The 140,822-nt window shown below is 47.5% G+C and overlaps 4 protein-coding genes, 2 long non-coding RNA genes and 1 pseudogene across 19 annotated transcripts; 3 read left to right on the top strand and 4 right to left on the bottom strand.

Annotated features, from left to right (window-relative positions):
* The first annotated feature begins 702 nt into the window (after window positions 1–702).
* On the top strand, window positions 703–12,421 carry MAN2C1 (mannosidase alpha class 2C member 1). The gene is made up of 26 exons (XM_084782251.1): window positions 703–937; window positions 1,235–1,357; window positions 1,666–1,789; window positions 3,464–3,534; window positions 5,116–5,293; window positions 5,551–5,740; window positions 6,718–6,824; window positions 6,998–7,108; window positions 7,296–7,388; window positions 7,504–7,620; window positions 7,832–7,927; window positions 8,137–8,282; window positions 8,666–8,789; window positions 9,109–9,230; window positions 9,313–9,398; window positions 9,491–9,646; window positions 9,851–9,948; window positions 10,106–10,200; window positions 10,426–10,530; window positions 10,616–10,772; window positions 10,872–11,015; window positions 11,318–11,427; window positions 11,525–11,604; window positions 11,785–11,933; window positions 12,015–12,124; window positions 12,210–12,421. Exons 1-26 carry the CDS (start codon window positions 837–839, stop codon window positions 12,334–12,336), a joined length of 3,120 nt encoding a protein of 1,039 aa, XP_084638377.1. The 5' UTR covers window positions 703–836; the 3' UTR covers window positions 12,337–12,421.
* Window positions 12,422–12,835: 414 nt separating this feature from the next.
* On the bottom strand, window positions 12,836–17,519 carry NEIL1 (nei like DNA glycosylase 1). Of its 2 annotated transcripts, XM_084782299.1 has the most exons (10): window positions 16,986–17,519; window positions 16,790–16,877; window positions 14,964–15,083; window positions 14,812–14,875; window positions 14,506–14,605; window positions 14,017–14,144; window positions 13,787–13,814; window positions 13,568–13,629; window positions 13,221–13,383; window positions 12,836–13,114 (listed from the first exon to the last, which is right to left on the bottom strand). In XM_084782299.1, exons 1-10 carry the CDS (start codon window positions 17,221–17,223, stop codon window positions 13,077–13,079), a joined length of 1,029 nt encoding a protein of 342 aa, XP_084638425.1. In that variant the 5' UTR covers window positions 17,224–17,519; the 3' UTR covers window positions 12,836–13,076. The 2 variants fall into 2 exon arrangements, with proteins under 2 accessions (XP_084638425.1, XP_084638424.1); XM_084782298.1 differs by having other exon boundaries at window positions 16,790–17,518.
* A 6,461-nt stretch (window positions 17,520–23,980) lies between these two features.
* Window positions 23,981–27,533, bottom strand: COMMD4 (COMM domain containing 4). Its single transcript, XM_084782333.1, has 8 exons — window positions 27,410–27,533; window positions 25,930–26,001; window positions 25,657–25,722; window positions 25,424–25,463; window positions 25,063–25,182; window positions 24,803–24,883; window positions 24,342–24,518; window positions 23,981–24,234 (listed from the first exon to the last, which is right to left on the bottom strand). Exons 1-8 carry the CDS (start codon window positions 27,410–27,412, stop codon window positions 24,194–24,196), a joined length of 600 nt encoding a protein of 199 aa, XP_084638459.1. The 5' UTR covers window positions 27,413–27,533; the 3' UTR covers window positions 23,981–24,193.
* A 25-nt stretch (window positions 27,534–27,558) lies between these two features.
* LOC311597843 lies at window positions 27,559–34,793 on the top strand. Of its 3 annotated transcripts, XR_014779359.1 has the most exons (4): window positions 27,559–27,683; window positions 29,193–29,524; window positions 31,270–31,548; window positions 33,763–34,793. It is a non-coding gene; the product is annotated as an uncharacterized lncRNA (long non-coding RNA). The 3 variants fall into 3 exon arrangements; XR_014779360.1 differs by lacking the exon at window positions 31,270–31,548 and having other exon boundaries at window positions 33,763–34,790; XR_014779361.1 differs by lacking the exons at window positions 31,270–31,548; window positions 33,763–34,793 and having other exon boundaries at window positions 29,193–29,620.
* Window positions 30,723–31,269, bottom strand: LOC311597849. The gene is made up of 2 exons (XR_014779369.1): window positions 31,170–31,269; window positions 30,723–31,075 (listed from the first exon to the last, which is right to left on the bottom strand). It is a non-coding gene; the product is annotated as an uncharacterized lncRNA (long non-coding RNA).
* A 316-nt stretch (window positions 34,794–35,109) lies between the features above and the next one.
* On the bottom strand, window positions 35,110–36,348 carry LOC311598450 (tubulin alpha-1B chain-like; annotated as a pseudogene). Its single transcript has one exon. The product of its transcript is annotated as a tubulin alpha-1B chain-like (transcript).
* Window positions 36,349–97,281, top strand: LOC311597834 (uncharacterized protein). 10 transcript variants are annotated; one of them, XM_084782308.1, is made up of 19 exons: window positions 36,349–36,483; window positions 44,805–44,851; window positions 45,671–45,695; window positions 48,953–49,002; window positions 50,589–50,613; window positions 55,812–55,873; window positions 60,077–60,101; window positions 63,225–63,295; window positions 65,126–65,150; window positions 66,357–66,443; window positions 68,147–68,217; window positions 69,465–69,489; window positions 70,359–70,475; window positions 70,808–70,900; window positions 72,034–72,111; window positions 78,413–78,521; window positions 81,529–81,614; window positions 82,148–82,260; window positions 82,357–86,750. In XM_084782308.1, exons 1-16 carry the CDS (start codon window positions 36,405–36,407, stop codon window positions 78,487–78,489), a joined length of 957 nt encoding a protein of 318 aa, XP_084638434.1. In that variant the 5' UTR covers window positions 36,349–36,404; the 3' UTR covers window positions 78,490–78,521; window positions 81,529–81,614; window positions 82,148–82,260; window positions 82,357–86,750. The 10 variants fall into 10 exon arrangements, with proteins under 10 accessions (XP_084638434.1, XP_084638437.1, XP_084638435.1 ...); XM_084782306.1 differs by lacking the exon at window positions 36,349–36,483 and adding an exon at window positions 41,330–42,008 and having other exon boundaries at window positions 78,413–78,628; XM_084782307.1 differs by lacking the exons at window positions 36,349–36,483; window positions 82,357–86,750 and adding exons at window positions 41,333–42,008; window positions 92,914–93,583; window positions 95,886–97,281 and having other exon boundaries at window positions 81,529–82,260.
* The last annotated feature ends 43,541 nt before the right edge of the window (window positions 97,282–140,822 follow it).

Below are 140,822 nucleotides of genomic sequence, written 5' to 3' on the forward strand. Positions count from 1 at the left end.
AAATGACATTTGATTTTCCTTATTTGTCATTTTTTTTCTGGGTAACCTGCATTTAAAAAGTAAACCTGGTTATTTCCGTTAAAACTGGCTAGGTTTCCTCCTGTTTTTTCCCTCCAGCAAACGTTACAGCCTGAGGTCGGCTTTTTGCATTAAGATTCCCGGCTGCATCAGGTCAAAGGTCCTGACGTTTGAGTGATGGGCGGCAGTGGTGTGTACAGTGTCTGTAGTGGAGGAGTACAACGGGTGCAAGGCCCCATTTCCCTATTTCTCAATTCTTTGTTCATCAGTTTGAAAATACCCGAGGCAGCCCTGCGCTTTTCGTACGTACGTACGTACATACATACATACATACATGCAGTTACCAGTGCTCAGGTAAGTGAAGCGGCTGGAAAACTTACTCTTGGTTGGCCCTAAATCTTTTTCCAAGACCGTCCATATCCCTCGCCTTTCAGAGTCCTACGTTTCCCAGGCTGTACTCAAAATCGCTGTTGCCGCAAATTTCCATTAATTTATACTCCCGCTCCCAGGAACTAGGGTTTCGTGCATTGTAGACAAGCACTTCCCTTACTGAACCACGTCACCATCTCAAACTTACCATTTTACCTAAGAATAATTTACCCAGTTGTCTTGACAGCTGGGATGAAATCAGAACCAGGAACGCGCAACTTCCGGGTTTCACCGGGATGGCTCCCCAAAGCCAGCCTCTTGCCGTGGTGTCCCAACAAAAGCTGCTCGGGTCTGTAACGTACTAGTCGGATGCCGGAACCTTTGGTTCCAAACGGTGAGGCGAGCCGACTGCACCAAGGATCTTCCGGGGGGAGAGAAGGCGCATCGCCATGGCGGTAGCACCGCTCCTGAAGCACTGGCGCACCACTTTCGAGCGTGTGGAGAAGTTCGTGTCCCCGATCTACTTCACCGACTGTAACCTCCGCGGCAGGTGTGGCTCCTGGCCTGCGGAGTCCGCAGAGCCCACAGACCGCATCCTTGCGCTCTTCCCCTTCCCTTCCGGAGGGAAACTCAGCCTGTGGCTACCGGGGCTGCAGAACAAAGTGCCCGTCGCAGTCAGGCCAGGGGCTGGGGAGGAAATCGTAGAGGGTCGTCGGTGCTGCTGAGCTGCCAGGCAGTCCTCACGGCGTTAAGCCGAGAGAGAGCGACCCCGCACCCGCCCGCCGCCGGCCCCCGGGTGGAAAAGGGGGTGGCCTCAAGCACGTGCCTGTTGGCTGCCCCTACCCAGGCTCTTCGGTGATAGCTGCCCAGTGACCCTCTCCAGCTTCCTGACACCCGAGAGGCTTCCCTACGAGTTGGCGGTGCAACAGAACTTCAGTCCTGCGAAGGTTGGCGACAGCTTCGGACCCACGTGAGTAACTCCTGGTTTGGGGAAGCTCCGCCCCTCGGAGGCCGTACCACCCAAGGCCACGCCTCATCATCTTAGGCCGTCAACGGCTAGATGGCAGAGAGTAGCGCCCTCTGCTGATGAAACCTTCGGAGTCTTCACCTGAGTATTTTTCTCATCCTTGCTGTGAGTTTCTGCTTCTCTCCCTCTTTTCTTCACCAGTTTCTCTGACGCTGCAGATGCATGGAGAAAATCTTAAGGCCCTGTTTGTTGACATTTCATTCTAGGAACCATGTTCCATTCCGAGGCCCATAGCAGTTGCTCTTTTGCAGATGGTGGACCTGCTGGTTCCGGGTAGAAGCGGTCATCCCAGAAGCTTGGGTGGGTCAGGAAGTCCATCTTTGCTGGGAAAGCGATGGAGAAAGCCTTGTCTGGCGTAATGGGGAACCTGTCCAGGTGAGGTGCCCTCTATTGCCACGTACAACCACAGAGTAGCCTGCTTTTTTTTTTTTTTTTTTTTTTGAGAAGCCACAGCTGAATGACTGGGCCTCCAGAGTGGTTTCATCGTATCATTTGATCACCAGTGTAATAAACCCCCAGTTTTCTTTCTTTTCTTTTAAAAAAAAAATTATTTCTGCCTGTATGTATACCTGCAGGTCAGAAGAGGGCGTCGGATCACATTGTAGATGGTTGTGAGCCACTATGTGGTTGCTGGGAATTGAACTCATGACCTCTGGAAGAGCAGGCAGTGCTCCTAACCTCTGAGCCATCTCTCCAGCCCCCAGAAATGGCTCACTGGTTAAGAGTGCTGCCTGCTCTTCCAAAGGTCCTGAGTTCAATACCCTCAGTTTTCTCACTTTTTCATATAGTACATATTTACTGGGGACATTTTAAGGTCATTCTAGAATAGTATAAGGTAAAGTATTCTGTCCCATGAATCTCTTCTAACTCCACATCACATTCTCTGGATATATATTTATATATTAGAAATTAAGATAGAGGTTTCTTCGATGATTCGTACAACTTTCATTCCAAATTTCAGTACCTTGAGTAAGAATTGTCTTGAAAGAAGGCCAGAGCCTTGTTCAGTCTTCCTCCCGTCACTGGCTAAATATATATCCCCCCTGGCACCCACCTTACTGAACACTGAGGATGAACAAGTCTGTCTCAAACCCAGAACCTCACAAATGCTAAGACAAGTGTTCTTACCACTGAGCTAACCCGTCCACCACCTCTCATTTAATTTGAGACAGAGTCTTGCTAAATTGTCCATGCTAATAGTCTTGAACTTGTTGTCCTCCTGCATGGACCTCCCACGTAGCTAGAATTATAAACCTGTGTCAACATATCTGGCACATTCCATGGGATTTCCCTTTACATATTCATGAGTAGAAAGGGCACCAGAAGCTGCTCCAGGCCTCCTAACCCCTGTCCATAAGATCATCTGTAGGGACCTCAGAGTTGGCTCAAGACATCCCTAGACCGTGTTCTTAGCACAAAGGAGATTTGTTTGTCCCAGAGGACAGAGGGGAGGGAATAAGAAAGAAACAAAGGCAGGAGATAGAGGATGAGGGAGAAGGCGGAGGGGACGAGGGAGGAGAAGTATTTGTCCTGGAGGACAGCGGATTGAGAACAGCACTATAAGATACAAGGAAGGACAAGGTGTTTAATTTTAATGGAGCATGTTAATTCGGTGAGCCAAAGGAGGCATTTGGCTGCTGGACTTCAATACTCTAAGAGGTGGGCTTTGGTGATCAGCCTCAGGAGGAGAAAGTGGCCAAATAAGGGACTAGACCTTGGTGGTAAGGATGCAATCCACCAGGTGAGCAAGGCAGAGGGAATGAGGGAGAAAGGCAAAGCCTGCCAGAGCCATGCTTGATATGCTCAAGCGGGCTGCATCCCTTCATCATCTGCTGTGTGCCGGTCATCAATGGGCGGGACACTTGCTACCAAGGGTCCCTGATTAACTTATCCTGTCCTTTCCTGCTGGGGACTCAGGGCTAGACAATTGGATGTCAGAACCTGGTCCCCTTTGCCTTTACACTTACTTTGAATTGTCTTTTTTTTTTTTTTTTTTTACTTTGAATTTTCTAAATGCCTCGGGTCTTGTCTCTCTCTCTTCTCTAACAGGGTTTGACCAAAGAGGGTGAAAAGACCAGTTATGTCCTGACTGATAAGCTGCGAGAAGGAAACCCTCGAAGGTGAGCTAGTCCCAGGGGACTAATGAGGCAGGGAGGAGCTGAGGCCTGAGTGACCTCAGAGGTACCTCCACTCCTAGCACATCTACCCTCACACTCTTTGGTTGTAGGAAGTTTGATTCCCTCCCCCTGACTAGAATAATGTTGACTCTCCTCAGGGTAGACAGATGGCCCAGCAGGTAAGAGCACATACTGCTCGGCTAGAGGGCCTGAGCTTGGTCCTCAGTTACCCAGATCAGGCAACTCACAACTGCCTGTAACTCCAGCTGAGCCCTGAGGGTTCCTGCATGCATGTGGCATTCACTTACACAGACATTAATGCATAAATTAAATCCTAAAGTAAGAGTTCCTTTCTTGTGGTAAGTATAAAAGAACACAGAGAAATACGTTGCTCCTATTTTCCTTCCACTCAGGACAACCATTCTTTTTTTTTTTTTTAAAATAATTTTCAATGTTTATTTATGCTCTTTGGTGTTTTGTCTGCATGTATGTCTGTGGGTGTCATATCTTGGAGTTACAGACAGTTGTGAGCTGCCATGTGGTTGCTGGGACTTGAACCAAGGTCCTCTGGAAGAGCAGGCAATGCTCTTAACCGCTGAGCCATCTCTCCAGCCCCTAGGATGACCATTCTTAAAAATCTTAGCATTCAGATTCTCAAGATTTCCTTCAGCAAAACTTCCTCACACTATAGCCCTGGCTGTTCTAGAACTCACTATGTAGACCAAGCTGGCTTTGAACTCACATAGAATTATTTGCTGCTTCCTTCCTCCCAAGTGCTGGGATTAAGGTTGGGCACCACCATACATAATTACTGCATTTTAAACTTAACTGGACATTTGTTTTGCTTTGGGTTTTTTTTTTTTTTTTTTTTTTTTTTTTTTTTTTTTTACATGCTAGCCCTAAATTCACAGATCTGCCTGCCTCAGCTCCCAAGTGCTGGGATTAAAGGCATGCATCACCACTGCCCTTGTACATTGTTTCAGATTCTCCCAAACACCAGGAATAGGGTAAAGTAAGTGTCCATGAGGGCCAGATGGAAATAGTCAAATTGTGAAACTGCTGAAGGTTCTGGAAGAATATACTGAGAACTCCATGTGGGACTTGCCAGACTAGGAAGGGCTGGGGTCAGAAAGGCTTCCCTTGTGACACGGAGCTTAGCTCTGGAGGGGACTCTGCTGGCCACGTCCTGCTTCTGGGACAGGTGTGCTGTGTTGGCTGGTAGAGCTTGCGACTGAAAGTCAGCCTTGGAAGAGCCAAACTAGTCTGCTGTGCAGGGAGGCTTTGAGACCAAAAGTGCCTTGCACAGATAGCTTTGGAAATACAAAGCTAAACAGCAGTGTAGCTCACAGGAGTCCAGATTTAGCCGTTATCCTCTGTGCCCACAGCCAAACACCGCTCACAAGGGCACGCGTTTGAATTGATATTTCAACCCTGATACTTCACATCCCACGGGCCTCCTCTGGGAGGTGGATCCTAGAAGTAAATGAGGAAGGCTCAGCTGAATGCCTCCTACCTGCCCTCTTCTCACGCTCCCAGAACCCGCTGCCAGTCCGCTGGCCTGAGACTGCCTCTCCCCATTCCCAGCTTTACCCTCTATGTGGAAGTAGCCTGCAATGGGCTTCTGGGGGCCGGGAAGGGGAGCATGATTGCAGCCCCCGACCCAGAGAAGATGTTCCAACTGAGCCAGGCCAAGCTGGCTGTGTTCCACCGGCATGTCCACGAGCTCCTGGTGGACCTGGAGCTGCTGCTGGGTGTGGCCAAGGTACTGGAGCTCCCTTCCCATCTAGACCCCTGCTGCTCCAGAGAGAGTGTTGCTCAGCTCAGCTCAGCTCAATGGGACTCTGGGAAATCCAGAGTCAGAGGAGAGCTTTTCTATGTAAATAGGGATGGTATTGAGTTGGAGCACCAATAGGGTTTAGAAGTGGGGGAGAGAGCTAAGCACCCTGGAGAGGCCAGCTGGAGGCTAGTTCTCTGCTCACCCTTGAGGAGGAGACATTAAAATCCAGAACCCTGCTGCAGGGCCTCGGGGAGGAGAACCAGCGTAGCTTCCAGGCTCTGTACACAGCCAACCAGATGGTGAACATGTGTGACCCTGGCCAGCCCGACACCTACCCAGCAGCTAAGGCCCTGGCCTCCAAGTTCTTTCGCCAACATGGAGGTGAAAGCCAGCATACGATCCATGCCATTGGGCACTGCCACATTGACACAGGTAGGGCACCACTGGTTGTTAGGGTGTCAGGGTGCCCTTTAATCCATGGTTGTGGCCGAAAAGCACAATATCATCCTTGGTAACCTTTTGCCCTCTTGGACCTTATTTTTCCCCTTGTATAGAATGAGTCAGGATTATTGGATCGTGGACTCTGCTAGCTATGGTTTACTTGTTCTCCCAACAAAAACTGATACCTCAGGAGGCCCCGTGACGGACACTGGATGGGTAGCATTGTGGAGGCTGCTGACCGCAGTGGTCAGGCATAGTTAATGTTGCATATAGGACCTAGGGCCGGAAGAAGTATTTCATCCAAGTAGGTTAGGGAATTCAGAGGGGTTTCCTAGGCAAAGCGCCATTTGAATTGAGTGAGAATAAAGCAATGGAATTAGTTAAGACAGAGGCCTCCCCCTCCGCCCACCCCCCTAAGCATAGGGGCCAGCAGGTTCCAGTAAGGGTCGAGGTGTTCAGCTTTGAACCTGAGCAGTTTGTGGTATCTCTGAGAACTTTGGGTTGCTTGTTTGCTTATTGTTATTGTGTTTAAGTCCAGGCCTTTGCTATGTAGCATTGTCAGGCTTTGAACTGATAGCAGTCCTCCTGCCTCAGCCTCCTGAATGCTGGATTACAGGTGTGAGCCACCACACCCTGAAATGCAAGCTCCTTGCTGTACCTCCTACAGTACAGCTTGCCCAGACAAGCCCGTGCTATACCACTGCCACTGGGGAATCTGAGCCTTAAAGTCAAGCTCTTCCCGGGGCTCTGTTTGCTGGCAGTGGATCTCAGTCCGTCTTCCCTCTCCCTCTCCTCCTGCCTTGCAATAACAGTGCAGGAGAGATACCAAAAGGTTTGCAGGGTAGACGCGGTAGGGAGAGGCTTAGGCTGACCCTCTGGAGCCTTAGGCTGGCTCTGTCAGGGTTCGGGGGACAGTGGAGGGCAGCAGCCTTATTGTCTCTCTGCTCTGGGTCCTCCCCTCTCTCTAGCCTGGCTTTGGCCCTTCAAGGAGACTGTGAGGAAATGTGCCCGGAGCTGGTCAACAGCTGTGAGGCTCATGAAGGAGAACCCTCAGTTCGTCTTTGCCTGCTCTCAGGTCAGAGGGCAGCTGTGTGGAGGAGGCGGGCCTGATGTGCCCTAAGGTCTGGGGACTTCAAAGGCCACGGGTGTTCCTTACTCTCAGCTACCTCCAGGGCCACCAGATGCTGGACCGTGTGAGTAGGGTCTTTTTTCACTCCTGGCCCACCTCCTACCCCATGTTGCCCACAGGCCCAGCAGCTCGAGTGGGTCAAGAGCCACTACCCTGGCCTGCATGCCCAGCTCCAGGAGTTTGCCTGCCGCGGACAGTTCGTGCCTGTGGGGGGCACCTGGGTAGAAATGGTAAGTGTCCTCTCGCACAGCTAGTCAGGTGGGCCTGAAGTGAGCACGGTGGACTCTTCCTAGGCTTGGAACCCTGTGATAGAGCACCCACTGCACCTCTATGACAGAGTGAAGTTGGCCCAAGCTCCAACGCGGGTCCAGTCTGGGGCTAACCCCAGCTGCCTTGGTGCCCCCCCGCCCCTGCCAGGATGGGAACCTTCCCAGTGGAGAGGCCATGGTGAGGCAGTTCCTACAGGGCCAGAAGTTCTTTCTACAAGAGTTTGGGAAGATGTGTTCTGAGGTAGGCTGGGAGCTGCCACCCCGGGTATACCCAGGGGCCGCTGGGACTCGGCCCACAGTGAGGAGGGCTGAGGCTGAGGGGCCTCCACTGAGAGCTGAGAGCCGTATCCCCACAGTTCTGGCTGCCGGATACGTTTGGCTACTCGGCGCAGCTCCCCCAGATCATGCTTGGCTGTGGCATCAAGCGCTTCCTGACACAGAAGCTGAGCTGGAACTTGGTCAATTCCTTTCCGGTAAGCAAGCCCCAGGGTGCAGGGTTGCAGGGTCTGGCCCCACCCGGCCCACTCACCCGTCTCCAGGCTCCCCAGGAGGCCTGGATAGACCTCCAAAACCCTATCCAGAGTATGGTAGGCCTCTGCCTAGATCACAGCTAACATGGATGTGGAAGATCCACGTTGCCTCAGGTCTGACTCTGGCCTCTCTCCTGCCTGTCTCTGCCGGCAGCACCATACCTTTCTCTGGGAGGGGCTGGATGGCTCCCGAGTGCTGGTCCACTTCCCACCTGGAGACTCATATGGAATGCAGGGCACTGTGGAGGAGGTGAGGGGCCACACGGTGTGGGGGAGGTGAGGGGCCATGCGGTGTGGGGGAGGTGAGGGGCCATGCGGTGTGGGGGAGGTGAGGGGCCATGCGGTGTGGGGGAGGTGAGGGGCCATGCGGTGTGGGAGAGGTGAGGGGCCATGGAGTGTGGGGGGTTTCAGGGTGGGTTGGGTATCTTGTCCTAGGCAGACCTGTCCCTTCCCATCTAGGTGCTGAAGACTGTGACCAACAACCGGGACAAGGGGCGGACCAACCACAGTGGCTTCCTCTTCGGCTTCGGGGATGGGGGGGGTGGTCCCACACAGACCATGCTGGACCGCTTGAAGCGGCTGGGCAATACCGATGGGCTGCCCAGGTCAGGCCTGAGCCAGCAACATCAATCTTTGGCTCTCAAGCTACCTTCATATAGCCCCACCCTCAGTCTCTTTCCTTGAGCCTGCCCTTTGTTCATACATGAGGCCTCAGCCCCTTCTCTGGGCCTTGTGTCTCTCAATTCCTGGCCCATCAGTCGTTCAAACTTCCACACTGGGGATAGGGTGGAGGGAAATTCTGACGCAGGAAGAGGCTTGAGTGCAGCACTATATACATACATGCATGCATGCATACATACATACATACATACATATAGGGAACTGTCTAGGCAGTGGCTTCTCTGCTGGGGCCCTCTGGTCTGCACTGTAGGTAAAGGGCAGACCACAGAACTCCCACCTGGGAACCCAGGCTTGTGCTCTTCCTCAGGGTGCAGCTGTCTTCGCCTGCACAGCTCTTCACAGCACTGGAGAGTGATTCGGGGCATCTGTGCACATGGGTCGGGGAACTCTTCCTGGAACTACACAATGGCACCTACACTACCCATGCCCAGGTCAGGGCAAGGCTGCCAGCCTAGAAAATAGAGGGTCTTGGTCTACATAGGGAGGGCTGTGGGGGAAGCGCAGTGAGGGGCAGGGGCAGAGTTTGGTGGGCTCCTTCTCTAAGCAGAAGCTTGGAAAAGTAGCACAATCGGCTGGGTTAATACTCAGATACAGGGAGGAGGTGGGTGGGAGGCCACTTGACATTTTTCCTATGAGAAGCCGTGTCCAAGAGGCCTTGGGAGGCTGTCAGGGGTTCTGAGCAAGCGAGAACTTTGGAAGGTGTCATGGGTCACAGCAGAATCCAAGCTGACCCTCCCTCCCTGGGCACAGCTCAAGAAGGGAAACCGGGAATGTGAGCAGATTCTTCATGACGTGGAGCTGCTCAGCAGCCTGGCCCTGGCCCGCAGTGCCCAGTTCCTATACCCAGCAGCCCAGCTGCAGCACCTCTGGAGGTCAGTCGGGTGCCCCTTCTTGCTGCTCACCCTGCTGTTGCCTGCCTCCCAGCCTTCCCTGTCTCTGTCTTGGTCCCTGTAGGCTCCTACTCCTCAACCAGTTCCATGATGTGGTGACCGGAAGCTGCATCCAGCTGGTGGCAGAAGATGCCATGAACTATTATGAAGGTGAGGCTGACCTTCGCAGCAGCCCCACTGCTCTCCACCCAGGGCCGTGTGGGACCCATTGGCTACCCATGACCAAACCCATCTCTCTTCAGACATCCGTTCTCATGGCGGTACGTTGCTCAGTGCTGCAGCCGCAGCCTTGTGTGCTGGCGAGCCAGGCCCCGAGGGTCTCCTTATCATCAACACGCTGCCCTGGAAGCGCACTGAAGTGTTGGCACTGCCCAAGCCTGGCGGGCCTCACAGCCTAGGTATGGGCTGAAGGGGAAGTCCTGCAGCAGGAAAACCCAACACTAGACAGCATGGCTGGGATATTCACCCCAGGGATCTCTATCTTGGGGTACCTCAATCTGGAGAGAAGTAGCCATGTACTACCCCATTCAGCCTATCCTTAACCTGAGCAAGGTTTCTAGAAGGTCAGGGAGCCTACGCTGATGCTCAGGCCTTGTCCCTAGCCCTGGTGACGGTGCCCAGTGTTGGCTATGCTCCTGCTCCCTCCCCTACTTCACAGCAGCCCCTGCTACCCCAGCAGACTGTGTTTGTGATGCAGGAGGTAAGTCCTAGCAGCTGCCAAGATGGTGGGGCCTTGCCGGGATGCTCCACGGTCTTGGGGGAGGGGGCTGGGCAATGCACAGCTTTAGGAGGGTTGGGTTGGGGGTGAGGAACAGCACTAACAGCACTAACTCAGCTCAAGGGTCCTCTCCCCCAAGTCTGACGGTTCTGTGATTCTGGACAATGGCATCATCCGGGTGAGACTGGCTCCGACTGGCTGCCTTACTTCCTTGGTCCTGGTGGCTTCTGGCAGGTGCCAACCCTTCACTGTTGTAAATGTCGTGCCTGGCAAGTAGATCCCAAACTGTACCCCCTTGTTCCCTAGCCACCACACTGTCCAAGTAGCCTACGAGCACCTCAAGGCTGGAGCCCACACATGGGGCAGGGCAGGCTGGGCTAGCAATCCCCTGGCCCTCTGTAACCCGTCCCCAGCAAGTCCAGATGGAGAGAGCACCAGTCCCTGTGTCCGTCCTTCCAGGGAAGCCATTGCTGAGGGCGCCCTGGGAAACCAGTTTGTGCTGTTTGATGATGTGCCATTGTACTGGGATGCATGGGATGTCATGGACTACCATCTAGAGACACGGTACACACCGCGCAGCGCGCCTGGGGTGGTTGTGGCTGTGCAGACATGCTGCTCTGGCTTAGTGCCTCCCACCGCCATCCCACAGGAAGCCTGTGCTGGGCCAGGCAGGGACCCTGACAGTAGGCTCTGAAGGTGGCCTTCGGGGCAGCGCCCGGTTTCTGCTACAGATCAGCCCCAACGGTCGGGTCAGCCAGGAAGTTGTGCTGGACGTCGGTTGTCCCTATGTCTGCTTCCACACCGAGGTAGAAGGGGCAGGGTAGTGGCCATCTTTCCCAGGTGGGGCTGGTGGGGAGGCCTAATGCCCTTCTCTTGTCCCCACCCTCCCTCCATTTCATTCCCAGGTGCACTGGCACGAGGCCCACAAGTTCCTGAAGGTGGAGTTCCCCGCTCGAGTACGGAGCCCCCAGGCTACCTATGAGATCCAATTTGGGCACCTTCAGAGGCCTACCCACTACAACACCTCCTGGGACTGGGCTCGATATGAGGTCTGACATGGGGGATGGGGGAGGGGTGAGCTTTGTGCTTTGAGGACGAGAGGAGGAAAATGACTGACACCTGTGGTCTCTAAAATGGGCCAGGCATTTGCTAATCGCTTTACGTTGGTTTGCTACTATAGCCACTGTTAACCGTTTCATAGATGAGGAGGCAGGCAGACAGGTGGGATGGCATGCCCAGAGCTTCCTAGAGTGGCAGCTAGGATTCAACCACGGGCTCCAGAACTTACTGCCGCCCTACTGAAAAGGGCTGTGGGGTGGAGCCACCCATAGGCCTTGGATCTGCCCTCCAGGTATGGGCCCACCGCTGGATAGATCTGTCTGAGTGTGACTTTGGGCTGGCCCTGCTCAACGACTGCAAGTATGGAGCGTCAGTGCGAGGCAACGTCCTCAGCCTCTCCCTGTGAGTGCAGGGCCTGCTAGGTCCAGGCGTGGCCTGGGTGTGTGGGGGGACTTCCTGTGCTGGAACTCCAGCCCTCCATCTCTCCCTCCCACTCCAGGTTGCGTGCACCTAAGGCCCCAGACGTTACTGCTGACATGGGGTGCCATAAATTCACTTATGCCTTGATGCCACACAAGGGTAAGTTCCAGGGTGACGAGGCCCTTCTATGGCTCTTTACACACCTCTCTATCCTGTTTTGAGGTAAGGAGTAACCCAAAACATTGGGGTAAATTGAGGCAGCCTAGCTCCATATCTCCTCCAGAGGCACAGCAGGGAGCTCCCACTGTCCACATGTGTTTCTTTCTGGTCACACCCCAGGTTCCTTCCAAGAAGCTGGTGTTATCCATGCTGCCTACACCCTCAACTTTCCTCTGCTGGCACTGCCAGTTCCAGGCCCCGCCCCTGCCACCACCTGGAGTGCCTTTTCAGTGTCTTCACCGGCAGTCGTGTTGGAGACCATCAAGCAGGCAAGGGGCAGGGCAGTCTGGGGCGGTTCCTGGGCTGTGTAGGTCCTTGGCCCCGTCTACTGACCTGTCTTCCTCTCACAGGCTGAGAAGAGCCATCAGCACCGCACACTGGTTCTGAGGCTGTACGAGGCTCACGGTAGCCATGTGGACTGCTGGCTGCACACATCATTGCCTGTTCAGGAGGCCATCCTGTGAGTGGGAGACGAGGCGGACGCAGAGCTGGGAGTGCTGCCTTTGTCAGTCCTTGATGGCCTCTCTCCTCTTCTCTCCATCCAGTTGTAACCTCCTGGAGCAGCGAGACCCTGCTGGTCACCTGTCAGTTCACGACAACAGCCTGAAGCTGACCTTTTCTCCCTTCCAAGTGAGGTCCCTATTGCTTGTGCTTCAGCCTCCACCGAACTGAGTCTGGTCTGCAGAAAGCTTTGGGAACTCTTCGTTTCCACGTCCCCGGCCCAAAGCATTTTGTACAATAAATGCGTAGATTAGCAGCCCTGGGATCGTACCCTGTTGTTCTTCTCAGGGCCATTCCTTGGGCTGTAGGGAGGAAGGAGGGAGCTTCTCTCCGGGGGCAAGACCTGAGGTTACCTGTGTGTGCAGGGTCTGGCTTGTGGCCCCCATCTGAGATACTGGAGACCTCACGTGGCCATAAGCCAAAGGGACTTTGAGATAAAGAGTTGCTCCTAGCCAGGTGTGGTGGCACACGCCTTTAATCCCAGCACTCGGGAGGCAGAGACAGAGGCAGAGGCAGGTGGAGTTCAAGGCCAGCCTGGTCTACAGAGCAAGTTCCAGGACAGCCAGGGCTACACAGAGAAACCTTGACTTGAAAAACCAAACGATAATAAATCACTTAGCAATGTGTGGTGCTCACACCTGTAAGCCCAGCAGCTATGGAAATGAAGGCAGAGAGATCAAGCAGGAGTTTAATGTCACATTCAGGTACAGTACATATGAGCTCAAGGCCAGCCTAGGATATATGCGACCCTGTCTTAAAAAACAGTTGTGCAGGAAAAGTCACGGGGGCTAAGGCATACAGCCCTACAAATATGGCCTCTAGGGAGTCAGGCATGCCCCTGGGTTTATAGCAAGGCAACAGGGAGGGAGCGCCATCTATTTGTGAGCTGAAGATCCCTCAGTCTCCCTGGTTCAGGTATCAGTCTTACTCTTTGGGGGTCTGCGGCGACCTGTGGGGAGAGCAGGTGAGGTGGTGACTGTGTGTATTCCCTCTGTTCATCCCATGTCACTGGGGACCCTCTTTCCAGCTCAAGGAGGATGTTGAAAGATGTTCACCTGTGGTTGCCTGTCGCCCCCTTCTCTTTCCCGTCTTAGAGGCTGTAGGGGGTTCCAAGTTTTGTTGGAGGCTGGTCCCTTCAGGCTGTTGAGCTTTATTCTTAGGAGGGTGTTTCCTGGCCTTTCGAGTCCTAGAAATGGACTTGCTAGAAAGTGGACGGTCCTGGATGGAGAAGTTGGCCCTTACTAGGTTTCCAGCAGTTCACATGCGCACCAGGACCCACCGCTGACATTCCTACTGTGCTCCAACACTCCCTTGCTAGGGGAAGACAGCTGGCCAGGAGCCTGCCTGAGGAGTGGAGCTGGGCGGGAGTAAGTGCGGAGGAGGCAGGGGCTGGCTGTCCTACCTCTTTTCTGTCCTCAGCATCCAGCTGTGCTTTCTGTGACTTCTTTGTTCGGGATCTGCCCCCTGTAGGATGTAGAGATCCCTAGGGCTTCAGCCCTTCGCTAATTCTTCGCTTAATTCTTTCTGGGTTACTCCAAGGTTGGGGAGGCATGGGAGGATGGGTGTGCAAGGCCCGTGGGGCCCTTCCAGCTCTTTATCTCACGCATTAAGAGCTGCTTACCTTTCGGTGCCAAGGGTCCAGGATCACCCTAAAAGGGAATGAGGACAGTTCTGGAGTCCACCTGATCTGGTAAAAGGACAGTTTTCCTTGGAGTGGCAGGGCCATATCCCGTCCCCCAGCCCCCTCGGGAACAGTGTGATCCTTGGCGGGCCTCCACAGGCTTGGGTCATCTCTACCCCAGCAGCTTTCCTGGTGTCTCTATTTGCCTATGTGAGTAGTAGGGCTCAGACCTGGAACCAGATGGTGCGGCCCTGTCGGTCTCGCAGGGAATTCATGCCTGGCACGCCATAGCACCGCAGCCAGGCTCGGAAGGCAGCAAAGTCCTCCTCCCCACGCTCTGGCCCATAACCTTTGCCCCCTGAGGGACAGAGGAATCAGTCAGAGGTGCGGGGATGCTGTGAGGTGGGAGCAACAGGGAGCCTGGATCAACCTGGCTCAGACCTCAGCTAAAAAAGCTGCTAGACTGAGTCAGGCCACACCACCTCCTCCCACTGTGACTAGGCCGGTGTCCTCTCACTCTGGCTTCTGGCTTCTCCATCAGCAGGAGTGAATCATTGTTTCACCTACTGCTTGGGAAGCTGGGAGAAAGTGGAAATTTGCTAAAAGACGTGGCCTGTTTAGCAAACTCCCATCCCTCGACCCAAGAGGACAGCTGCCCAGCATCTCACAGACACTGAAGCAGAGATCACCGGCCATCTCTTGGCCACCCCAGGCCTCACCCAGCTGAACCACTTCCTTAGGCACCAAGTGACACAGTTCCAGCAGGTCTGGGTTCTGCAGTTTGGCCTTGATCTTCTGGCTCAGGGTCAGCTCTGGGCTCTGAAGGGGGTGTGGGCAGAAACAAGGTGTCAACTCACCCCAGCTCAGACACTGAAGGCAGTGGACTTCCCCTCTAAGCTTGACAAGGCTGATAATGTGGTTCAAACCCACTCCATACACTAAGGCAGACACCTGAGTCTACCCATATACCCTTGGCCTCCAGGCTAACATGAGAGCCAGCACACATGTGCTTGCACTGTCCTCACCAGCCGGCAGTGCTGCAGGGCCTCTAGAACTGTTCGGGCCTTCTCAAAAGGGGGAATCTTCAGCCTGGAATTGGGGGAGGACCCAGGCTAAGTAGTGGATGTGGTCACCCATGCCCCTCTCCAGCCCTTGTACCCACAGCCTGCCCGCTGACCGGTACAAGATCTCTGCTCGCAGATAGTTGCCAATGCCATTGAAGAACCTCTGGTCCAACAAGGCCTCGCAGATGGGCCGGTCAAAGGCTTTGTCCGATAGGTTCCGAAGTACATTCTCTCTGGAGGGACACAGGCTGGATGCACGAGACCCATCCCACATCCCAGGAGGGAAGAAGGGCTGGGGAGTCTGTTCTGAGCGCAAGGAGGAACCGCCTCAGCTCCCTCTGGTCTCAGTACCATTTGGGCAGCTGGTAGGTGTTCCTATTTGTTAAATGGGGGGGGGGGCACGGATATGGGATTAAGTTTATTGTTAAAGAATCAAAAAATGTTCAGCCAGGCATGGTGATTCATACCTGCTTTCCTAACACTTGGGATGCTGAGACAAAAGGAGAAAGGCAAGCTTGGGGCCTGCCTTATTGACATAGCTAATCCCAGGCCAGGCAGGGCTACATAATAAGATCCTGTGTGTGTGTAGACACACACACACACACACACACATACACACACACACTCACGGGACATGTGGTGTAGTATGCTAAGGTGTGGTGGCACATCTGTATTCCCAACACTGGGAAGGCAGTAACCTTACTGCCTCGAGAATGTAGCAAATACCACCAGGCCATCCTGGGATAGAATGAAATCCTGTCTGTTTGCCTTCACTCCTTCAAAGTATGAAGGACTAGCATGAGTGAGTGTGATGAAGAGCCCTAAGATTAAAAAAAAAAGGGGGGGGGTGGCTGGAGAGATGGCTCAGCGTTTAAGAGCACTGACTACTCTTCCAGAGGTCCTGAGTTCAATTCCCAGCAACCACATGGTGGTTCACAACCAAATATAATAAGATCTGATGTGCACTGAATACATAAAAAATCAACAAACAAACAAAAAGTAGAAGCTTCTATGTACTGCTGATATCCATCCTCCCCAAGGCACCTAGCTGGAGGGCTATGGAAACTGCTTTGAGGTCTACCAAGAGATGAAACAGAAACCAGCAGGCAGGCAGCCTATGGTCCCCAACTCCCCAGGAAGAATGAGGCAGCAATAACCCAGGGCTACAGGCAAGTCAGGAGTCAACTGCTTCTGTGACACCAAAGATGTGACCAAGCCTAGGGCTTGACAGAGGCACAAAATCTGTTCCCAGGAAGGAAAATGAAACTGTGCCAGGCCCACCCCAGGCTTGCACCCGCTCAGTTCTTCCCACCAAGGCTTTGTTCCAGGATTTACACAGCTGGTTCAGTCTCCATCAGTCAGTTCTCAGCTCCCCAGATGACCACGCCACGTGTGCTCCCCACCCTTGGCCAAAGGTCTCCTGGCCACCTGCTTTACCTCCTATCATCAGTGCGGCGAGCAAAGGGACCACGTTCACGTTGCCCACTGCTGGACCCTGCAGGCCTGTCTCGGAGCAGATACTCCTGTTGCCTCTTTAGAGGCAAGCACTGAGAACAGGGACAGTCACAAAGGAAACCCCAGGATAGAGACAGCTGAGCAGGCAGAATGTGACAGACCACCAAAACCTGACTCAGAAACTCAGCCACTTGGCTACCCTCTCTCCACTGTGCAGGCTTGTTTCTTAAGTACCACGAAAGCCCTCTACCATCCTTGGTGGCCCCAGGAAGCCAAGCGGGCTGCTGGGCCACAGCACAGGTCTAATGCGGTTCCTGGGTCCTCAGACCTTTGGCTGCTCTTCTTCCTTTGCCCTGCCCTCTCACAGGTGTGTCTGCCCTCACACCATCTCAGTGGACAAGGGGCTGAGGCTCAGTAGGGCTAGCATTTGTTTTATTTTATTTTATTTTATTTTTGACCTGGTACCCCATATATCCAATCCTACCTGAATCGTTCGTACTCCAGCAAGACACAGGGTCCACGGCCTGGCTGCCATTCACCCGCAGAGTCCCAGTGACCAAAACGGCGGATGTCTACGAAGCAAAGGGCAAGCCGGGGGGCAGGTGGGGCCGTGTAAAAACGTAGATGGGCATGGGGCGGCAGTGCATCTGCAGGCACCAGCTGGAAGGATCCAGTCATACCAAAGCGGAAGACAAGGGACAATGGCTTCTGAGGAGGCTGGGCCCCGGGCAGGGGGTTCAACGTCAGGCGCAGCTCCTTGCCTCGGGCTAACGCTGAGATTTGGTAGGCACTGCTCTCAAAAGGTACCTCAGGGTTCCGGCTGACAGAGGACTTCTCCACACACCCACCAAATACCAGCCTCTTACAAGCCTCATTCACAAAGTGACTGGCCAGGTGCAGCTCTGGGCCCTCTGGCATTCTGAAGGAGGAATGGGCGGGATCCTGTAGTAGGAAGGGAAGACCTGGTTGGGCTGGAAGATGCCTTGTTAAGTCGGAATTATCACTGTTTTTTTTTTTTTTTTTTTTTTTTTTTTACAGTCAAGGGCAGAAAGGCACGTGGCCATCTAGGGTAGTCAAGGAAACGCTGGCTTAGCCCCACCCCCTTCACCCATCCAAAGTACTAGATGCTGGGAAGCGGAAGCTGGGAGGCAGCACAGCTGTCTTGCTCACTAATGCTTTCTTTCCTTGGGTTTCCACACCTGGTTTTAGAATAAAGTTCAGATCCTGCCTGGGACTCGTTATGAAGCTCCCCCAACCCTCCCCGCCACCTACAAATCAGTACCTCCCCATCTCCAGCCCTTTAGCCCTACTGTCCCCTACCCTGAACACAGTAGGGAGTTTTAAGGAGGCCTTCTCTCTCTCTCCCCCCTATCCACATCTTGACTTAGGAGCTCCCAAAGTTCAAAAGTTCTCATCTGTTCTGGCCTCTGCTGGCACCTCAAAGGCAAAGCTCGGGCCACTCATTCACCGCACCTTAGGCTGGCCCCGCCCCTGTCTAGCATCCATGGAGGTAGAAACTCAAATGCCTGCTGGGCCAGCAGCGATTGACCCAGCCTTCCATCACCACCCAGGCAGAACAGAGAGGCTCCCCCTCCCAGCTATCCTCTAGTCGGGGCAGGAAGCAGAGCTAGGAGGAGGGAATGCGCCATCAGTGCACAGCCCTCAGGAGTCGGGTGGGGTAGGTGGTGTGGGGTGGCCAGGAACGACCGGGCTCTAGCTCTTTGCCCTCACCTCAGGATTTGTTACTTGCAGTCTGAGGCAAAGATACGTGTATGGCAGACGCTTTTCGGGCTTTACATCCAAAAGTGTTCGGTTTGCGGAAAACCTTCAGAGTCCTAGTTTTGCGAGGAGGCGGGGCTTTCTATGGCACCCTCCTCCACCACATACACACCAAAATCTTGGGTTCCCTGCCTTCCCCAGGCTCCCAGATCCTTCAGATTCTCAGCACCAGCGAGGATCCGTACGGTCCCCATCCAAGCTGGATACCTACGCTGATTGCTCCTCACCTTCAGGCTGCAGCCACTAAGGGGTTAATCCTAGCAGTCTTCCGAACCTCAGAGAACACTGGGACAGGACATAGCCGCCCTGGTATTGCTGGGAAGTGTAGTTCCTAAGGAAGGCGGTCGAGGATGGACTGGGGTTCCTTAATTACAGAAATCCCGGGAGTTGAGCAAGCTAAGGTGCAGTCGCGTGGCCCGGAGGTGGCAAAAGACCTGGTCTTACTGTGAGCGGAGGCGCGGTCTGAACTGGTGCCCGGAGTCTCAGCTGTGTCTGCAGTTGAAGTTACAACTTAGCCTAGCTGGGGTTGACAGTGGCTGCCGGAAACGGCACCGACTGTTAGAGCCACCTGCAGCTGTATGCACGACACACAGGTGCATGATAAACAGTCCTTGGGGACCCAAGATGACCTTGTCAATGCTCAGTCAGACATAACATATAAACAACGTGATCACTGCCTGCGGAGCGGGAAGTACATCCGGCAAAAACACAGCGCCTTCTCTCTGCGGCAGCTTTAGGTAAAGTCAGGAGTTAGGCACAAAAGCTTGGTCTGTCACAACTTGAGGCACAAAAAGTGTAGACAAGATACCTTTTGCCATACAGAACGAATCAGTTCAAAGTGCAGGAACAGAACCAGAGGAAGTTCTTTGTGGCTGTGGCAGGCGGTGGGCAGTGGCCTAGGTAAGGACAAGAGAAGAGGGAAATGTTAGGGCTGAGTCTCAAAAGTCCCTGGGAGGTGGAAGTGGGATTAAGAAGTATAAAAGAGAATGAAAACCTCTGCAGAGTGCTTTGTATTTACCTGGTGCTGACCAACAGTCCTTCTCCATGCTTTTTTTTTTTTAGGGGGGGTTCTTTTTTTCCATTTTTTTTCGAGACAGGGTTTTTCTGTGTAGCCTGGCTGTCCTGGACTCACTCTGTAGACCAGGCTGGCTTCGAATTCATAGAGATCCACCTGCCTCTTCCTCCCAAGGGCTTGGATTACAGGCTTGCACCACCATGCCCAGCTACATAATATTTTTCTTTTTTCATTTATTATAAATTTTTTATTTTGTATCTATTTATTTATTTTTGGTTTTTCAAGACAGGGTTTCTCTGTGTAGCCTTGGCTGTCCTGGACTCGCTTTGTAGACCAGGTTGGCCTCGAACTCACAGCAATCCACCTGCCTCTGCCTCCCGAGTGCTGGGATTAAAGGCGTACGCCACAACCTCCCAGCTTAAATTTTTTTTTTTTTTTTTTTAGGAGAGGAGGCTAAAGAGAGGGTCTTGCTATGTAGTCCTGATTGGCATGGGACTCAGGCTGGCCTCAGCTTACTTTGATGCTCTCTCCTCTGCCTCCCCAGTAGGAACTGGGGTTATTAATAGGTGTGGGTCGCTGTGGTGGTTTGAACGAGAGCAGCCTCCGTAGGGACATATTTTTGAATACTTGGTCCCCACTTGAAGGAACTGTTTGGGAAAAATTAGGAGGTGTGCCCTTGTTATAGAAGGTGTGCCACTGGGGGTGGGTTTTGAGGTTTCAAAATCCCAAGCCACCACCAGTCAGCCCGCGCTCTCTCTGCCTCCTTCTTGTGTGTCACCATGAAGCTCTCAGCTACTGTACAATGCACGCCTGCCTTCCAGATGCCATGTCCTGGCCACGGCGGCCATGTGCCCACCTTCCGAAACTGTAAGCCCCAACAAACTCTTCTATTAAGTTGCCTTGTCACAGTGTTTTGTCACAGAAATAGAAAAGTAACTAAGATAACCACTATACCTGACTTGCAGATGTTTTTTAAAAGCTTTTTTTTTTTTTTTTTTTGGTTTTTCGAGACAGGTTTTTCTCTGTGTAGCCTTGGCCATCTTGGACTCATTTTGTAGACCAGCATGCTGGCCTCGAACTCACAGCGATCCGCCTGCCTCTGCCTCCCTAGTGCTGGGATTAAAGGCGTGCGCCACCACGCCCGGCTAAAAGCTATTTTTTTTTAAAAAAATAATCTATGTATGTAAGTGTTTGCCTACATGTATGTATGTGCTCCATGTGCCTGTCAGGTGCACTCTGAGGCCGGGAGAAGGCATCAGATCCCTGGAACCACAAGTGGTTGTGCTCCTCCATAGGTGCTGGGAACCAAAATCAGTCCTGTCCTCTGAGAGAGCAGCAAATGCTCCTATCTGGTGAGCCATCATCTCTCCAGCCCTGAAGCATTGAGGGGGATTTTGCATTTTGTTTTGTTTTGTTTTGTTTTGAGACAGGGTCTCCCGGGACCCACTGTCTCTGCTGGGATCAAAGGTGTGTGCTACCACATCTGGCTGAGAGTAACAGATACACGTGATTAGGCAGCTGCTCCCCACACTCAGGAGGTAATGCCCACTGATGCATACTATAGCAGCCACAAAGAGGAAAACATCTCAATAGCCATCTGTGGGTGCGTAGAGTTTTAAGAGAGATGGCTCCGTGGTTAAGAGCACTTACTGCTCGCCTCATACCCTAGCCGTATGGTGGCTACTACATCCTGCCTTTCCCTCAACCCCTTTGCTTTTTCGAGACAGAGTTTCTCTGTGTAGCCTTGGCTGTCTTAGACTCACTTTGTAGACCAGGCTGGCCTCGAACTCACAGCGATCCACCTGCCTCTGTCTCCTGAGTGCTGGGATTAAAGGCTTGTGCCACCATGCCCGGCCCCTCCCCCTTTTTTAAAAACACGGGTTTCCAGGATCAAAAAGCAAGAACCTTTATCCCTGAGCCATCTTGCTGTCCCATGTTAACTGTTCTTATCACAATTTAGGGTGTCTATTTTATCTTTTACTCCCAAATTTTCCCACACTCAGTAGCATATTCCTCTCGAAAGCCGAATATTTTCTGTGTAGACAAGCCACTCTGTCTATGCAGTTGCCACCTGGAGGGTATCTGGTGTGAGTGAGTGACTGTTTCTTCAGCACCATGCAAATATCTACTTTCACATCAACATTTAAAAATATATATATTTTAAAGACAAGGTCTCACTATGTAGCTCTGGCTGTCCTGGAGCTGGCTGTGTAGACCAGACTGGCTTTGAACTCCCAGAGCCCCAACTGCCTCTGCTTCAGGAGTGCTGAGACTGATGGTAGGGAACATCACAGCCAGCTTAGTCTTGTTTTTTTGTTTTTTGTTTTTCCTTTTTTGGCTTTTCAACACAGGGTTTCTCTGTTTTAACCCTGGCTCTCTTGGAACCTGATCTGTAGACCAGCCTGGCCTCAAACACAGAGAACCGCTTGCCTCTGCCTTCCAAGTGCTGAGACTAAAGGCATGCACCACCACCTGGCTTCCCAGCTTAACTTTTTGAAATTGCTTTTTACTGTGTGGGCGTGTGTTGGCTTCTCTAAACATTTTATTTTATTGGGGTATCTTATATCTCTTTATCCCTTCTCCACCCCAACCCCTTCCAACACCCTAACACCAGGTAGGAGAGAAAGGTTAGTGGGAAGGGAGGGCATAGCTACTTCCTGCTGGCTAGGGTCATTGGGTTCCTTGGGGCAAATCCAACCTTAATTTTAGGGTATCTCTGACTTCTCATCAAACTGCAGCAGACAGGAGCATCCCTGTCTCTCTCCAGGCTCCGGAATTTATTCCCTCTCAGAGTCCCCACAATTAAACTATCTGCAGCTGACAAAGATCATGGCCTTCTCAGAGCAAAAACGAGTTTCACCTTATTGACTATGACTTTGTTTTTCCTTTTGATACAGGTGTGTGTGTGTGTGTGTGTGTGTGTGTGTGTGTGTGTGTGTGTGTGTGTGTCCCTGACTCCATAGTGAGCCTTTTTACAGGGAGCACTGGCTAGCCTACTGCCATCTTGGGAGACCACGGGTCTTCGTTTAGGCTGCTACAACAAACACTGAATAGACACATTTCTCAATTCTGTAGTTCAGGAGGCCAAGCATCCGGGTGCAGGCAGGTTCAGCTCACTGTGAGGGGGTTTCCTGGTTTGTAAGCAGCCATCAGTTCTCTTTGCCTTATATGGCCGTCTGTGTGGGCTCAAGAATACCTGCCCATTGACCACTCGGACACCAGACTCAGATTGATGGAAGTTCACTGAATGGTGAACAAAACCTGACTGGTCAGGCCCATAATCTGGGCTGGGGAGCCAGACTATGACACCGGTTTGTTTCTAAGGCAGGGTTTTTATATGAAAAACCATAACCAGGTAACAACCAGGTAACCAGGCATAGGAAGCCAGAGGGTAGGGTGAGGAGTAGGGGCACAGCATTGCATTATTTTAACTAGTTAAATAGAGCATTTCCAAGTGCATTGTATCTAAATAGCTAGACAAAGCATTTCAGGCTGATTGGCTAGGATATAGGGGAACTTTCCAGTTCCCCATTGTTCCAGGAGTAAGGGACATAGCAGGATGTTTCAGTCATAACTCTAATAGAACATACACTTATCTTTAACTGAAGCGAAACATGCGTTTATCATCTATTGTTTTATTCTAAGCAGCAAGCATCAAACTATCCTGGTCTCGGGAGTAGGTGTTAACAGAGGAGCCACAGTTATGCTAGGAACTAAACTAGGTCTCAACGGAGGGGTTCTAGAATATAAGCAGGTTACCCCACCACCAGGATGCAGCTTCAGAATGATGGGGTGGGGTCGGGGTGGGGGTGCGAATGTGACCATTCAGTTTGCAGCACCCAACCTCTTGCTAGTGAGGCATCCAGGCCTGGACTCTTCTCTTCCTAGCAACGACAGCAAGGAAAAGCTCTTTCTTTTCTCTGCCCTAGGCACCTGCATCAGTGCCACACGCTCTTGCTACAAGCCTGAAGACAGGACAGAGTTAGCATCCAAATTTGCCTTTCTATAGACACGCTGTTTATTCTGGTCCTCAGTCCCAGTTTGAGAAAATAACTGATGGACAGGGAGGTCAGAATGTCACGTGGTCTTTCTTGGGATGGGGATGTAGCTAGGTTGATAAAGAGCTTGCTGGACGTGTATGAAGTCCTGGGTTTGTTCCCAGCATCATATAAATCAGGCATGGTGGTTGTGGTGGTTTATGGCATGGCCCCCATAGACTCATGTGTTCCAATGCTTGGCCCACATGGCCTGGCACTCTTAGGTATGGCCTTGTTGGGGGAATTATGTCACTGTGGGGCAGGCTTCGAGGTCTGATGTACTCAAGTTATGCCCAGTGTGACAGTTTCCTTCTGCTGCCTGTGCCTCAAGATGTAGAACTCACAGGGTGTGGTGGCACATGCCTTTAATCCCAGCGCTCGGGAGGCAGAGGCAGGCAGATCGCTGTGAGTTCGAGGCCAGCCTGGTCTACAAAGTGAGTCCAGGACAGCCAAGGCTACACAGAGAAACCCTGTCTCAGAAAAAAAAAAAAAAAAAAGACGTAGAACTCTCGGTTCCTCTAGCACCATGTCTGCCCGCACGATGCCATGCTTTCTGCCATGATGATAATGGATTAACCCTTGGAAACTGTAAGGCAGCCCCAGTGAAATGTTTTCCTTTATAGGAGTTGCCGTGGTCATGGCTCTTCCTCACAGCAAGGAAACCCTAAGACAGTGGTGCATGGTTAGAATCTCAGAACTGAAGAAGTAGAGGCAGGAGGATTCAAAGTTTAAGATCAACCTCAACTAGAAACCAAGTTGGAGTTCAACTTGGCCTCGGGACGCCTGTCTCAAACAACAACAACAACAACAACAACAACAACAACAACAGCACGGCTCATACACATTACTGTATATGTGTTTATTCTTTTTGCCTATAAAAAATGGTTGACAAGTATTTTCTTTCAAAAGAAGGCAATTCTGGGGCCCAGGAGCCCTATGCAGTAAGTCAGGTAGCCAGTGACCCAAGAGGTCAGGGCCAGCCTTGAAAGAGGAGTGTGGAGGGCAACACCTCAGTGTCAGCAGGGCAGCACCACAGAGGCGAGGAACACCCTTCTCTTCAGCCCAAAGCGGTCATCAGGGTCTGAGCCTGCTTCAGTTCTGCAGGGGAAAAGATGGTATATAGGGAGTGGTAGGGACTACAAGCAAGCCCGAGGCCATTTGGCCTTCCCCAGGAGGGCCCCCCACCTCTGTAGGTCCAACCTCACCTGCCAGAAGGACCTGGAACTTGTCTGCTGAGAGGGACATGGACACAGGCTGGGCCAGGGCACCCGGGGCAGGCACAAGCTGTAACTGCAGGTGTACCATGGGCTCCTCCACAGAACGCAGTAGGCTGGAGCTCAGAGTGTAGTCTACCCGCCAGCCCACGCTGGCCAGCCTGTTCACTGCAGGCAAGAAGTTAGGAAGCTATCAAGAAGGCAAGCCAGGAAGTCCTCCACCTCAGTCCACAACGGGGCTCAGCGCATAACCCTTCAAGGCTGTGTGGCCAGGTACAAGAATATCTACCATGAGCCTCAGAGAAAAGATACTCAGGCCACGGTCATGAGATCCTTGGCCAGGTCTAAACCCAAGTGCTCTGTGTGGAACTGTGGTTAAGGCTTTCCCTGGAGCAATGGCATCAAGCTGGTGCATGTGCAGCCCGGGCTCGCCAGGCTGTTTTCATACTCACCACGCAGGCTGCAGGCCCGAAGGTGCTCCTGTAGGGGGCTCTGCTTCTCTTCATAACAGCGGCACAGGCTGGTGGCATGCTCTGCAGGCAGATCGGGCTCTGAGGGGCAGCTCTGCTGAGGTGGCAGGTGGAGACTGCCACTGGGCTTAAGGGGTGGGTCTCAGGATCCAGGGCCCACAGGGTACATCTCGGGGCCAACAAGGCATTGGTGTACCGTCCCTCCCCCGCCTCCATGGGTTTCCCACCGGCCTGCTGTGTACCTCGGGGCAGCCCCAGCTGCTGGAGCTCACTGGACAAGGAATCGCTGTCCACACTATGCTTGGCTGCACTGGAGAGGATGAAACTCAACACAGCAACTGTGGCCTTCACATCTCCAGACTCTAGAGACCCACGGGGGGTGGGGGGGGCAGGGGATGTCACTGGAGCCCCGACCATCTTCCTGCCCCGCTGCCTCCAGCTTTGGGCCTCAAGCTTCTTGAACTGCCCCCCCCCCCCCCCCCCGCACTGCTACCGGTCCAGCAAGTGGTGGTACAGGGCTGACAATACGGTTCTTCCTTTCCCACTCTGCATTGAAGCAGGAGGATCAGGCAGGCTGTGGTCCCCAGTCTCGGGTACACTCACCAAACTTGGCATCGGCAGTAAGCTGCAGGATCTTCTCATACTATGGGGAAAGGAGGTCCTAAGGAGGTGCCAGGGCCTCGTCACCAGCCCCTCGCCCCTGGCCCAGATCCTGCGGTAAGGAGTGGGCTGCGGCTGGAGAGAAGGAAGGGCACGCCCATCCAAGGGGATGGGAGGCCGAAGAACTGACTTCTCAGGTTATTGGACAGTGGGGTGCTGGGTACCCCCGTACTCACATCAATCCCCTGCCCCAGAAGCTCCTTCAGCACCTGGTTACACAGCAGCCGCAGCTTCACGGAGGACTGGAAAGGATGGCCCTGCTTCAGCCAGACTGGCCCACCTTACCCCTCACTGCTAGGGTGCGTTGGCTGAAGGGGAGGGGGGGCAGCCCCATCTTCAGGGAGACTCCCTCACCACCCCACCCAAGCTCCCAGTCCCAACCTCCTCCCTCTACCCTGAACCCCAAGCCTCTCTCTCTTCCCAACCCTAAGTAAACCAGTGCACTCAACAATCTTGGCCAGTGTGCTGATCTCTGCTAGGACCCAGTCAGGACAGTCCAGATCGCCACAGAACCGGAACCTCTGCAAGAGAGCGTAAGGTAGGAAGTCAAGCTGCATGGTGGCGCACGACTTTAATGCCAGCACTTGGGAGGCAGAGGCAGGCGGATTTCTTTGAGTTCGAGGCCAGCCTGGTCTACAAAGAGAAACTAGGACAGGCAGAACTCTGTGTAACAAAGAAACCCTGTCTCAAAACAAAACAAAACAAAAACCCCAACAAAAAAACAACCAAAAACAAACAAACAAACAAACAAACAAAAAACCAAGCAAACAAAAACAACAAAAGACCCAAAGGAAAAAGATAAAAACGGAAATCAAGCTACAGGAAGGGCTGAGGTGTGGCCAAGAATGGGCACTCTTCGGTCACCTGCTCTCCCAACTGTCTTGAGTATTCCCTCCCTGCCCACATTGCCACCTGACTCTTTTCTGACTTCTACTTTACCTGCTCAACAGACACCAATTGGTGGCAGTTTTCCCTAAGTACCACACTCCAGCCACGACAGCTTGCCTCATGCTATCTGTTCCTCATCCCTACCTTCATCCTTGCTGGGCTCTTCCTGATGCTGGGTTTTAAGGGGCATGTTGCTGGCAGCGCTGGGGCTCAAAGTCAGGACCTCGGGCCCATCTACCATTGAGCTACAGCACCAAATCTTCCTTCCTATAATCTGGTTAACAAAGCACTCTGGGCAGCCAGAGGGAATGCTCCCTGTTTTGATCATGGTGACCTAAACTCCAGCAAGATTTGATCTTGCTTGTCTCGCTAGAGCTTAGTAAAGATCAGGCAAGGCAAGATGTGCACTCTCAGGGGTCCGGGTTCTTTCAGAGGCTGCACAACCGTTTCCTGTCTGCGGACACCCTCCACTGCCCCTGCATCCCAACGGGGTAACACAAACTACAGAGTCGCATCTTAGAGATGCAGTCCTAATACGGCGTCAAGGCTCAGGTAAACCTCTGCAGTTGCAGAAGGATCCATGCCTGCCAATTCTTCCTTCTAACTTGCCCCTCCCCGTTTGCAGCTGAAAATCTCGATGCCTGTATGGGCCGGACACTCAACACGTATCTGCTGAATGAATCGATGTATGAATCAGAAAGTTCAATCCAATCCAAAAACCACTCCTTGTCTCTGGAAAGCGCGGAGAGGCTTCCTAACCGGTACTAAGCATGTTCTCTTCTTGGTCACCCGTAGGGAAGAGGGCGGGTGCTCCTCTGGGGATCGCGACGAGTCTGAGAACCCGGTTACCGGGAGGTGGGGCCTCCCGGCCCAGGGACGGACGCGGGGGAAGCGCAACTATGCCTGCGGGCTCGGCCGTCCTGCCGCACCGCGCAGGCGCCAGTGAATATTCTCTCCTTATGCTCCTAGAGTCCCCGAACCCCTTTCTCGCCGAGACCTAACTTCTCACGTCCCCCCCCCCCCCCCTCCTCAATAGCTCACCATGATGTCAAGAGACTGGATTCAGAACTTCTTCCGGCTCGACGCAAGGTCAGCTGACTCCGCGATCACATGACACCGACAGGCGTGCATAGGGAGGGCTGACCGTTAAGGTGAGAACCAATCGAAAGTGCGTACTCCGCACCTCCAGACCCCCTTTCCAGGAACTATCAGCCTGCCTGCGTTTCACCAGGATTCATCAACCCGGAGGGAAAGGGTGCAAATCATTTTATTAATTTAACTTGGAGGCAGGATCCCATGAGCCAGGAGTATTGAGGTGGGTTTCGTGGTTTCCTCCTTGAGCGATACCGCTGTGGACTGTTGTTTTGTTTTGTTTTTTAAGATTTTACTGAATGCCCAGAGAGTGAGGGCACGCCCCTGAAATCCCAACACCTGAGAGTCTATGAGGCAAGAGGATCAGCAGTTTAAACCAGCCTGGACTACAGAATGAGCCCTTGTACCCCAAAGCTAAAACTGGCCAGATGCCTTAGAGAAGCACCCAAGTTTGGTCCCTGGAACCCCAAATAAAGGTGGAGGGAGAGCCGGGTGTGGTGGCGCGCGCCTTTAATCCCAGCACTCGGGAGGCAGAGGCAGGCGGATCGCTGTGAGTTCGAGGACAGCCAAGGCTACACAGAGAAGCCCTGTCTTGAAAAACAAAAAACAAAACAAAAAAAGTGGAAGGAGACAATCAAGTCACAAAAATTGTCCTCGTCGTCACATACCTACTGTGACACAAATATGCCCACACATGCATCACACACACACACAAACACACAAACACATACACACACAAACACACAAACACATACACACACACACTCACGTACAAAAAGGATGGACAAGCTAAAACTAGGGTCTGGGGAAATGGCTCAGTTGATAAATGTCTGCAGGGCAAGCCAAGTTCATGAAGCCAGCACCCATGTAAATCGCTGGACTGAGGGTGGATCCACAGAGCTCACCAGCCTCTTAGTCTAACTAATCTGTGAGCTCCTAGGGCAGTAGGGGACCCGGTTGGGTGGGGCGGGGTGGCGGTGGGGTGTGGGGTGAGGCTCGAAGACACCTGGCAAATGATGTCAACCTCTGGCTGCCATATGCACACAGGTACATTCCCATGCACAAATTAAAAAACAAAACAAAACAAAACAAAACGGGGGCTGGGAAGATGGCTCAGAGGTTAAGAGCACCGTCTGCTCTTCTTCCAAAGGTCCCGAGTTCAATTCCCAGCAATCACATGGTGGCTCACAACCATCTGTAATGAGATCTGGTGCCTTCTTGTGGTGGGCAGGCACACGTGTGGGCAGAATACTGTGTAAATAATAAATAAATCTTTTAAAAAATTAAAAAACACCCCCACCTATACACAAAACAAAAATATATTAGTTAAAATAAGCAAGACCTATTAAAATATGATGCACATGCAGGAAATTATACATAGGCAGGAAGCCAAAAGAATCTTCCTAAACTGCACTCCCTGTGTGATCATATAATCAGCACTCCCGCCAAAAGTTACTAGTACCCTCCTCCATATATCCTTCAAGTATGACTGTGTATTTTTAAAAAACTTTTAATTGATTCTTTGTGAGCTTCACATTATGCACCCCAGTCCCCTCGTCTCTCCATCCCCTCATATCTGCCCTTTGCCATTGCAGCCTCCCCTTTTGTGGGCACTCTTGGGTGCTTCACACAAAGGCCCACAACATTTTATGTGCCCAGAAAGAATTCCTTGCATGTTTGCTATCACCAGGCATTAGTGTAAAAATACTTATTATTTATCTTATTTTTGCAGGTGTGTATTTCCTGCGCGAGCTTGTGTGCCCCTTGTGTGTGCACGCAGTAACTCTTAGAGGCTGGAACTGGAGTTACAGATGTTGGTGAGCCACCTGACGGAGTTGCTGAGAGCTGACCTTGGGTCCTCTGGAATAACAAGAGGCACTTTAACCTTAACCCCCGGGCCTTCTCTCCGACTCCTCTATGGCACTTTAAATCCTGCTGAAGAGCAGAGCTGCCATTTACCTTGCTGGTGTTATTAGGAAAACAGGAGGTTGGGTTCCAAAGCCAACCCGTGAGGCCTGAAATCCCTGGAACGTTCTCAAGAACCACACATTCATCGTTTGACCAGTAGGTCCTTACGTCCTACTGGGGGTGGCAGGGCCTTTTATGGATTTCCTGGATCCCTAGATAAAGATTCTCTCCCCAGTAAAGGCCTTTGTTTAAGATGCTTGGGCACATTCAACATTCGGCTGGAATTACCTGGGCATGGGAGGTGTGCTGGAGAAGGGAGTGAGCTGACCTTTGTTCACATGCTGCATCCCTCTGAGGGAGACTGGGGGCCTGAGGACGAAGCATTAAATAGAAAGAAACTAAACGAGGTGAGGAGCATGTCCCTCTAGCCCCATCAGTGCCAGGTCCAGGCAGGCAAGATTACATTGGTTACATTCCCTCCCTTGCTTCATCCCAGAGGCTTAGAGGAAGGAGTCCCCCAAAGTGCTACTACGCTATTTGCTCAGATGAGAGTATTTAACCTGGTTTACAAAAGCAATTTGGTGGTGCACACCTGTAACCCCAACTCTTGGCTGGTGGAAGTGGGGGGGCATGGGCAGAATGTCTGAGGATTGAAGGTCAGCCTGGAGTATATGAAGCCCTGTCTGAAAAAACCTGGAACTTTCAGCAGGGCGTGATGGCGCATGCCTTTAATCCCAGCACTGGGGAGGCAGAGGCAGGTTGATCGAGGCCAGGCTGGTTTACAAAGCAAGTCCAGGACAGCCAAGATAACATAGAGAAACCCTGTCTCAAAAAATCAAAACAAAACAAAACAAATAAAAACCTGGAACTTTCTTGGCCGTGACTCTGTAGCAGGCATGGAGAAACTGCTCTTACATTGGGTCACTGGGCCCACAAGATGGCAAAAAGGGGCATGAAAGCCTGGCGCCTCTGCCTTCATTCTGGACCTGTCTCTTGTAGGCATCTTACTGTCAGCTTTTACAGTGTCTTTTTCCAGACCTCAAAAAGGCTCCTGGTGTTACCAGGTATTTTATTTTATTTTAAGATTTATCTACTTAATTATATGAGTGTTCTGTCTGCATGTACACCTGCAGGCCAGAAGAGGGCATTAGATCACATTATAGATGGTTGTGAGTCACCATGTGGTTGCTGGGAATTGAACTCAGAGCCTATGGAAGAGCAGACAATGCTCTTAACCAGTGAGTCATCTCTCCAGTCCCACCAGTGTTTTTAGAGTATTTGATTGGGCCTTGGAAAGCCCAACAAGATTGGCTTGTCCATTGGTGTCCAATTAAAGATATAAGCAATAATGAAAAACAGAGAAAAGAGGTTTATTCAGTGTGGCCACATTGAGAGAGGAACAAATGAAGGGGCCCAGTGCTTCCCCCAAGTCCATCTTTAGGGTACCAGCATAAAGTTTGGGTTAAAAAGAGGATAAGAGGCTGCGTGACAAAGCAGTCTGGGTCAAGGTGTAGTCCCACCATCACTGACCCATCATGGTCTCTGCTCCAATCTCTCCTGCAAGTTGCTCTGGTAAATCTCAGAACTGTGAAGTCTCTTCCTGGGAGACGAGACGAGGCTTTCACGCTGGCTCCAGGCTCCAGCCCTTACCTTCCTCCAGCATGTTCTTTGGGGGGAAATTTTTAATTCTGTGGGGTCCCCTGTAGACTAAAGGATGGAACAAGGGTCTCAGCTGTTCTTCCTTGTGATTCTTCTGCCCCTGCCTACTCACCCCAAAGCCCAGGGCGCACCCTCTGATCACCTGTGTGAGTCAGGGTTGCTCCAACATGGAGAGTGGGGCTCTGCAGGACGATGGTGTCACTTGTGACTGTGGGCCTGACACAGTCCTTTCATCTCTGCAGCTTGGAGCCTTAGGTCCAGCTTGGAAGGATGACTGATACCTTGTCCAAGCAGAGGTGGAAGAGGTCGAAGCAAGAGGTTTGGGGTAGAATGGACGGCTCCCTCAGCCTGATGTGGAATAGGGTCACATGGTCATAGCAATGGCTGCTTTCCTCTCTCCCATTTGTCACACGCTCATGTCATTCTGCCTTGCTGCCACCAGATGGCAGTAAGAGACTAAGGTACTACCCAGCCTGTTCCCTGTTTGTCTCTTTTCTGCCACTTGGTGGCAGGTAATATAGGTAAGAAGACAAATTATCCCAAACTATCTCCCACCCTCCCTTACTCAACTTGCTCTGGGGTTCCTGTGGGTGCTGGGGTGCCCTCTTCTGGGTCCTAGTACCCACTCCTTACAGAGGGCCAGTTGGTGTGGCTCTCCCTGGCTGGCCAGGTACTGCTTCCGAAAGCCAAATATTTCCTTTTCCTAAGCTAGGCTAGTTTGGAGGCTGGTCCTGGGGACTGCAAACTAAGGAATTCAAGACCTCAAGGACTGCTTTCATAGCCTGTTAGAGGACACAGTGACATCTATGCATGGAGCTCTTTTTCCCACACTGTAATGTCTCCCCTGTGCCGAGACTCGGTTCTCACTGGGCCCTGGGACCTCTGGCAAGTTACAAGGATCTTGTAGCAAGTTCCATACCCCTCCCATGTCCCTGGGTCTCCTCCCAATTGACCCCAAGTTGTCATGGGCCAAGCCACAGCCAGGGCCAGGATAGCAGCTTCTTGAACACTTGTGTCTCTGTCTGGGCATGCCAAGATCCTGGCTGGAAGGCTTGCACTATGGGCCCGATGTCCTCAGAGACTCTGAAGCCTATGCTGTTTTGTGGCCTGGAGCCCCAGCCCCTCTGCCACCTAGATTCCTCTGCCTATGGGGGACCACGGGCTGAGGGCCCAATGGTGCTGCTTGAACCAAGAGCAGGAAGATGTATTCTATAGATGTGGTAGCGGCATCAGGCCTGGCAGAGCTCATGCCAGCGGGGCAATAAGGAGTGGTGAGGAAGACATGGATCTCTGGTGCCCTCAGGAGTAGGGTGCCTTAAAAAGGCAAAACCTGAAGGGCCTTGGTGGCAGTTCTCTGGTCACTGAAACAAGGAGGCTGAGGCAGGAAAGTTGCAATTAATAACAGATTATGCTATATAGCGAGACTTTGTGTCAAAAGAACAAACAAACCAGAACCATCTCCCACTGTCACTCACCCCCCAGGAAAACAACTAAAAAATAAACATGGGAAGAAGCAGAGGGGGGCTGGGATGGGAAAGGCAAAGGATGGGGGGGCGAGAGAGGCAAGGCAGGAAGAAGGGTTAATTTCCCCTTAGATTGGGGCAGGTGGAGAGTCAGAGTGGTGGCCCCAATTTTATAACCAAATAATGAGTGGACTCATAATGCAGTATAGTGGTTTTGACAACAAACCTTTCAATAGTATGCATAGCCGTGTTCCGTTGCATCTTGAAGGACTTGTCTGCGCTAGAGACCTGCAAGGCCACGGTGGGAGACGAGGGACGTTTCATTAGCCTTGATTAAATGATTGATGAGACATGAGAATTGCATGCTTTGAGAGACAAGGGACAAAGGAGAATGCATGTGTGCAAAGTACAACGGCCTGTATTTTCCAGTGATGTCTCCATTTGCAGTGAGCTCTCGTAGAGCTGTTTACTCTGAAAACCACCGTCAGGTCTGCGGCTCTAAGGGCAATCCGAACAGCAGCTAATTAATTTGTTTCAGGATAAACCCATGTGCAGCCTGACAGAAACTTCTAACTAGCTACGTGTGCACATACACGTCACCTTTATATACCTGGAAAAAATACTTTTGCAAATGACAAGAAAATATCTAGCCCAAATTCGTATTTATTTATGGTGCCTGCCTCTTGGTAATTTTGCCAATTGCCTGAAATGTAATTTCCTGTTTGTTTTTGGTAGTATAAGCGTTTTATTTCTTCTGTCATAAGAAGACAGAAAAGAAGACCTAAAGGCAATGATTTTTAGGCCTGGCAAAGGCTCCGCCGAGCAGAACTTTAGGTATAATAGTTATTTTAATAAACTGCTACTCATGAAGGTCTATAGGCCCCCTCAGGGTAGCAGAGCTGATGTAGGTTGAAAGGTGAATTTGAAATTGTTAATATATCTCATGCAGGGCAAGGAGGTGATAGTAGGTACCATTATTTTAGAAAAGCCTAATTATGTTTAATTTTAAAACCTTATGCATTTAACCTGTGTGTATGTTTGTATACTGTGTGTGGAGGCCACATCCCCTGAATCTGGACTTAGCTATGTTTGCGAGCTCATGTGGGTGCTGAGGCACCTCTCCAGCACCCAGATTATGTTTAAACGAAGTCAGAGTTTCCTTTTTTGTTTATTCTCCTTTCATCTATTACATCCCTGCTGTGTATTTCCCTCCCCGTCCTCCCAGTTCTCCCGCCTCCCTCAGATCCACTTCTCCTCTGTGTTTCCCTTCAGAAAAGTATATGCTTCCCAGGGATGTCAACCAAACATGACACATCAAGTCGCAAGAAGATTAGGCACCTCCTCTTGTGTTAACCCCATAGGAGGACAGGGAAGTGGCACCAGCCCAAAAGAGTCAAGTGGGTTGCAGTCAACATACTTGGAAGGAGTTGGAGACCAGAAGAGTGCTTGGAGACATAGAGGTGCAGAGTCTGGAGTGCTTAGTCTTGCTTTGGGCCAGTGTTTCCTCACTACACTCCCTCCCCGACCCCCCCCCCCTTTAAAATAGTTATGTATATTCTGTGCCATTGTATATTGGAAGAATGTGGTTTGCTTTTTGCTCTTGATTTTACAGAAGGTTGCCGTTAAAAAATTGCCTTGAGTCTCATAAAATACTATGAACTTTGGACTTTAAAACAGCCTTGAGACTATTGTAGACTATGGGGACTTTTGAAGTTGGACATTTTGCATCACGATATGGCCACAGTTCTAAGGGAGCCAGGCTGTGGAGTGTGGTGTTTTGGAAAAGAATGGCCCCAATATGCTCATCGATGTGAATGCTTGGTCACCAGGCAGTGGCACTATTTGAAAGAACTCGGAGGTGTGCTCTTGCTGGAGAAAGCGTGCCGCTGGGGGTGGGCTTTGAGGTTTCAAAAGCCCGTTCCGGGGTCAGTGTCTTTCTCTACGCACAGAGGCCCACAGCACCTGCCTTCATGATGCCATGCTCCCTTCCAGGATGACAATGGACTAAACCTCTGAAGCTGTAAGCAAGCCCCAACTAAATGCTTTCTCTTATCATAGTTGCCTTGGTCATGGTGTCTCCTCACAGCACTAGAGCTCTAAGACAGACTTAAAAACAACAACAACAACAACATGCCATTGTTTCCCACTCTTAAGAAAAGCGGTGCACTGTGGGTAACATTGTGGACTATGGAGGCACTTAGATCTACTTTAGACCCAGATCACCCTTCCTATTGGTTATGTTTCATTTGTTTGCATTTTTATAGTTTCATCTTATTAAAGAATAGAACCCAAGCAGGCTATATACTAAAAGCTTAACAGGATACTTAAAACTTAGATTTTGTTTTGTTTTAACCTGTGAGCATGGGGATAGTGGCACTGATTTTTTATTATTATTATTATTATTATTATTATTATTATTATTATTATTACTACTACTACTACTATTATTTGTAAAGCTTTTACTTTGAGAGATCATGGAAAAAACTCTTAGAGGCACACATGGAGAAGACATGATCATAGGATGAAAAATAACACAATTAATAGTATCAATGCCTGTCAGCTTAACATTGAAGCTGAAGCCTTGGGAGTTTGACATGATACAGGGGCTCAAAGAATGGATTAATTTTCCTCTTCTTCTTCCTCACCCTTTCCTTCAACAGAATCCACAGCAAGCTCCTCATAATCCTTCTCTAGGGCAGCTATGTCCTTAAAGGCTTCAGAGAACTCTCCCTCCTCCATGCCCTCACCCACATACTAGTGCACAAAGGCACACTTGGCACACATCAGATCAAACTTGTGATCTAGGCAAGCCCAGGCCTCAGCAATGGCTGTGGTGTTGCTCAGCATGCACACAGCCCTCTGGACCTTGGCCAGGTCTCCACCAGGCACCACAGTGGGGGACTGGTAATTAATGCCAACCTTGAAGCCAGTGGGGCACCAGTCCACAAACTGGATGCTATGCTTGGTCTTGATCGTGGCAATAGCAACACTGACATCTTTGGGAACCACATCACTTTGGTACAGCAGGCAGCACATTTTACCATCTGGTTGGCTGACTCAAAGCAGGCATTGGCTAACTCTGCTACAGAAAGCTGCTCCTAGTAGGCCTTCTCAGTAGAGATGACAGGGGCATTTGTGGCAAGAGGGAAGTGGATGCGAGGGTAGAGCATCAGGTTGGTCTGGAATTCTGTCAGGTCAACATTCAGGGCCCCATCAAATTTGAGGGAAACAGTGGTGGATGACACAATCTGGCTAATGTGGTTAACATTAGTGTAGGTTGGGTACTCAGTGTCAAGGTTTCTATGACAGATGTCATAGATGGCCTCATTGTCTACCATGAAGGCACAATCAGAGTGCTCTAGGGTAAGTGGTGAGGATGGAATTGTAGGGCTCAACCACAGCAGTGGAAACCTGGGGTGGGGGGGAGGGTGTGGTGGGGCGAGGTAAATGGAGAACTCCAGCTTGGATTTTTTCCCCTATAATCGAGAGAGCTGCTCCATCAACAGGGAGGTGAAACCAGAGCCAGTTCCCCTGGCAAAGCTGTGGAAAATCAAGAAGCCTTGAAGACCCATGCACTGGTCAGCAGCTTGCAAATTCTGTCCAAGACAAGGTCAATGATCTCCTTGTCAATGGTGTAGTGGTCATGGGCATAGTAATTGGCAGCATCTTCCTTATCTGTGATGAGCTGCTCAGGGTGGAAGAGCTGGTGGTGGGTACCAGTGTGATCCTCATCAATAACTGTGGGTTCCAGGTCTACGAACACTGCCTGGGGCACATGCTTGCCAGCACCTGTCTCACTGAAGAAGGTGTTGAAGGAATCATCTCCCTATCCAGTGGTCTTGTCACTTGGCATCTGGCCATCAGGCTAGTAGAGCTCCCAGCAGGCATTGCCGACCTGGACACCAGCCTGGCCAATGTGGATGGCTTGGAAGGCAAGGGTGACAGAAGCAGACACCAGGTCCTGGTTACCGTTCCTGAAACCTAAGGGTCAAGGCAAGTACCACTATAATGACACTGACTTTAAAGTAATCGAGTATCCCATGGGGTCTTTATATGGACTTGCTATTCCTAGTCCTGTGTCATTAGCCACATGAACATTCTGCTGATAATATGGAGAGTGGAACGTAGTGTAGAGATGGAAATTAAAAGGGCAGTGTTTACCTCCTTAAGTCTCACAATCTAATTTAACTGGAGATTTGCATTCCCAACTGTTTTCATAGAAAAGCCCAAGATTGTGCTATTTTGCCAATAAAGACTCAGGAGCCAGATGGTGTGGTGAAAAACCTGATAGCTCAGAGAGGCAGAGAAAGCACCCAGCTGAACTTCCTACTCAGCTCACATCCCAGTGGAGAAGACCCAAAAGGCTCACTAGCTCAGCTGAAGCCCAGGAGGAAAAGGCCAAAAACCCCAAGGCCTAAGGCTTGCTAGCTCAAAGCCCAAAAAGCCAAAGGCCAAGAAGGTGAGAGAGCTAAGAGCCAAAGAGCTAAAACACTAAAGAGCTAATGTAGACTTTGAACTTTCCAAACCTACTTTATTTGGGGTTCTTTAATGCTTATACCTCCCTTCCAACCCATCTATCCTAGATAGGAGAGAAAAGAGGTTAATGGGAACAGGAGAAGTAGGCCTTTTGAGACTCAGTTCCTTGGAGCTATTCCACTGGTGTAGTCGGCAGGATTCCAGCTGAACCTGTTAAACAGCAAACCAGCAATCAGCAAAGGTGACTGCAACTGCAGCCACTGGAACTCAGCGTAGCTGTCAGAACCTGGAGCAGCAGCCTGAACCTTGAAGAAGTTGCTGGAACAGTTCTTTCTAGGAGCATCTCAAAGCGAAGTGGTGAACAGCCAAACAATAGGAAAGGATGGGAAGACTAAAAAGGCCAGCCTCTTTTTGGGGGGCTTATACATACATACATACATACATACATACATACATACATACATACATATATATATATACATACACACACACACACACACACACACACACACACACACACACACACACACACACACACACACACACACACACACATCCTCTCAGAGTCCATACTGGGATGTTTATCAGTTGGCAAAGACCATGCCCCCACAAGAGGTGGTTCCTCTTCTAGTGGACAAACATCACCTGGTCTCTCACAAATCTATTTCCTGTGAAAAAAACCCGTGCACCCTCACACAAGTCTGTTTCACATCCCACACTTGGGATCAAAACAAAAACATATTTACATCCACTATAACCTAAAGCGGCCAAGTGAAAATCCCAGAATAAAAGACCCAAGAGCTAAAATGCCAAAGACCCCTTCTTCTTCTACACGCTGTCTTAAATGCACCCCAACTCAAAGCCCCTTTTACTCTTTAATCCATGTCCGCTGGCTTCTTGCTCCATCCCTTGACCCAGGGTTAAGTTTATGTGTACAGATGGCTCTTGGATTAAAGGTGTGCATGTAAGGCTGGCTGAACTACACCATAATCACCTGTTTACAATAAAGAGAAAGTTCTTGGATTAAAGGTGTGTTAGGGCTCAACCGAAAGAAATGGGGATTTACAGTTCACTCTCAGGGATCACAATGGGATCAATGACAGATTTTTTACAGTTCACAATCTCAGAGATCACCCTGAGATCAAATATCCTGCAACACCCAACAAATAAATAGGCAATGTGAACTTAGGATTTTTTTTTTTTTAAGACTGAGAGATGCTCAGTGATTAAGAGCTCATACTCTTCTTCCAGTGGACATGAGTTCAGTTCCTAGCACCCACATCAGGGGGCTCACAACTGTCTGCAACTCCAACTTCTAGGGGATCTGTCTGCCTCTACCATCCACGGACACCTACACTCATGTGCATATGCCTATACACTGATATATACATGCGTAATTTAAAAATCACTTTTATTTTTTATTACATGTATGCAGGTGTGTGTACACCCAAGGGAAGGTACCTAAGGAGGCCAAAAGACAATGTCAGATCCTCTGAGGCTGGAGTTAGAGGTTGTCATGCATGGAACATGAGTACTGGGTGCCAAACTCAGGTCCTCAGCAAGAGCAGTACGTACGCCCACTTAACTGCTGAACCATCCCTCCAACCCTTGAAGTTGAATTGTTAATTGAAATGAAATTTAAGAGCGCTGAATACCGCTGTTGGGACTTGGAGCACATTTTGAACACGTGCCTTACTGTAGAGCTATCCAGTCTACTCAGAACAGCAAGTGTGTTCACTAAGAGCAGAGACAGCATCAGTCTTCAAGCAGAAGGTTCTAGCCATGGGCAGTCACTATGGAGCTGCCACGAGGCTTTGTTTGGTCTGTGGGGAAGGAAAGCCACTGGGCCCCAGGTGAAAGTAATCTTGGGGGGCTTTACCCCACTGAGACACCACTGATACCCGGTTGAGAGAAACATCTGTGATAGACTGAGAGGAACCATTGGGGGTGGGGTGGGGAGGGGAGGACAGGGGAGGGGAGGGCAGGGGAGGGGGTTAAGGACAGGGCTAGGGACTCCAGCTGGGCTATTGCAAATTGAGCATCGATGGGAGGAGGGAACACCAGGGGGCAAGCTGAGAGTCTAGGGAGAAGGCTAGAGGGTCGGACCACAAGCAGTGCGATTGCTTCTGTTGGTTAGAGGAAATCAAGCAAGGCAAAGACCTTGAGGCAGGAGCTGACGCAGAGGCCATGGAGGGGTGCTCTTACTGGCTTGTTCCCCATGCCTTACACAGTCTGCTTTCTTATAGACCCCAGGACCACCAGCCCAGAGATGGCAGCACCCACCATGAGCTGGGCTCTCCCACATCAATCACAAAGAAAATGCCCTACAGGTTTGCCTCCAGCCAGGTATTATGGAGGCATTGTCTTAATTGAGGATCCTTCTTTCTTGATGACTTTAGTTTGTGGCAAGTTGACATAAAACTACCAGCACAGGTGGCTTGTCTCTTTTCCTTCTTCTCGGTCTTATTTCAGATGTTGGCGAGAGCCTGTGTTTTCTCTGGTGCTTTAGACGTTCCCTTGCTTTCCCTAAAGCTTTCTGACTCTCAGTGGCTTGCCACAAACCTCCATGACTACCTCAAAACACTATGGTTTCCTTTTTCTGTCCCCTCATTTCTATCCTGTGAGCAACTGCCAAGGTTTACAGATGGCATGCCCTGTAGTTTTTCTTTGTTTGGTTTTGGTTTTTTTGTTTAACTCTAATGAAGTTGTCCAGAGCTTAAAAAAAAAAAAGTAGAAATCACGAATCTCTCTCTTCCACATCAAAAGTCAGGATTGATGAGTAGTCCCTTGTCCTGTACCATAGCTTAGATTAGATAGCACTTCACTATGCTATTTAAAGCCCTTAAGAGATATCTGTAAGGGCAGAGCTGGCTCAGAATCCTAGAGTGGTGGCTGTTACTCAGGAGCCTAAAGCAGGAGGATCGTTTGAACCATTCAAGCCTGAGCACTGAAGCAAGCTCAGATCCCTGCATCTCTGTAGGAGGCTGCCTGTCACTCGGTGTAGGCAGCCCTTCCCCATGGGCACGCTGTGGCCGCCCATTCATTTTCATCCAGTTAACTGGGTTCTGCTTTCTGCTCTGTGCCTTTCCATTTGTAATGTCAAATGAAACTTCGTTAATAGTTTGGCGTGTGTGTTTATGTTTTTCCCTTTAACATGTATTTATTGCCAGGTAAAGGTGGCACATGCTTTTAATCCCTGCACTAGATATGCACTGGATTTTTCAGACCACAAGACACTCCTGACCATAAGACGCCCCAGTTTTTTAGAGTAGTAAAACAAGAAAAAATTATCTGAACCATATTAGGACCAGTATAATAAAGTATTTATTAAAATATAACAAAATATGGTGATATTAAAGTATTAACTTAACAGGAGGAAAGACTTGGAGACCCAAGCACTTTTCTAGTTTCCTCGGCTAGCACACTGAAAACATCGGTAAGTGACCTCTTTGTTGATGCCCAGTGGACAGCAATTGGACCATAAGGCACACCCTAATTTCACCTATCACTTTTTTTTGGGGGAAGTGCATCTTATGATCCAAAAAATACAGTATATGCATCACATGTGAGCTTGGTGCTCCAACTCTGTGAGGTATTTATGAGCTCCAGGTTTCCAACTTTTGTGACCCGTTGTTGGGTGAGCTTTATATGATGCAGCTGCCTTTGAGTCAGTCTTTCTGTATGTAACCCCGCCCCCTGCAGCTCATATTCGTGTAAGTAATCCAATAAATCTAGTGTTCACTGCTGAGGACTGGGCTGGTGCAAGGCTTTTTCCTAAAGCCCTGGTGTATGGAGAAGAAACACAGCTCTCTGTCTAAAACCAGGAATACTTTAGCAGAGATGATAGTGGCCCAGAGGCGGGTCCTAGGGGGACCTGGGGCTCCTGATCCTCAGAATGACAGGACTGCGGTTACCAGTCCCAAGGCCACAGTGTGGTCAGCATGTAATGATTTTTTGTTTTGTTTTGTTTCAAGAAAGGCTTTCTCTGTAGCCTTGGCTGTCCTGAACTCCCTTTGTAGACCAGGCTGGCCTTGAACTCACAGAGATCTGCCTGTCTCTGACTCCTGAGTGCTGGGATTAAAGGCTTGTGCCATCACTCTACAGCTTTGTTCCCTCTGTGTAAAGTTGTTTGATCAGCTTACTGAATTCATTCAACTGTTCTCTGACAGTTTCTGCTAACTCGTAGAAGTCTCAGTCTCTCCCCTAGAAATAGTATATAAGATGCTGTACTTCTGAGGAAGCTTTCTTGGCATAAGAAATAGCATGCGTGTGTGTGTGTGTGTGTGTGTGTGTGTGTGTGTGTGTGTGTGTGTGTGTGTGTGTGTTTGTTTGTTTGTTTTTTTGTAACAAACGGTCTGCCTTGTGGGGCACAGAGAGGGACATGGTCCAGGACTCTGAGGGAGCTAAGAGGCCTAAGAGAGAAAGTATGGCATGTGACATGTGGCAGTTTGGACAGACGTGAGACAACACAGTGGCTTAGAGGAGACTGATTGCTGCATTTGCTGTTATGAAGATGATGTATTGCCCCCAAAGGACTCCGTGACCCTAAACAGCACGGAGTAGTAAAGGGGTCTGCGCCCCCTCTCCCCACTAACTTTCTTTCTCACACCCAGGGTTAAGGGGTTAGTGGAAGGGACGTAGAAGCTTCAAAATAGAGTTTAAAAACTAAGGTCAACACCATAGTACATGGATGAAGGTTTGAAGCCAATTTTGGGGAATTGGCTGTCTTCCTTCCCCGTAGGTTAAGTAGACCAAACTTGAGTCCTAGGCTTAGTAGGCAAAGTGCTCTCACCACCTGAGCCAGCTGCTGGCTCAGTGACCTAGCAGATGCTGGATGTCACAGTCTGGACTGTGAATTCACTCTGAAAGTTCTATGACATAGTGCTGCTGTGGTTATGCAGTTACGCTTTACAGTAGTGCTTCAGTATGGATTTCAGTGTGGCGTATGTCTTCTCAACATACACTTGGGATAGTGCAGAATTTTATATTTTGGTTTGATTTTGATACAGATTTAGCAATGGGCAATGGATGCTCTTGTAAAGGTATTGTAAGACTCACCTTTGAATGTCATCCCTCAACTGGACTAGTCATTATTTTGTGACGTATTTTGTTCAAATAATTTTCCCTATTATATGTACAATTTTGATTATGATTTATAGCTTTATTCTATAACTTATTTATTTGATTAATCAAGTTCTTCCACAGATATTCCTTGGTGTATTTACAATAATTTTTATATATGTAATTTTTTTGGAGACAGGATCTTATTGAGTAACCCTGGCTGTCCTGGAACTCACTTGTAGACCAGGCTGACCTCAACCTCACAAAGATCTGATTATTTTTGCCTCCTCAGTGCTGAGATGAAAGGCACAGTACCCACAATACCCAGTTAGTGTATGTTATGATTTAGGTTATATGTATTGAAATATATCATAAAACTGGAGGGAATCCATATGTTGGGTTTGAGGTATTTTGCATAATTATGTATCTATATCTTCATTTTTTTAAAAACCACATTCTCTCTTTTCCTGAAGGATGTATTAAATTCAGGGAATTATGGACACGCGTTCTTCATTTATGTGACAGTTCACAGGGATTTGTACTTTCTCTATTTAATTAAGCTGAAAACATATTTTGTGTCTAACGTGAATCACCAGAGAGCTCAATTATAGCTAATTTGCCATCCCACTTCCCTCCAGAGGTAAGCATTTTCAAGAACGGAAATGGCTTTTTCAATGAGAAGTCACTGTTTCAACATGTAAATGGAGAGAATTGGAATCAATTGTCCTGATTGATGAATAAGAACCTATGTATTTAATATTGATTTATATTCAGCAGTGGGTAAATAACGTACATGAGCCCTATAATGACCAATGTGAATTGTCCACAGAAACAATTGTGTTGGTCTTTGCATAGACTTGTAACGTTTACCAGATGTTCATGGCTACACATATTTTCGTGTGTTATGTGGCTTCGCTCTCCGGAGCCTTCATTTTTGAGCTTTTTCAAGAAGTTGTACTATAGGCTTTCTGTTTTTGTGGCAAATAGGTAAATGTCGAGTCCCTCATTTTTGTGAGGCATTAGTAATGTAAGGTACTGGCTTTTCAGCAGTGTGTACAATACTAGAGATCCTACTAGAGAATGTTAATTCACACAGTATTCTGGGATTTGCCTCACTGAGACAAATCCACTGACCACAGTCAGACAACTAGAACACTGAAGAGAACAACACTGACCTCCTTTTATGAGTGGACGCTGAGTAACTTAGGCATTCCTGTTAAACTTTTAACTGACTCGAACCTGAGCTGGATAAAATTAAGATGGCCGCCTTCATTCTGAGCAGCCACATGTCACAGAAGAACAATGGCTTGGAAAGGCGGATTCCAAGGTTATAACAAGTCTGACTCAGACTGAGCTGGGAGGGTGTTGGCTGTATACTTTCCCTATAAATAACATTTACACCTCATGCCCTATGCTCATTAAATCACACACCAACAGCACAGACATACCCTTGTTTACTGTTTGTTCACATCCCAGGGGTGGAATCAAAGGCAGTGATGAAAGTACCAGACTCCTCTGTTGTTCTGTGGAAGAGTCATAGTTGGAACCCAGATTGTGGCCCTGATGCTCAAACCTGTTGACCTGGCTCATCATTCAGCTGTGGACCCTTTAGCTACCTTAGAACAGGGTCTATCATTTGTGCAAATGCCTAGTTCCACCAGCCTTAAGAAATCCTATACAGCATCCACTTCATGAGGTCAAGGCCATGTTCACCAACTCCAGGGCAGCTATTGTAACAGGAATGTCAAAATTCATCAAGTTGTTATATGGAAAGCATATAGAACACATGGTTTTGGTTATTTCACAAACACTGAGAGTTGCGGCATGCATGTTTTGGGAGTCTCAGATCAGTCCACATATCTGTCCTAAAGTCAGTTAGGATTGGGATGTTCTTTAGTGATAACAGAGGGCTGGGACTATATGAATACACAGCCTGTGACAGTGACACATAAAAACACACACTTACTCCAGTGCCAACACAGTGCATCAACTCTTCTGGCATTTTTTTTTATCTAGAATTGAGTTAAATAATTTTGGGTCCAGAACCCCATTCTAACTCATCTCAGTGGGTTTCTTGGTCAGAAATGGAACATCTCCCCACACACTGTATACAAATGGATGTCATAACAAAAAACAGACAAACAAAACAAAAAAGCCAGGGGAGAATAAAATGTATCATGGGCTCTGTGTATGGACTCCGGCCCCTTCCACTATCCAATAATTGCTTATTGTGTATCAAAGGATGAGTGTATGAACATAATTACATCTTATGTCTGCTACTAAATCAATTTGCCTATGACAGCGTACACTATCAAGTTTAAATTCCTATATGCAAAGATAAATACAGACTGTGTGCATGTGTGTGCATGCATGCACGTGTGCACATGCACACATGTGGGTTGGCGGGTATTGAAATGGATTGAGAGATATCTAAAACCAGTGCCAATCTTTTGGTCTTTAGGATGTTCTGAAAGCAATAGAGCTCTCGTTTAACCATACAATTTACTTTAGTGTTTACCCACTCGAAGATGGAGTGCTTCTACACCGCTTTAGGTTTCCATTACTTAGAAAGCCAAAAAATATGTTCACTCACTTTTCTTCTAGTCACTGTCCTTTTCCTATCAAGTACAATGGTCATATTTGCTAACCAGCTATATCCATTCAGTTTAGCAATATGGACTAAGTCCATAGATCTTTGTCTATCTGAAGCAAAGAGCTTTGGGCAATTGAACCGGCACCATGTTCTGATTTATTCTGTGCCCTCCTGGTTCTTTCAGCTGACCCCCAGATACACACTCCAGGAGATGAGGAAAAGTCATCTAAGGTAAGATGACCTTGCCATTTTTTAAGACAGAAAGGCTATGTTCATAATTCTGTTATTTCTAATTGATACCACATTTGGATACTAAAAAGAACATCCACACTATAGCGATTAGGGTGTTTACTTAGGAAGAGGCAGGGATGAAATTGCACTGAGTCATCCCGGACTCACAAAATATCTGTTTCAGATGTGTTTTAGGAGGTTGTTTCCTCTTGAGTAAGTGTTCCTCTATATATTTAACATTGTACAATGTTCAATCAAAAATAACGCATTATTCATGAAGAATATGTATTTTGCGTCCCCTGGGGAGTCTGTGTCTTGGTGTGGACCCAGGGTCCCCTTAGCTCTTTCCCACCAACCCCCTCAGTTTCCTTTCTAGCCTGTCACCACTCCTCTGTGTCAGCTGCCTGCTTGCAGAAACACTTTATACCCAGGAGCCCCAGTGGGCACGCCGGGCTGAGCCTGGGGATTTTCACTATCTTGCCTGTCGTCTGCTCTGAATCTTGCTGCAGCCTGCCAACAGAAGCCCCCCCAAGCCCCCCCCCCACCTCCCTGGGCACTCTGCCTCTTAGTCCGGAACTAGGTTCCCTCTAGCTCTTTCCTACTGGCCCTCTGCATTTCCTCCTACTCTGTCTCCCCCTCTCTGTGTCACCTGATGACCCGCAGAAACATGCTCTACTAGGACCATACCGTCACCACACCTGTCTGGCACCCAGAGTGGATATCAACTCCCAAAGCACTGAGTACCCTACCCAACAAAGACAGGGCTGGAGATTTGCCATAGCCTGGGCCTAAGAGTCGTTTCTTTTTTCTAAATTGTAGGTGGTGCCAAGGAAGACAACAACTTGTAAGTATTATGGGATGGGTTTCCTAAGCTATATCTGGGATAAGAATTATATAATTCATGTTTCTCAGATGCACCACTGTGATCTCAGGCACCTGATAGCAATGATGATTGGGACTTTATTGAAAAACAACAACAACAAAAACAACAACAGAATGGGATTTCAAATAACAGATTATGACTTTTTGTGTACTGTGCAAACACTGAGTTGTAATCATCTTAGTTGGTTGTGAGATTTTGTGCACCAGGCTGTGTCTATGTTTATTTCTCCTAAACAGATGAGCCAAACACTCACCCTATCTCCAATGTTCATTTCCCCAATGAAATACCAAAGTGCATACTTCCCCTACATTACTTAGGTCAGACGTCAACACAGTCCTTTTTGGGGTTTTATATCTTTGTGTACACTCCTCCATACAATAATCAACCAAGGGAAAGAGGTAAGTGCCCCAGCTGTCTAGCCATTCAGGATAGACACACATTATATATGCAAATGTGATTCAGTACAGATGCTAAGAGCTAAAACTTCCACAAGTCACTGCATCAGAACATCATTAGTCACCGTAGAAGGGTTCCAGGGTCCTAGGTGTAGCTGGAGTAAGTCAATCCTCCAGAGATCTCAAATACTATCATGACCCCTGCAGTGGTCATAAACCCAATGCAGTGTCTAAGTACCATGGTGCAGAGATTTTCAAGTGTGAACGAGAGAAAAAGGCCACATGTGCTAGGATGTGGTAGTGCCTGCCTTGCATGTAGGAGGCCCCATCTTTGATCTTAAGTACTATGTAAACAGCGGTACTGGCACACAGGCCTGTGACCCTAGCACTCCAAAAGCAGAAATGGGGGTTAGGAGTTCAAGATTATTGGTAACGTCTGGTTCTTCCTGACAAGCCTGAGCTGTTACGGAGCCTCTGTCTGACAACATAGGGAGGCAGGCACAGAAGGTAAAAGGAGAAACAGGAAAAAAGTTAACCTGCTTTTAGTCAGACCATCAATCTGATGATGGGGGAGGGTGCACAGGGAGAGGGACAAAGTATGCATGTTTGTCATAGTTGGTCTCCCTCTGCAGTGCAGGTTCTAGTAGGAAGTTGTGAAGTGCTTTATGAGTGTAGAGGCTGCCCATCAGGGCTTGCCCCCCTGCTCACTAACCCTGCTGTTAGATCAGCACTGGGGTACCAGCTCGTTAAACTGACGCCTTACCCACACCGGCCATCCAGCGCATATTTTAAGTGTATCCTCTCTCACCCGTTATCTCCTGGCAGTCCCATCCTGAATCAAGTGAGTGTGCTTGGAAGCAAATGATGAGATCAAATATTTAAAGACAGAACAGTTAGCTCATTTTGCTCGTTTAGAACACCGTTCAGCTAGCCTAACTCTTTTTGCTGTGAATTCAATCCATTTTTAGCTATGAGAACATTACATTTTAAGAAAAGATGGCCACACCGCAGACCTGTAGTTTTAGTGAAACATCAAAATGAAGACAACTGCAACATTTCTGAAAGTATTGTGGAAATTTAAAAGTTACTTTGCTGTTCACTATAGTCATAGATTATACTGTATCTTGTTTGTAAGAGGAATGATGATATTAAGCAATATTTTTAATGTGTGAGTATTAACTTACGGAGCCCAAGAGAACTATGCCATAACATTAAAAAAAAAAAGATATTTTAAAGTGAATTTAAAGAGTATGAACAGATGGCTCAGTGGTTTAGAGCACTGGATGCTCTTGTAGAGAATGTGGGTTCGCTTCTCAGCGCCCACACCTTGGCTCATGATTTTCTTAAGTGAAAAGGCCAATGAGAGCATCGGATACGTGGCCTCTGATTCTAAGCACCAAACTTCCACTATTCAAGGAGATGCATCTTCTGTTTACATCTCTGGATCTCTGACACCGAAGGAAATGCAGGTGATGAGAGAGAGTCTACATTTACACAGCCCGGGGCAGGGCGTGCTGCAGAAATGTCAGCTTTCATCACTGTCACAGTGTGGAGAGCACATTGAAAGGTTTTGTGCTGATAGGGAGTGTTAATGCTGACAATTTGGGACATTCGCACTCTGTGAGTACCGGATCACTCCTCACACCTCAAAACCATTTCAAAATGATGAAATCCTCTCTACTGGGGGACTGTGCTATCTATCCTCAGTGGTCCATGGGTGCCAGATCATCATCCGTTCCCAGCTTAGTGTGAGTCAGCTGAAGGGAACCCAGGCAGCTACTTCACACGATGAACACAAATGATGACAGAGTGAAGGAAAACAGTGATGTGTTGAGGTGACTTTAAAAACGTGAGTGTATCAGTATCTGCTACTGTGAAACAAGCTATTATTTATTTTGAGGGATGAATAGATCCATATTATTACATCTTAAACCTGGTGTTACATTTGCTTTCCTCGATCAAATGAACATTATGGAGAGCAAAGCCTTTATGCTAGGGCCAGTGAAATACCTCAGCAGGTAAATGTGCTTGCTTCCCAAAGCTGGTGGTCTGAGTTGTATTCTCAGAATGCACATAATACATAGAAGGAGAGCGGAAAAAAAAACCCTCCAAAGTTGGGGCTGGAGAGATGGCTCAGTGGTTAAGAGCATTTACTACTGTTCTACAGAACCTGGGTTCAATTTCCAGTAACTCCATGGTGTTTCATGACTGTCTATGATTCCTGTTCCAGGTCATCTGATGCTTTCTTCTGGCTTCCGTGGGTACCAGCATGCATGTGGCGCACGTACATTCATGCTGGCAAAACACTCATACACATAAAATAAGCCTAAAATTTCAAAATTGGTCTCTATCTTCCAGACGTGTGCCATAGCTTGTACACTCCACACATACATCATGTATACATATAAAAAATAAATATGGTTCTATAAAACATCCTACATGCCCCAAAGTGAATATAATCTCTGAATATATCCATCTGCAGTGGTTAAAATAGGTTTGAAAGGTTATATACAAAGTAGGGCCAGTTTTCCTGACATCAAAATTGTTTGAATAAGTGATAGAAATCTGTCATTTTAACCTAACATTTATTCCAACCCAAGATAGACTGTGTCATTTTGCTTCAGTGGATTTTTCTATTGTCTAGAAAGGATTTGTCTTCAGTGCAGCAGCCCAGCCATGCTTGTTAATGAACTACTTCCCTTGGGGCTGGTCATACAGACTAAATCTATAGACCATTGTTCATACCAAGTCAGGAACCCTTAGTGCTTACTAATCGGTACTGAGGGCTGAGAGTTAATTGTGTTCTCCTGGTGTTGTCTGAAGGTCAAATAAGGACCTCTCAAGAGGAGGAGGCAAAGCTATCTCTTGTTGAGGTAAAATGGTACTTGCTTTTTCTAAGATCAAAATGTTACTTTCCTGATTCCTTTATGGTTTTAGTGGATATGACATTTGAGTAAAATAAACTAAGCATGTCCAATATAGGTATTACACGCTTTACTGTGAGAGAAGATGCTTATTGAACAGGGCATGTGGTTGCAAGTGTCAGATTCCACAGTGTGTGGTAGAGGACCTTTTCTTCTAATAATTGTGTGATTTTCATTCAAAGGGAACATCATAGATAAAAACTTTGTATTTTCCTATGTCTTGTCCTTTTTCCTATGGAGACATTTCAGTTGTTAAGACAGATGGAATATGGTCCCCAGATGTTGATGCGGTGGAAGGTTCCTATGTCCATCTGAGGGGCACAGAGGTGGTGAAACCTTTAAAGCAAGAAGCTTAAGGGTAATAATTAGATCATGAAATCACCCAGTAAGAGGGATTCATCTCACAAGAGCAGGCTGATAAAGTTTCTCCACCGTGAATCAGCGTAGCTTTGGGGGAACACTTAGTACTGGCCAAAGAGATAGAATTGTTTTGTTATAGGGATTTCTTAGGTTCAACATAAGTCAAACACCAGGTCAAGGCAGATGACAACAATTTATTGTAATCAAGCTGCTACTGATCAATTGTGGCTGAACTTCACCCTCTAGCCAGAATGTTAGAATTTTAAAGCTTGCAACAAACATCTGTGCCAAGTTACAGTTACATTTTTTCCACTAACCAGGGTTTAGGACTAGTGGCTTTCTTTATGTGGTTGATGTATATCAACTGATACATAATGTAAGTTTTACAGTCCAACCAATCAAATCTATTTTGTTCTTTTGTGCTTAGGAACAGTCATTATGTTTTAAGGAACAAAAGTTGAATAGTGGATGTTGTGGTTGGAAATAGCCATGTTTTGGGGAGCAAAAGATGAATATCAGAAGCTGGTCAGGAACAGTTGTTATGTTTTGGGGAAGAAAAAATGAATAATGGAAGCTTGTCAGCTTGGGAAGTCCCCAGGTCCCCTAAGGCATGGGAACTTGAATTAGTTTCATCCTGTGATTAAAATGTAGTCTGAAAATAAAATAGCAGTACTTAGGACAGGTTTCTTTTGCTTGTTCCCACATTTTGATGCGGGTTGAATCAGAGAGAGGATTTTTTAAAAAACCTTATTTTCTTCCCATGGTATGTGGCCTTGGGTGTTTGGTGACAGTCACACAACAGGCTAACATAGAATCTCAACTCGAGCACTCTCCTACTCTGTCACCATTGTCATAAATTCTCAGGGAACCAGAGACATGTGGAAACCGAAGCTAGCTTGCTTTTCATCTAGTGGTCCTCAACCTTCCTGATGCTGTGACCCTTTAATACTCTCGTTTTGTGGTGGCCCTCAACAGCAAAATTATTTTTGTTGCTACTTCATACCTGTAATTTTGCTATTGTTGTGATAATGTAATATAATGTAAATAACTGATATGCAGGATATCTGATATATGACCCCATGTGAAAGGTCACTTGACAACCCTCCCCCAAGGTGTCATGAACAATAGGTTGAGGACCAGCGTCTACGTCTAAACATGTCTTCTCTAAATTGCAGGTCCAGCCAAGTAAAGGAAAATCGCGTATGTATTCTGGAATGACTCTTAGAAAACAGTTTATATAAGAATTGTGTAAATGCTCTTTGGGTTTTGCACAGTGCACTACTATTTTATGAGCAACTCGCTGGCAATGATTGCCAATTTCATTGGAAACAACTGGCAGCCCAAGTAACAAATGCATGGCCTTGTGTCTATAGTCTTTGCATTCACCTGAGTTGGCTTAGAATTTTGTACATCAAAAAATGTTTACATGTACCTTTCCCCTAGTAGATATGCCGGTGACCTAACCCAACTTCACATGTCAATGTTGTCAATGAAAACAATCCAAGTTCACACTTTACCTACATTCATTAGTTCAAGCATCATCACAGTCATGTATGGTAGATTCATTTCTTTGTATTACCTACCCCAGAGGAACCCACCAGAACACAGTGGTGAGTCACCAAGCTGGCCATCTATAGGGGCAGGACAAAATATGTTCTCACACATGTGGAATAAAAGTGATACTTCTAAGGTATAACCCCAACTGTCGCTCCAAGACATGACTAGCCACTATAGAGGAGCTGTAGCTTTCCAGAATATACTCACTAGTCCAACCTAGAGGGAACACAAACGTGACCATGACGGCTGCCATGGCCAATGGTAGCATGTATGACTCCAGATGCAGACCTTCACAACTGAGAGACACAGAATGCCCCAGATATACTGGAGGTTTTATGAAAAGAGGCCCAGTATTTGATCCCCAGCATTATATAAACTGGAATGTTGTCATATAGAATTGTAACCCTAGCCCTCCAGAAGGTCATGCAGGTAGACCGGGAATTCAAAGCCTTCCTCAGTTTTGGGAACTTCCCGGCAAGAGATCCTCTCTGAAAACCACTATCACCACCACCACCACCAGCAGCAGCAGCACCACCACCACAACAACAGAAAAAGCACACCTTACAGACTTGAAGATTTTCTTAGCACTCAAGAGTGTGTTCTACCCATGGAGTGTACTTGATTTCAGTTGTCAACATCCAGGTAAAGTGCCTCACAACCATCCATAACTGCAGTTGGGACATCTGCACAAACCTGCACTTACCAAGAAACAGACCCACATGCATACACATGATTTAAAAAAAAAAAGTCAGGGGGAAAGCAGCCAAAGCCTTCTTCTTTCTTGGATTCCCCAGCCCCTCTCTGGGTTCTGGAATTTATTCCCTCTCAGAGTCCCCAGAATTAAGCTATCTGCAGCTGGCAAAGATCAGGTCCCTCTTATTGCCCTCATGAGGAAACTATTCTACTGCTGTGGACAATCTAAAGCAGCCCCATATCCCACACCTTGGATTAAAGCAAAAACATTTACATAACTGTTTATGTTTATAAAGAAACCCAAACTCCCACTACAAATGCAGACATCATTTTCAAACTTTTATGACTGTCCAACCTGAATCTGTATAAAATTAAAACTGATGCTTTGAGCCAGGCGTGGTGGCACACGCCTTTAATCCCAGCACTCGGGAGGCAGAGGCGGGCGGATCGCTGTGAGTTCGAGGCCAGCCTGGTCTACAAAGTGAGTCCAGGACAGCCAAGGCTACACAGAGAGACCCTGTCTCAAAAAACAAAACAAAACAAAACAAAAACAACAACAACAACAACAACAAAAAACTGATGCTTTGGAAATAAGCAGGGATATATCCTCCAAGAAAGATGCCCCGAGAAGTTGAATCGGGAGCTTTTGAGAGTCTATGAAGCGTGCTCTCTGTGACATCTAGGGCAGCACATTCTGACAACAGGTAACCTTCCTGAGAATAGGGCAGCACATTCTGACAACAGGTAACCTTCCTGAGAACTCACACCGTGTGGTGGTTTGAATAAGAATGACCTGATAGGCTTATGTATTTGAATGTTAGTCATCAGGGAGTACCATTTCTTAGGAGAGATTAGGAGGGATGACCTTGTTGGAGTAAGAGTGTCACTGCGGGTGGGATTCAAAGTTTTAAGGCCCACTCCAGGCCAGGTGCCATTCTCTCTTCCTGATGCCTGTGGATCAAGATATAGAGCTCTCATCTTCTCTAGCACCATGTCTGTCTGCATACCACTGTGCTCTATGCACCATGATGATAATGGCCTAACCCTCTGAAGCTGTAAGCAAGCCCCAGTTAAGTGCTTTTATGAGAGTTTTGCCATGACCATGGTGCCTACTCATTGCAGTGGAACACTAGGGCAGAAGCTGGTGCCAGGAGGGGGGAATTGCTGCGACAGGCCTGACCATGCTTCTTATTGGCAGAATGTGGACTTTGTGACTTTGGATTTGTAAAGCAATTAGTAAAACAAGGATTGATGGGCCGTGCTAGTAAAAGCGTGGAAGAAAGTAGTGCTGAATGCAACATAAATTATGATGGCCCAGCTCAGGATGTTTCAGAGGAGAATAATATTAATAAGTGGTTTGGAGAACAGTTTGCTTATATTTTGGCAAAGAATGTGGCTGCTCCTTTCCCCTAGTCCTAAAAATCAGCATCAGGTGAAGTTGAAGAGTTTTGGATCAATGGTGTTGTGAGAGGAGATTTTAAGACAGCCTAGTTGGCATATAGTTATTAGTGGTAATTTTTTTAAAGATTTATTTATTTGTTTTATGTATATGAATGCTCTGCTTTTGTATACAGCAGAAGAGGGAATCAGATTCCATTACAGATGGTTGTGAGCCACCATGTGGTTGCTGGGAATTGAACTCAGGACCCCTGGAAGAGTAGCCAGTGCTCTTAACCGCTGAGCCATCTCTCCAGCCCCTTAGTGGTCATTCTTATGCAGATCTTTAATGAAAAGGATCAAACTTATCAAGGAAAAATGCTAAATGTACAGTTTGAGGGGAAAAGGAGCAGCAGGAAGTGTAATGGAGCTAACTCCAGTATACAGGGTAAGTTTAAAGAAAAGCCTGATGATAAATGGAATAAAGGGATGGAGACCTCAGGGGAAGACCAGACCCAGCTAAGCTTCCAGCTTGTAAAAAGGAATTATTTCAAATCTTAAGCACTGGAGCAAACCATAGAAACAGAAAGCTAATGCAGGTGTAAGTGAACGAGGGGCCAAGTCCCAGGTCCAGCAAGAAGGAGAACTTGGACAACTTGGCCATGTGTTTCTGTCTTTAGAGTCCAGGGTACAAGAAAGAGATGGCAGAATCTCCCCTGAGGCTAAGGAAAGCTGCGAGTTCAGTCATGTGTCAGGGGTGTCCCTACAAAGGCAGAGAGGTCATTGCATGAACCTGTGAAGACGAAGCCTGGATCGTAGTGGAGACCCCCAAGATGTTGGAGATGCCAGAGTCACCAGATACGCGCCAAGGATATGAAAATAGCCCAAGAGAAAGATGTATGTTGCGGTCAGTCAACAAAGCTGAGAGAAGTTGGAGAGCTGATGAGCACTTTGGCGTTAGACATTGAGATGCAGGATTTGGAGTTTGCCCTGCTGGTTTTCTTTTTATTTTTGGTCCATTATTTCCTCACTGTTCCCCTCCCTCTCTCTTTTGGTCTTTAGTATATATTCTGTGCCATTGTATGTTATAAGTATGTGGTATGATCTTATGATTTTGAAGTGGTGGGGGGTGGTCACAGTTTAGAGACTGCCATAAGTCTCAAAAGAGAGTTTGAACTTTGCACTTCCAAAGTGTCGAGGCTGTGATAGACTATGTGGATTTTGAAGATGGACTAAACACGTGTTTTTCATTATGATGTGACTATAAGCCTATGGGGGCCAGGGAGTGGAATACCATGATTTGAATAAGAATGCCTCCGTAAGCCCATGTGTTTGAAGGGCTGGTCATCAGGAGTGACACTCCTTGGGAAGGGTCAAGGAGGATGGCTTTGTTGGAGTCGGTTCGGTCTTGTTGGAGTTAGTGTGTCACTTTGCATAGACTTTGAGGTCTCAAGGGTCCAAGCCAGACCCAATGGCTTTCTCTCTTCTGGTTGTCTCTGGACCCAGATCTCAACCTTCCAGCACCATGTCTGCTGAGTGCTGCCATGTTCCATGCCATGATGAAAATGGATTAAACCTCTGGAACTGTAAGCAAGTCCCAATTAAATGCTTTCTTTTCAGTGCATCTCTTCATAGCATCCCTTCCCAGCAATAGAATACTAAGGCACAGTGTACGCCTTATTTTCATTAAGTTGCTCAGGGACAGCATAAATGTGTCCTTCCTTACTTATGATGCATGTTACTTGCAGTGTGCGACTGAAAACTGATAAAGCAGTAAATGGAAGCAAGCTCATTTTGTCTAGGTAAAAGCGCCAACATGGGATTAGATATAGGTCCCTTGTTTCTAAAATGTTGACCTGTACTCACCATTCAGCTGTGGAATCAGTTGTCTTCTGTGTAAATTTCTGAATCTCTGACTCCTATAGAAGCCAACACGATGAGAGTCCTCAGTCACATAGCCCATGGCAGGGACTGCCACAGCAACGTCATGCTACGTTGCTACAGAACTGATTCCTAAGAGTTGCCATCTGATCTTCACATGGCCACTCCCACACATGTACACAAGATAAAGAAATGAAATATGAAAATTGTTAATAGTGTCTTTTACTTGTCAATAAGGTATTATTTTATAGCAAAGTATGAATAGATCATTAATTACATCTTTTAAAATATGTTTTCCTAGAGTAATGGTATTATCAGCATTAAATTCCTATTGTAGGATCAGGGATATGGCTGAGTGGGTAAATGAGCTTGCCTCACAGTCTGGCAACTGAGTTTATTTTCTAAAACCAACAGAAAGTGGGCCGGGCGGTGGTGGCGCACGCCTTTAATCCCAGCACTTGGGAGGCAGAGGCAGGCGGATCTCTGTGAGTTCGAAGCCAGCCTGGTCTACAAAGTGAGTCTAGGACAGTCAAGGCTACACAGAGAGACCCTGTCTCGAAAAATCAAAACAACAACAACAACAACAACAGAAAGTTAGAGGGAGCGATCAACCTATACAAAACCATGTCCTGATTTTCAGAAAGCTTCCATGACAGATGGACCTGTCCACCTTATGCACACTCATACACAATAATAGTAATAATTTAAAAATTAAAATTGTGATGACCATAGTATTTTCACACGACAGTCTGTGTCTGTGCTGGGTAAAATAGGTTTGAAAACAGTGCCGTTTCCCTGATTGAGCCCGTAGACCACAGCCCACAACAAACCAGGCGCTCTTGTTCTGTTTGCTGAGTGTTGTCATGAACTGAGTCATGTTTGTCCCCTAGCTTTGCCTGAGGAGGGACAGAATATTCAGGAAGAGGAGGATGGACACCCATCGCCGACTAATGTAAGATGGCCTTGTCCCTTTCTAAGGAGGATACTTTCATTATTTTTGTCTTAGGGAATCTCACATTTAGACAATAAAACTGACCATGTAGACCATGGGTAATAGAGTGTTAGCTTAGGAAGTTGGTGAGGTGGAATCGTAGCACATCATCCTAGACTGAAGAGGTATTGAAAATGCCAGTGTTTGTTATGAGTTTTTTTTCCTTATGACCAACCTTCTAGGTTAGATTACATTTGTGTGGTTTCCGTTCAAAAATTGACAGCAACATCAAAATCTTGTAAATTTTCTGCAAAGGTCTTCTCCTCTGTCATCTGAAGAATTCTAAGTTTAACACTGAGAATACTGTTTGAAAGAGCCCCCAAACGTTGATGTGTTGAGAAGTCCTTTTGGTGGTTGGAGAGACACTGTGGAAGTGATAACTGTAAAAACAAACACACCTTAGGGTAGATCATTTGGCACAGGAATGTGGCTAAGAAGGGATCTGACTCATGGAGCAGGGATTTTAGTCCTTGCCTGTCCACTGAGGACAAACACAGTGGCAAGGGTGACGGTGGCAGTGTTGCTCTTTCTGGAGGCTGAATTAATGAGTGGGCAGTTATTGAGGAAGAGGTGGCAGCAGCGGTGATGTTGACAGCCATGGAAGAGGAGGCAGAGACATGGCCAACACAGAGGTGCACACAGTCCCTGGGGAGTTCAAGGAGAAAGAAGCATTCGATTTTGCATTAAAAAAATTTTTTTTTTGACACAGAGTTTCTCTGTGTAGCTTTGGCTGGCATTGAACTCACAGATCAATGTGCCTCTGCCTCCTGAGTGCTGGGATTAAAGTGGTGTGGTACCACTGTCTGGCAACTACATAATATTTTTAAATTTAAATTTATTTACTTTAAATCCTAATCTCAGTTTCCCCTCTTTCCTCTCCTCCCAGCCCCACCCTACCCCCTCCTCTAGCTCCCCTTTCTTTTCAGAGAGGTGGGGGCTCCTATGTATATCAATATGCCCCCCCCCTTGCCATATCAAGTTGCAGGAGGACTAGGTGCATCTTCTTTTGGGTCTAGACAGGGCAGCCCAGCTAGGGGAAGGGAATCCAAAGGCAGGCAGCAGAGTCAGAGACAGCCCCTGCTTCTGCTGTTAGGAGTCCCACAGGAAAAGCAAGCTGCACAACTGTCACTTGTATCTAGGAGCCCTAGGTTCATCCCATAATGCTCTCTGGTTGGTGGTTCAGTCTTTGTGAGTCCCTATGGGCCCAGGTGAGTTGATTCTGTAGGTTTTCTTGTGGTGTCCTTGACCTCTATGGCTGGCTCTTCAGTCCTTCCTCTGCCTCTTCTGAAAGATTTCCCGAGGTCCACCTATTGTTTGGCTGTGGGTCACTGCATCCATTTCCATCAGCTGCTTGGTGAAGCGTCTCTGATGACATGTTAGGCTCCTGTCTGCAAGGAAAGCACACTATCATTAACAGAGTCATGGGTGGGCTCTCTCAGGGCATGGGTCTCAAGTTGTGCCAGTCATTGGTTGGCCACTCCCTAAATGTCCACTCCATTTTTATTCATGCACACGACGCAGGACAAGTTGTGGGCGTCTTTGTCCCTGCGGGGCTCTTATTTATTTCCCTTTACCATCCATAGTGAATTTGTCTAAGAAAAAATTATCTGTATTTGGTGGGGAAACATCTTGAGGAGAACAGTGTTGTTTGATCCATTTTAGGTAATTGGTTTGGAAAGTTTTGTTTGAGTTCTTCACTTTTAAAGGTTGTTTCTATGGAAGTAGTAATATAGAAATGGGGTTGCCAATTTTATTTCCCTCACAGGAGGAGTAAATTCTTGATGTCACAGTGTTTCCAGATGTAATAAAAGGACCCTACTTAGGTTTTCAGTGATAAGTATTTATCTCTGAGAACTTGAAAGAAGAAAGTAACTTTCCCAGCAGTCTTAAGCTCAACTTGGGATTTATAGTTTGCTTATATCAGACACTCTGCGTCACTGTCATGGCACTTCCCATGTAGACAGGTGGAAGGTGTGACAGTGCCTCACTGTACACACTTCACACGGACATACAACAGGCATGTGGTAGATAAAGACAGCCGTGACAGTGCCTCACTGTTCACACGTCACACGGACATACAACAGGCATGTGGTACATAAAGAGAGCCGTGACAGTGCCTCACTGTACACACGTCACATGGACATACAACAGGCATGTGGTACATAAAGACAGCCGTGACAGTGCCTCACTGTTCACACTCAGATGGACATACAACAGGCATGTGGTAGATAAAGACAACCGTGACAGTGCCTCACTGTTCACACGTCACACGGACATACAACAGGCATGTGGTAGATAAAGACAGCTTACTTTGTGATGCTCTAGAAAGTTTAAGTTCTCATCAGAAACTGTTGCAGTTATTTTACCAGTATGGCCTAATAATGTTTATTTTAGGCCTATAATTATTATTATGACAGTATTTTCTAACCTGCTAGCAGTCAATCAAGACACAGAGACTTATTATATTTTAAAATAGCCTTAGTTAACGTGGGGCATGGTAGATATTAATCCCCTAAACTACTTCCCATAGTGGGGCAGGTCTGGGATAGCTGCCCCAATTCCATGCCATCTGCTTCTAATAATTTCTATCCAGCTACCTCCCATGCATAATCTCAAATACTTGCTAATTGTCATCATCTGGGCCAAATCCTCCATCCACGCTGGCCATGTGCTTCTCCTCCACCTAATCTATGGTGCAGCCTCTTCCTTCCTCTCCTCTCCTCTGCTCTCCCTTCCTCAAGATTCTCTCTCTCTCTCTCTCTCTCTCTCTCTCTCTCTCTCTCTCTCTCTCTCTCTCTCTCCCCTCTCCCCTGGGAATCTTAGCCACACCTATCCCATTTGCCCTGTCCAGGTGTGAAGGCTTTTTATTAGTCAAACAGGTTAGGCTTTTAGGCAAAGTACAGGTGGGGCAGAGATAGCAATAGTTAGCATCAAAATACATCAGACCAACCGCCATCAAGAAACCTCATAAGGAAAGCTAGGGTTTTAACACAGATCTATTCTCATATGCATCCATTATTATGTACAGTGAGGCACTCACTAGAAAGCCCAAGTTAAGTTGAACTCTTGTACAAAGACTTCCTGTTCATATTAATGTCACATTACATTCTAAGTGCAAAAGTTTAGAAAGTATTAGTTTTATAAACTCAAACACTTAATTTGATTATATTAATAAGGTTGAAGTGAATTTATGTAGGCACTTGATATATACAGGTACAGTGATTAATTTTAAGGTGTCATTTGAAAAAAAATATAATGGAATCAGACCAAATTCAGAATGTATATTGAAAAAAATACCTTTCTGTGTTTCAGTGTACCTTCAGGGAACCATCTGTAGAGGACAGAGAGATAGGCTTGCCTGCTGGGCTAAAGCTGCAAAAATGTGAAAAAAAAACCTTTTTCCCACACAGTCCCCAGCCTTGTAGAGAAATTTTAATGCAGCAATAAGGCTGTTCTGGCAAGAGATCACATCCAAAGACTTACTATGTGTGTATGATTTGCGTGGAATGACACACCTTTATCCCTGTGGCTAGAGTACAGACATGCCCTTAGTATACACCTTGAATCCCAAACAATGAATGTAAAGTTAGTTTGTGGAAGGAAGCACCCATGTTTGAAAGGGACATCTGAGGGGCAGTTAGAGAAAGATTTGACAGAATGAGTCAGAGATAGGATACTCCCAACTCTCATGAGAACAGGGAGGAGGGAAAGGTTGCTTAAGAGCAGTGCCTAGTGAGTCAGGAGGGAGGGCAGCTCAGTGGAGTTCATGCAGTGCAGTGGAGTTCAGTGCAGTGCAGTTCATTTGAATACGGTTGAGTTCTTGCAGTCTCTTTCAGTCCCATCCAGTTCATGCAGTCATTGCAGTTAAGTCCTTGGCACTCAGAGGCAGTTTTTCCCCAAGCAGAGCAATTCAGTGAGAAGCAGAGAGAAGCCAGTTTAAATCAGTCAACTTGGAAAGGAGTTTTGAGCCAGAACAGCTGAGTTGAACCAGGCAGCCAGAGCTGAGAAAGAGCTAGAAATGGTGAGCTTATTTAGCAGTAAGCCTCTGCGACGACAATTACATCCTCCCCTCCTGTGTACTATAGTCCTAAGTCAAAGGAGAACAAACACGTGCCAACATGTTCAGCATGATGTTGTTCTAAGAGTGTTTTCTCTGAATTGCAGGCCCAGCCTCAGGAGAGCGGCTCCCGTATGTATTCTTTTCTGACTTTCTCATTTTACATAAGAATTGTATACCTACTGGTTGTCTCCCTTTTTTTCTGGTGCATCCCCCAAATTCTGAGCCACCTGCTGGTAGTGAAGAATCTTGTTTAGTCCAGAATAACAACAAAATAGCCCAAGTAACAAATTGTGGGCCTGTGTCCACAGTCTCTGCACTCACCTTGGTGTGTTTGGGATTCTGTAAATCACCAGGCACTGCTCTTAAGTAACCTCTCTTTCCGCTCCGCTCTCATGAGAGCTGGAAGTATCCCATTTCTTACTAATTCTGTCATATGCAACTATCCAACTCAATTTCCTATGTCAGTTTTCTCAATGAAAAGATTAGAGATTGCACCCTACCTGTATTGGTCAAAACCTTATCAAAGGCATGTCGGATAGATTTATTTCTTGGTGTCACACACCAAAGAAGAGCCAACCAGGACACTGAAGTAGATCACCAAGAGATTAGCTATAGGCTGTAAGAGGAAAATATGTTAACTAAATATGTGGTATAAAAGTGATACTTCATGTAAAAGTAAATGCAACAAAGAACCCAAACATTACCATGACAACCACAGTGTTGACAAACTTAAGGTGGCATATATACTTCAAGCTGAATTCCTTCCTAACTGTGAAAGAGAAAGCCCAGTTGTGTTGGTGGTTTTTAAGTCACTTTGTGGGATACTGGTTTACTATGCAGGAGGCCCTAGATTTGTTTGTTCCTTGGCGCTGCATTGATGGGGTGTGGTCCCATAGGCCTGCAGTCTTAGCACTCAAGAGGGGGCATGTAGGGGTGTGATGGGTTTAATGTCATCTGCAGGGTGAAGAAGGGTTTGTCGATTAGAAACTGGACTTTGATGATGGAAAGTTACAGGGAAGGTACACACTCAGAGCTAGTATAGTCTCACCCTTCTTTCAGCCATGCCTGCTGAAGGCAGTTGCCACCAAGAAAATGGTGTGCATAGACACAGTCCACTAATCCACCCAAGAATGAGGCCTCTTGTCCTGTCAGTTGATGTGGGTTTTCCAGATTGGTCAATTGGAGGAGGAAGTATCCTTTTCTTCCACCCATCCCATGACAACTTATTGAGAATTGGATCTTGGTCAGTGTGTGGTCTCCAGTGTGGTGGTTTGATCGTTAGAAACACCAAGAGGCATAGCAGGGTCAAGGCAGGGGAGTAAGAAGGCCACACATTTGAAGTGAGGCCCCTCAGCACCACTTGTTTTAAAAAGTCACCTTTTGGGTCAGGAATTGGAAAGTAGAACGTTCGTCCTTGTCTTATTCTGTCAGATAATTTGGTCACAGTGAAATGGAGGTAATTAATACAGTTTTCTGAGATGAAAAGTAGGAGCTGCACATAGCCCCTACTACCTTCCTACTCACTTTCATACACCCTGCAGCCTCTGCCTACTTTCCCTAAAGTAGATATTATATGTCGTCCACAAACTATAAGACATGGTTAGGTGGAGAATGGAAAGGAACAGTCATTGGGGGCCTGTCTGGGGGCCTGTGGACACAATCCCTGGGCCCAGCCCCCGTTGTCTGGAGGATTCTTCTGGCACTTGGTCAATATCACAGGGTAGTTCATAGGATGACTGTTTTCTATTTAGGGCTTTACCTTTGTTACTTTTCAGATTTATTAGGCTTAAAAGGGAGTCCCTCTAAAATGTTAGTGGTGTCATCATGCCAAGATAGGCAGGCACAAATTTCCCTGTGGTCCTGTGGCTTTGGAAGCAGTTTGAACGCTGGCTGTGAGGTACATCACACCTCCACACGCTTGCTCCTGAGAAGCTGTGAACTACGGAACTGTGAGAAACATTTAGCTGTGGGGTAGGTAGCACCCACACAATGAGGTTCATTTTCTGTGTAAATCTCTGACCTCTGAAGCCTGTAGAAAACACGTGATCAGGGAGAATCTGAGCTAAAGTAGCCAAGGACATGTATCACTGCCAGGATGTCTGGGTTTGTCGTAGTCACAATGTAGACAGCACATAGAAAAACCCAGTGTTGGTAGGGAGTGTTGATTATCAGCGTTCAGGATGCCCACACTGGGGGGACTAGATCGTTACTCACGCCTGCCAGTTTACTGACATTTACACATAGTATGAGGAGAGTTTCTGAGGTTTGTGAGCTACACACGCTGGGACAGTTGACATGTTAGTAGCCAGAATCATCTTACTTAATCCCCATGACTACTATTCTCCTTAGTGGAAGCTGGCAGGTGGAAATGTGTCACCAACTTTAAGTGGTCACGGGGAGTGGGGCAGGTCATCATTCTTCCTCCAGCCTAAATCTGAATTGAAACTGTGAATATAAATGATACCACAGTAAACAAAACCCAGAGATGTAAATGTAACGTACATATTAAAGATCTAATATCTTTCCCTGTAAAATACACTGCTATTGTATATCAAAGAATGAATAGATCAATGGCATTACATCCTGTTTTTAACATAAAGTGTATTTCTATGATATAACTATATACATTATCAAGGTCAAAAACTATATGCTAGAGTCTGAAAGATAAATGTGGCATGAAGCTTGTCTCCCAAGCCAGGCAATTTGAGTTCTATTCAGAGGATCCATGAAAAAAATGGAAACAGAAACTGAACTCAACAGAGTAGGACTCAGACCTTCATACAGGAAACACAAGAGTCAAGCCCTCTCACAAATACTGTGTGCATACGGGCATTTAAACCATAAAACTATATATGCTTAAGGTAGATACAGAATCTGTTTGTGTTGACCAGTGCTGCTTAAAACAGATTTGGCAGCTATCAAGAAAAAAAATGTCAACTTGAGCTAGAGAGATGGCTCAGAGCTTAAGAGCACTTGCCGTTCTTTCAGGGGTCCTGAATTCAGTTCCCAGCATCCATATGGTAGCTATAACCATCTATAATGAGATCTGATGCCCTCTTTGGCCTGCAGATACATGTGCAGGCAGAATGCTGTATAAACAAATAAATCTTTTAAAAAGTATTTAAAAAGGTCAACTCTCTTGCCTGCAATCTAGTTAGCAGAAGGGACAGAAATCAGTCATGCAATCACAACATTTAATTCGTGTAGCCCACTGTGTTGTCACCAGCTGAGAGTTATTTTGTGTTCTCCTAGTGCTCGCTGAGCAAGCTCAGGGTCTGAAGACCAGAAGGGAAGAGGAGGAAGCAGAGCCACACATCAAAAAGGTAAGGGGGCCTTTGCCTTTTGTAGACAGGAAGGTGACCTTTGTGATCCCTTTATTTCACTGGAAATCCTGTTTGAGTCAAAGCGATCTATGTTGACTTGGGAAGCGGATGAAATAGAACTGCACCACATCATGCAACCTCCTCACATACAGTGTGGGTGTCAGGTTCACCTTGAATGTTTCCCTTCTGGAACAAGTGTTTCCATTTTGACTAAATCTCCTTGGACTTTTTCACTCAACACTTGACAGACACCTTAGTATTAGCCTTGTACTCTAAGTGTAAATTCTCCTAAGAGGATTTCTTTTCTTTTTCATTTTCTGCAGGATGATAACAATGTCCCTATAACGGGGCAGGTAAAGTCACATTTCACAGACCACAAATGTTGTCTGACACTTTAGGTACACAAAGATATGGTCCAATTTTGTGCTGCCTTAGGGTTCAAAAAGGCACATGAAGTTGGAGCTTAAACCCCTGCGATAGAGCTGGGTAAAAGGTGACTAGGGAACAGTGTGGACTTGAGTTCTCATTGGCAGACATAATTGGTGATGGGCAGACCAGGAAGCAGAGGGCAGTTCAAACCCGTAGGCTGGGTAGCAGCTGCTGTGCGGGACAATCTTCTGGCCAGATCAACAATTTGCCACTCTGAAATCACAACTGGATCGCCTTCTGGGCCTGTTCCACAGATACACACACACACACACACACACACACACACACACACACACACACAAAAAAAAAACCAATTATATATTATACATATATGTCAGGAAGATCATATTTCTGATGATGTGACCACTCATGTCTCCCTTCATGGTCCCATGGGCTACTTCAGTTGAGTGAGTGTGTCCTATCATGGTCCTTGAGATGTGGACAAGCATATTGTCCCCTTCCCACACCATGGGTGCCACAGACCAAGTACTCATGTAGTGGATAAGAGCTGGGAAGATCAGCTTCCTCTGCAGGTCCCGGAAGTGCACAACAAAGATGTCCTCTGGTGCCGGGAACATCTTCATCCCCAGCTGATTGGAGCTCTGCTTCTCACAGCATCCTATAACATTACCCACCAGCTTCTGCTGCACCGCCATCCAGCTTCAAACCAGCCAGGGCCTACTGCTGGGGTCATGATGGCCCCCCAAAACTAGGGTGTGCCACTCTTCTGGTGACTTCTAAAGTTAAGGCATTTGGGAAGTGTTCCCCACATATCAACATAGTTAATGGTTCCTAGGTCTCTTAGGGAATATAGGGGTCGTCATCCCTTTAAGGCATGAGGCTTAGAGTAGATAACTGGGACATGGAAGCACCCCTCAGGAGGGAATCATCCCCACTGGTTGCTTGGTTGCTTCTGTGCTCTATTTCATTGTAGCTCTGGGAGTCCCCCTAGTACAGCCAAAGCTACCCAGCTATAGGTGTTGTCCTGACTTGGTACCCAATCTCAGGTCTCTGGGAGAGCATCACACACTGGATTAACATAGAATCTTTACCTGAGCAGTCATTTCAAGTTGTTCACCAGTGTCAAAATCATCAGATGAGACTGGAGAGATGGCTCAGGTGCTAAGAATCATCATCTTGAGAGGCCGGGGGTTCAGTTTCCAGCAGCCAAGTGATGGCTCACAGCTATCTGTCACTCCAGGGCTTTGGGTTCATGCCCTGTGCTCTTCTGCAATAGGCTTGCACATAGCACTGTGTAATTGCATGCTTGCCGGCAATATGCTCATATGAATAAAATACAAATGAATAAACCTTTAACAAAATCAATCAGAGGGGAACACAGATATGTGGGACCGGAATTCAGAATGACGTTGTCCTAAGAGTGTTTTCTCTAAATTGCAGGTCCAGCCTAAAAAGAGAAGACCATGTATGTATTCTGGCCTGGCCTGCTTAGGACACACTTTTAGATAATAGTGTAAATACTAGTGGTCTTTTCTGAGGTGCACCACTAATTTCTAAGGAAATGGCTTGCAGTAAGATTTCCAGATTAGTCTAAGAAAACAGCTACTGGTACCAAGTCACAACTCATACTCAAGTCCCAGGAGGCCCTGTGTTCCCCTGTGGGAGTGTGTTTTATAGGAAATGTCTGCACGTGTGTTTCCTCCATCAGTTTTCCCATTCATCCAACCCAGTCTTCCCAGTGCAAAAAATAAAAATAAAATAAAATAAAAATCAGAGTTTACATTTTACCTATATTTCTCTGTTCCAACCTCAGGCCACTCAGGTATGGTCGATTTCTCAAATTATCCCCAACACTTAGCAACAAACCATGACACAGAGCTAACTGATCCAACAGGCTGGCTATGGAGAACAAAAACAAATGTGTTCCCAAATATGTGGTACCAAAGGGACTCTCGAGGTTAAAGCCCCTACCTAATGCCTCACCAGGACATTGGTCACTATGGAGGTGGTCCAGCTTTCAAGTAAAACACCCAAACAAACGCACCCTACAGAGAACACAGACACTGCAATTGCTACTGCACATATCAAACAGCCAAGGCAACACCCATGCCCGTTGTCTGCAGAGCTTCACAACTGTGAAGGGCTGAGAAAGGACAGATCCAGCCACCGCAGCCTAGCTGACTCTCCGGCACTTAGGCAGCTTCACAGAGCACTTCTGCAGATCTCAGGCATTTCTTTAAGGCTTTACATTCATTGAGGTTTTTTTTTCCAGGCTTATTGGGTTTATAAATGATTCCTTATGAGATATTAGTGTCATTTTTTCCAGAATGGAGACCTGTGGACTCGCACAAATTTCCCTGTGTTCAAGTGTCTGTTAAAACTATTTGCCTGAGGCCACTTGGGACCATGGCCACACACACCATCACACTGCTCTTCAGTGTCCTGTTCACCCATATGAACTGAGCCCTCCCTACACTGACCATGTAGTGCATGTGTCAAGTGGACACTGGTATCTTGATCTTCCAGAACTATCTCTGGACTCTGATGAGTGTACTTTAAGAAAGTGATGACATCACTGTTAGAACATACAGCAGTTAACATTTCTCCTGGTTTTCTTCATGGTAGTCGGCTGACTTGTCCTTTTTTTTGTGTGTGTGTGATGGTATTTCAGTTTCTGCCATGATAAGAAGTCTTCTTCCTGCCATTGCATTTCAAAACGTTTCAGAGAAAAGACGGAAGGGCAGCATTGTAGAAACAGGTACTACCAAATGAAATGATCACATGAGCCATTCACATGACTAGATGGTATTGCATCTCACATGTTGAAGGGATGATGTCTTCCTGCAGTACTCGCTTCTCTGTCTTCTAAAGTTTCCAAACTCTTCCCTTTGGTTCCATGATACTGAGGTCTTAAACTGTTGACCTCTGTTCATTTTTCAGCAATGGCATCATGATCCATACATGAAGGTTTATCTTTTGACAAGTAACTGGTCTTCACAGTCCACTGAATTCCTTGTGATAAGGGAGAATCCTAGCTACTATAGCTGTGTGGGATTATGCTGCTGGGATAGCAGGTTTCCACCATAGCACAGATGTGGGCAGTTGTTGATCATAGTGTTGATGCTCATCTTTTGGGATGCCCATTCTCTGTGGACATGGGTCACCCCTGAAACCTGCCCTGAAGCCCTTCAGAAATGGTTGGATCTTTTATTGACATTAGGATAAGTGACACATCAGACACTAGAGTAGCACTCAGGATTTACCTGATGCAGCAACCATGTGGAAGCCCATGTGGAGCTGTGGTGCAGAACCTTAGGGGTCAACAGGGGAAAGAGCATCCTTATATGGACACTAGTGTGAGTTGGATGCTCTGAACCTGGACATCCACCTCACATAAAGAGCACAACAGAGAGTCTAATAAAGGGATGCCAAACATATGAGGGAGACTTTGAAAATGTAACAATGTCAGTATCTTCCACTCACCTATTGCATTTCAAAGGAAAATTAAATCAGTGTCATTTCATCATGCCCACTCATTAAGTCTCTTTCTTTAGAACAATGTGTTTTATAGAAATTCAGATTTCATGTTCTTGAGTTAGAGTCAAGGAACAGCAGTTAAAAGCACTTGCTGCTTTCCCTTAGGCCCCATGTTAGGGTCTGAGGATCCATGTGGCTCCTCACAACTATCTTTAATCGCAGTTTCAGGATCCAACAGGCCTTCGAGTACCAAGTATGCATGAGTTGGACTCACACACATATATAAAACGAAAAAATATTTTTCTTAAAGGCCATACAGGTAGGGAGCAAGTGATGCCTTAGCTGATAAGTGAGTTGGTTGGCTGGTTTTCCTCTTCACCAGAGTGGGATTCCTGGAACCCATGCAGAGACTGTAGGAGAGTCAAGTACATAAAGGTGGTATGTAAGGTGCAGATATGTGTGCTGTGACAGGTGGACTTATGCACTGATATGTGTAGTAAAATGATGATTTTCATGATGATGGTGATGATGATTACAGTGATGATGATGATGTTGTTGATGATGGAATTTCAAGATAAAAGCATCTTTGCTTGAGATGGATACCTAATCTGTGTATGCTGACCAGTGCTGGCTAAAATAGGTTTGGCTGCTATCAAGAAAGTAGTGTCAACTCTCCTGACTGTAATATTCTTAGTAGAAGGGTCAGAAATCAGCTATTTTATCAGAACATTTAATTCAGTGTTGACCAATGGGTGATAGATGGATGGCTTCATTCACCTTAAGGGTCTCATCATTTGGAAGGAGACATGCTCCATTTCTGATCCATCTTCAGCTCTTCTCCCTGCTGTCCTCTCCCCAGAGAGGAGGATGGTCTAGAGCAGCCACCCTTGCTGGTTACTCAGCAGCAGCCATTGTGCTGGACACACAACTCAGTCAGAGCCCACTGTGTTGTCATCAGCTGAGAATTATTTTGTGTTCTCCTAGCACTCGCTGAGCAAGCTCAGGGTCTGAAGACCAGAAGGGAAGAGGAAGAAGCAGAGCCACACATCAAAAAGGTAAGGAGGCCTTTGCCTTTTGTAGACAGGAATGTGACCTTTGTGATCCCTTTATTTCATTGGAAATCCTGTTTGATCAAATGGATCACATGTTGACTTGAAAAGTGGGTGAAATAGAACTACACAATGTCATTCAAACCTCCTCTTATACAGTGCGGGTGCCCATAATGTATTTGAGTGTTTAACCCCCTTCTGAAACCAGGGTTTCTGTTCTAAGTATCATGTGATCTTTTCACTCAACAGCTGACAGGCTGCTTATCATTTACCATGTACTTTATGTGTAAATGCCCTTGCCTCTTTTTCTTTTCTTTTCCTTTTTGTTCTCTCTCTCTCTCTCTCTCTCTCTCTCTCTCTCTCTCTCTCTCTCTCTCTCTCTCTCCCTCTTATTGAAAAAGGCTATTTCTGTGTAGCCTTGGATTTCTGGACATGCTTTGTAGACCAGGATGGCCTCAAACTCATAGAGATCTGCCTGCATCTGGCTTCCTGACTGCTGGGATTACAGGCATGTGCAGCAGCACCTGTCCCTCTGTCTCTTAAGGAGACTTCTTTTTTATATTTTCCATTTCCAGCACCATAGATGTAATGTTTCTATTACGAGGCAGGCGAAATCACAATTCACAGTGCTCCGAATGTTGTCTAGCACTTGGCTATGAAATGATATGGTCCAATATTGCACTGGTTTAGGATACAAAAAGGCACGTGAATTTGGAGTTCAAACCTCCTGGGGTGGAGATGGGCAAAAGGTGACTAGGGAATTGTTTGGGCATTAGGAATGGTGTGGGCTTGAGTTCTGATTGGCAGACATAATTGGTGATGGATGGACCCAGATTGCAGAGGGCAGCATCCCACATCAGATTAACATAGAATCTTGATTTGAGCAGTCTTACCAATTAATTTGCCATCATCAGAAGTGTCAAAATCATCAGAAGTGGCTGGAGAGACGGCTCAGGTGCTAAGAGTACTGAATGGACTTACAGGGGGCCTGGGTTCGGGTCACAGCATCCACATGCGACTCAAAACTTATGTGTCACTTTAGTTCTTTGGGATCGTGCCCTCTTCTTGTGGGTGTAGGCACTGCACACAACATGGTGCAGTTGCATACTTGCAGGCAACAAGCTCATGTCAGTAAAGTACAAATGAGTTAGCATGTTAAAAAAAAAAAAAAAAGCAACCAGAGGGGAACCACAGATAGGTGGGACCAGAATTCAGAATCATGTTGTCCTAAGAGTGTTTTCTCTAAATTGCAGGCCCAGTCAAGGACGAGACGGTCATGTATGTATTCTGGCCTGGCCTACTTAGGATACAATTTTAGATAATAGTGTAAATACTGTGGTCTTTTCTGAGGTGCACCACTAATTTCTGAGGAAATAGCTGGCAATGAAGATTTCTGGATTAGTCTAAAGAAGAAAACAGCAACTGGTACCCAAGTTGTAACTCCTGCTCATGTCCCAGGAGCCCCTGTGTTCCCCCGTGGGAGTGTGTTTTATGGGAAATGTCTGCACATGTGTTTCCTCTCAGTTTTCCCAGTCATCCAACCCAATCTTTCCAGTGAAAAGATGTCAGAGTTCACACTTATCTACATTTCCCTGTTACAAACTGATCCAACCAGCCAGCTATGGAGTACAAGAGTGTTCCCTAATATGTGGTACCGAAGAGAGCCTCCAAGTCATAGTCTTTACCTAATGCCTCACCAGGACATTGGTCATCATGGAAGTGGTCAGGCTTTCATGCAAAACCCCAAACAAGTGCAACCTACAGAGAACACAAGCACTACCATTGCTGTCACACACATCCAACATCCATGGCAATATCCATCCTTTAAAATGTCTGTAGATCTTCACAACCATGAAGGGCTGAGAAAGGCCTGGTGTGCCGGTACATGGAACTGCATCCTGTTACCTAACAGGTCCAGTGTTTTATCCTTAGCACTGTATAAACTGGGGGTATTGTGGCATATGGCAGGTCAGAGTTTCAAGGTCACTCTGGTTCATGCACTTCCAGGCCAGTTTCAGCCTTGACATGAGATGTTGGGTGGACACAGCTACCACCATCCCATTGCACAGAAAGATGCCCATGTACCTCTAGTCACAGTGAAATAGACAATAATAAAACTGTACGTTTGTTTTGTTATGGTATTCCAGTTTCCACCATGATGAGGAGACTGCGACTAAGAAGAAGAAAATCCATTACGAAACCCGTGGTAGCTGAATTTCAGCAGGCTTCTGAGACCAAAGGACAGTGCAGCATTGTCGAGGAAGGTACTACCAGATGATATTGTATCTCACATGTCAAAGGGATGACGTGTAACACTAGACTTTACTGTACGAACAGTGTGACTTCGCTGGGTGCAGTGGTGCACTCCTGTAATCCCAGAACTCGAGGAGACAGAGGCAGGCAGATCTCTGTGAGTTCGAGGCCAACTTGGTCTACAAAGGAAGCATGTGACTTTACCTAGTGGTACAAGAACCACCAAAGACTTTAGGAAAGCATTTACATGTTCATGTGGGATCCCACCGAGTGCTCTAAAGCAGAGGGAAGCTGAAATGCTGCTCTTGTGTGTGAGCCACTTTCTCCGCTGACTTTCTTCCAGACATGGAGAATGAAGCCCTTACTTTGGAGGATGATCGAAGAAGTGAGAAGGACCTCCAGCAAGGGAAGCAAGGAAGCAAGGACGTGGGTACTGGTACGTAATGGCATCCCAGCTACGGCTGGGTGGCGGAGTGCATGAGGAATTTCTTGTTTCTCCCTCCTAGACAGGTAGAGTAATTGAGAAAGCAAATGCCAACATCTCCACAGGCTGGCTCTAATAATGATGAGACTCTATGAAGAAAGGCCCAACGAGAAACAAATTTTGAAGTAGCTTGAAGGCTACCATTTCTTCCTCGAAGGAAAGACGTGGCAGAGGGCAGAGGTGGTGTGCTCAGAGGTCCAGGGAGCAGGCTGGTCACATTGCAGCCACACTCAGGAAGCAGAGAGCAAACAGAACTGGAGCTCCATGCTTAAACTTCTAGTCTTCCTGTAGAATTACTCATTTCCTTCAGGGAGTCTCCATCTTCCAAAGATTCCAAACTCTATCCTTTGGCATTCTCAGCTAGTTCAAATACATGAGGCTGTGGGGGAACATTTCCCTTTCAAGTTCAGAGGACAAGAAATGGGGTTTAGGAACTTGGGTAAGCTAACCATCCCACACAACATAATGGATTCTCAGTAGAAATACAAGGACTTCATTTTCTTCTGTGATGTATTTTTTTTAAAAATCATTCTTCTTCCACTGAAGAAGACAGTGTGTTCCAAGTAAAACTGCCTCCTCATCCTCATGGTGTTTTTTTTTTTAGTAAGTATTTGTTATTGCACAATAGTGTCATGAAAGTTTATCTTCTGTTGAAGTAATTGCCCTCTGCAGTCCACTGGATTCCACTTGAGGAGAATTCTAGTTACCACGGCTGGGTAGGGTTATTGCTGCTGGGATGTCAGGTTTCCATCATAGTACAGATGTGGACAGTCCAAAACAGGAAGTGATGCCAATCATAGTGTTGATGCTCAGACTTTGGGGTACCAATTCTCAGGCTTCGGGGTACCCATTACCTGTGAGCACTGGGTCATCCCTGAAGCCATTCAAAATGTTGATGACTGTTATTGACATTAGGAGTAAGATAAGAGCATCTAAGAATTCTGAGGCTAAGTAATGTATACAACTAGGCTACGTGACACAGGAGCCTCTAGCACATCAGGATGCACCTGATGTCTCACCTCTTTGGAAACCCATGTGGACACCTACACGTGTGTGAGCCGTTCTCTCTATTGACTTTCTTCCAGCCATCAAGGATGATAACCTCACACTGAAGGATGACCAAGGAAGCATGAGGAGCCTCCAAAGCGAGGAAGGGGTCATAGGTAGGTAATGGCATCTCTAGTCAGATCTGTGGGACAAAAGTGCAGGAGGCATTGCTTGTCTCTTGCTTATAGAGAAGCAGAGGAAGTAGGAGAACAAGTGACAAGGACTCCCCAGGCAGGCTGGAATAAAGATGAGACTCTATGAACAAAGGCCCAACATGAAAAACTTTGAGGTAGACAGGGTTCATTCTGGATTCTGCTTCAAGGCTATCATTGTCTCCAGGAAGGGAAGGCTTGGCAGAGGGCAGAGAATGTGTGGTGAAGTCAGGCATGGTGGCACATGCTTGAAAGATCAAGAGAGGCTGAACCCTGAGACCTAGGGCAGCCTGGGCTACAGAGTGAGTTCAAGGAAAGCCAGGGCTACATAGAAAAACCCTGTGTCAAAAATCATAGGGAAAGAATGGTAAGACATCCAGGGAGGAGCCTGGTCATGCAGCATCTACACTCAGGAAGCAGAGAACACCCAGAATTGGGCCTCCACTCTGTTTTAAAAATATATTTTATTAATTTATTCATATTACATCTCAATTGTTATCCCATCCCTTGTATCCTCCCATTCCTCCCCCCATCCCTCCCAGTGGGCCTCCCCTCCCCTCCCCTCCCTCCCTCCCTCCTTCTCTCCACTCTTAAGCCTCCTGCAGCACTTCCTCACTTCCTTCAGGGAGTCTCCATCTTCATCTTGGCACCCCGCAGTTAGCTCAAGTATATGAGGCTGTGGGGGACATTTCTCTTTCAAAACCAGAAGACAAGCTTGGAGTTTAAGACTTTGTATAAATGACTATATCATGCCACCTAAAAGAATCTTGGTAGAAATACAAGGACTCATTTTCTCATGTGATGCACTTTTAACATCCTTCTTCCACTAAAGAAGACAGCATGTTCCAAGTGAAAACTGCCTCCTCATCTTCATGGTGCTTTTATTAAAATTAGTTCAGTCATTGCATGTGTGCTACCTCTAATTGAAACCGTATGTGTGAGATCTACAGTCTTTTGTGAACTCAGGGAAGTGATCCAGGATGTACATCTGTCACATCCTTTTCTACTATGATGCATTTTTATCATCGTTCTTCCACTGAGGAAGGGAGTATGCTCCAAGTACAAACTGCCTCCTCATCCTCATAGTGCTTTTATTAATAAGTAGGTCAGTCATTGCACACCTAAGTCAAAACCACGTGTGTGAAATCTAGAGTCTTTTCTGACCTCAGGGAGGCCACACAGGATGCACACGTCAAAGAATAAAAAACAAAAGGATAATTTAATGTTATTTTGTATGTCTAGTGACATGGAAATGAATGAAAAACTTCCTGAATTATGGGGAAAAAGTCAGGCTTTGATTAATAAACACTTGATTCTGGTCCCTCTATGTCCCCCAAGAAGTCCAGGTGGACAGCTTAGGCAATGAAGTATCTGATTTCATGTCCAAGGACTTTCCCATGACTCGGCCGATGGCGACGTGGAGAGGCACTCACAATTTTGAGGCATTATTAATGAAGGATGCTGTGTGCAGCTCTTTCCATACTACATTATTTTATATCCACCATAATCTACACAGCATCCTTGGATTGTCTCTTTCAAACAGGCCCTGAGGATCATGGTTAGGAAATGGAACAGTCTCGAGACTCAGGCTGACCACACTTTAGAAGTGGACACCGTGTATGCGTGAAACCTAACAAAAGCATCATTTCAAACCCTGTATCTGACTTTGTTGGACGTGGGTGTGGAGAAGAAGATGTATCATAGAAGAGCAGTGGCTTGAGAATTTGAATCCAGGACGTTTGTGAGTCTGTCAAGAATGCTAAACTGTGAGGTCTGCGCCCTTCTGCCAATCGCTTAACTTCCTGAACATTCACAACACGACTTCGATTCATTAATCCACTGAAAACAGCACAATCTCTCATCCTTTGCTTATGATGCACATTTCCTGGTTATCAAGGAGACACATCAATGAATGGACCCATGGTGCTCAGGGAAAATAGCCAAATAGGACATCACATATGTGGACCGTGATTCTGAGGTCCTAAACTGTTGTTCTCTGCTCATTTTTGAGGTATGGTGTCATGCATGGTCCATACACCAAGGTCCATCTTCTGTTTAAGTAACTGGCTTTCTGCAGTTCACTGAATTCCATCTGCTGAGGTAGCGTCCTTGCTACCATATGCTGGCGGGGTTATCGTTGATGGAACGTCCTCTTTCCATCCTAGTACAGATGTGGACCACCCACAGGAGAGGCAATGCTGATTTTACTGTTGATGTTCAGCGTGCCGGATGCCCATTCTTTCTGAGCACTGTGTCACTCCTGAAACCTGCCCTGAAGCTCTTCGGAAATTTCGTGGTCCTTCATTGACATTAGCAATATGATAAGTGTGTGTAAGAAAGTCGGAGATTAAGTGATATATGCCACTAGGATAAGTGACATGTGGTTCCCTAGAGCAGCACTCCAGGGTTTACATGGTGCCTCACCTTTGCGGAAACACGTGATCACCAACATGTGTGTGAGCCACTCTTTCTACTGGCTTTCTTCCAGCCATTAAGGACAAGGGCCTCACAGTCAAGGATGACAGAGCCAGTGTAAGGAACCACCATAGCGAGGAAGAGGACACCAGTAAGTAATGGCATTTCCAGTCAGATTCGTGGGACGCAGTGCAGGAGGTGTTGCTTGTCTCTGCCTACTACAGAGATAGAGGAAGTGGGAGAGCAAATGACGTGGACTTTCCAGTCAGGCTGGAATAATGTTGAGGCTCTATGAACAAAGGCCCAACAAGAGACAGTGTGAGGTAGAGGGGTTCGTTCTGGTTTGTGCTCCAAGGCTATCATTTCTTCCTGGAAGGGAAGACTTGGCAGAGGGCAGAGTTGGTGTGGTCAGAGGTCCAGGGAGCAGGCTGGTCACATTGCAGCCACACTCAGGAAGCAGAGAGCAACCAGAACTCTTAATCCTCTTGACTTCCTGCAGAGGGTCTCCATCTTCTAAAGGTTCCAAACTCTCCCCTCTGGGACCCTCAGCTACTTCAACATTTCTCTTTCAGAACCAAACCTTGTGTAAATTGACCATCTTGTGCCACACAGTGAATCTGTGGTAGAAAACCACGGACTCATTATTTCCTCATTTTTATTGCCCTTCTTCCACTGAAGAAGACGGTGTGATCCAAGTGCGCACTGCCTCCTCATCCTCATGGCTCCGTTCACTGGGTAAGCGGCCCAGTCGTTGCCCGAGTGTTCCCTCTGCTGGAAAGTACATGTGCCAGATCCAGAAGTTTTTGTGACGTCAGAGAAGCCACACAGGATGCACATATATCAAAAAAGGAAAATGGATGGAGACTTTTACATTATTTTGTATGTTTTATGGCATCAGAAATGAATGGAAAACCTTCCCGTATCATGGGAAATGGCCAGGCTTTCATCAGGACCTATTTTGGCAAATGCTTTTAACCACTGGGCCTCATAGTCTCAACATTTATAAAGCAGTTTCTTAAAATTTTCAACATTTTATAAATTATTTTTAGGCATCTGTTTTTTATATATATGTCTGTGCGCCATGGCTTCCAGGAAGCCCTGAAATAAGAGTTATAGATGGTGGCCAGTTAACATGTTGGTAACTGTTCTCTGGAAAAGCTGACATGGTTTTTTACTGCTGAGTCATCTTTTCAGCAATTCCCAGGCTTTCCCCTAATCATTCAGGGAATCAAGGCACAGCCCATTTGCTAATCTCTGCTTTCATTTATAAGTATTTTTTATTTATCGCATATTTTCTTTTGTGGAACAAGCATCCACGAGCTCATGAATGTTGACACGGAGAATAGAAACAAAAGGAACACACACCACACAAAGACTCTGAAGCCTTCAGTATTCATACATCTGAAATCACTGAAATATAATGCAAAAATGTCATTCGGTGTATAAAAAGACCAGGCTTCACTAGCAAGCAATAGTTGGCCAAGACTTTGCATGTCCTTAAGCCCTGGGAGGGCAGCTCAGCTAGTGAAGCACTTGCCTTGTAAGCTGGAGAACCTGATTTGAGTCCCAGAAACTCATGCGAGACACTGTGCAGTGGGATAGTGGTTGTAGTTTTCAGTCCTATCAGGAGCTCAGGCTCCTGTCAAGGCAGCCTAGGCTACTTGTCACCTCCCAGGTCATTGACTACTTTTCTCCAAAAAGGAAAAAGGAGACAGTGCCTGAGGAAGGACACCCAAGGTGCTTCTCTGGCCACACACATGCACAAGCACCCATACATGGACATAAACACGCTTACTCTTTGCAGCAGTTACATGCAATTTTACTTCCTTTGCATACAGCCTTCAGGCTCAGGTCTCTTAGCTCTAGTCACAGAGGTGCAGAAGGCTCCCTGAGTGTGACCTCTGTGGGTGAAACTGGACCTCAAGGGCAACATCTTTAAAGAGAGGCTCGAAAACCCTAACTTCAAAACATGGAAACCAATCATGCACAATCAAATTATATGAGAAAGTCAGGGCAGGTAAATTTTGCTATGTTGATATTGATGAGACAGGAGAGAAACATGAGCTAAAGAGAGTCTGTTGAACCCTTGTGGCTTCAGGCAGAAACCAGAGAGCCAATCTCTATTCTTTTTCCAAATATAGCAGTTATGGGACCTTTGGATATGACTGTCCTACAGGCAGGAGGAGGACAAGGTAAGGTCAAGCATCCCTGTGCGATGCAGTGGGAGTGTCCAGGAGCAGCCAGGTCACACCCCTAGTGCTTCAGAGGCCGAGGGAGCAGAAAAGGGAGACACGAGGAGGCGTGCATGCACCTCTTCTCAATGCATAAGGACAAGCAGTGCTGTCTGTGGACTTTGCTGTGCCTGCTGAGGGCTCTGTCACTTAAACGTGATCTCTGCCAGAATACCTGGTCCCTCTCGCCTTGGCCACCTCCAAACCTCCGGCTTTTGGTTGTGCTTATAGATCAAGATCTTGTGAACTGTGCTTGGAATTTTGTATACTGAGCTAGGGGCACAACTCTTTCACGGGCATCAGATCTTAGGTTGTGGGCCCATCAATGCGAATAAACATACCTCCTTTTACACCTTGGGGGGGAAAAGTGCTGCAGAGTCACTGCAGCAGCTGCAGTGTCCTGGGAGGTAAGCACACAACTTACAACTTGTACCTCATTTTCAGCCTGTGTTCTCACCCTGGAAGGACGTGAAGTGTATGAAAATAGGGCGGTTAGCCCTGTCATCTGGGAGTCTCATGTCTAGTGAACGTTGAGGGATACAGTCTTTTGGCCCAGTTTTGACCTGGTTAACAAAGATTCTTGAGTGCACGAGATGGAGTGGATGGGCTTCGTGTCCTCCCTACAGCTAAGGTAGACACTCAACAGAGCTAAAGGGCCTGGACACTTGGGCATAACTCTCCTTGGAACGCTGGGGCCTACCCCATCTTCTACAATCACATTGCCATGGCAGCATAGTCTTTGTTGGTCCCCTGACATCTGTGGATCTCCTGCGGGTTCCACTCAAGAGCGCTATGAACTGTTTCTTCAGTTCTGTAGGCCCTAGTGTGTAAGCTAAGTATTCTTTCCTCCAGTTGTCTTCCCAGGAGCCTCTGCAGTAACGTCACAGCCTCTGCTCACCACAGAGTGCGGTGACCTGGCCCACGCTCTCTCATTGCCCATGCGCTGAATCTGTCCTGTGTGGCCTGCCTAGCCCCAAGACCATCTCCTTTAATCACCCTTTCTCGGATTACGCCTTACCCTGAGCCTCCACTGTCTTCCTCCTGAATCCCTGAGCCAGTTTGGCAGCGAGTTCCCTGCCTGGCCATCCACAGAGATTGTAGGACCTTTTTTTACCTACTACCTTGTTCCTGACTTTTTGTCTCTGGTCTCATTGTCCACAGGACCTGAACTAAGCCTCTGCTGTGTTTCTCTATTCTCTAAACTGAGTGTTTTATTAATAGTTCTTCATTTACCCATGAGTACCTCGTCCCCCATGAATCATGGGCCTACTTGACTCCCCCACAAAGCTGCTGACATGTGCTTGACCCTAATGCTGAGAGGCCAGACCTGATCCCCTCATTGAATCATCCCTAGGAGACTTAGTATGTCACCTCAATTTCTCCTTTTACTGAGGAGCAGATAGGAAGGCTGATGGGGACCAAGAAGGAGAACTGCAAGAGAGGAGAGTTCACTGTCCTAAGAAGTGTTATTCTCAGCATGAGAATAAACACAGAGAGTCAAAACCATTAGGAACGTCCCCCAAACCTGGCAGTAGCCAAGGAAGAAGGCGTAACACTGTGACAAAAACTTGGTCAAAACCTGATCGCTTTCTCTTTAACAAATTCCTTTCTATTTCCAGATTTTCTTTTGCCGGGGCAAGTTACTTTTGGATCACCAAATCTGCCACGAGAGACCAAACAGGAAATCAAGAAGTGACTGCCCTTCATCCCTTCCCCAGAATCCTGGAGGTGAAGCAGCATTTCAGAGCATAAAGTGGGGCGCTCACCCCGCTTCTGCCTGGCCCTTTAACTCCCAATATCAATGTTCATGTGTTGAGAACTATTGGGAGATGCAGGTACCAAACTGCACACATCCTTCTGTGATACCCTCAGCGGCTCGCTGTCGACCCAGTCTGTAGAATAGCTTGGGACAGTTGGGCTGTCCCAGGTTGGACGGACTTCAGCACTGCCAGCACGTGGTGCTGCCTGGCAAGCTGCTGTCCCAGCTGTAGTAGTTCAAGTACATAGAACAGGGCACCTCTCCCACACACACCTGCGGGGTGAGTTCCCATTTACAACTCTGAACGCGACTGCCAAAAACCACTGGGTATAAATGTCTGCACAGGCACAGTGTTGGAGGAGCTCCTCCACGCTGTTGGAGGAACAAGCTTCAGGAATACACCCTGCGGGACTGCACCTCACACATAACGAAGTGGCTGTCACGCAGCTAAACATCTGCCTTGACCTGCTGGTCCTGGACCCTTAAGGTTGTGTTTTCCACCAGCTGGGGAAGGCAGCCCTTTAGCTAATAGAGACTTTTATGAGATCATGAGTGACAAGTGTGTGGGCTGTGTGGATGGATAAAGGGAGGGCTTGGTGGCCTAAGATCTTAAGCTGGGCAAGGGTTGGGTTTCCTGGGACATTGTGGCTCCCCTCACCCTCTTGACTCTCTGAGCATCAGGCAGGTTTGTTCTCATGAAAACTTTGTAAAGTCTTTCCTGGATGGCCACCCACTTCATGTGCTTATACCTTGTGTGTCTGGTGTAGGCTTCTTCCTGGGCCTTCAGCCAGTCTGTCTTCTCCATCTGAGCTTTCCTGCTTCTTAGCCTTAGCCCAGAATAACTCACTGCATGAGGCTGTTGTCACTAGGGCCCCCACCGTGTCAGCATCACAATTCATAGGCCTTTGCTTATCTCTCAGCCAACTTCCTGCCTAGAGTGTTGCTCTTTTTCTTTCTTTCTTTCTCTCTCTCTCTTGTTTTTGTGTGTGTGTGTGTGTGTGTTTTTTTGTTTGTTTGTTTTTTGGAGACAGGTTTCCCTATGGAGTTGCAACAGGTCATCAGTAAAAACTATCCCTTTTATATTGTATGTTGTATATTGAATTGCAAAACAGACCATCAAGGAGGAGTAGGACAACATTGAGGAACCAGAGGGAGAAAGATCAGAGGTTCCTGCTCACAGAGAGTGGAGTTAGAAGATTCACCAGCGAGCAGAGAGCTCGGTGGAGTCTTCTAGGTTCGGTCCACAGACAGCTTGGCATCTTCTGTCAGGCAGAGGACCTGCTAGATTCCTGGGGAATTACGCAAAGGGGTTTGCCCCACCAAACTCATACACAGAAGGTTTCATTCTTGACCTCCTTAATTTCCTTTCTCTCCTGTTTAGGGTAGTCAGGTTGTAAGGAAGGAACATGCCTTTAATAAATTACTAATAAAATAGAATTGTTAAGAAATAAGAGCCAATAGTCCTGAACTCACTTTTCATACTAAGGTGGCCTAGAACTCAGACATCCACCTGCCTCTGCCTCCTGTGTGCTGGGATCACAGCCGTGCATCACTGGGCCCAGCTGCCTGTCATCTTTCCCAGCCTTGTGAAGCATCCCTGTGTACCTTCCATGCCTAGGACCAAGCAGAGCCCCACCCTCCTTCCCACAAACACTGTCATTTGAAAGTCCATTTCTCTGGTCTTCTGGCCCTGTGTGCATGGGAAGGTCGCCCTGAGCGGGAACATTGTTGGTCCCTTTTCCTTGCAATGACACACTGTTTTGGTTCCTAGCTTTACTTTTTAGCTTCTTAATTTCGCAACGTCATCTTAATAAATAATTGAGGCTAGCCACAGATTCATGGTGTACCTACCTCTATAGAACGGAATTATAGGTGTGAGTCACCAAGTTCAGATTTGCAGTTTGCCTCTTGCATTTGAGTGAGTGAGTGAGTGAGTGAGTGAGAGAGTGAGTGAACTTCCTAAAAGACACAAAAACACTGCAATATACTGTTGTAGGGAAACTCAATTATTCAGCCAGGAGTTGCTGATGTGGCATGGCCTTTTCAGTGTTGGGGAATTGGGTTGTGGACCTTAGCCCTTTAGGACATAGCCTCTGCCCAACCATTTCTAGAGCACCACAGTCCACTACCCTTCCCAACTGGATGCTTTGCCGTGGGTTCCCAGGTCAGAATGGAGAAGGTTGCACAGGTAAAGTTCTACCATGGAACTTGGGGCTGGGCTGCCCCATATGCGTGATCCCACGTGTTCATTAGTGTTGAGCTGAAATGCCAGTGTTAGTGCTGTATTGAGTGTGAGGAGCTCAGGGTCGCTGAGGCCCTCAGCCAGTCTCCTTTTTATGCCTTTACTCTCCCTGGGACCCAGAGAGGTCAGGCCCCTTTCCCTGGGCTGCCTGCTTGCTGGGAATCTGAGCCTGGAGTTAAGCTGCCCTCCCCCCCCACCCCCCACTGCTTAGATTTGAAGACCTCACCCCCTCTGTGGCTTATGGGTGTGGCTGCAGGGTTGCCTCTGCCCCTCTTCTGGGTGTCTGTGCTTCCCTTGCTGCCTTCTGCCTCCTCCTCCCTTCTAGAGCAGTTTTCATGGTCATCTACCCGTGGTTCTGCCTCTCTGACTTTGGGTTTCATGGTAGAAAATAGCTTCCTGTGTATGATTATCCTCTTTCTCATGTCTCAGTGCAACCTGGCGGGCGGTAGGACTTTGGACCCTGCCATTGCTTCTTGACCTGAAGGGCTCCCTTCGTCTTGTCGTTGTTCCCACGCCGCCTTCTCTTAGGTAGTGTCCTCCCCAGGTGGAGCTCTGATGTCCCTTGGGAAGAAGCATGTCTTTTCAGCTAGCTCCCAGTGGTCCGGTAAATGCATTGTCTGCAATGCTGTGGCACAGCTGTCTGCTGCTTTGAGATGGGACTTTGAGGTGTATATTCTCATGTGTCTTTCCCTCTTCTGGGTGACTCTGATACTAGGGCCATCATTTTGTCTCAGAACATACAACTGACACAGAAGACATAGGAAGCGAAGGAAGCCAAGCCCTGCCTCAAAACAACGTGACAGCCTCTGAAGGCATGAAGGTACAAGGAAGCCACTACCTCTTGTCGTGGAGGAAACATTGAAACCCACTGGGTTTCCTAACCCCTCTCTTCCAGCATCCATCCAATTGGTCCCACTCCAAGGATCTAATTGAATAGCCTATTCGAACTTGGGCCAGTGCTTGGGGCCAGTAGGTGCAAAGCCACACTGGCATTTGTGGGGTCTGGGAGCCCTGCACCAAGTGGGACCTTGTGGAGACCTGACCCAGAGCAAGAGAGAGGTCGACGAAGCTTTTCCTAAACCCTGGAAATCTCATCCTGAGATTGGCAGGAGTAGGGTTGCTCCCCCTGTCCCCCAGGATGGTGTGTTCCCTCCCCAGGAGCCCTGTGCCCTGACCTTTACTCCCTTCCAGGAGCCCTGTAGTCTTGTAGCCAGATTACACTCCCCAACCTTATAAAGAAATGCCTGACAACGTCCATTCCCTCCTAATAAGTAGCTTTTGCTCCACCATTAAACGAGCTGTCTCACTAAAGTTGTCTCCCAAGAGTCTGTTCTCACTCCCTTCTCTTCTCAGGCTCCTCTGGTTGTGATCTCTCACACACACTGCTGCAGGAGCAGAAGTGGAGCCTGAACTCGGCTGGGGCCACAGCATGGGGCACAGAGACCACCAGGGTATGCAGGAGGAAGGTGAGTGATCCCACCCCCCAGGGGACTGTGATTGGATCTTGCCTCCTCCTGATGAGGACTGGCAGCCTGTGCTTTCCTTCTCTCTCCTACTTTCAGTGTATGCTGTCCTGAGCATCTGGATACAGTGAAGTGACAACTAACACCTTCTGGCCAAGGCTACTCGTTGGCACTCATAGAAGCTCCCTAGTCCTCTGCCTGAACCCTCAGAGCCTTCATGTGCGTCAACCATAATCCCTTATCTTTTTCTCTCCTTAAAAAAAAAAAAAAACCTGGTAAATCATCAACTAGTTACAAGCCCTTAGGGTGTTTCTATTTTCTCTGAAATGTATTGGCAGATTTGCATCTAAGACTTTGGGAAGTCTGCGAAGGAGCCACACAGCCCCTGGGAACATTCACCTCTGCCTTGGTGCGTCCAAATCTTCTCTATCCTGGAAAATACCTCATCACATTAAAAGCCATCACCAAGTAGTAGGCTGCAAGCCCTGCTCAAGATCCATAGCATGAAAATTACCCAAAGGGAACTCACCTCCTTTTTGGAAGAGGTCCTTGAGGCAACCCTCTGGATGGTAGCAGGAGACATCTAAGACATTGATACATGTTCTTGGGCCATTTATCTTGCCCACCTCCAAGACAGGAAAGCTGCTCTCCCTCCATATTCTGCACATTAGAGCTGCTTCCACCAATGTGTGCATCCCTCTAAGCTGGGGACCATCAACGATGCTCCAATCCATCATCATATGACACTGATGATGATAAACTTCCTGAGGACCATCCCATAGTGGCCACTGCAACATTTGAAAAGGTTCTTTCCAATAAAAAACAAATGACATTAATGGCAGCTGGAACTCGGAGCCCTCTGGCTGCAAGATGCCTGTCAGGTCTTTGTGCTGAGGGCCTGCCAGCTGACACAGCAACAACTGGAGTCCAAGACTGATGGGCAGGATTCGCTGCTGCAGGATGAGATAGCACAACTGACCCAGAACTTAGGAGTTTTCTTTCTTCTTGATTTTTGTCGGAATTTTTTTTTGTTTAATAGCAAATATAACTCAATATTAAAGGTCCCTTCATGGGAATTTTTCCCTAATAGCAGGAACAACTGATTGTCAATGGTCCTTTCATGGGAGAAAACTGTAGAGGAACTAAAACTTCTAGTGCAAACCAAGCACAAGCAAGGCCTAAAGCCAACGCTGTTTAAGTAGCCAAAGGTATTATTCATGGTAGAGATGATATCTTGGTGTGGGGAGACTCTTTCACCACCCTCATCCCAACTGAAGGACCAATTAATACTTTCTCTATCCTCCCTAGGACTTACAAAACAGATTATTCCACCCACAGCATTCTTGGGAACAGAGATTTCTGTCACCTCAATATGTTCTCTAAAACCCACCTTTCCTTCCCTCAGACCTCAACTCTCCCTTCCCTTCAAGGCTTTCTGAGAAAACTTAATTGTCTTCAACCAAGGCTTCCCCTCCCCACAGCCTCTCTTTGATCTGCTAAAAGGGAAGAAAAACTCCTCCTCCCTTCCAGCTCTCTCTTCTGAGGCAGAAGAGGCTTTAGGGGTCATTAATACAATCCTAGAAGACATGACACTCAGTAGGTCTGATCCAACAATGCCTGTACAGCTTCCTATTTTAAACACCTTCCCCTACTCTCTTGAGCACTGTACCAGCCTCAAGAGTGCTAGCTTGGCTCTACACTCTGGTGGGCAGTGCACCTAGAATTCTGAGGTCCATGCACTTTCTGTTATGATTAGAAATAGCAGGGATGGAGCCCTGCAAACCTTAGGGAAACAACCTGACATCCTTGTCACCTCTTTTTTTCTCTCTGATATTCAGTGGCCACTCAGAAATCATTCCCACTTTGCTAATTGCCTAATCAGATTCACAGGGCAAATTGATAATGAAAAACCCTAATGAAAGATGGGATTCTGCCCTACCTCTGTGGCAGTGGCTGGTCTCCAACATAGGCTCTTTGAGAAGAAACCCATCACCGAGGTGCCCTCAGTATTTGTGGAAGGGGAATGAGGGAGCTCTGGCAATGACATATATCCCTGGAGATGAACCCCCCATTGCTCCATCACAGAGTTCCACCATCACTCCCCCTAGTATAAGAAACTAAATGCTATCTACTTAGCCCCCAAAGAAATTAATGCGTCCTTTAGTGTTAATTTGCTCCCCTGGTTATCGAGTTCCTTTGTCAAATGAGACAGCATCCCACTATCCATCCCCTCTGCTCATCCCTGTCTCCACCCTCTCACAGGAAAGAGCCACTCCCCTCTCCATCCGGCATGTCGGCTCTCACAGTCCCTTGCCAGGTCAGGTATCTGAGGAAAACACCATTGCTGACCAGGCCAACTCTACAGGAGTTGAGCAAGCCAATCAATTCCGTCCCCACTGCCAATGTTAATCAGGATAGGCATCGCAGGTTCAGAGCCAAAGGGACCACCACTCTGGTCAGGACACAAACTCTGCCAGCTGAGCTAACAGGTAGATAAAGATTTGCCTCCGTTACATCCAGCCACCTCATCCCTAGAACAACAAATCGACTTCTTGCCTGAGGGGGCCCTGCAAAACCAGAGGGCATTAGACTCGCTGTCCCTCAAGGAAGGGGGATTATGTGTGGCCCCGGGTGGAGAATGGTGCATTTATGCCAGTCATTCTGGGGCAATTAAAATTACTTTTGCTCAATTCAAAACTGACCTCCTCGGTAGAGAACAGGAAAGACACCAAGGTATAAATTGCAATGTTTAAAAAAAATATATATATGTAATTCAGTCTGCCCCCTTGGTTACCATCTCTGGTCACTGCACTAATAATGAGCCCTTCCTCTTGTCCTGCTCACCCCCTTCTTGCATATGCTCTACTTCTACCCTCTGGTATTTTCCCTAGCACTGTTTCTGGGTCTGCACTCACTTGCTTCCTGGCAGTACAGCAGGAAATGGAGGATGCAGTGGGTGTGGTGGTCACATCACTCCTCCCTCCCTCCATTGCAGGTGCCCTGAACCAGGAGCCCTGCCTCAAGCCGGCCTGTGTGGCAGGCTGAATGGGCTTCCCTACGAAAATGCTATGTTCTGAGGTGCTAGAGCCCACACTTCTTTGTGGCCCCACAACCCCTAGGTTCAGTGTGTGGCCAAGGCTTTTTAACTTATGGGGTGAGGACACTGCTGCTTCAGTTATCAGTTCTGTGGGCTGGGCCCAGTTAGCCTAGATGATGTAGCCTAGACTCTATGGTACATCAGTGTTATGAGGGAGGTTGCAGTCCCTCAGCGGCAAAATCAAAGCTGCCCATTGCTCCCCTCCTCAAAGAGCTGTCAGAGCCCCTCTCCTGACCACCCCAGCTGTCACAAGGAGCTGTCCCCAATGATGACACCTTTCCTGGCTCAGCCTGCTGCAGTCCATGGTGGGAGCATCGCCTCTGCAGGCTCTGTAGGCCACCCATGCTGCAGGGAAAGAGTTCCCTGGTGTGAACTGCCTTTGTAAACTTTGTAAACTCTGTAAATCCTCAAGGCAAGATAGTGGCTAGACTCCTTCCTGAGGAGCTCCAGCAGCCAGGCCCCTCCCCCAGACCTCACTATCATAACAGTGTTTCCAAATGCCATAAAAAATCATCTCCAGGCACTCAGTAGGACCCAGCACAGATTATAGTAATTTCACATGAACTATCTGACAAAGCCCCCACCAATTCCTGAACAGGAAGGCCCAACAATCTCTGAGCTACCCAGCTCAGGATTTAAAATCCCACCACTCTCACTCTGGAAATCCCTGCCCTAGAATGCTGTGCTCCCTACAAAATGTATAAAGGCTTTGTCTGCTCAGTGTCCTGCTGCCTTCCCCTGGGAGCAGAGGCCACCGCTCCTGGCTCATCCCCACCCGCCTTGGATTCATGCATCCAATAAATCCCTTCTATGAGATTTGCTGCCTGCTGTGACTCTCTCATTGGAAGAAGCCAAGAAGCAATGAAGAGAAGAGAAGAGGTGAAGAAGAAAAGTAGGGCTGAGGCTCCTCAGCTCCTCAGCTCAGCTGGGGAAACCGTCCCCTGGGAACCTCAATGCCCCTGCTCATGAGGCCTCCTCTCAGAACTGTGTACTTTGGGGGCTCTCAGGGTGGCCTTCCATTGGGGTGTCTTCCCCTGTCAGAGATGTGCAATTACTGGGCTTCTGGGTCTTAGCCTACACTATCTAAGCAGGAAGGCCAACAGAGGTGTTGGTCAGAGAGTTGGCGATGGCAGGTTCAGAGGGGGTTCTATATCGGCCTCTGTCACCCTTGGGGGTAGATGCCTCAGGAAAAAAAACAAACAAACCAAATGGCTGGAGAGCAGTGGTGGCAGGTCTGTGATGCCTGCCATGAAAAAGCGTTTGCTGCCTGAGGCAAGCCTGGAATGCACAGTGAAGCCCCATCTCAAGGTGAAAAGCAAAGGAAACCAATCTAGTACAGCTCCCTACTTTTGACTCCCTCATCAACACCCGAAAACATCCCAAAATGGCTGAAAAAAAAAAAAAAAAGAAAGGTGGGATAGGAGGTGGGGGGGAAGGAGAGTAAGAAAAAGGACAGGGAGGACGCAGCCAGGGGGAGGGGAAGCAGTGAGTTTACATGCGATCTGAGCCAGCCAGGCGTGCTCACGTGTTGCAAGGCAGGGAAAGGTTAGTTGCTCTTCAGCTAAGGGTGGGTGACAAACACAGCTGAAGGAAATGTTGTGGCAGAGTGCTAAGAAGTGGCTGATAACAGCAGAAGACCTAGTGTGAGAATTTTTCAACAGTGCATGTGTGCACCATTGATGCTTAGGAGACATATCTGAGCCCGAGACCGGCAGTCCAGCATTGCCAGGAAGCCAGCAGTCCAGTCCAGTAGCCAGCGCTAAACAGACACAGAGACTCGTCGCAATGGCACAATTCTGCAGAAACAGCAGGGCTCTGCGGAATTGGCATGAGTCAGTGGAAGCAGCCAGAATCAGGCAGAGTACCACAAGAAGTTCTCTGGAACTTTTTCTCCCTGTGAAGTGAGGGACAGTTCTTGGTGAAATCTCACATGTTGCATAAGAGAATAAAAAACATATGAAGTGACTGTTCCTAATGCCTTCCACAGAATCCTGGAGAGGATGTAGCAAAGTATCAAGTGTTGCTCTCGCCTTCCCCTTGCCCAGCTTCTCCCTTGATGGATGTTCTTATGCTGAGAACTATTGCTACTAGATGCAGGTACCAAACTGTACACATCCTTCTCTCATACCCTCAGTGGCTCTCTGTCAAAGGAGAAGCTGCAGCATCGCTTGAGACAGTTGGGCTGTGCCAAGTTGTACCATGGTGGTACCATGCTGCACCATCCAGCAAGCTGCTGTCTCAGCTGTAGTAGTTCAAGTACATAGAACAGGGCACCTCTCCCACACACACCTGCGGGGTGAGTTCCCATTTACAACTCTGAACGCGACTGCCAAAAACCACTGGGTATAAATGTCTGCACAGGCACAGTGTTGGAGGAGCTCCTCCACGCTGTTGGAGGAACAAGCTTCAGGAATACACCCTGCGGGACTGCACCTCACACATAATGAAGTGGCTGTCACGCAGCTAAACATCTGCCTTGACCTGCTGGTCCTGGACCCTTAAAGTTGTGTTTTCCACCAGCTGGGGAAGGCAGCCCTTTAGCTAATAGAGACTTTTATGAGATCATGAGTGACAAGTGTGTGGGCTGTGTGGATGGATAAAGGGAGGGGCTTAGTGGCCTAAGATCTTAAACTGGGCAAGGTTTGGGTTTCCTGGGACATTGTGGCTCCCCTCACCCTCTTGACTCTCTGAGCATCAGGCAGGTTTGTTCTCATGAAAACTTTGTAAAGTCTTTCCTGGATGGCCACCCACTTCATGTGCTTATACCTTGTGTGTCTGGTGTAGGCTTCTTCCTGGGCCTTCAGCCAGTCTGTCTTCTCCATCTGAGCTTTCCTGCTTCTTAGCCTTAGCCCAGAATAACTCACTGCATGAGGCTATTGTCACTAGGGCCCCCACCGTGTCAGCATCACAATTCACAGGCCTCCTCTTTGCTCTCAGCCAAGGTCCTGCCTGTCATCTTTCCCAGCCTTGTGAAGCATCCCTGTGTGCCTTCCATGCCTAGGACCAAGCAGAGTCCCATCCTCCTTCCCACAAATGCTGTCCTTGGAAAGTCCAGCACTCTGGTCTTCTAACCCTCGTATGCAAGGGAATGTTGTCCTGAGCTAGAAAAATGTTGGTCCCTTTTCCTGAGGACCATCCTGTAGGGACCTTGCAGCATTTATAAAGGTTCTTCCCAATTAAAAAAAGAAAAAGAGATTACTGGCATCTGGAACTCAGAGCTCTCTGCCTGCAAGATGCCTTTCAGGCCTTTCTGCTGAGGGCCTGCCAGCACACAGCAACCAAAGAATGATGGGCAGGATTCACTGCTGCAGCAGGAGATAAGAACACTGGTCCAGAATTTACAATCTTCTTGCTTCTTTGTTTGATTTTTGTTTGTTTTTTTCCCTAATATCAGAAATAGCTCAATATTAAAAGTCCCTTTATGAGAAACTGCCCAAAGTGGGAATAACCCATTGTCAATAGTCCCTTCATAGGAGAAAAAAATTTAGGGGAGAAAAAATTCTAGTATAAAACCAAATATAATCAAGGAATAAAGTACTAAACCAATGCTGTTTAAATTTCCAAAGGTATAATATGGATGATATTTTGGTGTGGGTAGACTCTTTCACCTCTGCATCTCAACTTAAGGATTTATTAATAACTTCTTTGTTGAATGATTATTAATATTTAATATTGGATTATAATTTTTTATCCATCCTAGGACTTAAAATTTATCATCAGATTAAACACCTTATTCTGCCCATTACATTCTTGGGAACAGAAATTCTTGTCACTTCAATACACCCTCTTAAACCCACCTTTCCTTCCCCAAACCTTACCTCTTGTTTCCCTTCAAAGCTCTCTGGGAAAACTTAATTGGGTCCGACCATGGCTTCCCATCCCCACCACTGCCCCACAGCCTCTCTTTGATATCCTAAAAGAGGATGAAAACAACTCCTCCCTTTGAGCTCTCACTTCTGAGGCGGTTGAGGCTATGGTTATATTAATGCGATCCTGAGAGACGTGACACTTGCTAGGTGTGATCCAACAATGCCTATATATCAACTCTTCCCTATTCTCATGGGAGCACTGTACCAGCCCCCAAGAGGGCTGGAATGGCTCCTCACCCCAGTGGGCATTGCACCTAGAATTCTGAGGTCGGTGCACTATTATGATTAGAAACAGCTGGGACAGAGCCCTGCAAACCTTAGGAGAAGAACCTGATAATCTTGCCTCCCCCTTTCTCTCTCTGATATTCAGGGGCTACTCAGAAATCACTCCCCCACTTTGCTATTAGACTAATAGTATTCACAGAACTCACAGTCCTTTGCCAGGTCTAACCAATATCTGAAGGAAACACTTGCTGATCAGACCACCTCTGCAGCAGCATTCCCAGCCTCTGTTGAGCAAGCAGACCAATTCCATTCACACACATACACAAATATATGAGAAGGACTTGACACTCATTCCTCCCATGCCCCTCTTGCTCAACCTCAGAGGATAATAAAGACACATTTCTCTTGTGCCAAAAACAAACAAACAAAAAACTATAGAAAGGACACATAAAACTCTAAAGGCCCAACTTTAAAAAACGAACGAACGAACGAACAAACAAACAAACAAACCACACCTCATCAACAGAACAGTACAGTGACTGAATGTGTCAGTGTGTGAAAAGATGTGCCGCTATATTGAAGGGCACTCCTAGAGCTGCTCTGACCAATTGAAATGCAGCCTGGATCTTCACCTTATGAGAGACTGGCCTCCTGAGCCTCTGCTTTGGAATTAGTAGCTGCTCATCCAGAGGCTATCGCACTGCTGGCTCTGGATATTGTCATCAAGGCAGCCATGACTGGGCTTTGCACATCAAAGGATGCTTCTGCTAAAATGCTGGGGGGTGGGGGGGGGGGTGGGCTCTCATTGCCTGTTATTTGTCTCTTGGCGCTAGTTCCAGCACTGTATAAAACAGAGGAAAATCTTTCTTCCTCTTATCCATGAAGACAGGACTGGTCCATTGAACCAGAGAGGCGAGTTTGTGCCCTGGGTCAGCTGTGGAGTTAAAGACACAGCAACACTGAGGAATTTGATTGCAAAACCCGCCCTCTGCTGGTGTATTATGCAACGAGAAAGCTGCAACAAGCTGCAACTCAGCAAGCCGCAAGGTGGCTTAATGCCATGTGTGCAACTCTGTATCAAGGTTCCACGCCTCCTGTAGGGATTCCTTGCTGCTAAAGCTGCAGCTTACCAGCTCAAGAGCTGGAAAACCCTTGAGCTCTGCCCCAAACAGAGATCTCCCTCTCTCAGCTGGGTTCACTCTTCTCCGCCTGAGGAGCACAGATCCCCACACTCCTTACTCAAGGAATGTCTCAGTTTTTAGGGAATTTACAGTTTCAAGTCCCTTTGTCCCGATAAGAACCCACCGAGCAAGCACCTGTGCTTCCTGAAATGCCTCTCCACATCAATGAAGAATTGACGTGTCTTACTTATTCCTTCAAGCCAATGATCTATACCCACCCTGGGTATCCCTACCTTTCCAAAGTTCTATGTAACCCTCATTCACCATGAGTAAAATTGATCTGCCTCCCCAAAGCTGGTCCTGGGTGTCATGCCCAGGATCTTGTCACATGATCTTGATATATTTCTTAAAGCTATATTCAATATGGCGTCTGAACTGATCAAAGCGGCCAAAGCTCTAACAAGTCCACTATGTCTAGTAGCTGTATATGCTGAGATGACCATTTACTTCACTATATGAAATTTCATAGGGAAAAGTCTTTCCTAAGGAGCATTATTACCCAGGCTTGATACTGAGATCGAAGCCTTCCAAATGGCAGAAAGAGGACCTTAAAGCTCTTCATGGTGAGGCTATGTTCCCCTACATCAAAGCCCTCAAAATGGAGAGGTGTGAGCCCCTTGCACCTGATCACTATCCTAATCCGTGTAAAGTACAAACTTTAGAAAGAAGAAATTTGAAACTAAATTTAAGGACTACAATTCCACCCAGGAGGGCTTGGAGCTGGGGGAGGGATGGGGGTGCCAGCTCAGAACAAGAGTGGGGTAGGGGCATATCCGAACCCTCAAAAATTCCCCCAACTCCTCAAAATGTGGAAACAAAATAGTGTACACTAAAAACAATATGAGAAATATAAGACAGGTGAATTTTTGTTTGCCGATATTGATGAGACAGGATAGAAACACGAGCTAGAGAAAAATCTGTTGGCCCCGTATCGCTTACAGGCAGGAATGAGAGAAGCAATCTCTATTCTTTTTCCAACTATAGCAGTTATTGGAGCTCAGGATATGACTATCCTAGAGGCAGCAGGAGGAGAAGGGATTCACTGGGAGGGCCCAAGAGCAGCGAGGCCACCCTACAGCTTCAGAGGCTGAGGGAGCAGAGAAGGTGGTGAGATCCATGGAGGTGTGCGTGCCTCTTTTCAATGCCTAAGGGTAAGCAGTGCTGTCCGTGGGTTTTGCTGTGCCTGCTGGAGGGCTCTGCCATTCACCACTGATCTTGGCCAGAGCACCTGCTCCCTCTCCTGCTTCTGGCATCCCATAACCTTCAGGCTTGTGAATTGTGTCCAAAAAAAAAAAAAATCTTTGTTTTGGCATTGGGGTACTGACTTGGCAGGATACAACGCTCTCGTGGGTACTGGTCCAAATCTAGAAAGATGGGTCTTAAAGTGCAGGCCCATCACTGTGAAATGAACAGGCCTCCTTCTGATTCTTCAAGGCTCAAGCGCTACCATGTTCCTCTCTACCCTGCCGTCCCCACTTTAGGACGCACATAGGTTAAGACAAGTCTCTGTCAGCTACAGAGGCCTGGGAGGTGTCACCTCATTTCCAGACTGTTCTTCTCACCTTTGAGAGTCTTGCAGGGTACCAGGCAAGGGAGGTCAGAGGACTACCTGTCCATCTGAGGTCTTTAGACTCAGTTAGTGGTGAAGTTTATGGGCTTTTGGTCCAGCTTTCTCCCATGTCTAAAATATTCTTGTTTGAGTACTCAAAATGCATCCGTTGTGCTTACAAGTCCACCCACTCCAACGTCTACCCAAATTCACAGAGTGAATCCCCCTTAACATTTGTATACCGACTCTTGGGACGTCTCCTGGCTTTTGTTTACCTTACATGCAAATTTTACTCTCCTTCCCTGTCTCCCCCCCCCCCCCCCCATCATCTTGTGTCTGCCCATGACCAATGTCTTTCCTCTAAGTTTTCTGGTATTAAAGTGTGCAACACATTTTTTTTTTTTTGCTTTTATACCTTTTATTTCAGTGAAGGTTGATATGCCACAGTTAACTTCGCCAACCATTTCTCTTGGCCACTTATACAGCAAAGAACTTGATTTTCTTAATTTATTTGTTCATTTTGCATCCCTATTGCAACTCCACTCCCTCTGGGTCCCCCCCAATCCCACCCTGCCACCCACATCCCCCAAACAGCCCCCCACCCCCAGCATGTGGACCACTCTTGATTGCCTCGATGCTGTCTCAGTTCTGAGGCACTGTCCCCTCAATTGTCTTCTTGGCAAAAATGAGTGTCTGACTCACATTCTCTCTCTGTTCATGCTCTGTATGTCCTAGGTGCTCCTGCTTTACCACATATCCTGCACAGCCTACAGAGGACCCACCACTCTGGCACATACTTTAATTATCTCTTACCCAGAGTCTCCCTGAACTTCCTGCTGTTGCCTGCTTTCCCACGAATCACTGCCCTACTTGGCTTCCTCACACAGATGCAAGCCCAATGGTGAGAGGACAAAACCCAGCATTTCTTGGAGGAATTCTCACAACGACATTGACGTAGGATTTACTCTGTCATCTACTCAGTCCTTTTACCCGAGTGCAGATATGAAGGGCTGCTGGCAACCGACTGTTCAATCAGGCAAGCAGCACTTAGAGGAAAGAGCTTAGTGCCAAGAAAGAAACATCCCTAGCACAAGACAAAGAGGAAGAACCGAGCCATCCAAGAAGTCTTCTCAAACTGGGACAGCAGTGAAGCATGGGGTGGTCACCTTGGCCCCTCCGTGGAACACCTGCTACACAAAGTCCCCCCATCAGTGACCACCCAGACAACAGTATATAGCCAATTACAAGTCTTTATTGCACCTAGCTAGGACGACACTCAGGCATCAGGACCAAATATAAGTCCTGGATGTCCAGAGAATGATGTTTTTGAAGACAAAAAAGTACATGCTAGCATCTTGCTCAGCAGCAACAGAGGGGCTTCCGAAAGCAGGCAGTTCAACTAAAGGTAAGATAAGTGATTGATTGGTGGGAATTCTGAAGGAGCAGGCAGTTTAACTGAAGCCAAGATAAGTGATTGGCTGCTGAGGGTTCTGAAGGAGCAGGCAGTTTAACTGATGCCAAGATAAGTGATTGGCTGCTGGGGTTTCTGAAGGAGCAGGCAGTTTAAAGCAAGCCATTTTAAGCTAGCTGGGGCATCTTGATATTGGGTCCTAAATTAGACATTAGTAATTTTCCATGCTATTCTCCATCAAAAAGGTCAAATTCTGGGGCTGGTTAAGAGCATCGACTATATTTCCAGAGTATCCGGGTTCAATTCCCAACAGCTGATGGCAGCTCACAATTGTCTGTACCTCCAGCAGTTTACAACTGCCTGTAAACTCCAAGAGCCAACACCCTCACACAGACAGACATACAGGCTAAACCCCAATGCACATGAAAAAAAATCTAAAATTAAAAATAAAAATAAAATTTAAAAGCCAAAAAGGTCAAATTCTAGTTAAACTTGAAATGGCCTCAGCAAGAATACAAGATGGAGGAACTTCTATATTGTATGTGCCAGTCACAACCCGAGACTATGACAAATTTTTGAGTAAAAATTCTTTCCAAGCTAGGCATGGTGGCACACACTGTAGGTTACAGAACTTGGGAGGCAGAAAATGTAGATCTCCGCGAGTTCACGTCCAGTCTGATCCTCATCACAGGGAATTCCAAGCCAGCCAGCCAGGGCTATGTAGTGAGAACCTGTATTAAAACAAAATCAAACAAGCAAAAACAACACAACTCGTCCCTATTTCTTGACACTCTGCCCACTCTGCCCACAGATTCTTCACCTTTCACCCATGAGCAGCTGTGTGCCCACCAAAGTACCTATGAACAGGAAGACCTACAACCATTACCTCTTTATTTCTGGTCCTTCCAAAGTCTGGACACAAGCCCTTGGGCAGTGTCATAGTGGTCCCACAGATGATGTACTCAAGCCATAGTTTCTGGCACTTAGCTTGACCAGCAGAAATGTCTCTGGGTCCCTTTGGGAGGCTTCCAATGGACTAAACCTCTGAATCCATAAGCCTGCTCAATTTTTTTCTTTGTAAGTGTTGCCACGGTCAGGCTAGAAAGATGGCTCAGAGGTTAAAAGCACTGTCTGCTCTTCCAGAGGTTCTGAGTTCAGTTCTCAGCAACCACATGGTGGCTCACAACCACCTGTAATGAGATCTGGTGCCCTCTTCTGGCCTACAGGCACACATGCAGGCAGAATACTGTAAACACAATAAATAAATCTTTAAAAAAAAAAAAGAAAGAAAAAGAAAGAGCATTGGCTGCTCTTTAAAAAAAAAAAAAAAGAGTTGCCATGGTCATGGTGTCTTTTCACAGCAATAAAAATCCTAAAACACCTACGTCGTATGCAGAACAACCACCAAAGACTTTAAAAAATGCATTTAAATGTTCATTTAGCATTCTCCCTGAATGCTATGTAGCAGAGGAAAACTGAGGTTCTGCACCTTCTGTAGACACCAATATGTGTGTGAGCTTCTCTCTCTCCTGGCTTCATCCAGACATGGAATAGCTGTGTGAGTGTGAGAAACAGTGAGAGGAGATCTCGCAGGGTCATGCGGCCCGCATGAGGAGCGTCCAAAACAAGAAAAGAGTGAGGTCATCAGTAGGCGATGGCATTCCTATTGAGACCCCTGGGACAGAGCGTAGGAGGAGGTGGACGCCTCCTCCTCCTAGAGAGGTAGGGGAAGTGGGAGAGTAGATGACAAGGACTCCGCAGTCCATCTGGAATAATGATGAACGAAGGCCCAACAAGAGACAACTTGAGGCAGACAGCACCCATTTTGAAATTGGGCTTCAAGGCTTTCGTTTCCTCCTAGAAGGGAAGACTTGGCAGAGGGCAGAGGAGGAGTGGTCAGAGGTCCAGGGAGCAGGCTGGTCACATTGCAGCCACACTCAGGAAGCAGAGAGCAGACAGAACTGGGGCTCCACTCTTAAGCCTTTAGTCTGCCTGCAGTACTCGCTTGCTGCAAGGAGCTGCCATCATCTAAAGGTTCCAAACTCTGGGACTCTCAACCAGTTCCACTACATGAGTGCATGAGGTTATTCTCTTCCAAAGCCAGGACATAAGCTATGTTGCTTAGGGCGTTGTATAAATTGACTTCTAATGCTATGTAATGGATTTTCAGTAGAAATACGAGGACTCATTTTCTCATGTGATGCATTTTATCATCCTTGCACTGAAGAAGATAGTGTGTCTCAATAGAAACTGCCTCCTCATCCTCATGGCTATACTTTTTCTTTCTTTCTTTCAGATTTATTAAGTACACAGTGTTTTGCCTGAATATACACCAGAAGAGGGCACCAGATCTCATTATAGATGGTTGTGAGCCACCATGTGGTTGCTAGGAATTGAACTCAGGACTTCTGGAAGAGCAGCCAGTGCTCTTAACCTCTGAGCATCTCTCCAGCCCAGACTCTACTCTTTTATTAATAAGTAGTTCAGTCATTGTACATGTGTTACCTCTAGTGATATCACACCAAATGAAACTGAGAATCTTCCTGGAAGCCACACAAGATGCACACATATCAAAGAATGAAAAGTGGATGAAGAATACATTATTTTCTATGTCTAATGGCATACAAATGAGTGGAAAGTATATTATGGGGAAAAAATCAGGCTTTCATAAACACTTGGTCCTGGTCCCTCTATATACCCAGAGAAGACCAGGTGGACTGCTCAGGCAAAGAAGAGCCTGGTTTCATGTCCGAAGACTCAGCCAATGGCTACATGGAGAGGAACTCATATTTGTGAGGCATTAATATTGAAAGATGATCTGCTTTTTGATACTAGACAATTTGATACCTGGCTTTGATCTACACAGTGTCCTGGGGCAAATATCTTTTAGACAGGACCTGGGGACCATGTTTCAGAACAGTTGGAGACTCATGCTGACCTGACTTTAAAAGCAGACACTGAGTGTGCAGGCAGGCTAACATATCATTGAAAACCCTTTACCTGACTCTGCTGGACGTGTTTCTGGAGAAGCAGACATACATCATAGAAGAACAGCCAGTGGCTTGAGAATTTGAAGCCACGGAGTTGATTAGAATGTCAAGATTAGTAAGCTGTGATCTTGTGGCAGGACCTTCCGCCAATCAGCTCCTGAGATTGTTATCCCACACGCCTTCTATTGATTAAGCCACTGAGGAACAGCACAATTGTGTGCCCTTTGTTTGTGCTGGGTGGGTTACTGCAGCTGGGATGTCAGGTTTCCATCATAGTACAGATGCTGTCAAGCCATAGAGGGAAACCATGCTGACCATCACAGTGTTGATGCTCAGCATTCAGGGCGTTCATCCTCTGTGAGCTCTGGGTCATCCCTGAAACCCGCCCCCGAAGCCCATCAGAAATGCCGTGGTCTGTTATTGACATTGGGAGTGAGATACGTGTGTCCAGTCATTTCTGAGGCTGAGTGGTGTGTCCAACTGGAATAGTACCAAGAGTATTGCTACAGGACATACTTGATGCCTCACCTCTGTGGAAATCATGTGGAGCTGAGGTACAGACCCTCAGTGGCCAGCAGGCGAAAGAGCATTCTTATATGGACATTAATATGAGGTGGATGCCTGAACCTGGACATTCGTTTCACATGAACATAAGGGAGGATCTAATAAAGAAACACCAGAAGTAGATAGAGATGATATGTGGAGGAGATTTTGTGAAAAAAAAAAATATATATATATATACACACATACCTACAATGACAAATAACAGTATCAGTGTCTTCCACTCATGTAGTACCTATCAAAAGAAAATACATATCAAAAGAAAAATCATCAGTGTCAGCTCTTCCTGTCCATGGCATTAAATCTCTTTCTTTAAAACTTTCTGTGTATTGTATAGGTTCAGATCTCATAAGCTTGAGCTAGAGCCATGGAAGAGCAGTTAAAAGCACTTGCTACCTTCCCATAGGAGCCGTGCTAGGGTCCAAGGACCCATTTGGTCCCTCACAACTATATTTAACTGCAGTTGCAGGAGATCCAACAGGCCTCAAGTACCAGACATGCATGTGTTGCACATACATGCTAGCATGATAGTCACTCACATATATAAATTGAATAAATATATTAAAGGCCATCTAGGTATGGAGCAAGAGATGACTCAGCTGATAAATGAGTTGCTTAGAAGAGCTGTCTGTTAGATTTCTGGAATGCATGGAAAGACTGTAGGAGAATCAAGTCTATAAAGGTGTTATCTGAGGTGCATATAAGTGTACATGATAGGTGGACCTATACATTAATGTGTGCCATAAAATGATGATGACAATGATGATGAAATTTCAAGATAAAACCATGTATGTTCCTGGTGGATATATAACCTGTATATGCCGACCAGTGCTGGTTAAATTTGTTTTGGCATCTATCAAGAAGGTAGTTCAACTCTCCTGGCTGCAATCTTCTCAGTAGGAGGGTCAGAAATCAGTCATCCCATCATTTAATTCCGTGCTGACCCATTCAAAGATGGACAGCTTCGTTTGCCTTAAGGGTCTCATCATTTGGAAGGAATCATGCTCCATTTCTGATCTGTTGTCGGCTCTTCCCCTGCTGTCCTCTCCCCAGAGAGGAGGACGGTCTAGAGCAGCCACCCTTGCTGGTTACTCAGCAGCAGCTGTTATGCTGGACACACCTTGGGAAGAGACAGAGTGACCCTTGTCTGCGATCAGTGCAGCAGCTGCCATGTCCTGGGAGGTGAGGACACAAATTAATGACTTTTACCTCATTCCCAACCTGAGCTCTCCACCTTTGAGTGACTTGAAGAATACCAGGCTAGAGAGGTTAGGCCTGTTTATCTGGAAGCCTCGGACCTAGTGAGGAGGGATATAGTTTTTTTGTTTTGTTGGTGTAGTTTTGGCCTGTTGTTCAAAAAGATTCTTGCTACAGTACATAAGAGGCAAAGGATGGGCTTTCATGCCCTCTCTACAACTATGGTAGGTATCACCTCTCCGATGAACTCTGGTGCCACAGACTCACACATGTCCAAACCCCACTTTCTATCCCATTGCCGTGGCTGCCTGAGACGAGTTTGTCTCCTGACATCTGTGGATCTCCCGCGGGTTCCACTCAAGAGCGCTATGAACTGTTTCTTCAGTTCTGTAGGCCCTAGTGTGTAAGCTAAGCATTCTTTCCTCCAGTTGTCTTCCCAGGAGCCTCTGCAGTAACGTCACAGCCTCTGCTCATCACAGAGTGTGGTGACCTGGCCCACGCTCTCTCTTTGCCCATGCGCTGAATCTGTCCTGTGTGGCCTGCCTAGCCCCAAGACCATCTCCTTTAATCACCCTTTCTCGGATTACGTCTTACCCAGAGTCTCCCCTGTCTTCCTCCTGAATCCCTGAGCCAGTTTGGCAGTGAGTTCCCTGCCTGGCCATCCACAGAGATTGTAGGACCTTTTTTACCTACTACCTTGCCCCTGACTTTTTGTCTCTGGTCTCATTGTCCACAGGACCTGAACTAAGCCTCTGCTGTGTTTCTCCATTCTCTAAACTGAGTGTTTTATTAATAGCTCTTCATTTACCCATGAGTACCTCATTCCCCCATGAATCACGGCCCTACTTGACTCCCCCACAAAGCTGCTCACATGTGCTTGACCCTAATGCTGAGAGGCCAGACCTGACCACTGAAGCAGTCCTAGGAAGACACTCATTTGAGACTTAGCATGTCACCTCAGTTGCTCCTTGGGGCGCAGCTATGAAGGCTGCTGGTGACCAGCTGTAGGAGCAGGAGAACTGCATCAGGAGGGGGATGTTCATTATCCTAAGTGTTATTCCCAGCACGAGAACAGATGCAGAAAAAAAGGTCAAAAGTGAAGAAACTTCCCCCACACGTGGCCGGAGCAGGGAAGAAGGCACCTCAGGTGGTCACCTTGATCCTTCCAGGGAATATCAAACATTGTGACAGAAACTTGGTCAAAACCTCACCGCTGTCTCTTGACCAATTTCCAGATTTGGTTTTCCCAGTAGAGGTCCATGTTGGATCATCACCTCTTCCACAGGAAGGCAAAAAAGAAAAACCAAGGAGTTCCTTGTTCTTTCCCCCCAGAATCCTGGAGGTGGCCCGAGCGTTTCAGAGCATCACGTGCTGTTCTCACTCTGCTCTGGCCTAGCCAGCCCTCAGTGTCTGTGATGGATTATCCTGTGTTGAGAACTACTGGGAGATGCAGGTACCAAACTGTACACATCCCTCTGTGATGCTCTCTGCGGCTCACTGTCAACTGAGAAGCCGCAGCATAGCTTGAGACAGTTGGGCTGTGCCAGGTAGTAAGTACATCAAGACTGCCACCATGTGGCACTACTTGGCAAGCTGCTGTCCCTGCTGCAGTGGTTCCTGTGCACAGAACAACGCACCTGTTCCGCATACACCTGTAGTGTGAGTGCCCATTCACCTGATACAAAGCAGTTCTTTCTAGAGGAGCCGGGGATATCTCTGTGTAGCCTTGACTGTCCTGGTCTCACTTTGTAGACCAGACTGGCCTCGAACTCACAGCCATCCGCCTGCCTCTGCCCCACCCCCCTCAGCTCCCCACGGAGTGCTGGGATTAAAGGCGCGCACTGCCACCACCACCGCCAGGCTTCAAAGCAGTTCTTTATAAGCCAGCCAGCAACCGCTAGGTACCAATCTCTGCATAAGCTTGCCCACCACCCTGTTGGAGGAAATGCGCCCTACACGGCTGCACCTCATACACGGTGAATGCACATGACCCGCTGGTCCTGGACCATTCTGGTTGTGTTTTCCACCAGCTGGGGAAGCAGGTGGCAGCCCTGCAGCTAATAGAGACTTTTATGAAATGACAAGTGTGTGGGCTGTGTGAATGGACGAAGGGAGCCGTATTTCTGTGCTCTGGCAGAAGCCACACCTTCTGCTGATCTTTGAACTTTGCCTTCTCCTGGGAGAACCCTTTGTGTTGCTTAAGATGCCCAAGGAGCTTTGCTGCCCCTACCACTGAGAGATAAAGGAGAGATTTTCTGGGGAGTGACTTCTTCTCAGCCTGCCTGAGAAGCTAGGGGAGGGGACCCTAACAAGAGACTCGCTGTAACTTTGATATACAGACTGCGCTCCCTTGAATTAAAACAGAGGCCTCGATCGATCGATAGCCGGGTCCTGGCCTTCATCTCTGCGTGTCTCTGCAATTCTCACTCCTTCTCTCGGGTGTACCCTGATTTGACATGTTCCGCGGGACCAGACATAAAGGGAGGGCTGAGTGGTCCTAAGATCTTAAACTGGGCAAGGGTTGGGTGTCCTAGGGCATTATGGCTCCCCTCACCCTCTTGACTCTCTGAGCATCAGGCAGGTTTGTTCTCATGAAAACTTTGTAAAGTCTTTCCTGGATGTGCCTATGAAATGCCCAAGTCATGAAATCTTCGCAGACTACAGAGACTAGCCAGATGCAATGTACCCAGGGTCTTTTTTTTATTGATGGAGCTAGTTCCCCAGAAGCTGAGAAAGGTGGGCAGCCTTGGCGCCTTGGGATACAAGGTTTATAAAAGCAGAAACTGCAAGCGGGGGTTTTCCAAGCCTTGGGGTCACATAATTGGGTAAGGGGCTTAGGGGAAGTTGGCCTTAACTGATAAGGTACAGGCCGGAGGAGCTTGAGTCATGTTGCAGGGGGACTCTTATCTAGACATTTTATCTGCTGTAGCTGTTACACTGCGGGTCTCCCACACAACTGGGGAAGGAGAAGCTGGCCCTAATCTGATAAGGTGACCTTTTGCTTGGATCTCAGGGAAGTAAACCCCTCTTCTAGCTCCCAGGGAAGTTGACTTTAAGCTGATTAAGCACAGGCGGAGGGGGGCGGGGCTTCTGCTCAGGGAAGCTAGCCCTTGTCCAGGTCCCACACTTGTACCTTCTGTGTCTCGTATAGGCTTCTTCCTGGGCCTTCAGCCAGTCTGTCTTCTCCATCTGAGCTTTCCTGCTTCTTAGCCTTAGCCCCAAATAACTCACTGCATATGGCTATTGGTACCAGGGCCTCCCACTGTGTCAGCATCACAATTTACAGCCTTTCTCTTTGCTCTCAGCCAACTTCCTGCCTGTCTTTTTTCCAAGCCTTGTGAAGCATCCCTGTGTGCCTTCCATGCCTAGGACCAAGCAGAGCCACATCCTCTTTTCCACAAATACTGTTGTTTGAAAGTTCATTTCTCTGGTCTTCTGGCCCTGTGTGCATGGGAAGGTCGCCCTGAGCGGGAACATTGTTGGTCCCTTTTCCTTGCAATGACACACTGTTCTGGTTCTCTAGCTGTGCTTTTTTCCCTTATCGACTTTGCAGCAGTATCTCACTAAATAATTCAGACTAGCCCCTGACTCAGGGTGTTGCTGCCTCTCTAGGACTGGGATTATATAGGTGGAAGCCACCACATTCAGATTTTCAGTTTCCTTTTAAAAATTTATCTTATTGATTGGTTGATTGATTTAGTGAGTAAGTGAGTGAGGAATGAGGGAGGGAAGGAGAGAGGGAGGAAAGAGGGGAGGGAGGGAGGGGGTCAGGGGACTTAGCGAATGTCCTAGAGGACACAGAAATACTGCAATATAGTGTTCTAGGGAAACTCAGTTATTCAGCCAGGAGTTGCTGAGGTGGCATGGCCTTTTCTGTCTTGGGGAATTGGTCTGGTACCCCTGGCCCTTTCTACAGTCTTTGCTGCCTGCAACCCCACATTCTAAGGACATAGCCTCTGCCCAACCATTTCCAGAGCACCACAGGCCACTACCCTTCCCAACTGGGTGCTTTGCCGTGGGTTCCCAGTTCAGAATGGAGAAGGCCGCACAGGTAAAGTTCTACCATGGAACTTGGGGCTGGGCTGTCCCATATTCATGATCCCACGTGTTCATTGGTGTTGAGCTGAAATGCCAGTGTTAGTGCTGTATTGAGTGTGAGGAGCTCAGGGTCACTGAGGCCCTCAGCCAGTCTCCTCTTTATGCCCTTACTCTCCCTGGGACCCAGAGAGGTCAGGCCCCTTTCCCTGGGCTGCCTGCTTGCTGGGAATCTGAGCCTGGAGTTAAGCTGCCTCCCACTGCTTAGATCTGAAGACCTCACCCACTCTGTGGCTTATGGGTGTGGCCGGAGGGTTGCCTCTGCCCCTCTTCTGGGTGTCTGTGCTTCCCTTGCTGCCTTCTGCTTCCTCCTCCCTCTAGAGCAGTTTTCATGGTCATCTACCCATGGTTCTGGCTCTCTGACTATGGGTTTTTTTAATATTTAATAATTAAAGCAACAATAGGAAGAAGGTACCAGGCAGCAGATATTATGCTTATATGTAGTTTATTAAATGAGCATGGGGGGGGAGAAGGAAGAAGGGGGAGGGGGTACCCCAGAGAGAAAGGAGAGAGAGAGAGAGAGAGAGAGAGAGAGAGAGAGAGAGAGAGAGAGATATGAAGTAAAGAGAGAGGACAGAGAGAGCAAGCCACATGGAGGTTTGTCCTTTTATGTGGCCCTGGACAGGGTCACACCCCATGGCAGGAGGCAATGACATCACAGGGAGGCGGACTGAAGCTGAATACTAACATTCCTATCTCTTCCTATACTTAAAAAATGAAGAATATTGGATTGTTTTTATACAAGGCAAACTAAAGTATATAAATGTAGGTTAGGGAGAAAAGAGAGAGAGGGGGAAAAAAAGCAATAGCAACAAAATGTCCAAATTATATAGTGAAGGGGAAGGAAAAGTTCTGCCCTGAAAGTTTAAGGTGGAGGGCAGGCTATGCCAGCCAAGTCCTGCAGCAGACAGGGACCGAGGAATGCTGGGAGAACCTGGAGCTGTCTGTCCTGATCCTTGAGCACACCGTCTCAGCCTTTTGCAAATGGATAAGGGTCACGAATTAATTGTCTTAACTACTTCCTGCTGACAGTAGGGCGGCAATAGGGGGTTAAAAGGCTGAAATGTTGGCCAGGTTCTGGAAGAACAGGCTGTTGCATTTGTTATCCAGGGTCTCAGAACATCTGCAGCTGGGAAGGGCAATTCAGGTCTGAGATACCAGAAGAACTAAAATTGGATTTCAGGGTAACTGGGGTAAAGGTTAAGAAATAGGCCTACAGGAGATAATCTGGCCAGCTAAGAAGAGCAGCCCCCACTAGAGATAGCATTGCCTAGTGACTGACCCGAGGGTCTCACCAGAGATAGAGTTGATAAGAGCCCCAGTCTTATGGCCACATTCCTTCCTGCCCACCTGAGATAGTGTTACCTAGCAACTGACCTGTCCTGTCGGGGAGAACAAAAGAAGTTAAGCCATGGGTAGTCTTGGCGCCCTTTTTTCTGCTTAAAGGACATTGAGAGGATAGTAGAACCTCAGATCACAGCCCTGCTGCTCCTGAGACCTAGCATTTGGGGGATCAGGTGCATCCCAGCTCGGAGCTGAATTAAAGGTTCCTCTTGCATTTTACAGCAGTTTCGTGTGTTTTCTGGTTCTTTTGGGGGGATCGATCTGGGCGCAACAGGTCCAGCCAGGAGAAACAATGCAGGTCCAGCTGGCACTTTTGGGCAGCTGCTTTGACGATGTCCCAGATGTAGGAAGTCTGGCAGGACAGTGGAATATATAGATGTGGGCAGAAGACAAAGTTAGGGTAGAGAGAAAATTCCATTTAGGTGTACGTTTGAAACTCTTTGGAGAGCAAAGAGAAAACACTTGAGACAATGCTGACAATTTGTGAAATTTTGGGGAAAGCAAAGAAAAGGTCTGGATATGGGAGCTTCCTTCCATTTACCCAATTGCTGGCAATAATTAAAAGGCTTTAGTTTGGGTTTGGATCTATCTAGATTTGGTTGCGGAGGCATGTAAGCTTAGAAGCCCTTAATGTGGGCGTAGGGATTTGAGATTCTCTAAAAGACACCCCAAAGGCATGTTAGAAGGCACAGACAACTGGATGTTTCCTATGGGGAGGTGAGGTCAGTAAGCTGTCAAGGTATCCCCAAAAACAGATAGTGACCCAAGGGACTGGTGCAGACCAATCAGTTAGTAGCTTGTCAGCACTAACCAGCGACCAACGGTGTAGCTTAACAGATGAGCTAGCTTCAAGGATGCAGCTATGAGTGCACTCGAATTTTTTAAACAGCAGCTGTCACAGAAGAGCAGAAAAGGCTACATCAGAAAAACATCAGCAAAGAGGTTGGGTACCTCCACCTCCAGTGAACCAGAGAGGTGTCAACAGTCTCTTGGACAAAGGGAAGTGTTTTCTCGGCTCGGAAGGGAGAATTTAGCTGGTGTTGGGTGCAGAAAGGTGGCAATCAGGTAGTTAGGGAAAGGGGAGTCCCAAAACCAGTGAGAAGAGAGAGGAGTCCCACCCTTAGAGATAGGCAATTGGCGAGAAACCTAGGCTCTGGATTGACAGTACTTAGCTGTACTCCATTTGACCTTACAAGAATCCTTTCAAGTTTAAAATTTTGGGAGATAAATTTCAGACACATAGCATCATCACTGTAATCTGCAGTGACATACCCATTGCTCGGCATGTGATCATTATAGGAAAAGGGCAGTGGACATATAGCACAGTACAGGCTTGAGGAAAGAGCTTGTGTTAAGACATGTTCTTAAAACACCTCCTTGGATGCTTTTAGCAACAGGTGAAATTGACAGTTAAAGTTTGGTCTCCTGTGTATGAAGAGGGCTGGGAAGGTACCTGAAATCTCCCATGATAGAAGCTGGCCATGTGACTATGTGAACCGAGTATGAGTTTGAAGCAGACCTGAGGTGTTACTGTTACCTTGTTTTGCGAGGCTGCTGAATTTAAGAGCCATCTGTATACTCACTCCACCAGGTCAAGGAGAGTGAAGGCTGGAAATGTCCACATCTCTTGGGCTGGTTTGAACCTCCAGTGGCTTAGCACAGAGAACAAGCCTGCATGTGAGCATTGACATCCATGGGCCAAATTTGCCAACAGGCCAGGCTGTGGGACCAGTGTCCTATTCTGACTGTAGCAGCTGTGAGATCTTTTGGCTGCATCTGAAACAGGTCCCTAGCAGAGCTGGCTCAGGCTGGATCCTGGTGGGAAGGGGCTTGCAGACCTCTGTTTTTGTTGTAACTGAGCCCGTTGGGAAGGATCCTCTTGGGTTTTAAAGATTTTACCAGTCCGTATATGGGGCTCAGGACACATACTCAGCCTTTTAATTAAGATGGCACTGAGACCACAGTCTTGTCTGTCTTAAGAATACTTAAATAGACAACTTTGTTCATAGTTTATCTTAATACTTACAGACTTAAGATTTTAGGTTTTATCTCTGTTAAACTGGAACGTTAATAACACAAGAACAGTCCAAAAGGAGCAGAACAGTTGTATAAGCCAATAACTTTACATTTAGAATTTTAGGCTAGACATGGTTTAAGGCAATGGTTTAAACTTTAATATTGTGAACAAGTGAATGGTAATGCAGTAGAACATTATAGAATAACTTTAAAAACCGTATCAAACCCATTAGCCAGGGTGATAGGAGAAACAGCATTTATTTACTTGTCTAGGAATTAGCAAAAGCATAGAGTCAAAAACATTTTAGATCAGGATAAAGACATAGCCAATAAACAATTGTATACCCAATAAACAATCCTATGATTTTTTTTTTCAGAGTAGAAAATAAATTAGAGACTTTATTTTTAGGAGTTGGAAAGCAAAGCTGCGTCTGAGGTCTGGAGGCCTGGAACCAGGCACGGCTGCTTGTGAAGGATTGACTCCGCCCCCGAGCAGGCAGGGTTTAGGACTAGGGGCCGCTTCAGTGCAGCGTTAGTGAACCGCCCGCGCACCTGCGGTGGGAAGGGGCGTGGTCAGACGCGGAAAGGGAAAGGAGGCACCCTCAACGCGGCAGCTACTACCGTGCAGCGGCAAATTTAAAACCAAGATGGTGTAATAACTTAGGGTACCTGAGCACAGCAGACAGGGAAGCGGAGCTGCTGCAGCCAGGCTCAGTCCCAGGTCCACGGGGCCCGCAGGCACCGGGGTTGGGGGGTGGGGGGAGGCGTGATAGCGGCGAAGAGTGCCCGCAACGTGGCCAGCGGGCCAAGGAGCCTTGAGGGGCCTTGCGGGATGTTTGGCCTCCCTCGGAATCAAAGTAAACCATTCCAGGGCTATAAAGCGCACACAGTCGGGGGAGACTTGGGAGCCCAATCAGAGGAGAATGCACGCTTAAACCCAGAAAAGTGTATAGCCGACAGAGCCGATGGGTGGAGCACAGGTAGTCTTACCAAGAATGTTAACAGGCAGCGCCCGTGCGAGGAGATCAGCCATGAGGACTGCGCAGCGAGATACCTGCTTTCCAGGTCCCGGGAGAGAGCAAAGAAATTTGTCTCAGCTTGTAGTCGCGGTCTGAAGGCAGGGCAATGATGGGTTTATATGCGGATAAAGGGAGATGTAGAGTGAAGTTTGGACCAGGAGGAAACGAGTTCAGTAGAAAGGATTCCAGAAGTAAGACAGTTCTGGAAGAGCCTTCCCCGTACGGGCCACCACTTTTATATTTAATAATTAAAGCAATGATAGATAGAAGGTACCAGGCAGCAGATACTATGTTATATGGCGTTTATTAAATGAGCATGCGGAGAGAGGGAGAGGGGGTAGAGAGAAAGCAAAGAGAGAGAGGAAGTAAAAGAGAGAGGATAGAGAGAGCGAGTCCCGTGGAGGTTTGCTCTTTTATATGGCCCCGGGGAGGACCACACCCCCGTGGCAGGTAGGCAATGACATCACAGGTAGGCAGACTGAAGCAGAATACTAACAGGTTTCATGGCAGAAAGATAGTTTCCTGTGTATGATTATAGTCTTTTTCCACATCTCAGTGCAACCTGCGGAGCGGTAGGGCCCTGGACCCTTTCGTTGCTTCTTGATCTTATGGGCTCTATTCCTCTTGCTGTCGTTCTCAAGCAGCGTCTCTTGCGTCAGCAGGTGGCGCTCTCGTGTCTCTTGCGAAGGAGCGTGTCTTTTCAGCAGGCTCCCAGTGGTCCGGTGTGTTGGGGGTGTGACATTGCAGGTGCCTTCCGCTGCTCTGAAGCAAGCAGAGCTGCTCTGCTTGGTGGCTTTGCGTTGGACTTTTCTGGGTGCCTTTGACACTGAGGCCAGCATTCTGTACTGTTCAGAAGCAATGACTAAGGACACGGAAAGCCAAGCCCTGCTCAGAAGCTTACAGCCCTGAAGGCGAGAAGGCATGACAATATGAGGAAGCCATTGACTCCTGTCCTGGGGAAGGCAGAGAAACCCCGCTGGGGCATGGGTCACGTGTTTCCTTACCTCCCTCTTGCAGCGCCAAACCAATTGGTCTCACCTTATAGAAAAAAGGTGTTTGAGGAATTTAAATGCTGATTTCTGTACCTTCCCCCCCCCCCGCGCCCCCATAGCTGTTCACAATCCTCATTTTGTGACTCTCCTGTCTCAGCTTTGTGTAAACTCTGCATCCCAATTATCCCCCGATGTGCCAATAAAGCAGCTGACAGCTAATCACTCAGCAGGAGAGAGAATAGGGCTGTGCTTTCTGCCAGCCAGGAGAGGGAGTGCGGAGATTTGGCTAAAGGAGATGTCCAAGGGGCATGAGGAGAGAGTGGCTGGAGATGAAAGCTACAAAGTAGAATTATCTCTGGGATGCACACTGGGAGGAAGCTAAATTAGCATAGATGGCTAAGAAAAGAATACACTAACGGCTAGTGACTGTACGGTAAAACTTGTTTGACAAATAATATAAAAGAGTCTCAATTTTTTGAGTAATAGCCGGGTTAAGGGAGAAACAGAGAAACACGATTTTATAAAAAACAACATTAACATTTTGGCACCCAGCGTGGATGAGGGTCCAACTGCATAGTCTGTGGGAACTTCCTAGGCCACTGCCTAGGCACGATCTGCCTGGGGCCAGTAGGCTCCAGAACTGCACTGGCCTTTGTGGGGTCAAGGAGCCATGGAAACAGGGGGAGTTGTAGGGGACCAGGCCAAGAACAAAAGTGGCTTTGAGGCTTGCCCAAACTCTGGAAAATTTCATCCTTAGATTGCAAGAGTCAGATCACTCTCCTCACATGTACCGGGCCGGCATACCCTGGTGCACAAAGCCCTGCATCCCAAACTTTGCCCCCCCCAACAAGGTCACGTAGCCCTATGGTCAGATTAAACTTCCTCTACCCTTGTCAGGACATGTAGGCAACACCGGGAATTCCTCCTTATGCAGAAGAGCCGTGCCCGGAACTCTGACCCTAACCAATGATGTATACTCACCCCCGAAGGTTAAAGTAGCATTTGTTCCCCCCCCCCCCCAAATGAATGGGCTGACTGGCTGAAGTTGCCTCCCGAGAGTCTGGTCTTGTTGTTCTCACTTCCCTTCTCAGGGTCCACTGCTTGTGATCTCAAAACACACTGGTATGGGAGGGGAAGCAGAGAGTGAACTGCAGCTGGTGACACAAATGCGGGGCACTGAGACCTCCACTATGTGCAGGAGGAAGGCGAGTGATCCCACCCCCAGGGAACAGTGGTGAGATCTTGCCTCCCCCTGAGGAGGGCAGCAAGTCTGGTTTTTGTTTCATTTGTTTTGTTTTGTTTTGTTTTGTTTTCCCTCACTCTCTTCAGTTTACGCTATTGTGAGACTGGATATGGTGAACCGGCGACTGACACCTTCCAGCCAAGGCTGCTCCTTGGCGTTGGCAGAACATCCTCAGCCCTCTGCTTGGACCCTGACAGCCTGCTTGGCATTGGTTGTGACCCCCTATCAGTTTCTCTCATTAAAAAACAAAAAACAAAAAAACAAAAAACAAGTAATACAGAAACCACTTAACAGCACTTAGGGCAGTCGCTACTTTCTCTGAAATTTGCTGGCAGCCTTGCATCTAGGACTTTGGGGGAATCCCCTGGGGAGCCACAGGACCCAGTGGGAAGATTTGCCTCTACTTTGGAGCTTCCAGATCTTCTCTATCATGGAAAATACCTCATCACATGAAAAGCAATCTCAAATCTGAGGGCTGCAGGTCTTGCTCAAGACCCATGGCATGAAACTTATCCAATGGAAAGCCACCTCCTTTTGGGAAGAGGTCCTTGCTGCAGCCCTCTGGGCAGCAGCAGAAAATCCCTATGACCCTTGTACATAGACTTGGGTCACTTATCTCAACACCTGCCAATCCCCATCAAATGATTGTGATGATGATAAATGTGCTGAGGACCATCCTGTAGTGGACCTTGCAGCTTTCAAAAAGGTTCTTCCCAAAGAAAAAGAAATGACATTAATGACAACAGGAACTCAGAGCTCCCTGCCTGCTGCCGAGGACCTGGCAGCACAAAGCAACGGCGCGTGAAGTCTTAAGAATGCTGGCCAGGGATTTTCTGCTGCAGTATGAGATAGCACAGCTGGTCTAGAGTTTTCTTGATTCTTTGCTTGATTTTTTGTTTGAATGTTTTTGTTTTTTCCTAATAATCAGAAATAACTCAAAATTAAAGGTTACTTCATGGGAAATGCCCTCCCCCATAGTGGAAATAACTCATTGTCAATGGTCCTTTCATGGAAGACAAAATTTAGGCAAGCTAAACTTCTAGCACAAACAAACAAACAAAATCAAGGCACATACTAGTAAGTCAGTGCTGTTTAAATATACAAAGCTATTGTTCATGATTATGGATGGTATCTTGTTGTGGGGAGACTCTTTCACCTCCTCATCCCTACTGACGAATAAGTTCCCTCTCTTCCACAGGACTTAAAATAGCTCTTCACACGAAACATCTTACTCCACCCATTGCATTCTTGAAAGCAGAAATTTCATCGCCTTAATATGCCTTCATGAACCTACCTTCCCTTCCTTCAAACCTCAACTCATCCTTCCCTTCAGTGCTTTCTGGGAAACCTGAACTGGGTTCACCCATGGCTTTCCATATGCACCGCTGCCCCACAGCCTCTTTTTGGCCTCCTAAAAGGGTATTACCCACTCCTCCTTTAGCTTTCTCTTCTGAGGCAGTTGAAGCCATGGCTCCATTAATGCAACCCTGAAAGACATGGCACTCACTAGGTGTGATCCAACAGTGCCTGTACAGTAACTCCTCCCCTCCTCTTGTGGGAGCACTGTACCAGCCCCAAGCGTGCTGGACCGGCTCCACACCCCAGTGGGCGGTGCACCTGGAATCCTGAGGATGATGCACTCACTATTATCATTAGAAACAGCCGGGCTAGGGCCCTGCAAACCTTAGGAAAAGAACCTAATAATCTTGTTACCCCTTTTCTCTCTGAGATATTCAGTGGCTACTCAGAAAGCACTCCCACTTTGCTGTCAGCCTAATCAGACTCACGGGACAAATTGATGATCATTGCCATAAAGAAAGATGGGTTTCCTCTCTACCCTCCCACCACAGGTTTTTGTGAAGAAGCCCATCACCAAGGCTCCCTTAGTATTTACTGAGGGAGAAAAGGAGGTAGCTGTGGCAATAATATGCTACTCTCCAGAGAAGAAACCCCCATTTTTCGATTCACAGAGTGGCCCCATCACCCTCCTCCTCAATATGAGGAACGTGTGCCGTTTATTTAGCCCTCATAGAAATCAGTGGGCCCTTTATCTAGTCTTTGATAGTATATATGGTGTTAATTTGCTTCCCTGGTTATCGAGTTCCTTTGTCAAATGAGACAGCATCCCACTATCCATCCCCTCTGCTCATCCCTGTCTCCACCCTCTCACAGGAAAGAGCCACTCCCCTCTCCATCCGGCATGTCGGCTCTCATAGTCCCTTGCCAGGTCAGGTATCTGAGAAAAACACCATTGCTGATCAGACCAACTCTACAGCAGCATTTATAACCTCGTTGAGAAAGCTGATCAATTCCATTCACACACACACACACACACACACCACAAGTATACAAGGACTTCACACTTGGTTCCCCCATGCCCCTCTTGCTCAGCCTCAGAGGATAATAAAGACATGTTTCTCTTGTGCCAAAGAATCATAGAAAGGACATGTAAAAGTCTAAAGGCCCAACTTAAAAAACAAAACAAACAAACAAACAAACCACACCTCATCAACAGAACAGTACAGTGACTGAATGTGTCAGTGTGTGAAAAGATGTGCCACTATATTGAAGGGCACTCCTAGAGCTGCTCTGACCAATTGAAATGCAGCCTGGATCTTCACCTTATGAGAGACTGGCCTCCTGAGCCTCTGCTTTGGAATTAGTAGCTGCTCATCCAGAGGCTATCGCACTGCTGGCTCTGGATACTGGGCTTTGCACATCAAAGGATGCTTCTGCTAAAATGCTGGGGGGTGGGGGGGTGGGCTCTCATTGCCTGTTATTTGTCTCTTGGCACTATTTCCAGCACTGTATAAAACAGAGGAAAATCTTTCTTCCCCTTACACATGAAGACAGGACTGGTCCATTGAACCAGAGAGGCGAGTTTGTGCCCTGGGTCAGCTGTGGAGTTAAAGACACAGCAACACTGAGGAATATGATTGCAAAACCCGCCCTCTGCTGGTGTATTATGCAACGAGAAAGCTGCAACAAGCTGCAACTCAGCAAGCCGCAAGGTGGCTTAATGCCATGTGTGCAACTCTGTATCAAGGTTCCACGCCTCCTGTCGGGATTCCTTGCTGCTAAAGCTGCAATTCACTAGGACTTGAAAGCCTTGAACTTGATCCAGAATGAGCCCAGATCCCCACACTCTACTCCCATTGCTGCCACACGCATCAAACACCCCGGGGCAGCGCCCATGCACCTGTGTGTAGAGCTTCATTACTGTGAAGGGCTGAGAAAGGTCAAGTGTGCTGGCACATGGAACCACAGCCTGTCACCCATAAAGTCCTGGGTTTGATCCTCAGTGCTGCATAAACTGGGGTAGTGTGGCACATGGCAGGTGAGAGTTTCAAAGTTCAGACAGGAGCCCATGTGCCTCTAGTCACAGTGAAACAGCAGGAGGAGCCTCTATCCAAAAGCAAGGTGGATAACTGGGTTCCATTTCCATGTGGATCGTTCTAATAAGAATAGATGGGATTCACCAGCATTTTGAAGGCTGTTATTATGCACACATAGGGAACTCGCAGTCTACTAAAACCTCTGTCTACTAGGGACTGTAGTCAATGCGAGATTACCAATTATCCCTCAGGGCTCTCTGACCATCCCATTTCACAGACATGCTGGACTCGGAGCGCAGAGGGTCAGATACCATGGTGACTGGCGACTGTGAGCAGAGGGAGCAGATCTGTAGATCGACATCCACTCTCTGGATGTACAGTCAGGGCTGACAGAGTGGGACGGACTGCCTGGCCTCATTTCTGAACCACCCGGTGTCAGGGTGTGTCTGTGCTCAGACTTTGGCTAAGGAGCATTTGGTTGAGGGAGCTAGCGCTGTCCTTCCTGCCCCCAGGTGGCCTGAGTATGGCAGAAGTGTTTGTTAAAATACAAACTGAACTTGAGGAAAAGACTCCAGATTAAGAGGGAAGACTCCTTTAGGTAGCCTGTCCTAGCCGCTCTTCCACATGCTCCTGAGACAAAGCGGCAGTGCAGCCTTGTGGAAGAAGGTTCTGTCAAAAGGCAACAAGCACATGAGCCGTTCACACTAGCAGAGTATATATTGTGTCTCACATGTAACACAGAGCTTTGCTATGTAAATAGCTCATCAATAGGAGACCCACCAAAGACTTACATAAAGCACTTAAATGTTCATTTAGATTTTCATTGAATGCTACGAAGTAGAGAAAAATTGAGACAGGGTGCCTTTCACCTGCTGGAGACAACAACATGAGTGTCAGTCACTTTCTTTAATGGCTTTCTTCCAGACATTGAGGGCAAGGAGCTGCCGTTGCAGGATGATCGGTGATCAAGCAAGTGAGAGGAGTCCAAAGTGAGAAAGGGGTTATTGGTAGTAGTTGCATTCCTAGACAGATGCCTAAGACATGGTGTAAAAAGATGTTGCTTGTCTCTGCCTACTACAGAGGTAGACAGAGTGGGAAAGCGAATAACATGGAGTCCCCATTTGGGGGTAAAACAATGATGAGACTCTATGAACAAAACCCAGCAAGGAACAATTTGAGGAAGATGGGATTATTCTTGACTGTGCCTCAAGGCGATCATTTCCTTCTAGAGAGGAAGATTTGGCAGAGGGCAGAGAAGGTGCTAGAATAGGACCATGGAGCAGGCTGGTCATATTGTATCCACACTCAGGAAGCAGAAAGCAAACAGAATTGGGGCTCCTCTCTAAAGCCTCACTCTTTTGGCAGCACTCACTTCCTTCAGGGAGTCTGTATCTTTAAAGGTTCCCATTTCTTCCCTTTGGACCCCTCAACTACTTCAAATGCATGATGCTGGGGGGCGGTCACTCCTCTTTCAAAATCAAGATATAATAATGTATAAATTGATCATCTCATGCTACGTTATGGATTCTCATTAGAAATACAAGGACTCATTTTCTCCTGTGATGCATTTCTTTTTTTCAAGACAGGGTTTCTCTATGTAGCCTTGGTTGTCCTGGACTCACTTGTAGACCAGGCTGGCCTCGAACTCATGGAGATCCACCTGCCTCTGCCTCCCAAGTGCTGGGATTAAAGGCGTGCGCCACCACCACCCAGGTCTGTGATGTGTTTTTATCATCCATCTTCCACTGAAGAAGATAGTATGTCCCGAGTTCAAACTTCCTCTTCGTGCTCATGGCACTCGTATTAATCAGTAGTTCAGGCATTGCATGTGTGTTCAACCGAACTTTCTTTTTCAAACTCTTCTCATGACTGGGGCCTGGCTCTCTCAGAGTGGCACATTGTAAAGTGCATACGGCTCATGCATACGTTTTGCCCCAACCCCTACCCTACCCATGCACTCCTGCTGATGATGCAGTAATATGACTTGGGACTGACATCAACACCCCAGGTCACTTCTTGAGTGAAGTAGGCTACTTCACTGAGCACCTTGATACAAGCAGGAACAATTGTGGGGTGTCTGCTAATGGGCACAGGACTTCTTTTGGGGAACACATAAAGACCCCCAAGCTTGATGGTGGGTGGTGGCTGCACAACTCTTAACAGAGTGAAAAACACTTAAGTTTACAACATGTAAATAAATCATTTAGGCTGAATATAAAACAAAATCCAGGGGCTCCCATCTTAACTGAATCAACTGAAAGGCATTCTGATGACCTCCTACACTCTTAGGCTGGTGCCCTGTCATGCACTTTTATGAACATGCTTCCTAAGTCTCCCCAGTGTTGCCAGAATAGTTTGCTGCCCAAGGCTGCCATTTTCTACCCCTCTCAGGATCTTGCTCTTGCTCTTCCCTCTGATCAAAGATCTTTCTACCCTGTGACCAATGATCTCCCTCCTCATCTCCTTCGGGCCTTTATGCAAACACCGTAACTCCTGAGAGGCTTTCTCCGGCCATACGAGTCTCTAAAATACCATGGCCGTAAGTTCACTCTCTTTCTACATTTTATTTGTTCTGCCTAGAATATATTCCAAACCAGTCTCCCATGTGTGTTTGTTTGCAATACTCACCTACAGTCAGCTCTGCCTGCCTCTGTCACCCAGCCTGACCACAGCTCTCCTCATGCTCAGCTGCTTGGAGTGTGGAGAGTGGGACTTTGCAAGCCTTGTGGCCAGTGCTTTACAGGCCAACAACAGGCTGGTAGGGGACTCAGGCCTAGCTAGCATGGGGAGGGGCATCCTTGAGGAGGGAGAAGTGTTGGAGGCTGGATCACAGCTGTGGCTCTGGGGCATGTCACAGGCTGACATGGCATAGGGCCAGAAGGTGGTCCAAGACAACACACACACACACACACATACTGATAGTTGTTGCTACCTTTCCCCGACTGCCTTTGTGGCAAAAGGAAGCTGACTTTGCAGGACAGCCTATTCCTCATTGATTGTCCTTTTTTGCCTCTTGGCTTGAGGTGACACCGGTGGCAAGGGACGACTGCCAAGTATTCACTAACTATTACTTCTCCGGCTCCAGGATGTGTATAGCATTGCTGTGGTTCTCAGTGTCCTACAAGTGCTTGAACCTGTTCCTCACCTGGGATCAGGTTGAGTGCACGGGTGTCCTGGGCCGGCCGTGGTTAGCTTCCTCAGCCAGAGGGTGTCGTTTCCTGGGCAAGGTTGGACATCTATAAAAAGCTTCTTTCACAAGCCTGAACTGTAAAACAGGACACACGCGTTCCCTCTCCCATGGTTCACACCCCTGTTTTCCCCATGCCTCCCCATTCAGAGCCTGTCTTTCATGGGTCCCTGGCAGATCCCAGGGAACCTATTGCCACCTTTCCACTCGTCCCGAGTCTTCCCTTCTTAAATATGCTCTACTTCTACACTTGGGTATCTTTCCTTTCACTCTGTCTGGGTGACTGCACTCACGTGCTCCCTGGCAGTGCAGGGGGAAAGAGAGACCCCGCTGGGGTGTGGTGGTCACATCACACTCCCTCCCTACATCGCAGGGACCCCTGCCTCAAGCTGGCCTGTGTGGCAGGCTGAGTGCCCATGCTTCTTCGTGGCTCCCAACCTCTTCTTCCTCCCAGGACCGGTATGGCCACCAAGGGTTGTTATAACTTATGGGCTGTGGGCTCTAGAAGAGATGAGGCCACTGCTGCTTCAGTTAACAGTTCTATGGCTGGGTCCAGGAGCCTAGTTGGGGGACCCTAGAGTATCTGGTACAACAGTCTTCCAAGGAGGTTTTAGTATCAAAAGGGCAAATCGAAAAAAGCTGCCCACTTTCCCCACACAAAGAGCTGCCAGAGCCCCTCCTTCTTGCCCGCACCTACACTGCCACCACAGGAGCAGCCAAAATAGCAGCTCCTGTGAATATAGTCGCTCCTTTGAGAGCAGTAACTCTTCCTCAGCTTCCAGGCATCATTGGAGGTAGCCATGGGTAACCCTGTCCCATGACTCCTTTTCTGTCTCTGCCCACTTCTGTCATAGGGAGCTGTCCCCAATGATGACATCTTTTCTGCTTCAGCCTTCTGCAGTCACAGGAGCTGTCCATGGTGGGACTATCTCCTCTCCAGCCTCTCTGTAGGCTACCCATGCTGCAGGGAAAGGGTTCCCTGGTGTGAACTGCCTTTGTAAACTTTGTAAACTCTGTAAATCCTCAAGGCAAGATAGTGGGCCAGACTCCTGTCTGAGGAGCTCCAGCAGCCAGGCCCCTCTTCCAGACCTCTCTGTCCATCCTCTGTAACGGTCACAAAGCTCATCTCAGGCCCCTCAATAGGACACATCCCAGATTCTGCTAACATTACATGAACAATCTGAACAAACCCACCAATCCCTGGGCAGGAAGGCATGACAATCTCTGAGCTCCCCAAGCTCAGGACTTAAAATCCCACCATCCTCACTCTGGAAATCCCTGTCCTAGAAAGCTCTGCCCCCTCAGATGTGATATATAAAGTCTGTGTCTGCTCAGTTCTCAGCTGCCCCCTCCTGGGAGCAGAGGCAGCCACTCCTGGACTCATTCCCCTACCTCTTCCTGGATTCGTGCCTCCAATAAATCTCTTTTAAGAGATTTGCTGCCTGCTTTGACTCTCTTCTTGGGAGAAACCAAGAAACAATGAAAAGAAGAGAAGTGAAGAAGCATGTGGGTCCTTGTCTGCAGGTGGACGGGCCTCTCCCTCCTGGTAAGCTTGGTGCTCAGACGGAGGTGCAAGGACTCCTTGCTGATAACAACCCACCAGACCCAACTGTGTAAAAAGACTAGTTCCTTGCAGACCCTAACCCACACAAAAGGTGTCAAAACTGGCTCTTTGAAGAAAAACATATCAAAGGTGCCCTGGAGACAAGCCTGGGATGTGTCCCGGGAGTGTCTCCTGCTATTCAAGATACCCTTGGTTTAAAATCCCAGAGGTTGGAGGTTTGGAGAGCGTGTTCCCCTTCCCTGTTTCCCCCTCCCTATCTCCCTCCCTGTCTTTCTTTTATCATTAAGCCTAGTGAAATAAAAACCTGGCTCTTTGACTCTTGACTGTCTTTATTTTAATCAGGTGCAGTCAGTTATCTGGCCTCTCACAAGCCAGAGGCTCCCTTCGTCCTCTGGAAGGGATGTGGATTCTCATGGTCTCAAGCCTGGGTGGGTGTGGCTACCCTGAGCTCCCTCTCTGTACAGAAGGCCTTCTTCATGACTGGTTCTCAGGGCAGAGCCTTCTTCAGCTAGCCTCCAGAAGGCTGAAGAAAACTTTGTGACCAGAGTCTCAGCCCAGCCTTCTGGAGAAAGGAACCCACAGGATTAAAGTGGGGCTGAGGCTCCTGAGCTCCTGAGCTCAGCTAAGAATGCCCTCCACTAAGAGCCGCAACACCTCTGCAGATGAGGCATCTTCTCAGAGCTGTATGTTTCCTGGGCTCCTAGAAAGTTCTCTCATTCCTCAGAGCTGTGTGGTTCTTGGGCTGACTTTTTGTTGGGATTGCATTCCCGTTTCCACCATGATGTATAGAGTATTGTGAGGCCTAAAGTCTCATTAAGACAGAGTGTAGTAACTACACCATGCCATCCTACTGACGTAAAATGCCGCTTTAGTGTTTTTCTGAAGGTATTTCCAGAAGAGAATGCATGCATGAGTCCTACACAGTAGTTGTAGGACTATATCCCACTTGTAGATGGGGTGATGTCTAACCCTACTTCCTACTATATGAAAGTGTGACTCTGACCTCCTATGACAGATTGAATAAACATGGCACCCACCAGCTCATAAGAAGTGGCATTATTTGAAGGACTGGGACATGTGGTCTTGTTAGAGCAGCTGAGGCCTTATGGGAGGAAGTTTGTCACTGGGGCTTAAGGATTTAAAGCTTCAGAAGCTCTGGCCAGGCCCAGTGGCTCGTTCTTTCTTGCTGCTACATGACCATCGGGATGTAGAACTCTTGGCTTCTTCTCCAATACCATGGCTACCAGTGGGCAGTCATAACGATAACAGACTAAATCTTGAACCTGTAAGCCTGCCCAATGAAAGGTTTTCTTTATAAGTGTTGCCCCTGGCATTGTGTCTCTTCACAGCAATAGAAACCCTAGCTAAGATACCTAGCTCCTATGCAGAGCCACCACCAAAGATTCCAAAAATGCATTTAAGTGTTCATTTACCTTTCTACTGAATGCTGTGTCACAGAGGGAAACTGAGATTCTTATAAAAGGCAGTGTGGCTTCACCTTCAGTAGCACCAACCTATGTAAGCCACTCTCTCTACTCACTTCCTTCCAGACATGGAACAGTTGGATGGATATGAGGAATTGCAAGAGGAGATGTCTCAGGATCATATGGCAAGTGTGAGGATCCAAGAGCAAGAAGAGGGGTCATCAGTAGGCAATGGCATTCCTACTCAGGTACCACAGACAGTACAGGAGGAGGACGGTGTCTCTTCAAACTAGAGAGGTAGAAGAAGTGGGAAAGTAAATGGCTTGGCCTCCTTGGTCGGCCTGGAATAATGTTGAGGCGCTATGAACAAAGGTCCAACAAGAGACAATGGAGGTAGAGGGGTTCGTCCTGGGTTGTGCTTCAAGGCCATCACTTCCTCCTGCAAGGGGAGACTCGACAAAAGGAACAGAAGGTGTGGTCAGAGGTCCAGGGATCCAGCTGCATCCACACTCAGGAAGCAGAGAGCAAACAGAACTAGGGCTCCACTCTTAAGCCTCTCATCTTCCTGAAGAACTCACTTCCTTCAGGGAGCTTCCATCATATAAAGGTTCCAAACTGTTGTTGCCTTTGGCACCCTCATCTAGTTCAAATACATGAGGCTATGGTGGGTGCACGTTTCTCTTTCAAGCACAAGATATGTGATTTAGGGCCTTGAGTAAATTGATAATCTCTTGCCCCATAACTGATTCTCAGTAGTAGGTAATACAAGGGACACATTTTATCACGTGATGTATTGTTGTCATCCTTCCTCCACTGAAGATAGTATGTTCCAAGTGCAATCTGAGGTCTCAATCTCATGCCGCTCTTATTTAATAAGTAGTCCAGTAATTTCGTGTGTGTTATCTCTAGTGGATACCGCAGGCCTGAAATCCAGGATCTTTTGTGACGTCAGGAAAGTCATACAGGATGCACATGTACCAAAGAAAGAGAAATAGTTGGAAACTTTAACATTATATTGTATGTCTAATGGCAGAAAAAATGAATTGAAAAACTTCCTGTATTATGAAAAAGATCGGGCTTTTATCACCACTTGATCCTGGTCCCTCCATATCCACACAGAAATCCAGGTGAAGCGTTCAGGCAATGAAATACCTGGTTTCATGTCCAAAGACTTTCCCATGACTCAGACAATGGCTGCACGGAGAGACACCCATATTTCTTAAGCATTAATAGTGAAAGATGCTGACTTTCCATGTCTTTTTAATACTAAACCATTCAATATCCAGCCTTAGACCACACAGTATGCTGGGGTTCCCTCAGCCCTGGTCAATGGGTAGGTGTAAAGAGGAGGTGTCTGTGATGGCTGTGACACTGCACTGCTCTCTTGTCATCTGATAAAGACAACAGAACTACATTTCTGGGTGCCTGGGTTCCATATAAGGCATGGCCTGGAGATATCAACTCTGCAGTCTTTTTACACTGAGGCCAGAGCTGTGCCATGTCAGGATCCACAACAGCCACAGATGAGTCACAAAACCCAGCCCTGGCTTTGAAATCACCAGTCCCCAGCATCAGGAAGCAAGGGAGGAACCCACCAAATGCTAGGCAAGAGAAACCATCAAGGCTGGTCAGAGGTTCTCCTTGGCTAGCCCTGCTATCAGCACAAACATCTCTTGTGACACTTGCCACCATAATTGCTTTCTTGGAGTTTCAGCGGGCACTGTCATCCCCTGTGTTCAAGGAGCCACCCCTCTGATATGGTCCTAATCCTCCAGTAGGTCCCAAACCTGCAGAGGAGATGCCTGGGACCTTTAAAAACTGTTTTTCCTTGACTCCCCTCTTCCTCTTAGAAGTTGTGCCAGAGATCTCAGGAGGCATAACCCAGAGATCCTCACCTTCACCCATGAGCATCTGGGTGCCCACCAAAGTACCTATGAACAGGAAGACCTACAACCATTACCTCTTTATTTCTGGTCCTTCCAAAGTCTGGACAGAAGCCCTTGGGCAGTGTCATAGTGGTCCCACAGATGATGTACTCAAGCCATAGTTTCTGGCACTTAGCTTGACCAGCAGAAATGTCTCTGGGTCCCTTTGGGAGGCTTCCAATGGACTAAACCTCTGAACCCATAAGCCTGCTCAATTTTATTTTTCTTTGTAAGAGTTGCCAAGGTCACGATGTCTTTTCACAGCAATAAAAACCCTAAAACACCTACATCATATGCAGAACAACCACCAAAGACTTTAAAAATGCATTTAAATGTTCATTTAGCATTCTCCCTGAATGCTATGTAGCAGAGGAAAACTGAGGTTCTTACAAGAGGCAGTGCGGCTGCACCTTCTGTAGACACCAACATGTGTGTGAGCTTCTCTCTCTCCTGACTTCATCCAGACATGGAATAGCTGTGTGAGTGTGAGAAACAGTGAGAGGAGATCTCGCAGGGTCATGTGGCCCGCATGAGGAGTTTCCAAAACAAGAAAAGAGTGAGGTCATCAGTAGGCAATGGCATTCCTATTGAGACCCCTGGGACAGAGCGTAGGAGGAGGTGGACGTCTCCTCCTACTAGAGAGGTAGGGGAAGTGGGAAAGTAAATGACAAGGACTCTGCAGTCCATCTGGAATAATGATGAACGAAGGCCCAACAAGAGACAACTTGAGGCAGACAGCACCCATTTTGAAATTGGGCTTCAAGGCTTTCATTTCCTCCTAGAAGGGAAAACTTGGCAGAGGGCAGAGGAGGTGTGGTCAGAGGTCCAGGGAGCAGGCTGGTCACATTGCAGCCACACTCAGGAAGCAGAGAGCAGACAGAACTGAGGCTCCACTCTTAAGCCTTTAGTCTGCCTGCAGTACTTACTCCTTTCAGGGAGTCTCCACCATTTAAAGGTTCCAAACTCTCCCCTGTGGGACCCTCAAGCTAGTTTGAATACAATGAGGCAGTGGGGGAAATTTCTCATTCAAAGGCAGAACATAAACTATGTTGCTTAGGGCCTTGGATAAAATGACCATCAAATGACACCTTATGGATTCTCAGTAGAAAGACAAGGACTCATTTTCTTGTGTGATGCATTTTTAATCATCTTTCTTCCACTGAAGAGGACAGTATGTTCCAAGTACACCCTTGGAACTCCTCACTTGCCTCCTCACTCCACACACTTGCCTCTTCATCTTCATGGCTCTACTCCTTTATTAATAAGTAGTTCAGTCATTGCACATGTGTTACCTCTAACTAAAACCATAGAGGTGAAATCTAGACTCTTTTGTGACATCAGGGAGGCCACACAGGATGTACATATACGAGAGAATGAATACTGGATGGGGAATTTAATATTATTTTGTATTTCTGATGGCATAGAAGCAAATGGGAAATCTTCCTGTATTATGGAGAATAACCAGGCTTTCATCAGTAAACACTTGATCCTGTTCCCTCTATGTCCCCAGAGAAGGCCAGGTGGACAGCTCAGGCAATGAAGTGCCTGGGTTCGTGTTCAGGGAGTTTCCCTTGACTCAGCCAGTGGGTCCATGGAGAGGCACTCGCATTTGTGAGGCATTGATAGTGAAAGATGCTCAGGTTTTCAGGTCTTTTCATACTAGATCATTCAATATCAAGCCTTAATCTACACAGTGTCATGGGGGTTATCTCTTTCCAACAGGACGTGAGGACCCGTAGTGAGGGAATGGAATAGTCTCAAGATTCATGCTGACTTTAGAAGTGGACATTGGTTGTACACACAGGATAGCACAGACATCATTTAAAACCCTTTGTCTGACTCTGGTGGACCTGTTGCCGGAGAAGCAGACATACAGCATAGAGCAAGAACGGCTTGAGAGTTTGGAACCAGGGCGTCTGTGAGTCTGTCAAAAATGCTAAGTCATGAGGTCCATAGCAGGTCCTTCTGCCAATAACTCAACCTCAGGAACTTTTACACTTCATGGATTACACTCATTAAGCCACCGAGGAACAGAACAATCATTTTCCTTTGCTTTGTTGCACATTTCCTGCTTGTCATCAAAGAGACATAGCAGTGAATGGATCCGGCTTCATGGTGCTCAGATAAAGAGACCAAGTTGGGTACCACATGTGTGGACAGTGATTCCGAGGTCCTAAACTGTCAGCCTCTGCTCATTTTTCACCTATGGGGTGGAAATCCATACAGGAAGGTCCATATATTGCTTAAATAACTTTTTCTGAAGTCCGTATAGTGGACTTTACTACCTACTATGGTCAGGAGTTGATATTGCTGCTAAGAAGTTTTCATTACAGAACAGAGGTACTGCCTTAGACAGGACCAGTGCTGACTGTAGTGTTGATGCTCGGGCTTCAGGATGTCCGCTGCCTGTGGCCACTGGATCATCCCTGAAACCTGCCCTGAAGCCGTTCAGAAATGCTGAGGTCTGTTACTGACATTAAGAATAAGAGTCTGTATTGACCCACTCAAAGATGGACGGACTCATTTGCCTTAAGGGTCTCATCATTTGGAAGGAGACATGCTCCATTTCTGATCCGTCTTCAGCTCTTCTCCCTGCTGTCCTCTCCCCAGAGAGGAGGATGGTCTAGAGCAGCCACCCTTGCTGGTTACTCAGCAGCAGCCGTTATGCTGGACACACAACTCAGTCAGAGCCCACTGTGTTGTCATCAGCTGAGAGTTATTTTGTGTTCTCCTGGCACTCGCTAAGCACGCTCAGGGTCTGAAGACCAGAAGGGAAGAGGAGGAAGCAGAGCTTTGCCTTTTGTAGACAGGAAGGTGACTTTTGTGATCCCATTGGTTATCCTGTTTAAATCAAATGGATCATGGGCACTATAGGTACCACAGTGTTTACTTGGGAAGGAGATGAAATGCAACCGCACCGCATCATGCAACCTCCTCACACACAGTGCGGGTGTCAGGTCCACATTGTATGTTTCCCTTCTGTAACAAGTGTCTCTGATTCGACTAAACCTCATGTGATTTTTTTCACTCAACAGTTGACAGGCACATTATCGATAACCTTGTATTTTATGTGTAAATGCCCTCACCTCTTAAGGGGACTACTTTTATTTTTTTTCCATTTTAAACAGAAGATTTTACTGTCTCTACTTTGGGACAGGCAAAGTCACATTTCACAGTGCCACATATGTTGTCTGGCACTTGGGTACACAAAGATATGGTCCAATATTGTGCTGCCTTAGGATGCAAAATGGCACGTGAAGTTGTAGTTCAAACCCTCTGGCGGTGGAGTTGGACAAAAGGTGGATGGGGAATGGTTTGGGTGATCAGAACGGTGTGGGCTTGAGTTCTGATTGGTAGGCTTAAGTTGGTCATGGGTGGACCCTTAAGTGTAGAGGGCGTTTCAAACACCAGAGTTGGTAGCAGCTGCTGTGGGTGACCACTCGCTGGCCAGTTCAACAGTTCACTGCCTTTGAGCCACAGCTGGATCGCCCTCTTGGCCCCCAACACAGGTTCACTATATACATCAGCAGGACACCTGATGCTCACATCTCCCCTCATGATCCCGGGATGTACCTCAGGTGAGTGTGTCCTATCATGGTCACTGAGATGTGAAACACACTGTCCCCTTCCTAGACCATGTCCGCCATGGACCAAAAGCTCATAAAGGGCCGATAAGGACTGGGAAGAACAGTTTTCTCTGCAGGTTCTTGAAGTGTACAACAAGGATATGCTCTCGTGCCTGCGACATCTTTGTCCCCAGCAGCTTGAAGCCCCGCTTCCCAAAGCATCATATAACACTGCCCATCAGCTTCTACTGCACCCCAATACAGCTTCAAACCAGCCAGGACCCCACTGCTTGTGCCATGAGGGCCCTCCGGAACTGGGGTACACCTCTCTTCTAAAAATTTCTAAGGTTAAGGCATTTGGGATGTGTTCCCCAAAAGTTGATATAGCGGATGGTTTCTAGGTCTCTTACAGTATATTGTGGTAGTGAGCTCTTTAAAGAAGGAAACCTAGAACAGGTAATTGGGACATGGAAACCCCTGCCCCCCGGGGCTGACTCATCTCAAGAGAGCAGGTTGTTTCTATGCCATATTACAATGTAGCTTTGGACCCTGAGTACAGCCAGAGTTAGAGGTGCCTGATCTGGAAGGATAGACAAAAGTGTAAGCTACACTTGTTGCTATCACGTGATATGGAAGCTCAGGCCTTTGGGACAGCATCACACCACAGCCTAACACAGAATCTTGATTGGAGCAGTCTTATCAATTGTATTTTTAAAAAAGAATCTCCAGGGGAACCACAGATGTGTGTAACCAGAATTCAAAATGATGTTGGCCTAAGAGTGTTTTTTCTAAATTTGCAGGTCCTGTCTCAAAAGATAAGATCCTTTATGTGTCCTGGAAGAATGGTATATGTACTAGTTGTCTTTTGTGAGGTGCATCACTATTTTCTGAGGAACCAGCTGGCAACAAAAATAGCCAGTGTAGTGTCAATACTGGTAGCCCAAGTCACAATTCATGCTCATGTCCCAGGAGCCCTTGAATTCCCCTGCGGGAGGCTTTTTTCGAGAGGCGTGGGGAGCGATGTCTGCACGTGTGTTTCCTCTATCAGCTTTCCCAGTCATTCAACCCAATCTTCCTAGTGCAAAAAAAAAAAAAAAAAAAAAAAAGTCAGAGTTCACACTTTATTTACATTTCTCTGTTCCAACCTCAGGCCACTCAGGTATCGTCGATTTCTCAGCTTATCTTCTACCACTTAGCAACCAAGACAGAGCTAACTGATCCAACAGGCTGGCTATGGAGTACGAGAGCAATTGTGTTCCCAAATATGTGGTACCAAAGGAACTCTCGAGGTTACCTTGGAACAAGTACAACCTAGAGACCATAAACACTGTCATTGCTGCTGCACACATCAACCAACCGAGAAAGGCCAGGTGTGTTAGGACATGGAACCACAGCCTGTCACACAAGAGGTCCTGGGTTTGATCCTCAGTGCTCCATAAACTGGGGTAGTGCGACATATTACAGGTCAGAGGTTCAAGGTCGTCTCTAGGCTCAGCCTAGGCTGCCACAGGAGATGTTGGGTGGAAACAGCTGCCACCATCACAATGCCCTGAAAGATGCCCACGTGCTTCTAGGCACAGTGAAACAGACAATAGGAGGAGTCTGTCCAAAAGCAAGGTGGATGCATGTCATAATTGGGTTCCATTTCAACTTGGATCATTCTAGTAAGTACTGATGGAATTCATCAGTATTTTGAAGGCTGTTATTATGCACACATAGGGAGCTCGTAGTCTACAAAGACGTCCTGTCTAATAGGGATTCCACTCAATGCCAGGTTCACACTCAGGGCTCTCTGACCATCCCATTTCACAGACATGCTGGACTCAGAGCGCAGAGGGTCAGATACCATGGTGACTGGCGACTGTGAGCAGAGGGAGCAGATCTATAGATCGACATCCACTCTCTGGATGTACAGTCAGGGCTGACAGAGTGGGACGGACTGCCTGGCCTCATTTCTGAACCACCCGGTGTCAGGGTGTGTCTGTGCTCAGACTTTGGCTAAGGAGCATTTGGTTGAGGGAGCTAGCGCTGTCCTTCCTGCCCCCAGGTGGCCTGAGTATGGCAGAAGTGTTTGTTAAAATACAAACTGAACTTGAGGAAAAGACTCCAGATTAAGAGGGAAGACTCCTTTAGGCAGCCTGTCCTAGCTGCGCTTCCACATGCTCCTGAGACAAAGCGGCAGTGCAGCCTTGTGGAAGAAGGTTCTGTCAAAAGGCAACGAGCACATGAGCCCTTCACATTACTAGACGACATTGCATCTCACGCGCAAAAATGATGGCGTCTAACCCTGTGGTTTGCTTTAAGAAAGTGTGCCATTACTTAGCTCATCAGTACAAAACCTTCAGTGACTTTTACAAAGCATTCAAGTGTTCTTTCAGCTTCCTAATGAGTCTCTGGAGGTTGTTCTCACGGGAGGCAGTGTGTCTATCACCTGCTGGGGACACCGATGGGTGTGTGAGCCCCTCTACTGACTTTCTTGCAGACTTTAAGGAATTATACAAAGATGAAAAGGATCAAGTGTTACAATAAAATGTACCTGTTCAGCCTAAAAAGCCATTAACTGACACAGAGACTGAAACGTATTTTAAAGCTGCAAGCACTACACCGGGCAGAATCTAAACTGATACTAATCTACTTGTAAACTAAAATAAACTACTCTAATCCTCATAACCTACATATATCCTAAGCACTTGCCAATCTGATCCTCTCCTCCTCCTGTCAACTCTCGGCTCCGCCCCCCTCTACAGGAAGTCCCGCCTTCACTTCCTGTCCTTCTGCTCAGCTGATTGGCTAAAAAGTGTTTTATTGACATTTGTTACATCCACTCAAGACATTCCTCCATAATCAAGACCAGGAGTTTTAGGGTGATCTGGCAAGTGTAAGGAGCCACCAAAGCAAAGAAGGAGTCATAAGTAGGTAATGGCATCTCTAGTCAGTTTTGTGGGACAGAGTGCAGGAGGGGTTGGGTGTCTCCTCCTAGTACAGAGGTAGAGAAAGTGGGAGAGCAAATATCATGGACTTCCCAGTCAGGCTGGATTAATGTTGAGGCTCTATGAACAAAAGGCCCAACAAGAGACAATGTGAGGTAGAGGGGTTCATTCTGGATTGTTCCTCAAGTCTATCTTTTCTTCCTGGAAGGGAAGACTTGGCGGAGGGCAGAGAAGATGTCAGAGGTCCAGGGAGCAGGCTGGTCACATTGCAGCCACATTCAGGAAGCAGAGAGCAAACAGAACTGGGGCTCCATTCTCAAGCCTCTAGTCTTCCTACAGTACTCCTAAATTTTCCAAATTTGTTCAACTGAATTATCTTTCCAGATCCTTATATTATTAAATCATTAAAGTAACTTTATGCATCATTCATTTTCCTGTAATTCTTTTTTAAAGGCTTATTTATTTTATATCTTCTGTCTTTGTCTTATGTCTCTGTCTTCATGCATACCTGCATGCCAAAAGAGAGCATCAGATCTCAGTATAGATGGTTGTGAGCCACCATGCGGTTGCTGGGAATTGAACTCAGGACCTCTGAAAGAGCAGACAGTGCTCTTAACCCCTTAGACATGTCTTCAGCCCTCCCCCTGTAGTTTTTTTTTTTTTTAGATTTATTTATTAATACACATACAGTTCTCTATCTGAAGGTCAGAAGAGGGCATTAGATCACATTATAGATGGTTGTGAGCCACTATGTGGTTGCTAGGAATTGAACTCAGGACCTTTGGAAGAGCAGGCAGTGCTCTTAACCTCTGAGCCATCTCTCTAGCTTCCCCCCACCCCTGTAATTCTTATATTATCAAATCTTATTTTTTAAAAACCTAAGTAAGAAGAATATGTTCATTGTTGAAGTGCCCACCCCTCTGAATGAACCTGGGGACAGGATGAGTTGCCGCAGAGTCAACTACACAGACCCTGAGAGTTCTGGTGCAAATCAGAAGCTTGTTTACTGCGGAAACAGGGCAACCCTTTATAACCCCCTCCTGAACTCCCACAGGCTATTGAAGCTTTCACTGCTCTTGTGTCATCATAGGACTGGTGTCCATGGCTCACGTGACCGTGTGCGTGCGGTTGCTGGGCACCCCGGCAAATTTTTAGTTGGAAATTGAGAATGTTGTCAGCACACATGCGCAGTCACTTGTTACTTGCTGCTACATGTCCACCATTTTCTCTTAACAGAGATGCTCAGGGGGAACCAAGGTTCTTTTGCCTTGATATTGTTGACCCCACCTTGGGAGGCTTCCAGTTACTATGGACAGGTGCCTGTCTTAGGTTAGGTTGTCCTGCTGTACAGGAACTTACCCGTCCTTGGCTAGCCAGGCCTGAAAGGATAGACCTCCTGGGGAGCTCGTGGTAACATGGATCATTTATGTAACATCATTAATCATAGACAGGCAGGCATGCATAACTTCTCCCAGAGGCTTGTTACTAGGGTGTCTGGGGGCCAGTAAGAACTTGACGTGTGACATTATATATCACACGTTGTTGATCTCGATACCGTAAGATACACCTAAACAAAATTAATAAAACTAAAGTTATGGTGCCCATCAATGCATAGGTAAGGATCCAGGAGTGTATAATTTCCTATACTCCTTCCTCTTCCCCCCCCCCCCAAAAAAGGTGGACTCAAAAGCCAGGAGCTTTACCATGGTTTCAGTAAGTTTGGAAATAGAGTCCCTTAAAAGAATGGAGTAGTTAAGAAATTGATTTGACCCAGTCCCTTTAATATGTTGAACAAGTTTTTTTTTTTCTAACTGAAGTCACATTATTTACTTGATAGGGGCTTAAACATATAGCATGGAATCAACTATCACAGGCCAAAAGGACCAGAAGTGCCATATCTCACAGCAGAGACAGTTCCTCCTCCAAAAGATCAATTTATTGTTGTAGAATATGGATACCCCGACACATATGTTGGCTTAAGAATTCTTGAGTCTTCAATGCCTCAGCGGGCTTAGTGACTATCTGGCTGATTGTGTCTGCGGTTTGGGTCAATGAAACTGCAGCAGTTGCTGTTCCAGCTAGGGCCACCAGAATGGCTGCCATGACGGCTGCAGTGATACCAAATTCCCTCTTGACCCGGGACAATGGCTGGAGAGGAGTCTGTGACATCAGGGTAACAGCAAGAAAGTAGGTGTCATTGACTACAGGGACCCAGCTTGCTGCCAGTTCCCTCACCAAGACTGCTGGAGTGGTATTATACACCCAGCAGGCAGACAAATACCATCCAGTTGGGAGAGAGTGCAGTTGACTTGTCACATTGGTGGCATTATTTAGTAAGAAAAAAAAAGAAGAAGAAGAAGAAGAAGAAGGCCTGACATAGACAGGGGTGGGTCCCCAGAGGATTTCCTTACCTGGAACCTTAGTGACATTGACGTTTTCCCAGCCATCTGAGGTTTGGATGTAGAGTAAAACAGAGGAGAGGCCTCAGATCAAGGCAATGACAGGGCCCACAGGCCTCCATATTTTCAAAAATAGTATCATATTTGGTCATTTGCAGTTCTCTAGCAAAATATCCCTACCCACAAGTACTTGGTGTATATTTCAAAGTCCATACATCCTGGCCCTTTTCACCTCCCTAGGCTCCCATCCTCCCAGAGACCATTTGCTCTCTTTGTAACAGTAAGGTCCCCACCCTCCTGCCCTGCTATTTTTCCTTGTCTCACAGAGAGCCTTGGCTATGTCCAGTCTGTTTCCCCTTTTCTCTGCTCTGGACTCTTCTAGACGCCTCTGGATATTTTTCTCTCTCATTCACAGTAACAAAAATCTTTCCCTTGGGCTGGAGAGATGGCTCAGAGCTTAAGAGCACCATCTGTTCTTCCAGAGGTCCTGAGTTCAATTCCCAGCACCCACAAGGTGGCTCACAACCGTCTATACTGGGATCTGATGCCCTCTTCTGGCATGCAGGTGTACATGAAGATAGAGCACTCCTATCCATAAATAAACAAATCTTAAAAACAAAACAAACCTTTCCCTTTCTCTCACCCTGGGGTGGCCATGTTGGCAGTTTCTCCACTACTCCCTTTGTTCACACCATTTAGGGTCTTACCCCAGAGCCTGAGCCCAGTCAATTCCTGGCTCCCTTCTCCTAAAGGAGCAAGTCATAAAGTCTCACCTGCTGATCGCTGGGATAGGATGGCCTGAAGCCCTGGGCACATTGTGCCTGCAGGAGCCGCTGGAGCAGGATCTGCTTATGTGGGCAGGGGTGGAGCTGGCCTCCCCTCTTAGTTAATTCTCCTGAAACTCCAGGCATCTCCACAGCCTTGCCAGGCAGTGAGGCTGGGACTCACGCTCCTCAGGATGGCCAAAGGGATGAGAGACTGGAGATAAAAGTTAGGCTGGGTGCTTTCCTCTGGGTCTCCAAGCCTGCTCTAACTGAGATGGGATATTCTCTTTGTTCCTGGGATCCCTTGCCTTATGCCCATGGTCCACTCTGTTTCTGCCTCACCAAGACTGTATACTTTTGCTTTTGTCTCCACTTTTCAGTTCTAGAGAAACAAATAGCTTTTGGGTGGGAGTAACATTTTAAAATACCATCACATGTTGTTTGTGCTCAATGAAAAGCTAGCTCTGGAGATGGAGATCTGGACCACCCACTTCAGACCCAGATATGTTTGTCTCAGCCACTCCTCCAAGCCTTCTGCTCTGGGTCAGTCTGCCTCTCTGACTCTGAAACAGAGGGGAAGAGAGGGAGAGTCCTTAAAAATAGCTTCTGAGGTGCTTATGCATTGAAATAATTTTACATTTTTAAAAATGTTTTAAAATACCCTCTGTCTAAAATTGGTCAATAATAACTTCAGCTGAGCCTGCTTTGAAAAGTCACAGCTGGCTTTGTTAACTATTCATTTCTTTCAGCAAAAAAATAGATTACCAAGGTCAGTAGGCCTTCACATGAGTAGCCAGTCACTCCTCCAAGCTGACTGCATTCAATTAGGCCCTAACTGCCCTAGGCCTCAAGGTTTTCTGGGAAAACTAAGGTACAAAGGCTAGAAATTAAGAGTGGGGAAGAGGCCAGGTATGGTGGCACACGCCTTTAATCCCAGCATTCGGGAGGCAGAGGCTGGCAGATCGCTGTGAGTTCGAGGCCAGCCTGGTCTACAAAGTGAGTCCAGGACAGCCAAGGCTACACAGAGAGACCCTGTCTCAAAAAAGAAAACAAAAAAAACAAAGAATGGGGAAAATGACCAGATATGTAGCTGTGGGAAAGTTGTTATATAGTCTGAGGCCCCAGATACTGCCCAATACCTCCCACCTTAGAGAAATTTCTTACAAATAGTAGACTGGTTGGTGTTGTTATGTTTCATGATATTCAATTTTTTTAAATCAAGAGAGATAAAGGTTAAAATGGCTAAATATAATTACAGGTGTTTGCCTCCTCAGGTCTTGTTTTCAAAGACCATTCCTCCATTTGAGATCACTGATAGCTTTGAAGCTCTTGCTGAAATGTAAACTTTCTTTCTATCAGGATCTTTAAGATAATGTGTGAATGAAAAAAGAAAAAGAAAAGAAAAGAAAGGAAACATGACTGAGAAAGGAATAAAGAAAGGAGAATTTATTTCATGTTCCCCTGATTGCTTTGGTGGTATATTGAAGCTAGACCCGGTAAGTTTAGAGGCTAGGTGGAGATGCGGTCCCGATGGGTGAGGTACAAAGGAGTCCCGAGCCTGGGTGCCAGGTGGGGGGGGGGTGGGGGGGGTGGAGGGGTGGGGGGGTGGGGGGGTTGGGGGGGGAGGGGGAATGAACTGAGGAGGCACGAGCTGTCCTGCTAAATCGTCAGTCACTTAGGCAGGGGCCAGTGCTAAGAGCATGAGCAGACACGGTTTACCGGGCACCAGGATTTTTGAGAGAAGCCAAGGGGGGAGTGGTGGAATGTGCTGGAAAAAAGGAAGCCTCGCCCAGGGAAATGGTCAGACTCGGAGAAGCATTTAAGTCGAGTTGAGAGGAACTCACCGACTGCCAAGGTCTGCATGGAATGACTAGGGGTTGGTGGAACAGAAAGCAAACCTGTTGCGGGAGGTTGTAATGGCAGAAGGGATCCCAGGGTGGCCAGACGCCAGGAGAGCCTCTGAGTCAACAAATGTCCTGAGATATGATGCAGTGAGAAATTGTGCCATGCAACGGGTTTGGTATAAAGAGGGTTATGGAGAGAAGAGAGAGGAGTGAGAACCCGGAGAAGGGGAGACAGACACACAGACATGAGCAGAGCCAAAAGGGGAGAGAAAAGGAAGGCAGTGAGTGAGAGGGAGAGGGTGCTGAGGACAAGGAGGGGCCCAGAGGAAAGAGGGGGGAGGGGGAGGGGGAGAGAGGGAGAGAGCCGCCTGCAACAGAGAGAGCTGGGGCGGCCAGGGGGTCCTTTTATCTGGTCACACACATCAACAGCAACAGGTCTTGACATAAATAATTGCCAGGGCCCTGAAGGCAGGCCAGTGGAATCGCCTGTACGCTAACGTTCTTCCTATCGGCGTCTGTAAGATCATGTGTGCGTGAAAGAAAGAAAGAAAAAGAAACATGACTGTTTCTAGGTATGACGGAGGAGAACGTTTATTATAGGAGAGAGCATAGTGAGAGGCAGAAACATGAACTTCTGCGAGAGTCCAGAGTGGTCATGACCAGACTGAGCTCTGCCAAGTCGGGAGAGAGGGGAACCAGGTCCCACAGCCTGGAGAGACCCAAAGTACAAAGAGAACTGGTGACAGAAATGGTTGTATCCTATAGAAAAGAGCAGCCCAGCCTTCTGAGCTGGAGAGTTCGAGGGAGGGGGCAGGTGTGCCTGCTAGGAGGGCTCTGTAACAGGTGGGGACTGAGGGATGCTGGGAGAACCTGGAGGCCCGTGCTTGCTTTGATATGCTAAATAGGCACCTCAGCCATTTGGCCCAGGTTTGAAACCTAGCAATGAGGTTGGGGATTTAAAAAAAAAAAATGTGGAGAAAGAAACCCTGTCTGGAAAAAAACAAAAAGTCCCTTGGGCAGAAGCATTTCCCCTGTGGCCAGGTCTGAGTAGCACTGTTCAGTTCACACCTGAGAACCCAGTTGCTACCCGTACTCCAGGCTTGTGCTGGTGTCGGCAAGTTTAAAATGGAAGGTCTGTGCGAGAGTCTGGCGATCCTACTGCCGCTCTTTGAAGTCCACTGGAGCCGGGCAGTGCATACCGCCTTCCACAAGAAGCTGAAGGGCGGCCCCGCGCGGCTCTGAAGCGGGCAGATGCTCAGACTAGTAACCTCTCAGCGCACTACCAGGGTCATTATCAGCAAGTACTGAGCGAGGCGCGCAGGGCCCAGAGAAGGAGGAGCTCTTGCTGACCTCAATGCCAACGCGAGCTGTGCTACTTGTCCACGGACCGGACCCGAAGGCGCACAGAGGATACCAGTGGCAGCAGTTAAGGTTGCTGTCAGGCTCCAGTCCCAGGGGACCCAGACATGGACTCCAGCCCCCCCCCCCCTTATTTGCCTCCCTGGGTGTGTGACCCCCTACAATGGCGTCTGATTTGTGCTGCCCTGCATCGGATTAATCGAGTCAGGGCAAATCATATTACCAGCAAAAGAACTAAGCCAGATTCTCCTTTTTCTTATTTTAGAATTTATTTTGTTTTTGAGTCAGGGTGTTGGCATACAGGTGATTCTTCTGGCCTGCCCTCAGAGACCTAGGAATTGCTTATGTCATCATCCCTGACGGCCAGGTGCACCAGGTGGTGGCCAGCTGAAAGGACACCCCCACGGGACAGCATCCCACCCCACCCCCAGCCACTCCAGCGCTCCCCTCCCCCTCTGTCCCTCGGCTAGCTGGCTTCCTGGACCTCTTCTTCAGACCATCCTCTCCCTTCTCCCAATAAACCTGGTTATACTAGAAAACAAATGTAAAATCCCAGGCAAATTAAAAGTTTTAAACTTACAACAACAAAAATAAAGCTTGATAATTAGAATACTGTGGCAGAGTTCAAGGACAGCAAAAGACTACCTGGACTCTATTGAGTTTTAATTAGTCTAATTTTATTTAAGCTGTGGCTGACTATTGTGGGGACTCTGCTGCTGGAGCTTCAGCACCAGATCAAAGGTGGCACCGTGCCCAGCGCCACAGCCCAGACCCAGGCCCTGTGCCAGCTGCCCAGATCAGGGCCGCCACCGCCACCACTGCCACCAACTCTCTCTCTCTCTCTCTCTCTCTCTCTCTCTCTCTCTCTCTCTCTCTCTCTCTCTCTCACACACACACACACACACACACACACACACACACACACACACTCACACTCAATACTTATACTGACACACACTCGTGTAGGGATTTCTCCACTGTCGCTGCTACCTTGGTGGCCAGCTGCTGTCCAATGTCCACCCCACCCCTGCAACCCTGTGACAGAACACCTACCCCACTCCTCAGGGAGCCCACTGCCCCGCCACCAGTCCTTCAGCCCAGAGTGCCTAACACTCTGGGACACTAAAATTTAAATTGGCTCACTGCCTGACCACCTTCCCGCCACAGTGCAGTCAGCCCCCTCCTTCCAACCCTGGGGTTGTAGCAATGGGGAGGGAAAAGGGCTTGCTGATCCTGTAGCGCCTCGGCGGGAGCTGTCCATGGTGACTATGCCTGTCTGAGCCCTCTCTGCTCAGTGAAAAACTAGACACCTTTCCTGCCTCAGAAAGCCTGCTGCAGCGGCCATGGGAGCTGTTCATGACGATCTTCCCTGCTTCAGCCTACTGCCTTCACAGTGGACTCTGTAAATTTTGGACACATTGTAAACTTCATTACCCCTCAAGGCAGAAAATTCCCGACCTCTGCCTGAGAAAGCTCCAGCAGCCCAGTCCCACTCACCACGCACCTCTGTAACTGCCATCTCCAATCCCTCAGTAGGAGTCATCCCATATTATGCTAATTTGGGATGAGAAGTCTGGACAAAACCCCACGAATGTCCCCCAGCTCAGTCTTGAAATCCCATCAAGCCACACTCTGGAGATTCCTGCCCCAGAAAGCTCTGCCCCCTAAGAAACCCTATATAAAGGCTGTGTCTGCCCGGTTCTCTGCTGGTCTCCTACCAGGAACAGAGGCAGCCACTCCTGGATTCGTCCCTCCAATAAATCCCTTTTAAGAGATTTACTGTCTGCTGTGACTCTTTCATGAGAAGAGGAGGGGGGAGGGGAGAGAAGAAAGGAAGAAGGAGAAGAGCTCAGGCTCCAAGGCTCCTCAGTTCCTCAGGGTTTATGGGCAACCCTTCCCTGGAAGCTGCATTGTCTTCTGTTGAGGAGGCCTCCTCTCAGAGCTGTGAGCTTCCTGGGCTTCCTTGAGACCCTGTCCCACTTCAGGGCTGGGATACCTTTCCAGTTATCAGAGTTGTGAACACCCTTCCACCTGAGTACCGGAAGGCAGGTCACACCACCCACATGATGCACACAGCAGCCACAACCACAGCACTCTTGGTTGGGGTTGGGATTGCAGACACACACACACACACACACACACACACACACACACACACACACAATAACACAGTGGGTCCTTCGTGCTAAGAGAGCACCAGCAGCAGCAGTTTCTATTCAGTGTTCAAAGAGCCTTCTTATAGGTAGCAAAACAGGAATACCACTCGCAGGTGAAATCCCTCAAGAGGTGATTATGCACAGGAGGGAAAGTCCCGAGGAGGGGAGGGGTTCGTTCTCAGAGCAGTAAACATGACTAGCTAACCAACATAAACACAGACACGGAAGCTGCTAGAAACAGGACATGAAACAGCAAGACAGGCAGGCAGCCCAGTCGGGCGTGGTTCCCCCAGGTCCCTCCTTTATATAAAATACAAATGAGCTCCTGTCTTAGGTCGCCAGGACATTGGTTTCCTATCTTAGCCGTCATGGGAAAGGCTTTGTACTTCAAAACCCTCCTGTCTTAGGTCGATAGGTACCTCCATGGTCTTACCCGTCATTGGATACTCATTTATCAATGCGCAGCGAAGTCAGGGCAGTGGGAGTTATCTTCTGCCAAAGGCACGAGGACCTGTTTGCTATGGAACTGTTGAAATGCCTGTTGCATTCTCATGTGGCAGAGGCTCCAGAACAGAAAACCTCCTAAGCCACATAGCAGGATGCCTAGCTCGATAGCATCGCTTCAGCTTTTTAGCAAGCTTCCCACAGCTGTAGGCCCTTTATAAAGGCATCCTCCGTAATGGGTGGAACTCTAGTCTCCTGTAATAAGGCTGTTCACTGATTAAGATTTTAGATAGCCAATTGTATCATAGAATTTAGAGAATTCTGAGTAACCAATGCACTGGCCACCTCTCCTGAGAGTTTATCCACCATGTGCACAGTAGTAACAGAGTGAGAAATGGCAATGTCCACAGCGGTGGCGGCAGTAGCTGCTACAGCAATGGTGACAATAACAGTGGCAGTATTTCCGAAATCTCTCCTTTCATGATAGATCATCAGGCCTTGCCAGCCGTCATGCGCCACAGGAAAGGAAACCACTCCAGGTGGCCCTGCCACCACTGCAGTCTTCTCATCATTCCAGAAACTTCTTAAATGGCAAACTTGCAGGGAACAATTTAAAGTCTCCCCTCAAGGGAGTAATTAGTAACAGCAAAAGGGAAAGGTGCTACAGCACAGATAGCTGAGCTGACAATGATACTTTAAATGAAATGTCCCTGTAATGTTACTCCTTTCTAGATCCTCAGGCATAGCAGCCCTGCCCAGGCTGCAATTAGTCAAATATGGCCATGCTGGTCTGCTCAGACCTACTGGCATCAGGATGGGGGAGGGGGGCTCTTCACCAGAGCCCAAATGGTCTCCTGTAGGCTGGGCTGACTCTTGTGGAACAACAGGACGCATGTAACACCCAGGAACCCAGATTGGTACTTCATTGTCCTATGGAAAGACACATGCAGATCCTCGGGCCCACACCAGTATGGGGTCCAGACCCTTCCACTGACCAGTAGAAAGATCTTTCCATTTAACCAGTCCTTTATGTGACTTGGGAGGTCTCCAATGTCTATCCGCAGCAGATAAGCCTGAATCGTCCACAGTTAAAAAAAAAACAAAACTGAGAATATACAAAATATAAGCTAATTGAGAATGTGGGGAGGAGTTTCCTCCATACTCCCCCTTCTTTATTTTAGCAAGATAAGCCTTAATGGTGCGATGTGCACGTTCTACCAATGCTTGTCCCTGGGGATTATATGGGATCCTGGTTTTATGAATGATCTCATAGTCACCTAGAAATTTGGCAAAACCAGCACTAGTATATGCAGGGCCATTATCAGTTTTTATTTGCCTGGGAATACCCATATAGGCGAAAGCCAAGAGCAGATGTTCCTTAACGTTTTGGATCTTTTCCCCCTGAGTGAGGTGAAATAAAAGTAAACCTGAGTATGTGTCTATAGACATATGAACATATTGTAATTTACCAGAGCTGGGAAAGTGAGTTACAGCCGTTTGCCAAATATGATTCAGCAGGAGCCCTTTAGCATTGACCCCAGTTTGCAGAATTGGAAGGAACTCTGCACAAGATGGACAGTCTTTACCTATTTGAGTGGCTTGATCTTTGGTAACACCAGTATGATAACATAACGACCTGACATTGAGGTGGAATTTATGGTGTAATTGCTGAGCTTTATCCACCCCTGTGATTACTGTCAGAGCTATTGGCTTTTGAGTATGGGCATCTGCCATCCTGTTTCCCTCACTCAAGGGTCCAGGCAGGGATGTGTGTGCTCGTAAGTGTCCAATAAAAAGAGGATTTTGACTCAGCCAAATTAACCCCTGAATCTGTAAGAGAAGACCATGTGCCAAAGAAATGGGAGCTACATAGGCAGATGTTTCCAGGGGAGGGAGAATTTGAGTTACATATTTACTTTCAGAATAAATGTTTATAGACGTATTAGGAAATAACTTTAGAGCCAAAAGAACAGCCTGCAATTCTGCCACCTGAGCAGAAAGGGTGGCGACCGTAATTTTTTTTTTTTTACTACCTCCCGGGAAAAGACTGCTGCGATACCTTTAGAAGTCCCATTAGTAAATACCACCCTAGCATGAGGAATAGGCTGCTTCTGTATAATTTTAGGAAAAACAACAGGGTGCATTTTTAAAAATTAACTAACTTATTTGGAGGATAATAATTGTTAAATTTGCTGAGGGTAGAAGACATAAAAATTGCCCAGTCATCGTAATTATTTTGAAGTCAAGTCACTTGGGCCGAAGAAAAAGGAGAGATTACTAGATCAGGCTCCTTTCCAAAAATATGCAGACTAGATTTCTGGGCCTTAAATAAAAGAGTTATTATTACAGTTTGAGGATAAGAAGTTACCACTTTAGCAGGTGAGGCCTGAGAGTGCACCCACAAGATAGGCCCGATTTGCCAGAAAACTCCAGTAGGAGCATGGGCTGTACAGGAATATCAATAGCAATAACGGTTGGTTATAATCTATATAATTAACATGGACCTGAGATAGGGCCTTTTGCAGAAGTTCTATACAAGCTCAACCCTCCGGTGTTAAATGTTGGGCAGAAGTAGGATCAGGATCTCCTTGCAAAATATCGAACAAAGGTTTTAACTGTCCAGAAGTAATTCCTAAACTACGACGAATCCAGTTAATATCTCCCAGAAGCTTCTGAAAATCATTGAGAGTGGAAAGGGAATCCAATCTTAAAGTAACCTTCTGAGGTTTAACACCACTCTGCAACAACTGATGACCTAAATATTGATAAGGAAATTGCTTTTTAATTTTTTCAGGTGAGATCTGTAAATTAGCCTGTTTCAGCATCTCCTGCAAGTCAGCTAAGGCAGATAATACCTCCTCCTCTATTTGGGCAGCAAGCAAATATCATCCATAAAATGAATAATATATATGGCAGGAAAACGCATCCTGACAGGCTCTATGGCAGATGCCACATAATTCTGACAAATGGTGGGACTATTAGCCATACCCTGAGGCAATACTACCCATTGATATCTTTTATAACGTTGTCGCAGATTAACAGAAGGAACACTAAAGGCAAACCGTTGTGAATCGTTGGGATGTAGGGGAATAGTAAAGAAATAATCTTTCAAGTCAATTACAATCATATGCCAGTGCTTAGGAACGGCTACAGGAACTCGGAGGCCAGGCTGAGTGGCCTCCATAACTACCATTGTAGCATTGACAGCTCTAAGGTCCGGTAACAATCTCCATTTTCCTGATTTCTTTTTGATAACAAAAATAGGTGTGTTCCAAGGGAATGTAGAATGTGTCATATGACCTAGAGCGAGCTGCTCTTGTACAAACATATTGGCAGCCTCCAACTTCTCTTTGGACAGGGGCCATTGTTCAACCCAAATTAGGGTATCATTTATCCAGTTAATAGGAATAGTGGGAATTGGAGGCCGTTCAACAATGGCCCCTACGGAAAATGCCCTAACCCCTGTTTATCAGAAAGATGTCGGAGAGTTATCTCTTGGTCTGAAACTGCCCTGTAGGCTTTTGCCTAAATCTTGTCCTGGACAAAATCCTTGTTGATTTAACTTTCTTTGTACTGGCTGTGTGGTCAATACAGCCCCCATTCCTTCCAGTGTATCCCTTCCCCATAAGTTAATAGGAATATGAGGGAGGACATATGGCTGAAATAGTCCCTGATGTCCCTCCTCATCCTTCCAAGTCAACATCTTAGTACTGCAAAAAGGAGTGTGGCTGTTCCCACTCCTTGCAATTGGGTATTTGTTTGTTGCAATGGCCAGGCCCTACTAGGCCAATAGAAGAGGGATAGGACAGAGGTGTCTGCTCCCGTGTCCAGTAGGCCTTTAAAGTCTCTGCCATCAATTTTCAGCATAAGCATAGGGTGGTCACATTAAGGGTTGCAATCCAAGAAGCTACTGGCCCAGTAGAGCCGAACCCTCCCTCACCTCTCTTTTCTTCGAAAAATGGGTTGGTTGTTTGGAGTTGAGGTACTAGGATTATTTGCACTATACGGGCTCCCTGGGGACTCACCAGGATACCCTTAGTAGCTTCCACCATAACTTTTATTTCCCCCCTTGTATCAGGATCAATGACTCCAGGAATAACTTTAAGACCTTTCATGAGGGCACTACTTCGACCCAGCAATAGTCCCAATGACTAAAAATTCCTGTCCCAATGGCCTGGGGGCCCATCTGAGGGGTTAATGTGACTCTGGTGGAGGTGCAGAGGTCCAATCCTGCGCTGCCTGCTGTGCCCCGGCAGTGAGATCTTGGATAAAAATGGGTTTCTCTGGGGGATAGAATGCACAGGTTGAATCACTTGAAGGGCAGGTGTCTGCAAGGCTCCGCACACCTGTCTTGACTGGGCCCGGAGCTGACCCCGGGGCCCGTTTCCCTGCAATGGCCTCCCTTGCCTACCTGTCTTAGAGCGGTGCTCGTTTCTCCAATGATACCCTCCCTCGTTGGTAACAAGGACATAAACCTGGCTTAGTATGATCAACTCTATCTTGAGCTTGTCCAGTCTCCCTTTGAGTACATTCTCTCTTGAAGTGTCCTGTCTGGCCACATTTGAAACATGTTTTCAGCTGACTCCCCCAGAAGGTGACCGTCCCCAAACAGCAGAAGCTATTACTTTCCGCATTACGTGAGTAGTACCTATACTTCGGCAAATTTTCAGATAGTCATTCACACTTTTATGTTTATAAGGCCTAAGGGCTTCCTGACAATATTTATTAGCATTTTCAAAGGCCAATTGTTTAATAATAGCCATGGCTCCTTCCACATCTCCAAAAATCCTTCCTGCCAATTGCATAAGGCAACCAATAAATTCCTGGAAGGGCTCCGAGGGTCCTTGGACCACTTTCCACAGCTGCTCTCCTGCCCCCT

The sequence above is a fragment of the Acomys minous genome, assembly GCF_964271855.1.
Source record: "Acomys minous genome assembly, chromosome: 5".
In the NCBI taxonomy this organism is placed as follows: domain Eukaryota; kingdom Metazoa; phylum Chordata; class Mammalia; order Rodentia; family Muridae; genus Acomys; species Acomys minous.

What these genes read in the sequence shown, in the direction of transcription:
- MAN2C1 (XM_084782251.1), top strand. Translation starts at nt 837, where the DNA reads ATGGCGGTAGCACCGCTCCTGAAGCACTGGCGCACCACTTTCGAGCGT. An exon ending in GGGGCACCTGGGTAGAAATG is followed by an intron (nt 7,109 to 7,295) that starts GTAAGTGTCCTC and finishes CGCCCCTGCCAG; the next exon opens with GATGGGAACCTTCCCAGTGG. An exon ending in GACTACCATCTAGAGACACG is followed by an intron (nt 10,531 to 10,615) that starts GTACACACCGCG and finishes GCCATCCCACAG; the next exon opens with GAAGCCTGTGCTGGGCCAGG.
- NEIL1 (XM_084782298.1), bottom strand. Translation starts at nt 17,223, where the DNA reads ATGCCAGAGGGCCCAGAGCTGCACCTGGCCAGTCACTTTGTGAATGAG. An exon ending in CTGGAGTACGAACGATTCAG is followed by an intron (nt 15,084 to 16,789) that starts GTAGGATTGGAT and finishes GTGTCCCTCCAG; the next exon opens with AGAGAATGTACTTCGGAACC. An exon ending in GCCGCACCATCTGGTTCCAG is followed by an intron (nt 13,815 to 14,016) that starts GTCTGAGCCCTA and finishes ATTCCCTTTTAG; the next exon opens with GGTGATCCTGGACCCTTGGC.
- COMMD4 (XM_084782333.1), bottom strand. An exon ending in TCAGCACACTGGCCAAGATT is followed by an intron (nt 25,723 to 25,929) that starts GTTGAGTGCACT and finishes CATCCTTTCCAG; the next exon opens with TCCTCCGTGAAGCTGCGGCT. An exon ending in GCAGCTGGGGCTGCCCCGAG is followed by an intron (nt 24,884 to 25,062) that starts GTACACAGCAGG and finishes ATCTGCCTGCAG; the next exon opens with AGCATGCCACCAGCCTGTGC.
- LOC311597834 (XM_084782306.1), top strand. Translation starts at nt 41,912, where the DNA reads ATGTCTTCTCAACATACACTTGGGATAGTGCAGAATTTTATATTTTGG. An exon ending in GCCTAAAAAGAGAAGACCAT is followed by an intron (nt 65,151 to 66,356) that starts GTATGTATTCTG and finishes ATGGTATTTCAG; the next exon opens with TTTCTGCCATGATAAGAAGT. An exon ending in AAGCAAGGACGTGGGTACTG is followed by an intron (nt 70,901 to 72,033) that starts GTACGTAATGGC and finishes ACTTTCTTCCAG; the next exon opens with CCATCAAGGATGATAACCTC.